At 41.4% G+C, this 144,179-nt stretch overlaps 1 protein-coding gene across 1 annotated transcript; it reads right to left on the bottom strand.

Annotated features, from left to right (window-relative positions):
- Positions 1–128,116: 128,116 nt before the first annotated feature.
- On the bottom strand, positions 128,117–129,318 carry LOC149142104 (phospholipase D zeta 1-like). Its single transcript, XM_089449265.1, has 2 exons — positions 128,658–129,318; positions 128,117–128,183 (listed from the first exon to the last, which is right to left on the bottom strand). Exons 1-2 carry the CDS (start codon positions 129,243–129,245, stop codon positions 128,163–128,165), a joined length of 609 nt encoding a protein of 202 aa, XP_089305391.1. The 5' UTR covers positions 129,246–129,318; the 3' UTR covers positions 128,117–128,162.
- Between the last annotated feature and the right edge of the window lie 14,861 nt (positions 129,319–144,179).

Below are 144,179 nucleotides of genomic sequence, written 5' to 3'. Positions count from 1 at the left end.
AGCCTAGAACATCATATCTTCTCTATGGTTTATTGTAAAAATCCATAGCCCCATCCACCCTTGCAACGAGACAATTATAAAATGTAATTTTTCTGCAATATCTGGTTTATTTCTAAGTCTAACCCTAGAGAAGACATGATGTTCTTGTAGATTAGGAGAATGACTCAAGATATTAACGAATATTCGAAAAAATTGGCTAACATTTTGATTTACTTCCCGACACCAACCAAACCTACCTGTAACAACGTTCTGTAGTTGTCTTAATTCATATGGCCCTCCCCAATGCAACTCTACTTCATTAAAAGTTAACTTCTTCTACTAATTATGTTTTCTTGTAAGGACAGTAAAGCCATTGAAAATACAGTAAAGGGTTTTTCATCATGAGCCTGTGATCAATTTCCTGAAATTTTACAAATTAGCTAATAGAATTGACGAGGGTACCTACATGTACTCTTGCGGTTGACGATGCCTCAAGCTACTCTGCTTCGGTTACCAAAAGATCGAAACCACCCAGCCTCAAGCTACTCTGCTTCGGTTACCAAAAGATCGAAACCACCTAGCCAAACTGAGCAGAACCTCGCTACTCAGTCCAGTAAGCTTCTCAGTTGAAGCAGACTGTTCCCCCGTGCCCAGAAACCTCAGAACAATCCGCGCTCGGTAACTCCAGTTTATGGATTTCCTCCCTTCTTCAGTATCCCCTTCCTTCGTTCTTTCTTCTTCCTCCCGATCCCTTCCAAAATTCTTCTCTGTGGTTTATATCTTGTTTCTTGGCAGTGGCCGCTCTTCCACCAGCAGCCCACCGCTTTGCCTCCTTGTGACACCCTTCCATGTCACGTATCATATATATTTCTTTTATGATTTAATAAAATATATTTCTTTTATGGTTTAATAAAATACTTCTTTTTAATATAAAGATCCTAAGGTTATACTAAGTACCTTACCTTTAATTAATTTATTATATTTTTTAATCATTTTATTAATTTATTAATATAATTTTATTAGTAATCTAAAATATATAATTATATAACCATCTTTTAGGATTTAACTTAATTTTTAACATCTATCCCTTTATAGTTATATTTACATTATACATTTTAAATTTAGTATTTACCCATTAATCATGATACATTAAGCAATATGGGTGTTGATGGGTGAATAGAACTTCTATTTGAAGAAGTGTCATGATATTTAATACTTAAAGTTAATTTAGTATATAAATACTAGTGCGGTGTATGCGACACATGCATATGTAGCTATCATATGCATGCATCGTATGCCTGCTATTATTCTTGTGTTCTCGATATGTATAGATAGGTCGTTACATTTCTTAACTCAAATTGGCCATGAACTGGCAGTCACAACTTCCCCTAAACACCTTGCATGGCATGGCATGTAGTCTTCTTTAAGATATAGTAGAACTTATCTGTTAAGCATCCAACTGGGTGCAAACCTTCGATCTTCCTCCCAACCATAGACCATATTTTTCATTTCCTATCAACAGTGGGTCACCCCCGAGCTAGGGCTTCGACTCCATCGAGTAACAACTCGGCCAAATACGGGTACACATGTGGTACCATCAAACGACCAAAGAACGAAACCCTATCAAGCTCCAACCTATAGGCTCACGCCCCCCATCAAACTGCACCTAGGTAGTGCACACCCTTCTCTACACTTACAGACCCTCAAGCTATGCCACCACCTCTAGGGCGTATTACTCGGCTGAACAAAGACGTTCTCACAGCCTTGTGACTTCAAGACTTATAGCTAATATCTGAGCTCCCAGGTGTTATCTCAAAATCAGGCCCTGGAAGGTTGCAGACCAGGAAGACTTCAAGTAACTCTTTCAAACCAATCTTTTGACTAAGGCTTAGCCTCCTTAGCCTGAGAGGGGCTCTCTCATAGGGTTATTGATTTTGATTAAGAATAAGATGGCTACCTCTTGTGAAATAATAGTGATAAAAATGAATGCTGGAAATACATTAAACTAGTTTCCATTGGGCCTATGGAGTCAATAGCACCTCAGTAAACAATGATACTGCCTTTACATAGAAGTCAGGGCATTTAGCATTTGGATGTTCAGAACACAACTCATATAAAACCACAGTTCATAAATGCATACAGGAAATCAGAGCACAATCAGTGAATTTGAGTGATTACACATCTATGCAGCTGTAAAAGACATTAAGGAAAGAATAAAATCACACATTCTGAACACGAAAATCCTTCATGAATCCTGAGAAGAAAAGCAGCCAAATTATATTACTGAAACTTTGTCTTTACATAAGCCAAAACAGTACTCCGTTATAAAATTTCCAACCCTCATTACATTGTTGTTTCAGCTATATATAGAATCCTTATTCTAACTAATTCGAGCTTCCTCCTCCAGCATGAGGGGAATTCGATAACTACCTCTAATGACACCTATCAGCTATTTAACTAACTAATAAATACAATAAAGTGTTGACTGGAGTTTTTAAAGAGTTCTAAATTAACTATGACTCTAACTCCATTTTCCATGCAAATGGCTTCTCCTTGTTCTTTGACACCTGGTCCTCTTTCAATTTGGATGAGCTGGATGTTTAATACTCCATATTGACCTTGAACGCTAAATCATTTAACTGCTCAGAAGTATTAGGAGATTTCCCTTGATTCTCGGCTCCAGTTTTCCTCAAAATGCTCGAATGTACAGAAGCATGCTTTCCAGCCTTTAATAACCCAAAATATGGAACACTGCCACGTTCTTGATGTGTTGTAAGCTGCATCGATGGACATGTGTGCAGGCAAAAGTTCCTTGTATGCAAATCGTTTGATACCTCTTGAACGGTGATAAAGGGACTTTACAACAAAAATTTAAAATTGGGTCGAAATATTCCACCTTTTTAAAGTATCCACCTGTCTTGATCTGATTGACTATTGTTGTTCCAGCTGATGTCTTGCATACTCTTTTGGCATTTCCCTTTCAAAATTCCCGCTCATAATACAAAACTGCCTGTCTGTGTTAAAATCATCACCTAGCGCTACGAAACTGCTGAATTATTTGAAACAGTTTGTCTTTGACCCGATATTTTTATCACCCAAACCTTTGATTGCCAAAAATTCCCTTCAACTTTTCATATGTATAACAGGGATGTACATTTCTTCAGAACAATAAGCCTAAGCAAATTTGACAAAATTTGGAGCAAAACCTTTCTTGAAAAGAAAATTTATTTAGCAAGTAACTGGCCTAGCTGTGCCTTCAGGTCTTCAATTTTCCTCTTCATAGCTTTATTCCCAGCTCTTAGTTGCATATTTATCCTTCTAATGTACCTGGCCTCTCTGATTGCTGGTACTGTCCATGTGTGAAATTGTGCATGGCCATCAACTACTGAATTCAACTGGTTTTCTAGGGTTTCACTCCCTTTCCACAGAGCTTTACGATAATTTGCATACATGACTGCACGTTTTCTAGCAGCTTTCTTCAATTTGGCAATCTCATATATAGCTACTTCTAATTGGCTCTTTATGGCTGCTATATTATCTCCTTAAGATGTGGTGACTGTTCTACTTGTATCCTTTTTCCTAACTTTCCCGGTTTCCTCTGTTCTTGGCAGCGCTTCTTTTACTTGCTTCCTTGTAATAGGTCTTCTGGGTTTAAAAATAAATTCTTCACCTGGCTCATCGAATTTAAGCCTTTTTGAGGCCTTAGACTTCTTGGTACCTTCTTGTGGTGATTGTGTCAAATCAATATGGACTGGTTCAGACTGCTCGAATTCAATGGCCTGTAATAAATCATTCAAACTTGCCTTAGACACTGGGCTCTCTTCAACTGCTATGGCTTTACCTTTCTCCTTCTTTATCTGGCTTCTTGTCCTTACCCTTGAGACTGCTTCAGATCTGCTTGTTTCAGGTATAGTCTTCTTATCATGAGTTTTTTCCTTTGTTGATTGTTGAGGTTGATCTTGAATGATTAGTGGCTTCACTGGTTTTCTTAGCTGTGACTTGGTTTGCTTTTTAGCTCTTGCCTCTTTTTGGAGCTCAGCTATTGTGAATTCTGTGGCTGGTTGTGGAGTAAGGCCAGTCTTGCTTTGGAATCCGGCCATGAAAATAAACAAATTCCAGTCTCTGCCTATCTTTTGGAGGCCATCTAAAACTAGCAACTTGATCAAACCATGATGAAACAAAGAGGTTTCACAGTCCTCTTTCCTCAGCTGCACCTTATCACACATCTTACTCAAACTGCGAAACAAATAAAAAGGAATGTCTATGGAGACTTTCCCCGTGAAATGCAAAAGCAGTTTGAAATGGTAAGAATAAACCTTATTGTACCTTCCTTCACAGGTCAAGTATTCCTGTATGCAGGTGAGAAGAAGAGCATAATGTTCCTTGACATAATTCCTGGGCACTGCTTTTGTTAAATATTCGTTTACATATGCCTCCTTTAAAAACTCCTTACAAGGATTCATGTCAAACTTAAATTTTTTAAGCCATTCTTCTCGTCCTCTTGGGATCTCTGTCACAGCAGATATTGCTTCTGGAGAAACCTGTACTTCTAACATGGCTACCTTTGAATTTAAACCAGTGAAGTTTAGCGCAAACTCTTTAGTTACCTGCGCATGTCCTCCTTGTATTTTTTTACAAAAGTTCCAGCACCCGGCATCTTTGAACGCTTTCTTCACACCTTCATCCCTCAGTGTTATGTCCAAGCCCTCAGGTTCATTCCTTTGGCATTTACCAGATCTGTGCTCTTTTTTCTCCATTTTTTCTTCGAGATCTTCACACACAAAGTCTAACAGCTCTGGTTGAAATGGTGATTCAACTCCTTTTTAATTCAGCCTCGCTTGAAATCAGCCTCGCTTAAAATTCAAATTCTTTCATTTAAAACTCTTCAATACATAATCAGGCAGATTTGTCACTCATGCAGCACTTACAACTATCATTAAGGTCTATGCACGGTAAAATCCCTTGGGAATGATATTTCTATGCATATCAACAGATCTAGTGGTGGGGTAGTGGCAAATGAGCGTTCAAACATGATATGAGAGGTACATAAACTGACATGAGTGGACACAACTGGTGACTCACCTAACAGACTTGACATTTCGGGAAAGATTCGCTGCGGAATGCACGAATCCATGATTTCGCAGCGCTGTTAGTTTTAAATTCTAATGATGCGCTGCGAAACGGCCTAATCATGACGCGCTGCGAAATTGCTTAACCATAATTGCGCTGCGAAACTGGCAAATGGGATTACGTTGCGAAATCACTAAAAGACACGGTGACTCGGATAAGACAAAATATGACTATGGAACAATGATAGGTGGAGGAGAACCAATGGGAGTCGAGTATGGTTTGAGTTAAAAACTTTTAAAACTCCAAATCCTAAGTGAGGAAAAATAAAATGAAATCAACTTAACACAGACCTTTGTCATCGGACTAGGACAGACAATTATATGCATCAAATTTTTAGTTCTAAGTGATAACAACAGGTATGCTCCAAGCCCTAATATCAAAACCTCGAAGCCTCCAACCTCCAGGACCTTGTAATAGATGACCTCATCCATCACACGGTAACGCTCATTTGCATGTGTGCTCTCCAGCACCTCATAGGCCTTCCTGACCTTGGAGTACTCTACCAACAGCTGAGCCTTCCAATCCTGGCAGATGCTCAGAAGAGATAACCCAACCGGTCTCCTGGATAGAGCATCGACCAACACATTGTGCTTGCCCCGCACATACTCAATATCAAAGTCGTAGGCCTACACCTTGTTGACCCATATTTGTTGCCTATCATTGAGGCCCTGCTGCCCAATGAAATATCGAAGACTGTTGTGATGAGTCTTCACTCGTAATTGGTTGCCCACCAAGTACTGGTGGAACTTGACCAATGCATGCATAATGGCCAGCATCTCCTTGTCATATATGGAATATGCCAGCTCATGTGGTAGGAGCTTCCGACTCTTGAAAGTTATGGGGTGCCCCTCCTGTGACAATATGGCTCCAACTCCTACCCCTGATGCATCACACTTCACCGTGAATGTGAAAATTTTATTACTGCAGCAACTGATTTATTTTACCTACTTATTTTCCAATAAGTTATTTACGAAATCTCTTCAGTAAACACTAAAATAAATTCTACTACAGATATCACACCAAAATACAGAAACAAATACATGCACAAGTATCAAACACATTAACACAGATATTTTTAGACAATCGTCCCCGGAAAAAACCCAATGCGGGAAAACCAGTGCAGCAGAGGAGGATTTTTATTAATCAAATTTTGTTGAGTACAACTAGGGTGCCAAACTACCTCACCTAACAGAGATAAATCCTCTGGCACCTCTCCTAGGCTCAGAGTTTGTCCAACTATCCTCTGCTCAGCTCCTAGACCCTTTGTGTCAGCCTCTGCCTCTCTACATCAACCACGTAGGCCCTCCAGTGACTGCACAGTCCAGCTGCCTCTGCGCAACTCCCTCTGGCTCTGCGTCTGCCTTCTTGAACTCTGCACTGGTGCTCTGGCACTGTCCCTACCTCTCTGTTACGTACCTGCTACCTCTTGCTGCAATCCAGTCTTCTAGTTCGAATTTCTCGGCAAGCCCCGCTCTAGAAATAAAACTGACTGGTCTCCCTCAGTGTGTCTCCAACTAACCGTCAAGCTTTCTCTTATACTTTTCCTGTTGATAAATCAACGGCTAAGATTAAAATAGACGTGATCTTCGTCTCTTAGAAGCTTCTCATCCTTATCTTTATTAATACCCATTAATATCTTTATTTTCCTAAGTTTAGACTTAGGAACTCATTAAAAATATTAATTATTTTAACAACTCTTCATCCAGATGGAATTTTCCAAAATGATTTTTGGGTCTTGGAGATCTCATGTGCTTTAGTCTCTGCACCAATGTTTATGGCTAGAGCACATACGATGCTACCCCAAATCAACAGTGAATGGCTAAGAAAAATCTGGGAGTGCCAAAATAGGGCAACTTCTCATCACCTCCATGAGGCGATCGAAGGTGGCCTATGCTCCCTCAGTCCATGCGAAGGCCCCTTTCTTGGTCAAGTCGATCAAGGGTGTTGCAAGCTATGAGAACCCTTTGACAAACTTCCTATAGTAAATGTAAAAGCCCAAGAAGCCTCTCAGCGTAGTCACGTCTCAGGGTACTAGTCAATCCGAGATGGCCCGATCATCTCCTCATGAACCTTCAACCCATCTGCTCCAATGATATGCCCGAGATAAAGCATCTCTGTCAATCCAAACTCGCACTTGGAGAGCTTGGCATAAAACTGTTGCTCCTCCAGAATGCGCAATACCTCCTCCAAGTGTTGGAGGTGCTCCTCCCATGTTCGGCTATAGATCATGATGTCATCAAAAAATACTAGAACGAACCTCCTCTGCTGCCCCCGAAAGATATGGTTCAGTCACTGGAGGGCCTGCGTGGTTGATGCAGAGAGGAAGGGGCTGACACAAAGGGTCTAAGCGCTACACAGATAATAGTTAGACAAACTCTAAGCCTAAGAGAGGTGCCAGAGGATTTATCTCTGTTAGGTGAGCCAGTTTGGCACCCTAATTGTACTCGACAAAATCTGATTAATAAAAATCCTCCTCTGTTGCACAGGTTTTCCCACATTGGGTTTTTTCCGGGGACAATTGTCTAAAAATATCTATGTTAATGTGTTTGATACTTGTGCATGCATTTGTTTCTGTATTTTGGTGTGATATCTGCAGTAGAATTTATTTTAATGTTTACTGAAGAGATTTCATAAATAGCTTATTGGAAAATAAGTAAGTAAAATAAATCAGTTGCTGCAGTAATAAAATTTTCACATTCACGATGAAGTGTGATGCATCACGGGTAGGAGTTGGAGCCGTATTGTCACAAGAGGGGCACCCCATAACTTTCGAGAGTCGGAAGCTCCTACCGCATGAGCTGTCATATTCCATATATGACAAGGAGATGCTAGTCATTATGCATGCATTGGCCAAGTTCCGCCAGTACTTGGTGGGCAACCAATTACAAGTGAAGACTCATCACAACAGTCTTTGACATTTCATGGGGCAGTAGGGCCTCAATGACAAGCAATAAATATGGGTCAGCAAGGTGTAGGCCTACGACTTTGATATTGAGTATGTGCGGGGCAAGCACAATGTGTTGGTCAATGCAATATGCAGGAGACCGACTAGGTTATCTCTTCTGAGTATCTGCCAGGATTGGAAAGCTCAGTTGTTGGTAGAGTCCTCCAAGGTTAGGAAGGCCTGTGAGGTGTTGGAGGGCACACATGCAGATAAGCGTTACCGTGTGATGGATGAGGTCATCTATTACAAGGGGCACATTTACTTGGTGCTTAACTCGCAGTTGAGGGAGAGGTTACTTCAGGCATCTCACGATTCACCAATCTCCGAAACCAAGGGTTCTGGAAAACTTACATGGTTTTTCGGGAGAGTTTCACGGGGAAAGGCCTTAAGGAGGACGCGCTGCAACGCGTAAGGGAGTGTGGGGCCTGCCATCGAAATAAGGGGAAGCTGACTCACCCTACAGGGCTATTACAGCCACTTCCCATTCCAAACGGGAAATGGGAAAGTATCTCGATGGATTTCATCACTGGGCTCCCCACGGTATAGGGGAAGGCTTGCCTATATGTGGTCGTCGACAGGCTGATCAAATTTTCCCACTTCTTCAACATCTCCACTAGATACACGGCTGCCCAGGTTACCTAGTTGTTTTTCTGGGAGGCTTTCAGACTACATGGACTCTCCAAGAACATTGTGAGCAATAGAAACAATAGATTTATGGGTGGCCTTTGGCAGGAGCTCTTTAGGTTGGTTGGGACAGAGCTCACTCCTAGCACCAGTTATCACCCTAAAACAGAGGGCCAGACGTCCAAACAGAGAGCGTCAACCAGTGGTTGAAGGGGTACCTGAGAAACAATGTGACAAGTCAGCATTGGACGTGGATTTGGTGGTTGCACTTGGGTGAGTTCTGCTACAACACCACACACCACATGTCTATTGGTATGACTCCTTTCCGTGCCCTCTATGGTTATGATGCTTTGACTTTTGTTGATGTTATTTTCGGAGACAGTCAGGCCCCAAAGGCCAAAGACTGGGTCCAAGAGAGCCAAGATATCCTCAAAGCTCTCAAAGATAATCTAGCGACAACCCAGAATCAACAAAAACTGTATGCAAATCGGCACAAGATAGAGAGGCACTTTGAGGAGGGGGACCTAGTGTACCTCCGGTTGCAGCCTTACAGACAGCCTACACTGAAACAGAAGGGGGTCGAGAAGCTACAACCACGCTTCTATGGGCCCTACCAGGTGACTAAGCGGGTTGGAGAGGTGGCTTATGAGATAGATATGCCTCCGAGGAGTAAAATCCATAACGTATTTCATGTCTCATGCCTGAAGGTGTTGGGACAACAGGTGACTGCAGCAGTTGATCTACTCCCATTGGATGATGAGGGCCATTTGGTGTTGGAAACAGAGGCCATTCTAGAGAGCAGGGAGAGGAGACTGAGGAACAGAACCATCAGGGAGTTCTTGGTACGATGGAGGAACCTTTCGATGAGGATGCCACCTGGAAGGGTGAGCACATACTGGAGCACCCAACTTTGAGGTTGCTTGAGGGAAAGCAACATTTGGGAGGGGAGGACTGTCATGTCCCTTCTCAAATGTATTAGTCACGGGGTGCAGCTACATAATTTTGGCATCATTTTTTGCTTAGGAGGAGGATCCCACACGCAGAACTTAGGAACTATAGGCAATTCGACTTTATTTCTGGTAGCTAGTGGAATTTGAAGGCCACGCACATGAATAATTCGAATTTTCCAAGGGATATGTTGGAGGGAAATCAAACTAGTGGAAGGAGGGGCCCACAAGAGGCTGAGGAGGCCCAAAGTGATAAAAGAGGAAGGAGCTCTCATTTTGCAGCATTCTGATCATTTGACAAACAAACTTACCTGTGCACGCTCTATTGCTTAGTGAGTTTATCGGTTGTTTAACCACGAGTCTTCCGCAGGGAAGATTCAACCTCTACATTGGGGGACTATCCGTGTCTACCCTAGGGAAGTTGTTCCACAGAGATTGCAGGAGTTCCAACATGGAAAAACATCCCATCCAACCACACAGAGCAGGAGACTGCGTACTTTCTGGGCAGCTAAAAACACGCAGGGAGGAGTGAGCCAACCGGGAGGTCTCTAGCTTGTTGGGAGTTACAGGAGCAGGAAAGGTTGTGGACTGAGTACATTTTCTCTGATTTTTTCAGCCAGTCAGTTAGTGATTACAACAACACGCATTTCTGGGCAGAGGGGCTGCGCAGTGGCCTCTAGCAGCAAATTCGTGGGGCTTAGGAGAACAGTCATCAGAGCAAAGGTGTTATAGACATTTTTGTGCCTTACAGCATGAAGCATGAAATGTCAATAATCTAAGGGATCCAAAGTCCCTAAACATGTTGATCCTACCCCTAGAGGAACAAGGTCAGCAAACCACAGCACTAAATATCAGTTCTCCACCTGAAAACACTCAAAAACAAGCTAATTCTGGATCATGTCAACTGCTCCACTGAGCATCTGCGCTGAATGTCAACTGCTCCACTGTGTACCTGCGTTGAATGTCAACTGCAAAGAAGGCTACCTGCGCTGGGCGAGTTTGGCCAAGTGGCACAGTCATTCCTCAAGGTGTCAATGCCCAGGAAGCTTCCAAAATGACACTTGGATCAGGGAATTCGACTGGTGATGAGTAAGAGGGTCTAGATCTCCAAGTGGAAGCAAGAACCTCCAAGTGAACTCAAGAACTGAAGAATAACTGAAGTGGGAGAGGATACTAGTCAACTTCATGCCAGCTACAAGCTAACTCATCCTTTCTCCAAAACTCCTATATATAGAGCTCTCTCATGAGGTCTAGGGAGGCTGGAATCTTGTGAATGTAAGGAAGTGCTGTTGGTTTGAGTATAGAACTATTGGGTGATTTTCTTGAAGGAGGTGAAGAGGAGATTTATTTCTGCTGGGAGGTGATGCTGGATTGGGCCTTTTATGGTTGTATTACTTCCTGAACTTTACTTCTTCCATTAATAAAGCATTTGAGGTTCTTCTATATGCATGTGTCTCAATGGTGTATTGCTATACTTGTGTATTTGATTTATTCTAATCCTTGAATCAATCATGAATGTATGCTTCTTGTAGTTTCCCTCTCTTACCATTTTGCAGGATCTTGGTGTAGCTGGGCCAGCGAAAGAGCAAGGAGCTGGGAGCAAGTAGCAAAGAGAGAAGATTGGATCAATCATTAGCGGAAGACAACGGTTAGTAGATCTATTTCTCCCCTCTTTTACATCTCATAAAGAAGTAATCTCGAATAGCTTTGCTTTGATTGTTGCTGAGGTAATATCACCCTTAGAGTGGGATAGGGTCATTCCGTATTGGATACTTTTCCCAACAACAAACTGGCGACTCCGCTGGGGATCGTATCTTGTTGGTTGTTTGTGTTTTTGCTATTCATTTCATAAACACAGGGAGTACCGAATCGAACTGCATTTGGATCTTTCAAATGCAAAGTAGAGGGCAGCTACTCTAGCTCAGTTTCTGGGCAAGTTTATGATTTGAAGAGCTGATCCACAAGGACTCTAAATAGCTCTTAGTGATAGCTTTTCATCCTCCTTTTCATCCCTTAGTGTGTACCTGACTGATAGCTTCTGATTTGGCCAAAAACTGTGAATTTTTTAGCAATCTGTGACCCGGAAACTGAGAAAAACGAAAGTTTATCTCTTCAGTGCAGGCACTGTGAAGGCAGTCTGCATTTCAGCGCAGTTCCCAAAGGGGCTACCTGCGCTGAAGGTCAAACTGCTAGTGTACTACCTGCGCTGAACCAGTTTTGCCTAGTGCTACTGGGGTTCCCTCCTGTTTATTGCCCCGTTTTCATCCTTGTTTTTGCAGCCAGTTACAGTCAATGTACCTATCTGAAACCAACTTTCCTTGCCACTATTCTGCCTCGGTTGTATAAAGAAACTGTGTTTGTTCTTTGTGTATTTCTTATATCATTTACAGTTTCCCATAACGAAAGTGAACTAGTCTTGCTGTGGCCTGTTAGATCTAGACCTATGATAAGTGTCGTTTTGATCTTAAGAGTTAGTTTATTTGCTGTTCATGGTTGATTGAGCTTTTGCTTTCGTCATATGGTTTGAATTTATATATTTCTAGTGTTGAAACAAGTAAATCTTAAGGTGTCTTTTGATTTTGGACAAGCTTGTTTGCTTTCACTTGAAATTGAGTTCAAAGTTATACAACAGCTTTCTTTTTGTATTGCACCAACATTAAGAAAGAGAAAAGAAATACCTGCATTGTGCATGTGCATTTTGACAGTTTGCATGTTGATTTAGGAAAAAGTGCATTAGTGTGTGCTCTATGATCTGTGTGAAAAGATGATGTCTTTCTTTTCCGTTAGTAGTTAAGATTTTCAAAGTTGAAAGATTGAAAAGCTTGCTTATCATCTTAGACTGCATTTAGGAGTGTTACTATACATCTCGTGGTGATCCGTAAAGGCAAACTGCTAAACAAGATCAACCTTAAAATAAATTGAATTTACATAACAACGCATTGAAACATAACGCAAACACATAGAGGTCTAAGCTAGAGACGTGTTCCGGCGTCGTTAAACGTGATATCTTAGCGTTGAGTGGTTGGGTGATTTCTCCACGGTGAAGCGATAAGTATCAATACGGACTTGTGCTCCCACGTACCGTCGCGTATATATTGAGAGACCCCTATAGGAACAAAGCCTTTATCCATAGGAAGCCGTGTCGGCCGCCCTACTGATCGCAATGCAGTGAACACAGCATTCACGAAGATCGACCACCCGTACCGTAAAACGTATTCTGTGGTTTTGCGAAAAGTTTGGCACACCCTTTGCCTAGATCTCCAGAGTAGTTTCTTTTGGCCTTTTTCAAACTCTATAACTGAAAAAGTCCATCCGAGCATTTGTCACTTCGGGCTCATTAAAACATCGAAGGAGACTAGAGTCATCTTTAGCTTTTTCTCGACTCTTAAAAAGTGAAAAAGCAAGTTGTGTCTAAAGCATCGTTATAAAATTTATTTTAAACGGAACATAATCACCTCCTATTCCTGCGTTGATCGGTAGGTTGAGAACATGGAACGCCCCAACCAAGGAATTCCACATGATGGAAATCCTAGTCCTTTCTCCTCTTGGGGAGAAGTTGGTGCGCCCCACATGGCCACATTGTCGCTTCCAGGACTGACAATTGGCTTGCCTATTTGGCTATTCTCAACCAATGTGGTTCAGAACACCATGGTTCCTGAACAGTCGAGTCAACAGTTAGATCAGTCTAGAGCTGCCCACCAGCCTTCAACTTCCTATAACTCTTCCTCCAATCCTTCATCTTCGCAAGGTAGAGCCGGCAAAAGCCAAGCTCCCATGGAGAAGAAGGAGAAGAAGAAGAGAGAGAAGAAGAAGAAGGAGCCTAAGGCGACTGGGGGCAAGCAAAAGACATCTGACAAAAATCCACACACAGCACAGACCGGGCCTAAATCGCCATGTGTCATATGTAGAGGAGACCACTTCCATAGAGATTGTCCCTGTATTCCCTGGATACTAAGGGACTCGTCCCCTCGTTTGCACAGTTCGGGAGCATCAACCTCTGATAGCCATGTTGAATGCTTACCGTCAACCAGCGAAAGTGAAGGTTCAAGACAAAGACGGGGAGCAAGATTCCCCTGCAGACTGTGTGAAGGCGATCACGCCATCCACCGTTGTCCCTTCTTAGACGAAGCCAAGAGAGTTTTGGAAGATCGCCTGGTTTCACCGTTGAGACTTCCTCCTAGATACAAAAAACTCATGCCAAGTCCTTCGTTGGTTGAAAATACAGCTGGCCCGCTCAAGTGGTCAGCTGAAGCGTCAGTCATTGAGAATGAACCTACTGAATCCAGACCGGACGAAAGTCCAAAGGTCGAAACGGCAGTTGACCCGGTTCTTCCTTCATAGGTTTCACCCTCAAATGACACCGTCACTGAAGATTCATCTTCAAATGACACCCTCACTGAAGAGAATAAGGATGACACCATCCAGATTCTTTTCATCAACACCGACTCTGATGAGCATCAGGGCAATGCGCCCATTCCTTTATCGCAGGAAGGAACATCGTCAGGGTCATATCCGGCCATGTATTCGGTCCCACCGCCAAGCAACCTGGTTGTGTCCTTTGATTGGAACCAACTAGGCAGACCCCGGTTGCCAGCCAGTGTACCATTCAGAATCATAGTCCAAATTTATAGAATGGTAATGGCTGGAACTATCATTGATGAAGGGGCATCTGTGAGTATCCTTTCCTCTATTGCTTGGAAAGCACTGGGTTCCCCGGAGCTTTTGCCTGAGATAAGAAATCTCTCGGGTTTTGATAAGGGAACCAGTCGACCATTAGGGATCCTCCCCAATGTGCCTGTTACATTGAAAGGGAAGACCGTTCGAATGAACATGATGGTCGTTCAAGGACCCTTGGATTATAACCTACTCCTTGGACGAGACTATATATATTGCATGGAGGTAATAGTCTCCTCACTCTTTAGAGTAATGTGTTTTCCACACGAAGGAAGAATGGTCAAGCTCGTAGACCAACTTTCATTTCCGGGATCACGCATCGCAAATAGTCACATACCAACCCTCAATGGTCTATTCACTCAAGAAATGTCTCCACCCCCAGTCCTCCTCCCCGATGAGTGCGAGTGATTCGGAAAGATGGGACTAGAACCCAGGGGGCATGCATCCTGGTCTGCTTCGGGCAGAGGAAACCTTGGGTATAAGGCAGAATTTCCGCGAAAGAATATGACTAGTCCGTACCCCGTCCGTGGATGGAAGAGGGGTTGTTCTAGAATAGGATTCTTTTATTAAGGTTACTTGTTTGACAAAGGTCATTCACCATTGTCTACTTCGGTAGACAGTGCTGAGGAGATGTTTTCGTTTGATGGTGTTAACAAAACAATCTTTGGGTAACCAGAAAGAGGCAAGCCTCACCCTTTAAAACAAATGTTTTGACGGATAAGTAGGGGCAGCCTTGAAATTTTACTTTATACCTGGGGGCATGCAAACCTTTTGGAGTGCAAGCAAGGGACGACTATTTATTTTTTAAAATTTTTAGGTCCTCCCTTTAAACCTGTAGGTCTAACCCTTTAAACTCGTAGGATTAGCCGTTTCCGAACTTGCATAAAGAAAGGATGAGAAGGAGCATAGCTTCGTGGGATAAAGCTCCATAAAAAATAGCTATCTCACAGGAGACATTCTTATCTTATGACTGGTATTTCGAGCAGTTTTACCGCGGAATTTATGCTCGTTAAAAAATATAAAAGCGAGATCCGAGCAGTTTTAGCACATAGTTCATGCTCGTTAAAAAATAAACATAAGATTGAGCATTCAAGCTCATTAAAAAATGGACATACTCCGGTAAATAATCTCTGTGATCGTAAATTTATTAGCCATAAAAAGCCTTGGTCGTGTTCGCACCTGCCACCTCCATTCCATTTGGCCAATCGTTCACCTCCATATGATTGTTTACCTATTTTGAGGAACAGCTGCGAAGAGTGATTTCACTTAGCCATCCTTGTGACACTGCCGTGATTGGAAAATTCCAACCTGTACCTGGAATCTGTTGCTATCCTTGTTTATCACTCGTTCCTCAAAAGACGAGTCTTCTTTGAGCTCTTTTCATCTGACTCGTAAAATATGAAAAGTTTGCCGAGTTTTGGCCTTCCAGCTCGTTAAAGTGACCGGAAGAGCTATCCCTCCTCTAGATTTTAATCTTTTTGGACCTGAGGGATTATTACACAAAAAGGTCGAGCGCTTGTTTTATTCGGCTCGTTAAAGTTATCGAAAACTCATCCCTTCTGTATTGTTTTATACTTTTTCGGACTTAAGGGATTAGATGACGAAAAAGGAATTTTGGAGTTAACTTTCTGTACCTTTTCAGACTCTCTAAAAATGAAAAGGACCGAGTTTTCCTTGTCGTTAGACTCGTTAAAATGATTAAATAGCGACAAACTTGTCTTTAGACGAGAACGAGTTTCCCTATCGCTAGGCTCGTTAAAACATAGCGATGGGCTTGCCCGAAGGGCAGGTTATAGAACAAGCATATGTTATCCTACTCAAGCTTGACAAAAATAAAGAGGTACTGGTCAGAAATGACTGGGGAAAAATTGGGAGAACCTCAAAGCTTTAATGGTAGCAAGTCACTCTTGAACATGACACTTTTCCTCCGTATCACATCGGGTTGGGTTGTTTCATTCGCCGGTCTCATCACCATGGTCTTCGCCAAACCATCCACATTTGGGGTAATGCTACCGATCCATCGCATCAGTGTCGTTATATGTTCAAGAGATGTTGTTCAGAAAGAGTCAACCATGTCCCATCCACTGCCATACATTATCCTTCATCCACCCATGATCGCCACCCTGAATCATATTTCACAGATTGTTTTCACCTCCACTAAAATCATTAGCTCCATTCCGTGTCACTGATGTGGGATTCATTAAGGCCCTCCTTTGACGGATCGCTTCTTGTCGACTTCAGCTCATTATCCAAGAAGTAGATCTAGGAACACCCCCCTCAGTACTTTGAAGCTTGCATGCCTCAATGGCAAGTTTCTCACTTCCGGCGATAGGTATACATCAATGACCTTCGACCAGAAGATTTTGTGTGGTGTTCGACGCCAAGTCCTTTATTCACACCACGTGAATTGTACTGCAGTACCTTGAGGGTCATTATTGTTGTGGGGAAAAGTATCTGACTCGGATGACCCTATCCCTACTCTAAGGGTGACAGTCCTTAGCAACAACTGAAGGTAAAGCTTTGATATTTTCCTTTATGAAAGTACAAAGAAGGAAGAAAAGATTGACCAACCGGTGTCTTTCGCTTTTGTCGATCCTGTCCTCTCTCTTTGTTTCTTGTTCCCAGCTCCTTGCTCCCTTTGCCGGCCCAGCTACACACAGATCCTGCACAAACAAGAGAGGGAAACTACAAGAAACATGTACTCATAACTGATGCATGGATTAGAGTGAATTAGATATACAAGTAAATACAATACATCAATGCAATACAAGTATATAGGAGAACATTCAAAGCTTTATTGATAGAAGTAAAAGGGTTCTGAGAAGGTTACAACCATCAATGGCTCCAATCCAGCAGCACCTCCCCAGCAGCAAGAAATCCCCTCTTCACCTCTATAAAAGCAATCACCCAATAGCTCTAACTGTAAACCAACAACACTTCCTTGCTTTGCACAAAATTCCCACCTCCTTAGACCTCATAGAAGAGCTCTATATATAGGAGATTTGGAGAAAGGATGAGTCAGCTTGAGGCTGGCATAAAGCTGACTAGTGTCCTCTCCCACTTTAGTTAATCTTCAGTTCTTGAGTCCACTTGGAGAATCTTGCTTCCACTTGGAGATCAAGACCTTCTTACTCATCATAGGGCAAATCCCTTGAACCAAGTGTCAGTTTGGAAGCTTCCTGGGCAGTTGACACCTTGCAGAATGACTGTGCCACTTGGCCAATCTCGCCCAACGCAGGTAGCCTTCATTAGTTTTGACTTTCAGTGCAGGTACAAGGAGGAGCAGTTGACATTCAGCGCAGATGCTCAGTGGAGCAGCTGACATGATCCAAAAATAGCCTGTTTTGAGTGTTTTCAGGTGGAGAACTGATAGGAAGTGCTGTGGTTTGCTGACCTTGTTCCTCTAGGGGTAAGAACAACATGTTTAGGGACTTTGGATCCCTGTAATTATCGACATTTCATGCTCCATGCTGCGAGGCACAAAAATGTCTATAACAGTTGCCCCCTAAAGTATGAGGCCGTTTATCGGGTGAAATGCTTTATCCAGAGGGTCCGAAGTTCATTCAAGTGCTGAGAGGTGCCCTGTAATACAATACAATACAATACATTATTTTTCATTCTGTTTTCATGATCTAGCTGAGGTGGGCATTCCCATGCTAAGCTTTATAAATACATTTTGGTACATAGAACAGACGATCGTCTGATGGTAGAATGATAATTCTCTGCTGAAATTATCATCCTTTGAGTAGGATGATCATCTGCTGCAATGATGTACATGACAAATGCTTTTATATTTCCTGAATATGTATCGCAGCCCGGATGGATGAAACTAGATCCGGGGTCTTCAAACTCATTCGATCTTCACTCTAAGTACAAGTCGATCCATGTGAGAATTTCGCTGAAGTCGAACATGGAAAGACATCGCTTGATTACCGGTCAATGATGAAAACCGTTAACAAGCGCGAGAGGAATCACCGATAATGATAATGACCCTCAAGGTACTGCAGTACAATTCACGTGGCGTGAATAAAGGACTTGGCGTCGAACGCCACGCAAAATCTTCTGGTCGAAGGTCATTGATGTATACCTGTCGCCGGAAGTGAGAAACTTGCCATTGAGGCATGCAAGCTTCAAAGTACTGATGGGGTTGTTCCTAGATCAACTTCTTGGATAATGAGCTGAAGTCGACAAGAAGCGATCCGTCAAAGGAGGGCCTTAATGAATCCCACATCAATGACACGGAACGGAGCTAATGATTTTAGTGGAGGTGAAAACAAACTGTGACATATGATTCAGGGTGGCGATCATGAATGGATGAAGGATAATGTATGGCAGTGGATGGGACACGGTTGACACTTTCAGAATGACCTCTCTTGAACATATAACGACACTGATGCGATGGATCGGTAGCATTACCCCAAAATGTGGATGGTTTGGCGAAGACCATGGCGATGAGACCGGTGAATGAAACAACCCAACCCGATGTGGTACGGAGGAAAAGTGTCATGTTCAAGAGCGACTTGCTACCATTAAGCTTTGATGATCTCCCAATTTTTCCCCAGTCATTTCTGACCAGTACCTCTTTATTTTTGTCAAGCTTGAGGAGGATAACATATGCTTGTTCTATAACCTGCCCTTCGGGCAAGCCCATCACTATGTTTTAACGAGCCTAGCGATAGGGAAACTCGTTCTCGTCTAAAGACAAGTTTGTCGCTATTTAATCATTTTAACGAGTCTAACGACAAGGAAAACTCGGTCCTTTTCATTTTTAGAGAGTCTGAAAAGGTACAAAAAGTTAACTCCAAAATTCCTTTTTTGTCATCTAATCCCTTAAGTCCGAAAAAGTATAAAACAATACAGAAGGGATGAGTGTTCAGTACTTTTAATGAGCCGAACAAGACAAGCGCTCGATCTTTTTGTGCAATAATCCCTCAGGTCCAAAAAAGATTAAAATCTAGAGGAGGGATAGCTCTTCCGGTCGTTTAACGAGCTGGAAGGCCAAAACTCGGCAAAATTTTCATATTTTACGAGTCAGATGAAAAGAGCTCAAAGAAGACTCGTCTTTTGAGGAACGAGTGATAAACAGGGATAGCAGCAGATTCTAGGTACAGGTTGGAATTCTCCAATCACGGCAGTGTCACAAGGATGGTTAGGTGAAATCACTCTTCGCAGCTGTTTCTCAAAAGAGGTAAACACACAAATGGAGGTGAATGATCGGCCAAATGAAAAGTGGAGGTGACGGTGCACAAACACGACCAAGGCTTTTATGGTTGATCAGGTTACATACTTAATGGTTATTTACCGAGATGGGTTCATTTTTTAAAGAGCTTGAATGCGTCAAAACACTGCTCAATCTTATGTTTATTTTTTAATGAGCATGAACTATGTGCTAAAACTGCTCGGATCTTGCGTTTATTTTTTAACGAGCATGAACTATGTGCCTAAAACTGCTCGATGATAAGTTTGCATGCCCCCAGCATAATAATGCAAATCGAGGTGCATGCCCCCCAAGCTTCATTGCATTCAACTCGGTGGTTGGAATGAAGGTTTACCTGTGAGAAAGGGGATTTGTTTCATTTTTTAATGAGGTTGACACAAGATAAGAACCGTCCTCGGGGCCCACTGTATTTACAGTATTTCCATTAGGGCGACGATCCATGCTGACAAAATATTTAGGAACCTTCTGAATCCGTTGGATATGGAAGATTTCATATTGTAGGTTTCCACTGTGGCTACTTCCGCTAGATTACCTGCCGGCGGTAGGGCAAAAGTACCCATTAAGGCAGGGTCTTTTAGGAGACCTACTCCGATATTTTGGAGTGATTGATTACTTTCATGGATCATTGTGCTGCTTCCCGTAACTTGAGAACTGTTGGGGAGAAATGTTTGTTGGTCGACGATTGTAATTTTTCCTTGAAAAGGAAATACAATCCTCCTGAAGTAGGTCGACACAACTGCGGCCATGGCATATATCCAAGGCCTTCCCAGTAGGATGTTGTAATCGAGGTTTCCATCAATTACTTCAACATCAATTCCTACTGTTTTGCCCCCCAGTTCAACTTGCAAGTTACTTAAAATCCCGTATGGAGTGTATGATCGTCCATCAAATGCTTTTAACGTCGTTGACGATTTCGACAAGGGTGGTGAGCCTAAATTTTCCCAGCAACTCATCGACATAAGACATGTAGATGCCCCCTCATCAATAATTGTTCGATGAACAGTTTTTTTGAGGGCTTTCACTTGAATAAGGAAAGCTAGTTGAGCTGGTAACTTAGGGTCATATCCTTTATGATCAAAGGCCACAAGATTGGAATCCATTGGGCCAATCCCACCTATTGCTGATAATAATGTTTGCTCTTGGGAGGGGCAATTTTGCGGTACCTCAAGTGTCGACATAGCGGACGGCGATTGGGCCAGGTCCTCTATTATATTATAATTCTGTGCTATTTTGGCACGAGGATTAAATGTCGATTTGTGTACTACTCCCTTTGGCAACTTTACCATTGGTTCAGGAATGATGGGTGGCACAACTTTGGTCAAAGCTGTCGTCGAACTACTAGGTTGTTCATTAGCCTTGTTATTTGACAGCCATGGATTCCCGTAATCTTTATTCCTTGTCAAAGCATTATTTTGCTGCTTTGAGGTAGACAACATAAGCACTTGGGATCGGGAAGCATTTTGATTAGCAACCAGATTTGGACCAGGATTAGGAAACGGATCAGTCAACACAGCTGAGGTTTTCGGACTCTTAAAGAATCTTTTAAGCTCAGCTTTGCATGGACAATCTGCTTTCCAATGATCCTCATCGCATATATGACACCCCGAAGGGGGTTTCCCTTTTCTCCCTTTCTTTTTCTTCTTGTCTCCTGGTTGCTTCAGTTGTTTGCCCTTGTCGTCCAACACGGCACTTACTTCCGAGGCAAGAAGTTCTTCATTTGCATTTTGATTCGAAGTCTTACGGGTTTTCTTAGACGAATCCCGTGTTGACTTTGCGTTTGCAGTGCCAATCACACCATCGCCGGCATGAGAGTCACTATTTGATCCAGGAGGGGGAGGAATTGAAAATTCCGGTCTAGGGGCGTCAGGTATCTTGTCATAGAGCGTGCCAGACTGAGTATATACTAAGTCTAAATACTAGGCACGAGCAATAACTTGCTCCTCTGTTACGACGCCTCCCTTGGCCACATCTTCTGTTATAGCAGGAAGAAGCGACTTTATAAACCACTCAGCTAAAAGCTGATCTGGAACATAAGTCTTTACCATTCTGCGACGACGATGCCACTCATGTATATGATCTGATATATGTGTGGCCGTTGTCTGCTTGAAATTGGTTAAGATCTCGGTTCCAGTTTCGTACCTTATAGGTAACTGAAAGTGTGTTAAGAAAGTCGTGGCTAGGGAACTAAAATTGTCGAAAGAGGCTCTAGGTAATTCAATATACCATTTAGCCGCTGGACCAGTCAATGTCCTCTGGAAAAGGCGAAGCCTTATCGAATCATCATTCAAGGTATTCGACGAACACCACAGATGGAAAGTCATCACATGATTCGACGGGTCTTCGCCAGGATTTCCATTGAATTTAGGAATGTCCGAAGGAAGTTTGTGAGGAATCGCTGGCCACCAATGGGCATAGGCGATTGGATCATTCGTCAATCGATGTAAATCTGGTAATTCTAGAGTCGCCACGAATGGCAACTGCTGATTTAGGTTTGGCGAGGCGTACCCAGGATACGATGGAATCGCCTGAGCAGTAGGCCTTTGCATACCAGCATAATGCAACTGATGTTGATAGGACTGATATGGCTGGTGGGCTTGGCCACTGCAAAGTGGTTGATTTAACCCGTTCTGAATATAGGGTTGCCCACTATTTGCAAAGATCTGTCGCTCAGATCCCTGGTACACCTGTTGAAACTGAGGTTGTTGGTATTGCATCATCCATGGCTGCGAAGCCATGTTTTGCTGTGCGATACTAACCGACGGACCAAGATGCGGGGTTATGGTTCCCGTTTGTATCTGTGTCGTCCCGGCAGTTGGCGATTGTGGTTGTGTTGCAGGGTCAAGGGGCTGTTGCATTACAACTTGGGGTTGACATACAACAGGCATCGATTGAACTTGCGACACGGTTACAATTGCTGGCGTCGTCGGGATGCTAGACATAGGTACACATTGTTGCATGGAATATACAACTCTCGGTTGTTGGGGCAACATAGGCACCCAACCACTCGTCGTAACTTCAGTCAAACCTGAACGCGGTTGAAAACTGCCGTATGGGTATCCTCCCGGAGGGGGAAGTGAAAGGGCATATTGCCCCCCATACGGTAACAATCCGGAGCTCAAGGGTATAGATTGCCTTTGAGGACTGGATGGTCCAAACTGATTTCCAAAGGGATCAATTTGTCTAGTTTCAACATAAGAATTACCGGGTATTATACCGGAAGAACAAACTGGAACAGACCAAGTTGTCATAATAGTCCCTGGGTGGACTCCTTCTAGCTGTTGAGAGCTAGTCGGGACAGCTGGTATGCCGGCAAACATCGTCGGAGTGACAGCAGGAGCTTCTGTTGTCGCTGTGTCATTTGGCACAGTCCTAGATGTCGACGGTTGCTCAGACATTTTAAGTCTATCCAATAAACTGCCTAACGATTCTACAGGAACTTCCAGTGGCGATGGACAAACTTCTGATGTAGAAGGAAAAAGAGTGGCGCCTACTCCAAAATGAGTTGGAGTATTTGCTTGCTGGTCCTCTACGATTTCCTCTATTGCAATCAGACCAGGAGGAAGAGGAAGACCGTCAGGTCCGTAAAAGATTTCTGGCGCCGAAGAAGGGGTTGCTTCGACAGCGACAGTTGTTTGAGCAACAAGACTCTGTGGACCGGTTTCAGATGGAACTGGTTCAGTTATGCAAGTACTTGTCCTCAGACTAGGATCAGTACAACTGTCCCTCTGTTGCTGTTGAACTTCTTCAATAGAGGCAGGGATTCCAGAAATATTAGGAGTGACCAAAATCTCAGATGTAGTTGGAACTGTTGTTCTAACTTTAATGGGAGATTTTGACCCGGTCAAGCGAGTTTGCTTCGTCCGTACTACTCTCGATTCCAGAGACAAAGACGGTTGACTCGCGAGTCTCCTCGAATGACGGAGTTCTAATTGACTTTCCTCCACGGTTGCGGATTACTCGATCAACTAAAATACAAAAAGGGGAATTATGTTTCCGTATTGAATGAATTTTATTAGACGCTTTTAGACACAACTTTGCTTTTTCATGTTTTAAGAGTCGAGAAAAAGCTAAAGATGACTCTAGTCACCTTCGATGTATTAACGAGCCCGAAGTGACAAATGCTCGGTTGGACTTTTTCAGTTATAGAGTTTGAAAAAGGCCAAAAGAAACTGCTCTGGAGATCTAGGCAGAGGGTGTGCCAAACCTTTCGCGAAACCACAGAATACGTTTTACGGTACGGGTGGTCGATCTTCGTGAATGCTGTGTTCACTGCATCGCGATCAGTAGGGCGGCCGACACGACTTCCTAAGGATAAAGGATAAATTCCTATAGGGGTCTCCCAATATACGCGACGGTACGCGGGAGCACAAGTCCGTATTAGTGCTATCGTCCCTCAGGAGGAATCACCCACCTTCGTAGAGATCGACAGTCACTACGTTTAACGACGCCGGAACACGTCTCTACCTAGACCTCTATTGTGAGAGTTATGTTACAAAGCGTTTTTAGATTCATTCAATATATTTTAAGTTGATCTTGTTTAGCAGTTTGTCTTTCAGGATCACCACGAGATGTATTGGTACAAATTCCTAAATGCAGCTAAAATGATAAGCAAGCTTTACAATCTTTTTAGCTTTGAAAATCCTAACTACTGAGGGGAGAGAAAAACATAATCTTTCCACACAGAGCACAAAGCACAAACTAATGCACTTTCTCCTAGATCAATCACGCAAACTTATCAAAAAATGCAAATGCAAGATGCATGTATTTCTTTTCTTTTCCCTTAATGTTGATGTAAGACAAAAGGAAACTGTCGTATAATTTTCGAATTCAATTTGAAGCGTAAACAAACAAGTTTTGTCTAAAATCAAAAGACGCCTTACAGGTACTTGTTTCGACACTAAAAATGTATGAATTCAAACCATAAAATGAAAAATAAACAAACTCAAACAGCCATGAACAGTAATAAAACTAGCTCTTAAGATCACGACGACACTTTTACAGTTCAAGATCTAAGAGGCCACAGCTATACTGGTTTGCTTTTCACAATGGGAAACTGTAACTGAAACAAGAAATACTGAAAGAACAATCACAGTTTCATCACACAACTGAGGCGGAATAATGTCAAGGAAAGTTGGTTTACAGCAAGTACAAATGACAAGCAATCAGCAGCAAAACAACAGTGAAAACAGGGCCAAGACTCAGTAGGAAACCTCAGCAAGACACTGGCTAACTGGTCCAGCGCAGGCTCTGGTCTGTCAAACTGACTTTCAGCGCAGTTCCCGAAGGGAGTACCTGCACTGAAATGCAGACTGCCTTTGGACAGCCTGCACTGAGACACGAGAGTTGCGTTTACAAGGGTTTCCGGGTCATAAAAAGCTCAAAAATTCACTGTTTTTGCTGAAATAAAAAGCTATAGGTCAAGTACAAGCTAAGGGATGATCAAGAGGATGAAAATCTATCACAAAGAGTACAAGAGTCCTTGTGGATCAGCTCTTCAAATTATAAACTTGCTCAGAAACTGAGCCAGAGCAGCTGCCCTCTACTTTGCAATTGAAGGACTCAATTGCAGTTCGATTTGGTGCTCTCCTTGTTTATGAGATGAATAGCAAGAAACACAATAAACCAACAAGATACTAGGTCCCCAGTGGAGTCGCCAGTTTGTTGTGGGGAAAAGTATCCGACTCGGATGACCCTATCCCTACTCTAAGGGTGACAGTCCTTAGCAACAACTGAAAGTAAAGCTTTGATATTTTCCTTTATGAAAGTACAGAGAAGGAAGAAAAGATTGACCAACCGGTGTCTTTCGCTTTTGTCGATCCTGTCCTCTCTCTTTGTCTCTTGTTCCCATCTCCTTGCTCCCTTTGCCGGCCCAGCTACACACAGATCCTGCACAAACAAGAGAGGGAAACTACAAGAAACATGTACTCATAACTGATGCATGGATTAGAGTGAATCAGATATACAAGTAAATACAATACATCAATGCAATACAAGTATATAGGAGAACATTCAAAGCTTTATTGATAGAAGTAAAAGGGTTCTGAGAAGGTTACAACCATCAATGGCTCCAATCCAGCAGCACCTCCCCAGCAGCAAGAAATCTCCTCTTCACCTCTATAAAAGCAATCACCCAATAGCTCTAACTGTAAACCAACAACACTTCCTTGCTTTGCACAAAATTCCCGCCTCCTTAGACCTCATAGAAGAACTCTATATATAGGAGATTTGGAGAAAGGATGAGTCAGCTTGAGGCTGGCATAAAGCTGACTAGTGTCCTCTCCCACTTTAGTTAATCTTCAGTTCTTGAGTCCACTTGGAGAATCTTGCTTCCACTTGGAGATCAAGACCTTCTTACTCATCATAGGGCGAATCCCTTGAACCAAGTGTCAGTTTGGAAGCTTCCTGGGTAGTTGACACCTTGCAGAATGACTGTGCCACTTGGCCAATCTCGCCCAGCGCAGGTAGCCTTCATTAGTTTTGACTTTCAACGCAGGTACAAGGAGGAGCAGTTGACATTCAGCGCAGATGCTCAGTGGAGCAGCTGACATGATCCAAAAATAGCCTGTTTTGAGTGTTTTCAGGTGGAGAACTGATAGGAAGTGTTGTGGTTTGCTGACCTTGTTCCTCTAGGGGTAAGAACAACATGTTTAGGGACTTTGGATCCCTGTAATTATCGACATTTCATGCTCCATGCTGCGAGGCACAAAAATGTCTATAACAATTATCATTATCGGTGATTCCTCTTGCACTTGTTAACGGTTTACATTATTGATCGGTAATCAAGCAATGTCTTTCCATGTTCGACTTCAGCGCAATTCTCACATGGATCAACTTGTACTTAGAGTGAAGATCGAACGAGTTTGAAGACCCCAGATCTAGTTTCATCCATCCGGGCTGTGATATATATTCAGGAAATATAAAAACATTTGACATGTACATCATTGCAGCAGATGATCATCCTACTCAAAGGATGATAATTTCAGCAGAGAATTATCAGTCTACCATCAGACGATCGTCTGTTCTATGTACTAAAATGAATTTATAAAGCTGAGCATGGGCATGCCCGCCTCAGCTAGATCATGAAAGTAGAATGAAAAATAATGTATTGTATTGTATTTTATTACAGGTCACCTCTCAGCGATTGAATGAACTTCGGATCCTCCTGATAAAGCATTTCACCCGATAAACGACCTCATACTTTAGGGGGCAACTGTTATAGACATTTTTGTGCCTTACAGCATGAAGCATGAAATGTCAATAATCTAAGGGATCCAAAGTCCCTAAACATGTTGATCCTACCCCTAGAGGAACAAGGTCAGCAAACCACAGCACTAAATATCAGTTCTCCACCTGAAAACACTCAAAAACAAGCTAATTCTGGATCATGTCAACTGCTCCACTGAGCATCTGCGCTAAATGTCAACTGCTCCATTGTGTACCTACACTGAATGTCAACTGCAAGGAAGGCTACCTACGCTGGGCAAGTTTGGCCAAGTGGCACAGTCATTCCTCAAGGTGTCAATGCCCAGGAAGCTTCCAAAATGACACTTGGATCAGGGAATTCGACTGGTGATGAGTAAGAGGGTCTAGATCTCCAAGTGGAAGGAAGAACCTCCAAGTGAACTCAAGAACTAAAGAATAACTGAAGTGGGAGAGGACACTAGTCAGCTTCATGCCAGCTACAAGCTGACTCATCCTTTCTCCAAAACTCCTATATATAGAGCTCTCTCATGAGGTCTAGGGAGGCTGGAATCTTGTGAATGTAAGGAAGTGCTGTTGGTTTGAGTATAGAACTATTGGGTGATTTTCTTGAAGGAGGTGAAGAGGAGATTTCTTTCTGCTGGGAGGTGATGCTGGATTGGGCCTTTTATGGTTGTATTACTTCCTGAACTTTACTTCTTCCATTAATAAAGCATTTGAGGTTCTTCTATATGCATGTGTCTCAATGGTGTATTGCTATACTTCTGTATTTGATTTATTCTAATCCTTGAATCAATTATGAATGTATGCTTCTTGTAGTTTCCCTCTCTTGCCATTTTACAGGATCTTGGTGTAGCTGGGCCAGCGAAAGAGCAAGGAGCTGGGAGCAAGCAGCAAAGAGAGAAGATTGGATCAATCATTAGCGGAAGACAACGGTTAGTATATCTCTTTCTCCCCTCTCTTACATCTCATAAAGAAGTAATCTCGAATAGCTTTGCTTTGATTGTTGCTGAGGTACTATCACCCTTAGAGTGGGATAGGGTCATTCCGTATTGGATACTTTTCCCAACAACAAAAGGGATCATAGGGGAGAAAGGAATCACTTATCACAGGAAAAACTGACATTTGAGGGGAGTTTTCAGGTGGATTTGTAGGCTCTTTCCTGCAAATTGAATTTGGCAACAGTAGCCGGAGAGGGGCTCCAAGGAGGCCGAAAATCCAAAATCAAAATCAACAAAATTTCCGTCTAGGTTTTTCTGGGTTTCATCCAAGCAGTCGAAGGCTGAAAGGATATAATTTTCTGAGCGGTTTTTGGGCACCTTCCAGCAGGTCGATGGTTTCACTAGGACAACGCAATGCAAAGTGGTACAACAACTGAACAACCATCATCTCAGCCATTACATCGCCTGGGTTTGGCCCAGCTTGTCCTTGAGACAAGCCCAGGTGCACCAATTCATTTATATTGTACCTATGCTCTCAGATTTTATAATATATGGCTCAGCAGTTCCAGATTTATAGTGTTTTTATGGGCGTTTGATGCATGTTTTTAATTTTATGTTGTTGCATTGTTTAATTGTTTAGAATATCACTTAAATTCCTACTTGGGAACATTACATATATTTTATTAACATTAAGAGATAACTGAGGTGCCACACTACATTGTCTCATCATGGCTTGTGGGTGTGTATTCTACATTGCAACAAATGTTTGTCAAGTTCAAAAATAAAAGTTAGTTATTATGATTTTTTCCAAGATAACCAAATCAAGGTGTAGATGTGGGATGACTACCCTAACAATTATTTGTATTCTATGCCTAGATACTCCCCTCACATTCCAAGATGAAAGGTTCAATTTCGAGGGTAGCTTTCCTCAAGTGTTTTTTAGAGGGCTCAAAATTTGTATGAAAGGTTGACACCATCTCAGACTATTAAGGATGGGTGTAGATCGGTCAATAACAAGACTATTTTGTTAGGACTTTCACAATGTTGTTTCGTGTATGGATTTGCTAATAGTCGAGAGTTTATCAACTAGTCCAATATGAAATATTCAATTTCAATGGTAGCTTTCCTTAAGTGCTTTTTATAAGGCTCAAAATTTGTATGAAAGGTTGACACCATCTTAGACTATTAAGGATGGGTTTAGATCGGTCAATAACAAGACAATATTCTGTTAGAACTTTCACAATGTTGTTTCATGTATGGATTTGTTAATTGTCGAGAGTTTATCAACTAGGGTGTGAGAGGGTGGGATATTGATTGATTCTCTTTATTGCTCTAACAATGTACTAAACTTTCTCCTCTTAGAGAGCCTATGTTTTTTATTCTCCATCTCTGATCTTGTAGTTTCTTATTTTTATTTTTATTATACTTCACTTTCCACTCATATCAATTCCCTATAGTGGTTTGGTTAACTCTCATCATCTTTTTACATGTTGGAGATACGCCGACTAAGCCTAACTTGCAGCTGCAGTGGGCTTTAAATGCCATTTATTATACACCCTTAGGGGTTGGTAGTGGGCCACACTACTGCTAGTGGGCACCCACTAACAGTAATGTGGTCCACTACCAACCACTAAGGGGGTATAATAAATGGCGTTTAAAGCCCACTGCAGTGACAAGTTAGGCTTAGTCAGCATATCTCCAACAGGTAACAAGGCGATGAGATTTAATAGAAGCACTACATCCCTATGAATCCCCTCCGGTGCTTTTGCTAACCCTCATCACCATATTACATGTCGGTGATATGTTGACTAAGCCTAACTTGTAGCCCCAAAGAACTTTAAATGCCATTCATTATACACCTTTAGTGGTCTATTGTTGACCACACTAGTGTTTGTAGTGGTCTAGTGTTAACCACACTAGTGTTAGTGGGCACCCACTAACACTAGTGTGGTTAACACTAGACCACCACAAACACTAGTGTGGTCAACAATAGACCACTAAAGGTGTATAATGAATGGCATTTAAAGTTCTTTGGGGCTACAAGTTAGGCTTAGTCAACATATCACCGACATGTAATAAGGTGATGAGGGTTAGAAAAAGCACCGGAGGGGATTCATAGGGATGTAGTGCTTCTATTAAATCTCATCGCCTTGTTACATGTTGGATATATGCTGACTAAGCCTAACTTGTCACTGCAGTGGGCTTTAAATGCCATTTATTATACACCCTTAGTGGTTGGTAGTGGACCACACTATTGCTAGCGGGCGCCCACAAGCAGTAGTGTGGTCCACTACCAACCACTAAGGGTGTATAATAAATGGCGTTTAAAGCCCATTGCAGTGACAAGTTAGGCTTAGTCGGCATATCTCCAACATGTAACAAGGCGGTGAGATTTAATAGAAGCACGTCCCTATGAATCCCCTCCTGTGCTTTTGCTAACCCTCGTCACCATATTACATGTCAGTGATATGTTGACTAAGCCTAACTTGTAGCCCCAAAGAACTTTAAATGCCATTCGTTATACACCTTTAGTGGTCTATTGTTGACTACACTAGTGTTAGTGGGCGCCCACTGACACTAGTGTAGTCAACAATAGACCACTAAAGGTGTATAACGAATGGCATTTAAAGTTCTCTGGGGCTACAAGTTAGGCTCAGTCAACATATCACCGACATGTAATATGGTGACGAGGGTTAGCAAAAGCACCGGAGGGGATTCATAGGGACGTGCTTGTATTAAATCTCACCGCCTTGTTACATGTTGGAGATATGCTGACTAAGCCTAACTTGTCACTGCAGTGGGCTTTAAATGTCATTTATTATACAACCTTAGTGGTTGGTAGTGGACCACACTACTGCTAGCAGGCGCCCACTAGCATTAGTGTGGCCCACTACCAACCCCTAAGGGTGTATAATAAATGACATTTAAAGCCCACTAGAGCTACAAGTTAGGCTTAGTCGGCATATCTCCAACATGTAAAAAAATGATGAGAGTTAACCAGACCACTATAGGGAATTGATAAGAGTGGAAAGTGAAGTATAATAAAAATAAAAATAAGAAACTACAAGATCAGAGATGGAAAATAAAAAACATAGGCTCTCTAAGAGGAGAAAGTTTAGTACATTGTTAGAGCAATAAAGAGAATCAATCAATATCCCACCCTCTCACACCCTAGTTGATAAACTCACGACAATTAGCAAATCCATACATGAAACAACATTGTGAAAGTTCTACCAAAATATTGTCTTGTTATTAACCGATCTAAACTCATCCTTAATAGTCTAAGATAGTGTCAACCTTTCATACAAATTTTGAGCCCTATAAAAAGCACTTAAGGAAAGTTACCCTCGAAATTGAATCTTTCATATTGGATTAGTTGATAAACTCTCGACTATTAGCAAATCCATACATGAAACAACATTGTTAAAGTCCTAACAAAATATTGTCTTGTTATTGACCGATCTACACCCATCCTTAATAGTCTGAGATGGTGTCAACCTTTCATACAAATTTTGAGCCCTATAAAAAGCACTTGAGTAAAGCTACCCTCGAAATTGAACATTTCATCTTGGAATGTGAGGGGAGTATCTGGGCATAAAATACAAATAATTGTTAGGGTAGTCAGCCCACATCTACACCTTGATTTGATCTCTTGCAAAAAATTAGAATAACTAACTTTTATTTTTGAACTCGACAAACATTTGTTGCAATGCAGAATACACACCCACAAGCCATGATGAACATAGAAACAATGTAGTGTGGCACCTCAGTTATCTTTTAATATTAATACAATATATGTAATGTTCCCAAGTAGGGATTTAAGTGATATTCTAAACAATTAAACAGTGCAGCAGCAAAAAATTAAAAACATGCATCAAACGACCATAAAAACACTGTCAATCTGGAACTGTTGAGTCATATATTATAAAATATGAGAGCATAGGTACAATATAAATGAATTGGTGCACCTGGGCTTGTCTCAAGAACAAGCTGAGCCAAACCCAAGTGATGTAATGGCTGAGATGATGGTTGTTCAGTTGTTGCACCACTCTGCATTGCATTGTCAAATGGAAACTACTGATCCTCTGACTTCGACCTGCTGGAAGGTGCCCAAAAACCGCCCAGAAAATTATGTCCTTTCAGCCTTAGACTCCTTGGATGAAACCCTAAAAAATCCAGAAGGGAATTTCATTGATTTTGATTTTGGATTTTCGGCCTCCTTGGAGCACCTCTCCGGCCACTGTTGCCAAATTCAATTTGCAGGAAAGAGCCTGCAAATCCACCTAAAAAGTCCCTCAAATGCTGGTTTCTCCTGTGATAAATGATTCATTTCTCCCCATATGATCCCTTTGCTCGGATGGTTGTTCTCCTAAGCCCCACGAATTTGCTGCTAGAGGCCACTACGCAGCCCCTCTGCCCAGAAATGCGTGTTGTTGTAATCACTGACTGGCTGGCTGAAAAAATCAGAGAAAATGTCCTCAGCCCACTACCTTTCCTGCTCCTGTAACTCCCAGCAAGCTAGAGACCTCTCGTTTGGCTCACTCCTCTCTGCGTGTTTCTGGTTGCCCAGAAAGTACGTAGTCTCCTACTCGCATGGTTGGATGGGTTGTTTTTCCATGTTGAAACTCCTGCAATCTCTGTGGAACAGCCTCCCTAGGGCGGGCACGGATAGTCCCCCAACGTAGAGGTTGAATCTTCCCTGCGGAAGACTCGTGGCTAAACAGCGGGTAGACTCGCTAAGAAACAGAGCGTGCAAAGGTAAGTTTGTTTGTCAAATGATCAGAATGTTGCAAAATGAGAGCTCCTTCCTCTTTTATCACTTTGGGCCTCCTCAGCCTCTTGTGAGCCCCTCCTTCCACTAGTTCGATTTCCCTCCAACATATCCCTTGGAAAATTCGAATTATTCATGTGGGTGGCCCCCACATTCCACTAGCTACCAGAAATAAAGTTGAATTGCCTATAGTTCCTAAGTTCTGTGTGTGGGATCCTCCTCCTAAGCCAAAAATGATGCCAAAATTATGTAGTTGCACTCCATGACTAATACATTTGAGAAGGGACATGACAATCCTCCCCTCCCAAATGTTGCTTGCCCTCAAGCAACCTCAAAGTCGGGTGCTCCAGTATGTGCTCACCCTTCCAGGTGGCATCCTCAACGAAAGGTTCTTCCATCGTACCAAGAACTCCCTGATGGTTCTGTTCCTCAGTCTCCTCTCCCTGCTCTCCAGAATGGCCTCTAGTTCCAACACCAAATGGCCCTCATCATCCAATGGGAGTAGATCAACTGCTGCGGTCACCTGTTGTCCCAGCACCTTCAGGCATGAGACATGAAATACGTTATGGATTCTACTCCTCAGAGGCAAATCTAGCTCATAAGCCACCTCTCCAACCCGCCTAGTCACCTGGTAGGGCCCATAGAAGCGTGGTTGTAGCTTCTCGGCCACCTTTTGTTTCAGCGTAGGTTGTCTGTAACGCTGCAACTGGAGGTACACTAGGTCCCCCTCCTCAAAGTGCCTCTCTATCATGTGTCGATCTGCATACATTTTTTGTTGATTCTGGGTTGTCGCTAGATTACCCTTGAGAGCTTTGAGGATATCTTGGCTCCCTTGGACCCAGTCTTTGGCCTTTGGGGCCTGGTTGTCTCTGAAAATAACATTAGCAAAAGTCAAAGCGTCATAACCATAGAGGGCATGAAAATGAGTCATACCGATAGACATGTGGTGTGTGGTGTTGTAGCAGAACTCGCCCAAGTGCAACCACTGAATCCACATCCTCTGCTGACCTGTCACATTGTTTCTCAGGTACCCCTCCAACCACGAGTTGACACTCTCCGTCTGGTCGTCTGGTCATCCGTCTTAGGGTGATAACTGGTGCTAGGAGTGAGCTCTGTCCCAACCAACCTGAAGAGCTCCTGCCAAAGGCCACCCATAAATCTATTGTTTCTGTCGCTCACAATGTTCTTGGAAAGTCCATGTAGTCTGAAAGCCTCCCGGAAGAACAAATAGGTAACCTGGGCAGCCGTGTATCTAGTGGGGATGGCGATGAAGTGGGCAAATTTGATCAACCTTTCGACCACCACATATATGCAAGCCTTCCCCTATACCGTGGGGAGCCCAGTGATGAAATCCATCGAGATACTTTCCCATTTCCCCTCTGGAATGGGAAGTGGTTGTAATAGCCCTGTAGGGTGAGTCAGCTCCCCCTTATTTCGCTGGCAGACCTCACACTCCCTTACGTGCTGCAGCACGTCCTCCTTGAGGCCTTTCCACGTGAAACTCTCCCGAACAACCATGTAAGTCTTTTGGAACCCTTGGTTTCTGGACAGTGGTGAATCGTGAGATGCCTGAAGTACCCTCTCCCTCAACTGCGAGTTAAGCACCAAGTAAATGTGCCCCTTGTAATAGATGACCTCATCCATCACACGGTAACGCTCATCTACATGTGTGCCCTCCAGCACCTCGCAGGCCTTCCTGACCTTGGAGTACTCTACCAACAGCTGAGCCTTCCAATCCTGGTAGATGCTCAGAAGAGATAACCCAGCCGGTCTCCTAGATAGATCATCGACCAACACATTGTGCTTGCCCCGCACATACACAATATCAAAGTCGTAGGACTGCACCTTGCTGACCCATATTTGCTGCCTGTCATTGAGGCCCTGCTGCCCCATGAAATGTCGAAGACTGTTGTGATGAGTCTTCACTCGTAATTGGTTGCCCACTAAGTACTGGCGGAACTTGGCCAATGCATGCATAATGGCCAACATCTCCTTGTCATATATGGAATATGACAGCTCATGCGGTAGGAGCTTCCGACTCTCGAAAGTTATGGGGTGCCCCTCCTGTGACAATACGGCTCCAACTCCTACCCTTGATGCATCACACTTCACTGTGAATGTGAAAATTTTATTACTGCAATAGCTGATTTATTTTACCTACTTATTTTCCAATAAGCTATTTACGAAATCTTTTCAGTAAACATTAAAATAAATTCTACCGCAGATATCACACCAAAATAGAGAAACACATACATGCACAAATAACAAACACATTAACACAAATATTTTTAGACAACTGTCCCCGGAAAAAACCCAATGCGGGAAAACCAGTGCAGCAGAGGAGGATTTTTATTAATCAGATTTTGTCGAGTACAACTAGGGTGCCAAACTGGCTCACCCAACAGAGATAAATCCTCTGGCACCTCTCCTAGGCTAAGAGTTTGTCCAACTATCCTCTGTGCAGCTCCTAGACCCTTTGTGTCAGCCTTTGCCTCTCTGCATCAACCACGCAGGCCCTCCAGTTCCTGCGCAGTCTAGCTACCTCTGCGTCTACCTCTTGAACTCTACACTGGTGCTCCAGCACTTTCCCTGCCTCTCTGTTACGTACCCGCTACCACTTGCTGCAATCCAGTCTTCTAGTTCGAATTTCTCAGCAAGCCCCGCTCTAGAAATCAAACTGACTAGTCTCCCTCAGTGTGTCTCCAACTAACCCTCAAGCCTTCTCTTATACTTTTCCTGTTGATGAATCAACGACCGAGATTAAGTCCCTAATCAACGGCTAAGATTAAAATAGACTTGATCTTCGTCTCTTAGAAGCTTCTCATCCTTATCTTTATTAATACCCATTAATAATTTTATTTCCCTATGTTTAGACTTAGGAACTCATTAAAAATATTAATTATTTTAACAACTCTTCATTCAGATGGAATTTTCCAAAACGATTTCTGGGTCTTGGAGATCTCATGTGCTTTAGTCTCTCCACCAATGTTTATGGCTAGAGCACATCCGATGCTACCCCAAATCAACAGGGAATGGCTAAGAAAAATTCGGGAGTGCCAAAATAGGGCAACTTCTCATCACCTCCATGAGGCGATCGAAGGTGGCCTGTGCTCCCTCAGTCCATGCGAAGGCTCAGTCCATGCAAAGGCCCCTTTCTTGGTCAAGTCGGTCAAGGGTGTTGCAAGCTGTGAGAACCCTTTGACAAACTTCCTGTAGTAAGTGTATATTCCAAAGAAGCCTCTCAGCGTAGTCACGTCCCAGGGTACTAGCCAATCCGGGATGGCCCGATCTTCTCCTCATGAACCTTCAACCCATCTGCTCCAATGATATGCCCGAGATAAAGCATCTCTGTCAATCCAAACTCGCACTTGGAGAGCTTGGAATAAAACTGCTGCTCCTCCAAAATGCGCAGTACCTCCTCCAAGCGTTGGAGGTGCTCCTCCCATGTTCTGCTATAGATCAGGATGTCATCAAAAAATACTAGAACGAACCTCCTCTGCTGCCCCCGAAAGATATGGTTCATGCAAGACTTAAATGTGGCGGGAGCATTGGTAAGCCCAAATGGCATGACCAGAAACTCAAAGTACCCATAGTGGCACCGGAATGCTGTCTTTGGGATGTCTTGATCCCGAACTCTGATCTGGTGGTACCACGAACACAGAACAATCTTAGAGAAGTACTTGGCTCCTCTAAGCTCATCGATCAGCTCATCAATGCGGGGAATGGGGTACCGGTTCTTGAGGGTCTTCCTGTTAAGGGCTTTCTAGTCGATACACATCCTGAGGGTCCCATCCTTCTTCTTCACCAACACTACGATAGAAGCGAAAGGACTGGAACTAGGCCTGATGTGACCCAAAGCAAGCAGCTCCTCAATAGCTTTCTCTATCTCGTCCTTATAGGCTTTGGGGTGCCTGTAAGGAGTAGTGATGACTGCCTGTATACCCAACTCCAACTCAATGGTGTGCCCAAACCCTCTATCTGGTGGCTGCCCTGGTGGAATGTCCCCAAACATTACTGCGTACCTATCCAGTAGAGCCTGTATGTCTATTGGTGGTGACTGTGCCTGTCCCCCAACCTCTGAGATCCTCAACTCGATTGCCCATGCAATGTCCCCATGTCGAAGATCCACCTCCATCCTGTGGGCCGAAACTGTCTAAGGCGGATAAGATTGCATGCCTCTCAAGACCACCAGTTTTCCATCTGGCCCCATGAACTCCATCTCAGGTTTCCTCCAATCTGTCGTGACTCACCCAAAGGAATACAACAACTGGACACCCATCACCACGTTGGTGTTTAGCACATCGACCAGAAAGAAGTGGCTTGTCATCGAGTAGTTTCCCATAACTATTGTCAAGGAGGGCATGTATCTGGTACGGTCCCCTGGCACTAGGATGGAGAACCGCTCAAACTCTGTTGTGGTGAGGCCCCTCCTCTGGACCAGCTGTGCATCTATGAAGTTGTGGGTATCCCCACTGTCCACAAGTACCGACACCCTCTGTCCATGTACTGTACCTCTGATCCTGAGTGTCAAAAACTTAGGAATCCCGCATAGAGAAGCAAGGACTCCCCCTGATGAGGCAATAGATGCCCCTCCCTATGGAGGTGGTGGTGGTGGTGGCCCTCTGTCCCCCGAACTCTCTCCATCTGTCCCACCACAATCCTGCTCCACCTCGTCCTCTCGGTCACTATCAGAAAAGACCTCAATGTAATGTGCTCTACCCGCTGTGCACCTATGGCCTGGTGCCCATGGCTCTCTGCATGTGAAGCATAGCTTCCTCCTCTGGAGGTCCTTCCATGTCTCCTCATCTAGTTGCCCCCTCCCCTGTGTGGTCCTCGGTGGTGGGGGTCTAGTCTCATGCCCCTTCTGTGGGAAAGGGGTCCGTGCAGGAAATGGCGCTCTGGTCTTGGGGATGGCCCCCTGCAAGTTTCTGGCGCACACCACCACTTCCTGCAGCGTAGAGGGTCTGCGTGACTTTACCAGTCCACACAGAGGCTCAAGCAAGTGCTCAATGCAGGTGTATACCCTCTTGGCCTCAGGCAGATCCGGGACCATCACTGACACACGCAGAAAATCGGAAAAGTACTGCTCTGGGTTGCCTGTCTGGCGCAGTTGGGTCAACTCCCTGAAAGATGCCTCCGGATCCCTCTGATCAAATCACTCCACCACCCTCCTGGTGAAGTCCTCATAAGAAACTATCTGGGCATGCTCCAAAGTGGTTAGGCCACAAAACCACCAGACATGGGCTTCCCCCTCCAAGTGCAGCGCTGCCATCTTAATGGCTTCCTACTCTGTCATCTGGTTGAGTTGAAATTATGTGCCCATCTTTTCAACCCAAGCCCTGGCTATGCACTTGGCAGTGCCATCAAATGTATTGAAGTACATCCTCCCTATAGTTCTCCGCAGCTCATAGTTTTGGGTCCCCTGTCCTTCATACCCCTTGTTCCTCTCACTTTGCTTGAGCTTGCAGTAATCTCTGAAGGAGAGGGCTTCTTTGAAATCTTTGTCCATCGCCTGCCACTCTATGAAGTAATCCCCCATATGGGAAGTGTCTTCCTCCCTTGCTAGTTCAATTTGTGCTATTGGCACAAAAGAGGGTAGTGTAGCCCAGTGGGCACACTCACTGAAGGGTGATGCACTGCTGGTGAGGGATGATAGAAAGGCTGAGAAGCCCTGAAAGTTTCTCCACACAAAAACCCTCTAGGTGTGGCTCTGTCTCGGCTCTGTGATTTGATCTCCTCCAGCATGTCTTTCTGCCCCTTGGCCAATTCACTCAAAGCCCTCAAGAGGCTATTGAAAGCCATCTCCTCCCTACCCTTGGGCTCTGTCATTTCCTCCTCTCCGGCCACTATTTTCCCTTTTTCCTCCATGTCTGGTGTAATTTCCAGCTCCCTTTCTCTGCTCCTGTACCTCTGCCTCCGGTAAGTGATGTTCTCCCGACCTTCTCCTCTCATAGGAGAGGCTGAGAGAATTGAGATGGAAGGTTGACCTGGAATTCTACATTTCTGAATCCACTATTCCAAACTTGAAGTAGACTTTTCGTGGAGTTGGCAAGAGTGCAGAAATCAATCTAATGGTGGAAAGGAAGGACCAACTGTAGTTTCCGCACATACTCCAGGAAAAATCGAAGACCAAGCTTACAATGGGTTAGTATTCCGAGGTGGCTAAACTGGAGAGACGAAATTCTGAGCCGCCAGTAGAAAATATATGGGAGCAAGAGGCCGAGATATGTTCGTAGATCCATTTCCCTGAAGGCAAGATCGCAGAAACCAAATCGTTGATACATTGGGCTGGAAATCCAATTGAATTGTGGAATTTGTGTATTTGAAACTAAAAGTTGTCACACGAAAGATGCAAACCGCTAATTGGGAGTTCCATAGCAGAGAATTCAACTGGTGACAAGATGCTGAGATCTCTATGGGAAGTAGCATAAATCAATAGTGAGGTCAAGGAGTTGCTAGTGACCATCAAGGTCAGATTGGGCAACCTGTGTTGAGATCGTTGAGCTTACAAGAAGCGAGAGCCATTACCAAAGGGATTGATTGTAGGGAGAATAGGGTTGATTATTGCAGAAAGTTGAATTCTTGGTAATGGCATCGGTTACTCACTTGTAGAGGCCCAACACCCTCAAATTATTAAAAGGGGGTCAAGATAATTAGAAGGCAGCTGAATCAGTTGGAGCACCAAGGTCGAGTCCTTATAATTTATTACCAGAATCAAGTCTACCTAAGTCAGTGTCTTGTGTCTAGCAGAATTGTCATTCCACTCACATTCCAAGTTGTGGCAGGTTGTTTATCTCTGGAACAATGCAAAAGTTGGTTCCTTGGAACACCATGCACCCAAACAGAACAACAAACCCTTCTCTAGGAAAGTGCATAACATGCTCCAACAAAATCATCTAAAGGATTTAGAAAGGGAGAAAGAAGTGTGGAATTAGCTTTTTGTACTTGGGTCAAATTAAAAGCCTGGAAGATCAGGAGATGACCTCGCATTGGAAGAGTTGGAATCATATCTTTCCAAGTTGGGTCAATCTGATTGGAGTTTAAATTGGGCTCTAAAACCAACTATGCTTGCATTGGTACAAGCCAGATTGTTGGCGCATCCAGGAGAAAAAGCCAAGCTTATCATCACATCCTATTTCAACAATATTTTGAGGATAGTAACACCCTTTCCTCCTATAATGATGACATCATGAAGAGGGTCTTTCAATTGATTGTAGAATGCTATTCAAGACTGCATGACACCTAGAGCTCAAACATTGATAGAAGGCTTGTAATCCTAGACACCATGGCCAAAATCAGATCCTACGTAGTCATGCTTTATCTAGAACAAGATGATTTGATCCTTCGGATGTGCCAATTCTTCTTCACCAACATTAGAGAGCATCACCCAGAGAGGTAAAAGCCAACATGTGAGATATCTTATCTTCATTGCTAGTTGAACGTGATGTCATTCACAAACAATGGCAGACAAAATTGTTAGCCATTTGAAGGAAGACACAGGTTGCCTCACTAGCTGCCTATGAGCTAGCCAAAGGGGTGGTTGAGAAAAACATGAGATTCTTCAGAAGGCAACTAACCCAGGAGGAGTTGATGACGATGCAAGATACAAAGATCCAAACATGTAGCATGAATGAGCTGAGAAGGAAGGATCTTTGCTTCATCTGCAAGGAACCTTAGGGACTTGACCACTCGTGCATGAGTGACATCGAGAAGATGATAGGGGTAGATCAAGAGAAGACTCTTGACTTTCAAGATGAGGATTCTTCTTTTATAATTGAGTTCATGTGTTCTTATGAGGACACCTTTGAGGAGCATGAGTAATCATGGGGAGTTGTCAACGGAAACTCAAAGATGCAGCCATGTTTGGTAAGGAGATTGATGAGCAACAGTTTATAGTGGAGCATAGTGCGCATGATGGGCCATCTTTGCAGAGTCAGCTAGTTGCTCATGTTGAGCCCATGATGGAGGAGGATGAGCAAACATCCTTGGGGCAAACCATTGATGAGGAGCGGGCAGATGCACAGACAACCACAAGGGAGGTAATATTTGCAGACATTGGTCATCAGGAGGCGTTGGGACCTGACAGGACAATTTTGCAGGTGACGAGTGGACCGGTGGAGCATGGAGTTTCCAGTCTGATGAAGGAGGCTTTTTTGGAGATTGTGGTGCATCCATCATCTTTGAGTCTACCCATTGACGAGGTGCAGGTAGATGCAGCGGCAACTAGCAAAGTTGCAGTATTTCCAGGCAGCAGCCCTCTCCAGGAGTACATAGACAGGGCATGCAGCACAGGTTGCCCACTTATAGGGAGAGAGACAGGGATTCCTAGACATATCTAGTTGATTGGATGGGCAGAGTTGTATGAGTTGAGCATGGTGCAACACAATGGACTCATACCATATACAGGTGCACAAGCACCCGATCCTTCCCACGAGATGGATTGGTGGGAGATCATGAGTTCGTATCTTGTTGATGGCACGATATTCTCAGTCGAGAGCATAGTGTAGCAGGGACCCTTAGACATGAGGAGTTCTACATGCTCTAGCGACCCTTAGGCCATCTGTTACGCTCTGTTGCTTAGCGAGTCTACCGACTGTTTAGCCACGAGTCTTCCGCAGGGAAGATTCAACCTCTACGTTGGGGGACTATCTATGCCCGCCCTAGGGAGGTTGTTCCACAGAGATTGCAGGAGTTCCAGCATGGAAAAACAACCCATCCAACCATGCAGAGCAGGAGACTGCGTACTTTCTGGGCAACCAGAAACACGCAGAGAGGAGTGAGCCAACTGGCAGGTCTCTAGCTTGCTGGGAGTTACAGGAGCAGGAAAGGTTGTGGGATGAGGACATTTTCTCTGATTTTTTTAGCCAGCTAGTCAGTGATTACAACAACGCATTTCTGGGCAGAGGGGCCGCGGAGTCGCCTCTAGCAGCAAATTCATGGGGCTTAGGAGAATAGCCATTGGAGCAAAGGGATCATATGGGAGAAAGGAATCACTTATCACAGGAGAAACCAACATTTGAGGGGAGTTTTCAGGTGGATTTGCAGGCTCTTTCCTGCAAATCGAATTTGGCAACAGTAGCCGGAGAGGGGCTCCAAGGAGACCGAAAATCCAAAATCAAAATCAACGAAATTCCCTTCTAGGTTTTTCTGGGTGCAGGTTGATTGGGGGCATGAGCCTATAGGTTGGAGGTTCCTACGATTTGGCACCTTAGTATGTTAATGGTACCAGATGTGTACGTGGATTTGGCTAAGCTATTACCCAATGGTGTCGAAGCCCCAACTCGAAGATGACAAATTGTTGAAAGAATAAGAACAATGTGGACACTTGGAATGCTTCCAAACCCTAGCTAGGATATCCACCATCAACAACAAACCATAACTAGAAAATTTGGTCTAGCGAGGCATCACACTAAGCCACTTGTAGCCACTTCAAAGGGTGCACACCAAACTAGCATGAATACCAGCAAGTCCACCATTAATTTCTCACTTATATCATCCAGGTCCTCTAGGAGATTTTCTAAGTTTACATTATAAAAGCTCTTCGAGCATAGTGATCCAAGGACCCACGTGAATAATCCAGGGCCTAATTGGGGACTAACATGCATTCTAGGTGTTTCGGGGAAGTCATGCAAGCTAGTTTGTGTCCAAGGAGAAATGTTGGCTAAACTTGATGTAGGGATGCAATGACCCTTGGATGTCATTCATTAGACACCGTTAGTTTAAGGCTATGGACCACATTATTGTTAGTGGGTACCCTCTAACACTAATGTGGCACATAGCCTTAAACTAAGGGTGTCTAATGAATGACATCTAGGTTGATTTGGGGTAGCATCGGATGTGCTCTAGCCACAAAATTTGGTGGAGAGGTTGGGGCACATGAGATCTCCAATACCAAGAAAGGGTTTGGACAAATTCTAAACAGATCAGGAGATATTAAAATAATTAATATTTTTAATGGAGTCCCTAAGTCTAAACTTAGGGAAAATAAAATATTAATGTGTATTAATATGAATCTGTGTTAGAGTGGTCCAAAAGACATGGATCAAGCCAGATCTAATCTTAGCCATTAATTAAGGACTTAATCTCGGCCGTTGAATCGTCAACAGGAAAGGTATAAGAGGAGTCCTGAGGGTCACTTGGAGGGGTACGCCAAATGATCAATCATTCTATTCCTTAGAGCAGGGTTTGCTAAGAGAGATAGAATCAGTGATCAGGAAAGCAACTGAGGGGCAATGAGTACAGAGAGACAGAGAAGCAGAGATAGTGCTGGGATAGCAGCAGAGCAGCCAGAGAGAGAGACGCAGGAGCAGCCAGGGCTCACGCAGGGCGACATAGAGGCAGCTAAGTGCTGCGCAGAACACCAGAGGGGTCAGCGTAGCTGATGCAGAGGCTCAAAGAGTTGACGCAGGGACTCCTGGGACTGACGCAGGGCCGACGCTGGGCTAGGAGAGGCTGACGCAGTCCAGATTGGGCAAATGTTGGGGTTTTAGGGGCAAATTGGTGCTGAGTAGCTGCCAGAAGGATTATCCGGGGTTTCAGCCAGTAGATTTGTCTGAAACAGAGAGGTATTACTGCTACGGAAATTCTTTGTTGGGTAGGCCAATTTCGGCTCCCAGATTGTACTCTGATATTGCTTAATAAGAAAACTCTCAGATAGCTGCACTGGTTTTCCCGCATTGGGTTTTTCCGGGGACATTGGTCCAAAAATAATGGTGTCATATGGTGTATTTGTTTTTGTTCCTTTTAATTGCTGATCTGTAATATGTTGAGCATGCACTAGTGTTTATTTTTACTATTTACATTGCAAATCACTTGTTAAGTAAAATAACAAGTAGGTAGGAATAAATTAGATAAAGTGCATGGAGGGTTTCTAACTTGAGTAAAGTTAGAAACTTCAACATGGTATCAAAGTGTGATTGCAAATCATAGCAGAACTAAGAGACATCAGCCGAGCGGAGCAATAGCAGCAGAAAACAGCTGTCTCAAGGTGACAAAAGTTGTTTCTAGCAGCGCAGAAGCCAGAAAGTGTGACGCAGAGCCAGCCAGAACCACGAAGAAGAAGCCAGGAACTGCGCAGAGCCTCAGAAAGGCAAGAGTTGTTGATGCAGAGGGCCAAAGGGCTTACGCAGGGCATCCCAGGGTTGACGCAGACCCATCCCGGGTGACGCAGAGCCAGCGTGGGGCAGAGAAGGGCTGACGCAGTTCACAGAGAGGCAGTTACTAGGGTCTAGAAGGTTGCAGGAACATTGCAGAGTGGAGCTGGTGAGGTACTATAGTCAGAAAAATACTTGACAGAGCAAGGCTAGAGGAGTTGTTACTGAGGGTTTCTAGCCGAGGAACCTGGATCAGCAGTGCAGTTGCACAAGACGATCAGAGTAGCGGGTATCTCGACAAGCGACAGGAGAATTTCCAGGAGGGAAATCATGACTCAGAGGGAGTCCAGAAGAGAACTTCTAGACGGGAAGTAGAGACTCAGAGGAGTTGAACAGAGAACTTCCAAGAAGGAAGTAGAGAAGCGTCATGGCACTACACGGGGTAAGAGACCAGGATAGACTGAACGAAGCATCGAACTTCACAATCTGAAAGGCCAGAATCTTATCAGTGCTTGACAAGAATCATGTCAAGAACTCCACCTTGAATATTATAGCTATCCTAGCCTGCCCAAATGAGAACGACAAGTACAAGGAGGCAATGGCGAGGGCCAAGTGCATTATCCTTGATGGGGTCAAGGATCATGTGGTACCATATATAGCCGAGAAGGAAACGACAGTTGAGATGTGGGAGGCTCTAAAGAACCTGTACCAACATACTTCTGTACAGAGAAGAATGTTGCTCAAGAACCAGAGGAGGTCGTATCAAACGAAGAAGGGTCAATCGATTGACACCTTCCTCGGAGGACTTAATGAGATCCGAGACCAGTTGACTGCTATAGGAGCGACTCCAGATCAGGAGCTTGTTGTGAGGATAGCCCTGAATGCTGTCTCAAAAGAGTGGGAAGTGTTTGTCCAGAGCATCTTTGGCAGAGGGACTCTCCTACCTTGGGACGAGATGTGGGCAACTCTTCGCCAGGAAGAGATCAGACGGCAGTCGAAGACAGGTAGCAGCAGCAAAGGGATCAAGGTCATGGAGGAGGAGAAGGATGTGGCCCTAGCATTTGAGCGAAAGCAGGAGAAGTGGAAGAAGAAAGATCTCTCCAAGATCAAGTGCTTCCACTATGGGGAGATGGGTCATTATGCAACCCAGTGCCTAATGAAGAAGAGTAAGGGAAAGTCTTCTGAGACTAAGGCAGTGCTAGCACGGGCAGAGAAGGAAGTTTTGAGACACGATGACTGTGCCATGAGTCCACACGCACTACTTGAGAAGAAGTGGGGAGACATCGAGCTGTAGTCAAGCGGACTACAGGCGATGAGGGGCAGAATCCTCGAGGTACCCAGCCTCTTGGATTAGACCTTGCTACGGGAGCCCCGACGAGGAGTAGCAGGACTGGCTGAGTGGGTAGATACGGATGCGGATGGAGCGACAGAGAGAGCTACAGTGCAGGAGTCCTGAGACAGCACAGAGCTAGCAGGCTGCAGTAGTGTGAGAGGCACAAGAGTGTTGCACCAGTGCAGGAAGGCACAACGAGGTGTGCAACGGTGCGAGATGCAGGGAGTTGTTGCAACAGCGCAGAAGTCAGAGAGAGGGAGCACTTGTCAACGACAGAGGGAGCTTCAACATTAGTGGGTGTTTCTAGCCCAACAGGGAGGTCAGTTGGAGGATCAGTTACTTACTTCTCAGTAATTGAGTTGCAGTGCAACAATGGGTAACACGATGCAACATTATGAGAGGAGGTGCAGCGCATATGCAGTGCTGGGAGGAAGGACCAGCAGCAGCACGAATGCAGAGGGAGTTGTCATACAGATGCAGCAGTGGCAGTGGCAGAACCCTGGGCAGCAGTACAGGAGGTAGCAATGCAGAGGATGTTGGACAGGAAGGCCCAGCATCAGCACAGGTACCGATGCCAGATGATCAGAGTAATACTCAGTGAGGAGTGTTGCTAGAGCACAGTCCTCGCTAAGAGGGAGTTTTGATTTGGGGTAGCATCGGATGTGCTCTAGCCAAAAAATTTGGTGGAGAGGTTGTTGCACATGAGATCTCCAATACCCTGAAAGGGTTTGGATAGATTCTAAATAGATCATGAGATATTAGAATAATTAATATTTTTAATGGAGTCCCTAAGTCTAAACTTAGGGAAAATAAAATATTAATGTGTATTAATATGAATTTGTGTTAGAGCGGTCCAAAATACATGGATCAAGCCAGAGCTAATTTTAGCCGTTGATTAGGGACTTAATCTCGGCCGTTGAATCATCAACAAGAAAGGTATAAGAGGAGGCTTGAGGGTCACTTGGAGGGGTACACCAGATGATCAGTCATTCTATTCTCTAAAGCGAGGTTTGCTAAGAGAGATAGAATCAGTGATCGGGAGAGCAACTGAGGGGCAGTGAGTACAGAGAGACAGAGAAGCAGAGATAGTGCCAGGACAACAGCAGAGAAGCCAGAGAGAGACGCGGGAGCAACCAGTGCTCACGTAGGGCCACGCAGAGGCAGCTAAGTGCTGCGCAGAGCACCAGAAGGGCCAGCGTAGCTGACGCAGAGGCTCAGAGAGCTGACGCAGGGCCTCCTGGGCCTGGCGCAGGCCAAGATAGGCTGATGCAGGGCCAACGCTGGGCTAGGAGAGGCTGACATAGTCCAGATTGGGCAGATGCTGGGGTTTCAGGGGTAGATTGGTGCTGAGTAGCTGCCGGAAGGATTATCCAGGGTTTCAGCCAGTAGATTTGTCTGAAACAGAGAGGTATTACTGCTAAGGAAATTCTCTATTGGGTAGGCCAGTTTCGGCACCCAAATGCACGCTGATATTGCTTAATAAGAAAACCCTTAGATAGCTACACCGGTTTTCCCGCACTGGGTCTTTCCAGAGACATTGGTCCAAAAATAATGGCGTCATATGGTGTATTTGTTTATGTTTCTTTTAGTTGCTAATCTATAATATGTTAAGGATGCACTAGTGTTTATTTTTAGTGTTTACATTGTAAATAACTTGTTAAGTAAAATAACAAGTAGGTAGGAATAAATCAGATAAAGTGCATGGAGTGTTTCTAACTTAAGTAAAGTTAGAAACTTCAACAATCCAAGGGCCATTGCAATATAAAAGATAAAGAGTCAGGCGCTCACTCTGCAAAGTGTACACATGCCAAGAGATCAATCCTCAAGTGTTGCACTCTCCAGGCATGGGTTCGAAATGTCAAGCACTTCTCATAGCAAGGATCCTTGTTGTCTAATTCAAGCATCCTTATTACCTTTTGGAGAAATGTTGGCAAAGTTTGACGTAGGGATGCAATGACCCTTGGATTTTATTCATTAGACAACCTTAGTTTAAGGCTATGGGCCACATTAGTGTTAGTGGGCGCCCACTAACACTAATGTGGCCCATAGCCTTAAAATAAGGGTGTCTAATTATTGACATCCAAGGGCGATTGCAATATACAAGATAGAGAGTCAGGCGCTCACTCTCCAAGGTGTACACATGTCAAGAGATCAATCCTCAAGTGTTGCACTCTCCAAGCATGGGTTCCAAATGTCAAGCACTTCTCATAGCAAGGATCCTTGTTTGTCTAATTCAAGCATCCAATCGTCCAATCATCTTACTCAACAAATTCTACTCACTATTATGTTAAATTAGCATTCATACGCAACATTAGAAACTACTTAATTTCCATGGGAATATACTCTAAAAGTCAGATCTACAAGTATAAAATGTGTGTACATAAGGGTACAATTATTTGATGACTGCTCTATTCAATTTACAATGATGGGCACAAGATGCTAAATTAGCATATATGAGCAACACCATAGTTGTAACCTGCTAGTGCTACTGGCCTCATCTATGCATGTCTGAGTAGGGGTGCCCCATCGCTCCAACGTGCACTCCAACTGAATAATTAGGGAACCCCGTTGTTCCCCAACGCAAGTCTGTTTGGCCGCTGACTTAGCACAAACCGCTCTCATGCCCTCCAACTCCTCGTTCTGCTGAAGAATGGCCTCTCGCCCTGTCGTGGCCTTCTTTCTCAACGTTAGAAGGCTAGCTCGGAACTGATGAAACTGTGGAGGGTAGCTAACCTCTATAAACTTGGTCACCGCTCTGGACCCCTCCGTCTCTTCTGGTACCTCCTCAACGACAAGTATGCCTCCAGGCACCCCATCAACCTGCTGTTGTGGGTGACCATCGCCTAGAAACTGGGTCATAACACTGGGTACCTGATCAACTGTTGGCATCTCATTAATAAATGGCCCTTCGAGTGTATGCTCACTCCCTCAACTAAGGTGTCTGCTAGAGCTATCAAAGAGGCCTCCAACAATGGTGACTCTTGCGCCACACTGGGTATATCGATGTGCCCCTCACCATCCTGCATGTCCTCCTGATCAACCTCCTCCTCAAGCTCTTGACATCTAAATCTCGGTCTCCACCAACAGAAACGCCCCCTGCTCTCACCCTCTAACTGTCCTCATCCTACCCACTCCCTTTGAGGGGGTCTAGCGTCCTTTCGGTCAAATCTCTCCACGAGCCTCTATGTGAACTTTGTGTAGGATGTGATACGTGCATGACCCAAAGGGATCAACCCTCGATACCACCACTCCATAGCATCTCCATCCAAGTGCAAAGTGGCATGTCTAATAGTGTCTGCCTCCCTCATGGGGTTTACCTGGAAATATGTGTCCAGTTATTGTACCCGTTTTCTGACATAACTCCTAGCTGAGCCATCAAAGTGGGTGAGGGTCATTTTTCCCTCAATGTTATTCACTCTCCCTTCGGCCATGGGTTTGTTTATGGTTCACCCATCACAATGCATACACACCCAAGTCTTCCATAATCTTGTTGGAAACCCCACAACTGGCCAAGATCATGCTCTGATACCACTGTAATATTCCTAATGGAAAATTTTACAATGATAACAAAGACATGCAAGATAGCAACACAAAAATTTTCAGGAATGCATACACATAAACCAGAAATTCCTGCAAATCCCAAACTGGCCAAGATTTGATTAATAATATTAGCTTGTGGTACAAAGAGTTGGAGTAAGTGCACCTGGGCTTGCATAAGGCAAGCTACAAGCACCAGGTGATGAGTACAAGTAAGCCCAACAACTGCAATATCCAGTTCCTCCAGAAAACTGCGTTGCTGCTGGACTTTGACCCTGATTTGCCCACTCTAGAGTGCCCATAAAATTCTAGGAATTTGGGATTGTGATCATTGCCCGAAACCTAGAAAACCCAAAAAGGGTTTCCCTTGGTTCCAACCTTCAAAATTTGACCCTTCACAGCTTGGCCCTCCTCCAAATACGAATTCTGTTGCTGTGACTGATCCTGTCAATCTATGCACTCCCAACTCCAACAATCCTCCTCAAATGGCCCTCCAAATGATCTCCCAGCTCCCCAACTCAATCCCCAAGATAATGTTGCCCCAACAAATCTCACTCCAATGACTGCGCAGTCCCTGCGCTGCTGTTACTCTCCCTGCTATGCGTTGTTGTTACTCTCCCTGCTTTGTGCTGCTGCTACTCTCCCTGCTGTTGGAACTCAACCTCCTTGCTGCTATTTTCCTGCTGTTGTAACTTGGCCCTCCTACTACTTTCCTGTTGCTTTAACTCGGCCCTCCTGTTGCTCCTTTCCCTGTGGCTGTAAGTCGGCCCCCTTGTTGTTACTTCTCCTGTTGTTGTAACTCGACTTACTGTTGTTTCAACTTGATTCACTGTTGCTGGTACGATGTGGAACGAAGTAAAACTCCCTCCTAGGGCTGGCACTCGAAGTCCACTGAAGCAAGGGTTGAGATTTCAGCTCGAAGACACTCGTGTGCTAAACAACATGATATTGGCTCAGCTAAAGAACTAAGGCAAATTCGATTTTCAAATAGACAAAAGACCCCTATTGCTCCCTCATTCCCTTCCTTTTATAATTGTTGGCCATGCATTCCTTGTGGGTCCCTCCACCAATTCGATTTGCCTGAAGGAATTCGAATTCCTTGTTCCCCAAGTGCGTACTTTATGTGGGCCCCTTATTCCACTATCAATTTAATCTTCCATTTTCTCTAATTTTGGTGGCCTCCATCTCTCCAAAAATTAAGTGGGGACTTCCTCCACCCACTTTTCCTAAGTTTACATGCCAAAATATTTTCCAACACCCAATTGCAAAAATAGAAATTCATCGAATTCCTTGTTCCCCAAGTGCGTACTTTATGTGGACCCCTTATTCCACTATCAATTTAATCTTTCGTTTTCTCTAATTTTGGTGGCCTCCATCTCTCCAAAAATTAAGTGGGGACTCCCTCCACCCACTTTTCCTAAGTTTACATGCCAAAATATTTTCCAACACCCAATTGCAAAAATAGAAATTCATCTTAGCAAAATTAATTCAACTGGGAACATTACAAAACAAAATGTTTTTTCATCCGCATACTAAAGCAACGTGGAGATGTGGAGTGGAGAGCAAATGGCTTAATACCCATAGGCATTTCACTCTACACTGATAGGCATTTCCTTTCCATGCTAAAGCAACATGGAGATGTGGAGTGGAGAGAAAATGGCTTGATACTCATAGGCATTTCAATCTACACCAATTACTTTTTCACTTAAGCACATTTTCATAGAATTAAAGAATCTCTTCAAAACACTTATGGAGTTCATCGGTGAAGCACATTTTCATAGAAGTAAATAATCTCTTCAAAACACTTATGGAATTCATTGTTGAAATACATTTTCATAGAATTAAAGAATCTCTTCAAAACACTTATGGAGTTCATCGATCATCTTGATGCTCAAGGAAACTTCAAGGAAACAAAGGATACTTGGAAATCTCGAAATCTCCCAAAAACGATTAGGGTTTATATTGATGGGTAGACATGGGAACCTGAATAAAATATCCACTTATGTGATGTCCATCCTTCGTTTTCACTATGACTTTTTCCTAGTCTCCTATGTCTCCTCATTTGTTATACGTTGAAAAAAGTGGTCAATTAGACCAATTAGGTGTAATTTAAAAAAGGAAATAAAAACAATCTAATTTATAAAAACAAGGTTTGAACACATACATTCAAATTTAAGAAACATCGACTTAGATCACTTTGTTAAATGATACACTAGTTTATAATGTCAAATTGCTTCCAAAATGAAGCGGATTGTGCAATTATTAAACTATTAGTGTGGTCTTAGGGCCAAAATAACTATTGAAAGGTAGTAAGAATACCCCGTTTGACAATGATAACTTGTACTAGTCATTGTTTATGTTCTTATATAATTGTCTTCTAAAAACTATGATTACCTTTGGAGCTGATCTATTGTAGTAGGTTATTCACATGTAATAGCTTATTCACACATTAGAAATGATTTTTTGGTTTCTTTTCCAACCAAAGGTTCTTGAAGATTCACAATCTTACTAGAACTTAATTCCACTCTAGAAGTTGTATGAACATGAACATGTTATATAGCATTTAATAATGATTCTATTGGGTGGAGATCTTTTGACTTGCTATTTTAGTTGCAAGATTTTAGCCAAATTTTTTATCATGATGTTATTTCTTATCTTATATAGGAATTTAATGTGTCTTGTTTTGTGCTAAATTGCCTTCTTGGCACAGTAATTAGAATTTAAGTACATACATTCAGTTAGCCACTGGTTTTATTGTAGGCTTGTTAAACCCCATATTTGCTTGTGCATTTGGAGGTGATCTAGGGTCTGCCTATCAAAAAATTTTATAGACTCTTGATCCATGCAAGCTCACAATGTTGATGAGCTTGCTTCTAATGATATGAAAAACAATTTCATGACTGCTATTTTTAGCAACGTTCTTTTTAGGGTTTGCATGTCCTTTTTGAGCACGTAGTTGGAATCCTTGTAGAAAACAAAAATCAAATTACTTTTGTCCACATGTGAGATGTGTCACATGTTCCTATTTGGTAAGTGTCTAATTTAAGACTATATTTGGCAACAGTGTCACATAAAAATCAATGAAATTACTTCTGTCCACATGTGATATGTTCCTATTTGGCAAGTGTCTAATTTTAGACTATATTTGGCAACAATGTCACATAAGCTACCCTTCATTTTCAATCTTTCTTGCTTTTTTGCTTTTTTTGGAGTTAGACTGCTTTTCCAGGCATACTTATATTTAGTAGTACCTGCATTTTCTGTCTTGCTTGTTTTTTTTATTTTTTGGAGTTAGATTGCTTTTCCAGGCATGCTTATATTTAGTAGTTCCTTCATTTTCGGTCTTTCTTGTTTTTTGGAGTTAGATTGTTTTTCCCGGTATGTTTATATTTAATATTTCCTATTTGTGGAAGGTATAGATTGTGATATCATGGGCAAAGACAAACAATGGTGGAGTGGTTTCAGAGTTGTGGTGGGTGGCAGATGATTGCTCAAGAACAATCTTAAGTGGCAATTAGTTGGAGGTTTCCATTGATATGAGGTTCTAGAATTTTCTCTTGCCAAAAACCTAAGAAGGTATAGATTGTGATATCATGGGCAAAGACAAACAATGGTGGAGTTGTTTCAGAGTTGTGGTGGGTGGCAGATGATTGTTTAAGAACAATCTTAAGTGGCAATTAGTTGGAGGTTTCCATTGATATGAGGTTCTAGAATTTTCTCTTGCCAAAAACCTAAATCACTTTACTATGATGACTTGTTTTCCTTGATGGTTTGACTTTTGAAAGTCACGATTCATCCTTCTTTTATGTGGTTGGTAGATTCCAAATTTTATCATCCCCAATGATTTGTTGTCCATTTCAAGCCTACTTTTGATCTTGTCTTGTCTAATATTGACATGAGAATTAAGTGCAAAAGCTTGATATGACTTTTGGTTCTACATGCAAAGTAAAGCATTGGCCAAATTTTTTTGTTTTTGTTTTCCTAACTTGCCTTGTCATCTCCAACGATAAGCATGCTACTCTTACCAAAGCTCAAAGTCTTTAATATTCTCAAAGGAAAAGACTTACCATTATGAAAGGTATATTTCAACCTCTTTGTTGATTTGGTATTTTTGGCAATAGTACCAAGCATTAACTTTCTGATTGCTAATTTACAAGCCATCCCAAACCATGATTTTTTGTTTTTGTTTTGCACATTGTTGATATTCCAGAAAGTTCTAGTTGGTAAGCTTGTTGGTTTGAACAGGGGCTACAAAAAAAATTGCTTTTGATAGTTCTGTTTAATGAAAAAGCTAGGTAAACCTCCTATCATGATGGTTGTAACTCCTAGCCAAGGTCTGATTTGCTATGCTGTAATAATTCGAAAATTCAATTCAAACTTACAGCGTCATTCCTGAAGCTAAAATTGTTGTCTTATCTCAAAACCTAGGCATATTTGAAACTTTGTAAATAGTGAAGGCCTAACATTATTGCTGAAGGAATGATCATATGGTTAAGGATCTATAGGCTAGTGTCATTTGTTCCCTCGAGTATAAATTCTGTTTCTATTAAAGTGGAGATACTTCATAAGACCTGATACAAATAGGTTCTCAATCAGAAATTTACCTTAAAGATTAATGTGGTTCTCAATCAAAAATTTACCTTAAAGATTAATGTTTATTTGGAGCGAGGTTGTATTATTACAAATTCAATGATGTACTATGGGCTGCCTGCATATTGGCAATGATTTTCTGGCAGAACAATGCTCAGATTTCCTTTCACAATTGATGTGTCATATGCTATTATTTAATGAGCAATAAAATTATGGATGAAGAGATTGTTGTGTAGGACAGTTTCAGCGAGCCTTCTCCCAGACAGAATTGATGATGATAGCCTTCGAAAATGATCATATGGTTAAGGATCTATAGGCTAGTGTAATTTGTTCCCTCAAGTATAAATTCAACCTCTATTCAAGTGGAGATACTTCGTAAGACCCGATACAAATAGGTTCTCAATCAGAAATTTACCTTAAAGATTAATGTGGTCCTCAATCAGAAATTTACCTTAAAGATTAATGTTTAGTTGGAGTGAGGTCATATTATTAGAAATTCAGTGATGTACTATGGGCTGCCTGCATATTGGCAATGATTTTCTCGTAGAACAGTCCTCAGATTGCCTTTCACAATTGATGTGTCATATGCTATTATTTAAGGAGCAATAAAATTATGGATGAAGAGAATGTTGTGTAGGACAGTTTCAGCGAGCCTTCTCCAAGACATAATTGATGATGATAGCCTTCGAAAATTTCACTGGTTTGTCTCGGCATGATAGGAGGAACAATCAAGGAGTCTCATGTCAATACCAGATAAAGCTAATAGAAAGATTTAAAATCAAATATTACTTTGGATATTCTGTAAATGATAAGATAAGATCAAATGGTGAAGGGTCTAAAGAACTATTGTGTTGACAGGTTTTCTTACAAGATCTAGGAACTCTTACCATTCTTCTATAAAATAATCAGATTGATTGCCTAAAACAAAGAATAGTTCCTTTAAGGCAAAGAAAAGTTTGAGTAGGTGTCCAAACACAAAGCATTAAATACAGTGTAATATCCCTAATGGAAAAAAATTAAAAGTAGATATCAAAAATGAACTTGAACAGCAAAATAATCGCAAATAGACACACAACTAGCATTTTGATACACAAATAGATGTCAATAAAATCACTAAGCCATTTTATTAATCCACTAGAAAGAGTACATCAACATGAAGGAATAGTGGAACCCGTGCTTGAAAAGCAAGTGGAGCAAAAACTAGAAAAAGATCTTTGACCAAAATGATGTAGACAACCCAGTGAGAAGACTACTGCAAACCTGCTCTCTCCAAAAACTCTGCTGAAGCACCGTGAGATTTCTGAGTGAAATTTCCTCAAGAGAGTAGGGTTTTCGTCCAACACCCACTAGCAAACCCGAGGGTTTCTGTCTTGGGGCTATAGTAGCTGGGAACTAGGTTCTCCAATTCTCATCAAGACGTGAAATTTCCTAAAGAGAGTAGGGTTTTCGTCCAACACCCAATAGCAAACCTGAGGGTTTCTGTCCTAGGGCTATAGTAGCTGGGAACTAGGATGTCCAATTCTCATCAAGAATACATGCACCAACCCAAGATGTCTGGTAATGGCCTTCTCCCCCTCTATTTATAGATCTAATGGACCCCCCTCTAGAAGCTCCTATTTTATTATTATTTTAATCATTGAGCACATTTCCCTCTTTTTATTTCAATTAAAATATCTTTTTAATGTGAGAAAATGGTAAATTGGCCACCATGCCTCTTCAGGCCACTGAAAATAACTTTTAACCATCCCATCCAATAGATCTTCTCGTTCCTGTTCTAATGAGTTATTACACTAAGATGTTCCATCAAGTATTCCTCTTGGGATGTTAACTTAAGCCTAATTAATTGAGTTAGGCACAATAATAACTCCGTTTTACGGGATTTACCATAATGCAATGGAACAAAAAACAAGCTATGCAGAATCAATATTGATGATGGAATATAGCAATTGAACTCCTCCAAACCCCATAAAACATCTCCAAAATTCCTTTGGCCTGCTGATGAAGTAAACGTGCCCCTGTGAATTGTCTACCTCCAATCTTGAAATTCCATCCTAACCATTCCATAAGGGACACCAGAAAAAGGAACATAACAAATTGTCCTGCCCCAAGATTACTTGCCCTCATGCAATCCAAACTTGTGGACCAATCTGGTGGGAGCAATCCAAACTTGTGGACCAGTCTGGTGGCCCAATGCAACTTAGACCCAATTCCCAAATCCCATACAAACCACTGGGCGATGTTCTGCCTCTGTGTCAACCCACCATGAACGGACCCCTTAATGCTCGAGTCCCAGACCAATCTCTGACTGAACCTATCATCAACAAATCCTCCTGGATCCCAATGCCACCAAGAACAAGCATCAATGCTCCGTTGCTCCTGCTGTGTTATAGCTCCGACTATGAATGTTGCTCCATTAACCGCATACCAACTCATCACCTCTCTCCATTCCAACCCTTGGCATAAGCCAAGGTCAGTCTCACTAAGGATTTGATAATTGTCAAGAGTTTATCAACTAGGGTGTGAGAGGGTGGGATATTGATTGATTCTCTTTATTGCTCTAACAATGTACTAAATTTTCTCCTCTTAAAGAGCATATGTTTTTTATTCTCCATCTCTGATCTTATAGTTTCTTATTTTTATTTTTATTATACTTCACTTTTCACTCATATCAATTCCCTATAGTGGTTTGGTTAACTCTCATCATCTTCTTACATGTTAGGGATACGCTGACTAAGCCTAACTTGTAGTTGCAGAGGGCTTTAAATTCCATTTATTGTACACCCTTAGGGGTTGGTAGTGGGCCACACTACTGCTAGTGGGCACAACTTGTAGTTGCAAAGGGCTTTAAATGCCATTTAATGTACACCCTTAGGGGTTGGTAACACTACTGCTAGTGGTGCCCACTAGCAGTAGTGTTACCAATCCCTAAGGGTGTACAATAAATGGCATTTAAAGCCCTCTGCAACTATACCAACCCCTAAGGGTGTACAATAAATGGCATTTAAAGCCCTCTGCAACTACAAGTTAGGCTTAGTTAGCGTATCTCCAACAGATAACAAAGTGATGAGATTTAATAGAAGCACTACATCCCTATGAATCCCCTCCGGTGCTTTTGCTAACCATCATCACCATATTACATGTCAGTGATATGTTGACTAAGCCTAACTTGTAGCCCCAAAGAACTTTAAATGCCATTCATTATACACCTTTAGTGGTCTATTCTTAACCACACTAGTGTTAGTGGGCGCCCACTAACACTAGTGTGGTCAATAATAGACCACTAAAGGTGTATAATGAATGGCATTTAAAGTTCTTTGGGGCTACAAGTTAGGCTTAGTCAACAGATCACCGACATGTAATATGGTGATGAGGGTTAGCAAAAGCACCGGAGGGGATTCATAGGGATGTGCTTCTATTAAATCTCATCGCCTTGTTACATGTTGGAGATATGCTGACTAAGCCTAACTTGTCACTGCAGTGGGCTTTAAATGCCATTTATTATACACCCTAAGTGGTTGGTAATGGACTACACTACTGCTAGTGGGTGCCCACTAGCAGTAGTGTAGTCCATTACCAACCACTTAGGGTGTATAATAAATGGCACTTAAAGCCCACTGCAGTGACAAGTTAGGCTGAGTCAGCATATCTCCAACATGTAACAAGGCGATGAGATTTAATAGAAGCACTACATTCCTATGAATCCCCTCCGGTGCTTTTGTCAACCCTCATCACCATATTAGATGTCGGTGATATGTTGACTAAACCTAACTTGTAAGCCCAAAGAACTTTAAATTCCATTAATTATACATCTTTAGTGGTCTATTCTTGACCACACTAGTGTTAGTGGATGCCCATTAACACTAGTGTGGTCAACAATAGACCACTAAAGGTGTATAAGGAATGGCATTTAAAGTTCTTTGGGACTACAAGCTAGAATTAGTCAACATATCACCTACATGTAATAAGGTGACGAGGGTTAGGAAAAGCACTGGAGGGGATTCATAGATATGTAGTGCTTCTATTAAATCTCATCGCTTTGTTACATGTTGGAGATATCCTGACTAAGCCTAACTTGTCACTGCAGTGGGCTTTAAATGCCATTTATTATACACCCTAAGTGGTTGGTAATGGACTACACTACTGCTAGTGGGCACCCACTAGCAGTAGTGTAGTCCATTACCAACCACTTAGGATGTATAATAAATGGCATTTAAAGCCCACTGCAGTGACAAGTTAGGCTTAGTCAGCGTATCTCCAACATGTAACAAGGCGATGAAATTTAATAGAAGTACATCTCTATGAATCCCCTCCGGTGCTTTTGCTAACCCTCATCACCATATTACATGTCGGTGATCTGTTGACTAAGCCTAACTTGTAGCCCCAAAGAACTTTAAATGCCATTAACTATACACCTTTAGTGGTCTATTGTTGACCACACTAGTGTTAGTGGGCGCCCACTAACACTAGTGTGGTCAAGAATAGACCACTAAAGGTGTATAATTAATGGCATTTAAAGTTCTTTGGGGCTACAAGTTAGGCTTAGTCAACATATCACCGACATGTAATATGGTGATGAGGGTTAGCAAAAGCACCGGAGGGGATTCATAGGGATGTAGTGCTTCTATTAAATCTCATCGCCTTGTTATCTGTTGGAGATATGCTGACTAAGCCTAACTTGTAACTGCAGTGGGCTTTAAATTCCATTTATTGTACACCCTTAGTGGTTGGTAGTGGACCACACTACTGTTAGTGGGTGCCCACTAGCAGTAGTGTGGTCTACTACCAACCACTAAGGGTGTACAATAAATGGAATTTAAAGCCCACTGCAGCTACAAGTTAGGCTCAGTCGGCGTATCTCCAACATGTAAAAAGATGATGAGAGTTAACCAAACCATTATAGGGAATTGATATGAGTGGAAAGTGAAGTATAATAAAAATACAAATAAGAAACTACAAGGTCAGAGATGGAGAATGAAAAACATAGGCTCTTTAAGAGGAGAAAGTTTAGTACATTGTTAAAGCAATAAAGAGAATCAATCAATATCCCACCCTCTCACACCCTAGTTGATAAACTCTCGACAATTATCAAATCCATAGTGGGACTGACCTTGGCCTATGCCAAGGGTTGGACTGGAGAGAGGTGATGAGTTGGTACGCGGTTAATGGAGCAACATTCATAGTCAGAGCTATAACACAGCAAGAGCAACGAAGCATTGATTCTTGTTCTTGGTGGCATTAGAATCCAGGAGGATTTGTTGATGATAGGTTCAGTCAGAGATTGGTCTGGGACTCAAGCATTAAGGGGTCCGTTCATGGTGGATTGACACAGAGGCAGAGCATCGCCGAGTGGTTTGTATGGGATTCGGGAATTGGGTCTGAGTTGCATTGGGCCACCAGACTGGTCCACAAGTTTGGATTGCTCCCACCAGATTGGTCCACAAGTTTGGATTGCATGAGGGCAAGTAATCTTGGGGCGGGACAATTTGTTATGTTCCTTTTTCTGGTGTCCCTTATGGAATGGTTAGGATGGAATTTCAAGATTGGAGGCAGACAGGTCACAAGTGCACGTTTACTTCATCAGCGGGCCAAAGGACTTTTGGAGATGTTTTATGGGGTTTGGAGGAGTTCACTTGCCATATTCCATCATCAAGATTGATTCTGCATAGCTTGTTTTTCGTTCCATTGCATTCTGATAATTCCCGTAAAACGGAGTTATTATTGTGCCTAACTCAATTAATTAGGCTTAAGTTAACATCCCAAGAGGAATACTTGATGGAACATCTTAGTGTAATAGCTCATTAGAACAGGAACGAGAAGATCTATAGGATGGGATGGTTAAAAGTGATTTTCAGTGGCTTGAAGAGGCATGGTGGCCAATTTACCATTTTCCCACATTAAAAAGATATTTTAATTGAAATAAAAAGAGGGAAATGTGCTCAATGATTAAAATAATAATAAAATAGGAGCTTCTAGAGGGGGGTCCATCAGATCTATAAATAGAGGAGGAGAAGGCCATTACGAGACATCTTGGATTGGTGCATGTAGTCTTGATGAGAATTGGAGAACCTAGTTCCCAGCTACTATAGCCCCAGGACGGAAACCCTCGGGTTTGCTATTGGGTGTTGGACGAAAACCCTGCTCTCTTTAGGAAATTTCACGTCTTGATGAGAATTGGAGAACCTAGTTCCCAGCTACTATAGCCCCAAGACAGAAACCCTCGGGTTTGCTAGTGGGTGTTGGACGAAAACCCTACTCTCTTGAGGAAATTTCACTCAGAAATCTCACGGTGCTTCAGCAGAGTTTTTGGAGAGAGCAAGTTTGCAGTAGTCTTCTCACTGGGTTGTCTACATCATTTTGGTCAAAGATCTTTTTCTAGTTTTTGCTCCACTTGCTTTTCAAGCACGGGTTCCACTATTCCTTCATGTTGATGTACTCTTTCTAGTGGATTAATAAAATGGCTTAGTGATTTTATTGACATCTATTTGTGTATCAAAATGCTAGTTGTGTGTCTATTTGCGATTATTTTGCTGTTCAAGTTCATTTTTGATATCTGCTTTTAAATTTTTTCCATTAGGGATATTACACTGTATTTAATGATTTGTGTTTGGACACCTACTCAAACTTTTCTTTGCCTTAAAAGTACTATTCTTTGTTTTAGACAGTCAATCGGATTATTTTATAGAAGAATGGTAAGAGTTCCTAGATCTTGTAAGAAAACCTGTCAATACAATAGTTCTTTAGACCCTTCACCATTTGATCTTATCTTATCATTTACAGAATATCTAAAGTAATATTTGATTTTAAATATTTCTATTAGCTTTATCTGGTATTGACATGAGACTCCTTGATTGTTCTTCCTATCATGCCGAGACAAACCAGTAAAATTTTCGAAGGTTATCATCATTAATTATGTCTTGGAGAAGGCTCACTGAAACTGTCCTACACAACATTCTCTTCATCCATAATTTTATTGCTCCTTAAATAATAGCATATGACACATCAATTGTAAAAGGCAATCTGAGGACTGTTTTGCGATAAAATCATTGCCAATATGCAGGCAGCCCATAGTACATCACTGAATTTCTAATAATATGACCTCGCTCCAACTAAACATTAATCTTTAAGGTAAATTTCTGATTGAGGACCACATTAATCTTTAAGATAAATTTCTGATTGAGAACCTATTTGTATCGGGTCTTACGAAGTATCTCCACTTGAATAGAGGCTGAATTTATACTTGAGGGAACAAATTACACTAGCCTATAGATCCTTAACCATATGATCATTTTCGAAGGCTATCATCATCAATTCTGTCTGGGAGAAGGCTCGCTGAAACTGTCCTACACAACAGTCTCTTCATCCATAATTTTATTGCTCATTAAATAATAGCATATGACACATCAATTGTGAAAGGCAATCTGAGCATTGTTCTGCCAGAAAATCATTGCCAATATGCAGGCAACCCACAGTACATCACTGAATTTCTAATAATACGACCTCGCTCCAACTAAACATTAATCTTTAAGGTAAATTTCTGATTGAGAACCACATTAATCTTTAAGGTAAATTTCTGATTGAGAACCTATTTGTATCGGGTCTTACGAAGTATCTCCACTTGAATAGAGGCTGAATTTATACTTGAGGGAACAAATTACACTAGCCTATAGATCCTTAACCATATGATCATTCCTTCAGCAATAATGTTAGGCCTTCACTATTTACAAAGTTTCAAATATGCCTAGGTTTTGAGATAAGACAACGATTTTAGCTTCAGGAATGACGCTGTAAGTTTGAATTGAATTTTCCAATTATTACAGCATAGCAAATCAGACCTTGGCTAGGAGTTACAACCATCATGATAGGAGGTTTACCTAGCTTTTTCATTAAACAGAACTATCAAAGGCAATTTGTTTTGTAACCCCTGTTCAAATCAGCAAGCTTACCAACTAGAACTTTCTAGAATATCAACAATGTGCAAAACAAAAACAACAAATCATGGTTTGGGATGGCTTGTAAATTAGCAATCAGAAAGTTAGTATCATGTAAAAGGGGTTGAAGTAGCTTAATGCTTGGTACTATTGCCAAAAATACCAAATCAGCAAAGAGGTTGAAATATACCTTTCATAATGGTAAGTCTTTTCCTTTGAGAATGTTAAGGACTTTGAGCTTTGGTAAGAGTAGCATGCTTATCTTTGGGGATGACAAGGCAAGTTAGGAAAACAAAAACAAAAAAATTTGGCCAATGCTTTACTTTGCATGTAGAACCAAAAGTCATATCAAGCTTTTGCACTTAATTCTCATGTCAATATTAGACAAGACAAGATCAAAATTAGGCTTGAAATGGACAACAAAGCATTGGGGATGATAAAATTTGGAATCTACCAACCACATAAAAGAAGGATGAATCGTGACTTTCAAAAGTCAAACCATCAAGGAAAACAAGTCATCATAGTAAAGTGATTTAGGTTTTTGGCAAGAGAAAATTCTAGAACCTCATATCAATGAAAACCTCCAACTAATTGCCACTTAAGATTGTTCTTAAACAATCATCTGCCACCCACCACAACTCTGAAACAACTCCACCATTGTTTGTCTTTGCCCATGATATCACAATCTATACCTTCTTAGGTTTTTGGCAAGAGAAAATTCTAGAACCTCATATCAATGGAAACCTCCAACTAATTGCCACTTAAGATTGTTCTTGAGCAATCATCTGCCACCCACCACAACTCTGAAACCACTCCACCATTGTTTGTCTTTGCCCATGATATCACAATCTATACCTTTCACAAATAGGAAATATTAAATATAAACATATCGGGTAAAGTAATCTAACTCCAAAAAACAAGAAAGACCAAAAATGAAGGAACTACTAAATATAATTATGCTTGGAAAAGCAATATAACTCCAGAAAATAAAATAAAAAATAAGCAAGACAGAAAATGCAGGTACTACTAAATATAAGTATGCCTGGAAAAGCAGTCTAACTCCAAAAAAAGCAAAAAAGTAAGAAAGACTGAAAATGAAGGGTAGCTTATGTAACATTGTTGTCAAATATAGTCTAAAATTACACACTTGCCAAATAGGAACATATCACATGTGGACAGAAGTAATTTCATTGATTTTTATGTGACACTGTTGCCAAATATAATCTTAAATTAGACACGTGCCAAATAGGAACATGTGACACATCTCACATGTGGACAAAAGTAATTTGATTTTTGTTTTCTACAAGGATTCCAACTACGTGCTCAAAAAGGACATGCAAACCCTAAAAAGAACGTTGCTAAAAATAGCAGTGTCATGAAATTGTTTTTCATATCACCAGAAGCAAGCTCATCAACATTGTGAGCTTGCATGGATCAAGAGTCTGTAAAATTTTTTGACAGGCAGACCCTAGATCACCTCCAGATGCACAAGCAAATCTGGGGTTTAACAAGCCTACAATAAAACCAGTGGCTAACTGAATGTATGTACTTAAATTCTAATTACTGTGCCAAGAAGGCAATTTAGCACAAAATAAAACACATTAAATTCCTATATAAGATAAGAAATAACATCATGATAAAAAATTTGGCTAAAACCTTGCAACTAAAATAGCAATTCAAAAGATTTTCACCCAATAGAATCATTATTAAATGTTATATAACGTGTTCATGTTCATACAACTTCTATAGTGGAATTAAGTTCTAGTAAGATTGTGAATCTTCAAGAACCGTTGGTTGGAAAAGAAACCAAAAAATCTTTTCTAATGTGTGAATAACCTATTACATGTGAATAATCTACTACAATAGATCAGCTCCAAAGGTAATCATAGTATTTAGAAGACAATTATATAAGAACATAAACAATGACTAGTACAAGTTATCATTGCCAAACGAGATATTCTTACTACTTTTCTATAGGTATTTTGGTCCTAAGACCACACTAATAGTTTAATAATTGCACAATCCGCTTCATTTTGGAAGCAATTTGACATTATAAAATATTGTATCATTTAACAAAGTGATTTAAGTCGATGTTTCTTAAATTTGAATGTATGTGTTCAAACCTTGTTTTTATAAATTAGATCGTTTTTATTTCCTTTTTTAAATTACACCTAATTGGTCTAATTGACCACTTTTTCCAACGTATAACAAATGAGGAGACATAGGAGACTAGGAAAAAGTCATAGTGAAAACGAAGGATGGACATCACATAAGTGGATATTTTATTCATGTTCCCATGTCTACCCATCAATATAAACCCTAATCGTTTTTGGGAGATTTCGAGATTTCCAAGTATCCTTTGTTTCCTTGAAGTTTCCTTGAGCATCAAGATCATCGATGAACTCCATAAGTGTTTTGAAGAGATTCTTTAATTCTATGAAAATGTGCTTCAACAATGAATTCCATAAGTGTTTTGAAGAGATTCTTTACTTCTATGAAAATGTGCTTCACCGATGAACTCCATAAGTGTTTTGAAGAGATTCTTTAATTCTATGAAAATGTGCTTAAGTGAAAAAGTAATTGGTGTAGATTGAAATGCCTATGAGTATCAAGCCATTTGCTCTCCACTCCACATCTCCATGTTGCTTTAGCATGGAAAGAAAATGCCTATCGGTGTAGAGTGAAATGCCTATGGGTATTAAGCCATTTGCTCTCCACTCCACATCTCCACGTTGCTTTAGTATGCGGATGAAAAAACATTTTGTTTTGTAATGTTCCCAGTTGAATTAATTTTGCTAAGATGAATTTCTATTTTTGCAATTGGGTGTTGGAAAATATTTTGGCATATAAACTTAGGAAAAGTGGGTGAAGGGAGTCCCCACTTAATTTTTGGAGAGATGGATGGAGGCCACCAAAATTATAGAAAACGAAAGATTAAATTGATAGTGGAATAAGGGGTCCACATAAAGTACGCACTTGGGGAACAAGGAATTCGATGAATTTCTATTTTTGCAATTGGGTGTTAAAAAATATTTTGGCATGTAAACTTAGGAAAAGTGGGTGGAGGAAGTCCCCACTTAGGTTTTGGAGAGATAGAGGCCACCAAAATTAGAGAAAATGGAAAATTAAATTGATAGTGGAATAAGGGGCCCACATAAAGTACGCACTTTGGGAACAAGGAATTCGAATTCCTTCAGGCAAATCGAATTGGTGGAGGGACCCACAAGGAATGCATGGCCAACAATTATAAAAGGGAATGAGGGAGCAATAGGGGTCTTTTGTCTATTTGAAAATCGAATTTGCCTTAGTTGTTCAGCTGAGCCAATATTGTGTTGTTTAGCACACGAGTGTCTCCGAGCCGAAATCTCAACCCTTGCTTCAGTGGACTTCGAGTGCCAGCCCTAGGAGGGAGTTTTACTTCGTTCCACGTCGTACCAGCAGCAGTGAGTCGAGTTGAAACAACAGTAAGTCGAGTTACAACAACAGGAGAAGTAACAGCAAGGGGGCCGAGTTACAGCCACAGGGAAAGGAGCAGCAGGAGGGCCGAGTTAAAGCAACAGGAAAGTAGTAGGAGGGTCGAGTTACAACAGCAGGAAAATAGCAGCAAGGAGGTTGAGTTCCAACAGTAGGGAGAGTAGCAGCAACACAGAGCAGGGAGAGTAACAACAATGCATAGCAGGGAGAGTAACAGCAGCGCAAGGACTGCGCAGTCATTGGAGTGAGATTTGTTGGGGCAACATTATCCCGGGGATTGAGTTGGGGAGCTGGGAGATCATTTGGAGGGCCATTTGAGGAGGATTGTTGGAGTTGGGAGTGCATAGATTGACAGGATCAGTCACAGCAACAAAATTCGTATTTGGAGGAGGGCCAAGCTGTGAAGGGTCAAATTTTGAAGGTTGGAACCAAGGGAAACCCTTTTTGGGTTTTCTAGGTTTCGGGCAATGATCACAATCCCAAATTCCTAGAATTTTATGGGCACTCTAGAGTGGGCAAATCAAGGTCAAAGTCCAGCAGCAATGCAGTTTTCTGGAGGAACTGGATATTGCAGTTGTTGGGCTTACTTGTACTCATCACCTGGTGCTTGTAGCTTGCCTTATGCAAGCCCAGGTGCACTTACTCCAACTCTTTGTACCACAAGCTAATATTATTAATCAAATCTTGGTCAGTTCAGGATTTGCAAGAATTTCTAGAATATGTGTATGCATTCCTAAAAAATTTTGTGTTGCTATCTTGCATGTCTTTGTTATCATTGTAAAATTTTCCATTAGGAATATTACAGTGGCATCAGAGCATGATCTTGGCCAATTGTGGGGTTTCCAACAAGATTATGGAAGACTTGGGTGTGTATGCATTGTGATGGGTGAACCATAAACAAACCCATGGCCAAAAGGGAGAGTGAATAATATTGAGGGAAAAATGACCCTCACCCACTTTGATGGCTCAACTAGGAGTTATGTCAGAAAATGGGTACAATAACTGAACACATATTTCCAAGTAAACCCCATGAGGGAGGCAGACACTATTAGACATGCCACTTTGCACTTGGATGGAGATGCTATGGAGTGGTGGTACCGAGGGTTGATCCCTTTGGGTCATGCACGTATCACATCCTACACAAAGTTCACACAGAGGCTCGTGGAGAGATTTGACCGAAAGGACGCTAGACCCCCTCAAAGGGAGTGGGCAGGACGAGGACAATTAGAGGGTGAGAGCAGGGGGCGTTTCTGTTGGTGGAGACCGAGATTTAGATGTCAGGAGCTTGAGGAGGAGGTTGATCAGGAGGACATGCAGGATGGTGAGGGGCACATCGATATACCCGGTGTGGCGCAAGAGTCACCATTGTTGGAGGCCTCTTTGATAGCTCTAGCAGACACCTTAGTTGAGGGAGTGAGCATACACTCGAAGGGCCATCTATTGATGAGATGCCAACAGTTGATCAGGTACCCAGTGCTATGACCCAGTTTCTAGGCGATGGTCGCCCACAGCAGCAGGTTGATGAGGTGCCTGGAGGCATACTTGTCGTTGAGGAGGTACCAGAAGAGACGGAGGGGTCCAGAGCGGTGACCAAGTTTATAGAGGTTAGTTGCCCTCCATAGTTTCATCAGTTTCGAGCTGGCCTTCTAACGTTGAGAAAGAAGGCCACGACAGGGCGAGAGGCCATTCTTCAGCAGAACGAGGAGTTGGACGGCATGAGAGTGGTTTGTGCTAAGTCAGCGGCCAAACAGAATTGCGTTAGGGAACAGCGGGGTTCCCTAATCGTTCGGTTGGAGTGCACGTTGGAGCGATGGGGCACCCCTACTCAGACATGCATAGATGAGGCCAGTAGCACTAGCAGGTTACAACTATGGTGTTGCTCATATATGCAAATTTAGCATCTTGTGCCCATCATTGTAAATTGAATAGAGCAGTCATCAAATAATTGTACCCTTATGTACACACATTTTATACTTGCAGATCTGACTTTTAGAGTATATTCCCATGGAAATTAAGTAGTTTATAATGTTGCGTATGAATGCTAATTTAACATAATAGTGAGTAGAATTTGTTGAGTAAGATGATTAGACGATTGGATGCTTGAATTAGACAAACAAGGATCCTTGCTATGAGAAGTGCTTGACATTTGGAACCCATGCTTGGAGAGTGCAACACTTGAGGGTTGATCTTTTGACATGTGTACACCTTGGAGAGTGAGCGCCTGACTCTCTATCTTGTATATTGCAATCACCCTTGGATGTTAATAATTAGATACCCTTATTTTAAGGCTATGGGCCACATTAGTGTTAGTGGGCGCCCACTAACACTAATGTGGCCCATAGCCTTAAACTAAGGGTGTCTAATGAATGACATCCAAGGGTCATTGCATCCCTACGTCAAGCTTTGCCAACATTTCTCCAAAAGGTAATAAGGATGCTTGAATTAGACAACAAGGATCCTTGCTATGAGAAGCGCTTGACATTTCGAACCCATGCTTGGAGAGTGCAACACTTGAGGATTGATCTCTTGACATGTGTACACCTTGGAGAGTGAGCGCCTAACTCTTTATCTTGTATATTGCAATGGCCCTTGGATTGTTGAAGTTTCTAACTTTACTTAAGTTAGAAACCCTCCATGCACTTTATCTGATTTATTCCTACCTACTTGTTATTTTACTTAACAAGTTATTTACAATGTAAATACTGAAAATAAACACTAGTGCATCCTCAACATATTATAGATCAACAACTAAAAGAAACAGAAACAAATACACCATATGACACCATTATTTTTGGACCAATGTCCCTGGAAAAACCCAATGCGGGAAAACCAGTGCAGCTATCTAAGGGTTTTCTTATTAAGCAATATCAGAGTACAATCTGGGTGCCGAAACTGGCCTACCCAACAGAGAATTTCCTTAGCAGTAATACCTCTCTGTTTCAGACAAATCTACTAGCTGAAACCCCAAATAATCCTTCCGACAGCTACTCAGCACCAATCTACCCTTGAAATCCCAGTATCTGCCCAATTTGGACTGTGTCAGCCTCTCCTAGCCCAGTGTTGGCCCTGCATCAGCCTATCTTGGCCTGCGCCAGGCCCAGGAGGCCCTGCGTCAGCTCTCTGAGCCTCTGCATCAGCTACGCTGGCCCTTCTGGTGCTTTGCGTAGCACTTAGCTGCCTCTGCCTGGCCCTACGTGAGCACTGGTTGCTCCCACGTCTCTCTCTGGCTTCTCTGTTATTGTCTTGGCACTATCTCTGCTTCTTTGTCTCTCTGTACTCACTGCCCCTCAGTTGCTCTCCCGATCACTGATTCTATCTCTCTTAGCAAACCCCGCTCTAGAGAATAGAATGACTGATCATCTGGTGTACCCCTCCAAGTGACCCTCAAGCCTCCTCTTATACCTTTCTTGTTGACGATTCAACGGCCGAGATTAAGTCCCTAATCAACGGCTAAGATTAGATCTGGCTTGATCCATGTATTTTGGACCACTCTAACACAGATTCATATTAATACACATTAATATTTTATTTTCCCTAAGTTTAGACTCAGGGACTCCATTAAATATATTAATTATTCTAATATCTCCTGATCTATTTAGAATCTATCCAAACCCTTTCTGGGTATTAGAGATCTCATGTGCCCCAAACTCTCCACCAAATTTTGTGGCTAGAGCACATCCGATGCTACCCCAAATCAACACTCCCTCTTAGCAAGGACTGTGCTCTAGCAACACTCCTCACTGAGTATTACTCTGATCATCTGGCATTGGTACCTTTGCTGATGCTGGGCCTTCCTGCCCAACATCCTCTGCACTACTGCCTCTTGTACTGCTGCCCATGGTTCTGCCACTGCCACTGTTGCATCTATACGACAACTCCCTCTGCATTCGTGTTGCTGCTGGTCCTTCCTCCCAGCACTGCATATGCGTTGCACCTCCTCTCATAATTTTGCATCGTGTTGCCCATTGTTGCACTGCAACTCAATTACTGAGAAGTAAGTAACTGATCCTCCAACTGACCTCCCTATTGGGCTAGAAACACCCACTAATGTTGAAGCTCCCTCTGTCACTGACAAGTGCTCCCTCTCTCTGACTTCTGCGCTATTGCAACAACTCCCTCCATCTCGCACCGTTGCACACCTCGTTGTGCCTTCCTGCACTGGTGCAACACTCATGTGCCTCTCACACTACTGCAGCCTACTAGCTCTGCGCTGTCTCGAGACTCCTACACTGTAGCTCTCTCTGTCACTCCATCCGCATTCGTATCTACCCACTCAGCCAGTCCTGCTACTCCTCATCGGGGCTCCCGTAGCAAGGTCTAATCCAAGAGCCTGGGTACCTCGAGGATTCTGCCCCTCATCGCCTGTAGTCCACCTGACTACAGCTCGATGTCTCCCCACTTCTTCTCAAGTAGTGCGTGTGCACTCATGGCACAGTCATCGTCTATCAAAACTTCCTTCTCTGCCCGTGCTGGCACTGCCTTAGTCTCGGAAGACTCTCCCTTACTCTTCTTCATTGGGCACTGGGTCGCATAATGACCCATCTCCCCATAGTGGAAGCACTTGATCTTGGAGAGATCTTTCTTCTTCTGCTTCTCCTGCTTTACCTCAAATGCTAGGGCCACATCCTCCCCTCCTCCTTGACCTTGATCCCTTTGCTGCTGCTACCTATCTTCGACTGCCATCTGATCTCTTCCTGGTGAAGAGTTGCCCACATCTCGTCCCGAGGTAGGAGAGTCCCTCTTCCCAAGATGCTCTGGACAAACAATTCCCACTCTTCTGAGACAGCATTCAGGGCTATACTCACCACAAGCTCTTGATCTGGAGTCACTCCTGTAGCAGTCAACTGGTCTCGGATCTCATTCAGTCCTCCAAGGAAGGTGTCAATCGATTGACCCTTCCTCATTTGATACGACCCCGTCTGGTTCTTGAGCAGCATTCTTCTCTATACAGAAGTATGCTGGTAGCCTCCCACATCTCAACTGTCGTTTCCTTCTCGGCTATATGTGGTACCACATGATCCTTGACCCCGTCAAGGATAATGCACTTGGCCCTCGCCATTGCCTCCTCATACTTATCGTTCTCATTTGGGTAGGCTAGGATAGCTATAATCTTCAAGGCGGAGTTCTTGACACGATTCAAGTCAAGCAGTGATAAGATTCTGGCCTTCCAAACTGCGAAGTTCGATGCTCCGTCCAGTCTATCCTGGTCTATTACCCCGTGTAGTGCCATGACGCTCCTCTACTTCCTTCCTCGAAGTTCTCTATTCGACTCCTCTAAGTCTCTACTTCCCATCTGGAAGTTCTCTTCTGGACTCCCTCTGAGTCATTATTTCCCTCCTGGAAATTCTCCTATCGCTTGTCGAGATACCCCCTACTCTGATCGTCTTGTGTAACTACACTGCTGATCCAGGTGTCACACAGAATTGGTCAAGGGTGCGGACACAGCTGACCTTCCTAGAAGTCTAAGACATTCTAATGACAAACAAGACAAAATGGAGTGATCTTTCTCTAAATACACCTTTTACAACATGAAAACTACAAGTGTTTAGGCTTACCTTATTCCAAAACGCTGTTGTTGAAGTCCGTTCTTGACGATCCGGATGAGCTCCTCCTTCAAGTCAATTCCTGCAACCACAAACAATCAAACAATTACCAAGCACTTGCATTTCATATAATAAAACATATATTCAACATGCAGACCAAGGAACACATGAAATAACTCATTAACACAAGCTATTGAGAAAAATAAACCAGTTTGTATTAATAACGAAACAAAGAAACTCTTACAACCTGGCCTTGGTGTTGTGCAAGTTCCTCCCAGGGTCCATCAAGGGTTTTCCTCTACTTTGACAAAGCTCACCCACTTCCAAGTAGAATCAAGCAAAGACAATCTCTCCTCACAAAGGTTCTAAATGGAAGACCTAAATCCTGCAGCATTTACCCAAAGAAAATGTATAGCTCCAACCTCCTCTCCCTCTGGCTCAATGTCTTTATTTATAGTGTTGTAAAGAGGTTATTCAGGTCCACTATCAATGGGATCATCCCCCTCTTTGGGTGGGATAGCTCCCTTATTGATGGGATAAGTTCCCCCTTAATAGAGATACATGAACCAACTGGAGGCGCATCCATTTCATCAAACCGACCTCTAGAATGTTCTAGAAGTAACCACAAGTAACTTTTTCAAGATAAAACTCGCGCATTTTGCCTTTTACAGAGGGACGCACCTGTCCCTTAACATACAGAGCGTCCATGGACGCAGATTTTGTGAACATGGTCAGCGTCCCCGCAGGTAAGGCTAGAGAGAACCTGCGACCCCAGAGATAAACATAGTTTTTACAAGACTTTCTCTCTTCTTTGAGTTTGAGATGGATAACAGAGGCATGAGACTTGCCTAAGAGGGTAGCATGACTGTTGATTTGAGCCATACTAACTGTAAGTAGTCAAGGTGACATTTTTTAGTGTAACAGATTTCCCCCTAAAGTGCGAAGCCTAGAATAGAGTAGGGTTTTGTAATTCTAGGAAGGGTGAAGCGCTTTATCATTTCAAGGATTGTCTTGTGGATGGCCTGGTTGGAACCTGCAATTTTCAACACAAAATACATGGATAAGATTATATCATCACTGAGGTAGGCATTCCCATACTCAGATTCAAAACTTTAACTAATGGACTAACTATTCTGATACAGGAATGATCTTGCAGTACATCATTTTTATAGACTTTTGTAGACACAGTATGGACGCAGCCATCTGTTTATGATTAGTATACATAGATAATGAATACAAAACTCCTCGCAGCCTGGATGGTAGAAACTAGATCCAGGGTCTTCACTTCTACTTCCCGAATTGGTACGATTCTAGCCATGTGATTAAATGATTCGATGTCGAACATGTTAGAAACCACTTGATTACCAGTCGATGATGCAAACTGTTAACAAGCGTGAGAGAAACCACCAGTAATGTCAATGGTTCTCAAAGTACCAAGCACAACCCGTGAAATGTGAATAGATGTTTTGATGTCGAACACTTCACGGAATCCTTTGATCGAAAGTCAATGATGTAAACTGACGTCAAAGGCGAGAAACCTGCCATTGATGCATGCAGACTTCAAGGTACTGTCGATTCCTAAGTCATCTTTCTAGATAATGTGTCGATGTCGATAGAAAGTGACCCGTTGCAGGCAAGCCCGCAACACGAAATCATTGTTCAAGTTGAAGAAATGTTGCTGTAAGGACTGACTCAGGGATGGTCAAATGGATGACAAGTATTTTGCAGATGAAAGTTTTTGCTTGCAGACCTCTTGAACACATAACGACACAACAGATGGCTTGGTGACGAATAACTCAAAGTTAATCCCCGGAACCCGGTCAAAGACTTTCAAAGTGGTTTGGTCAACTGTGAGGTAAAATATTTCCCAACCCAGGTGAACGAAAAGTGTCGTGTTCAAGAGCGGTAATAAAGTTTCTTCTGAGACAAAAGGTGACAAACAGGTTCATTCTTCTCTCTTTTCCCCCACCATTTCTGGCAAGTACCTCTTTATTTTTAACAAGCTTGAGGAGGATAACATATGCTTGATTATAAGCTCATCCTTCGGACGAGTCCAACCTAGTTTAAATTCGAACCCTAGGAAGGAGTGGTTCGTTCCTGTTTGTAATTGAACAGGTCCTTTACTGTAAAAATTTAACGAGCCCAGTATAGGAGAAACTCGGCGTTTTTCAATTTTAGAGAGTCTGAAAAAACTAAAGGAGACTCCAGGTTGAACTTTTTCGTATATTTGTGTCCCTCAAGCCCGAAAAAGTATAAAATAATACCTGGGGGAACCGCTTGATCTTGCGACCAAGGAGTACTTTCATAATAGTGTCATTGACCTGAAAAGTAAAAAGCGATCAAGGACACGTCGTTTTATTTCCTTATCGAGTTTGAAACGACAAAAACCCGGCAATCTTTTCCTGATTTTGCGGTCAGAAAAGAGCTAAAAGGGGACCGTCTTTTAATTCCGTTTTAACGAGTGAAAAAGAAACACTCGGCGATCTTTTCATGTTTTAGGAGTCAGAAAAGGGCTTAAAAGATGACTCTGATATTTTTGTTTGTGAAAAAATTACAATTTCCCTCGAAATCCCTTTGTCCTGCACAAAAGCAACACATTACTCATACCTGTTTAAAATAGGCAAAAATACATTCAAAAACATCTTTTCATGGTAAAAAATGAACTAATTCATCCAAAAAACCTATAAAAAGACCTTTTACCATGTCATTTTTACCGTTTGACTTTGGAGGTTGAAAAAGGAGCTTTTGACAAGAAACTTCCCGTGGTTGCTGCGGAAAATCTGACCGTCGGAATCGAACGCCGTCTTATCCAGGTATTTTACACATCCTACTCTGCATTTATATCCGTTTAGAATCAATTTTTAGGTCTTAGTTTCATTTTTTGGGGGGGTTTTGGTTTTGGAATGCGCCTCTCGGCGGACGCAGGTGCCCTTCGGGTGACCTGCGTCCCCCGACTTTTTCTCATACGGGAAAACGGTCGGAAGACGCAGCCCGCCTTCAGGCCAGCTGCGTCCGGGTGCCCTGTGCTACAAAGCCGGGGTGCGTCTTCCGAGAAACGCGCATTTCAAAACCCCAACTCTCTCAAAAAACCACCAAAAATTCCCAAATCAATTTCTAATTGCTATTTTTGATATGCAGGGCATTAATCATGTTAGACTGGAGAGAAAGAGAGCATGTAGAGGAAGATGAAGCTGCAATAAATCATCAACCTTCCCTGGATGCCCTAAGAGCATGCGGATTATACAAATATTGGACCATACCGGGCATGAGGGGCCAGGTAAGATTCTTGGAATGGCTGGTTGAGCGATGGAACGTGCAAGAACAATGCTTTTACATAGGAGGGCACCAGCTCAAGATAGAGCCCTCGGATGTATACTTTCTCACTGGCTTGCCAAACAGAGGTGAGCAACTCAGTCTTGCGGGGACTAGGCCGGGTGGCCAATCCCTTGATAGTCTCCGCGAGGATTGGTGCACACGTGGGGCTCACCATTCAAAAGGCATAGAGATAAAACACATCACTCTACCGGAACTCAAAGTCATAGCGTTCACGGTTACCAGAATTTGCGGCGCGGCCGCTTTACACATTGCTTCCGGATCCCAAATGCGGATGGCAATTGACTGTTACCAAGGCACCATTTTCAACTGGTGTGAAGCTGTGTCGGCTCATATGAAGAGCCAACTGACCAAGGCAAAGAACGAACGACTAAAGACTTTTGGATATGGGCCTATAGTCGTGAGCTTTGCCTTGGAGAGAGTTCCAATGTTGATCCCTCAGCAACTCACTGTTGATATCTTGGGTCCTCGGGAGCCAAAGCTGATACGATGGGTTGCGGTGATGGCCCGGCATCCTGACGAGGGCGTGGCAGTGGTTCGATTCTCAGATAGTTATTTTGACTGGTTAGAGGGCCAGCTTTTTGTGATACAGGACTTTCCGTATGCCGGAATGGATTTCAGAGGTGATCCGGACATGGTTCTTCCACAGGGAGAACAATGGGACGACAGAGGTACTTTTATTTTCACAAGTTTTCTAGTTATGTATTTTTTTGTATATATATCGTCTCAAAACTAATAGTAAAACTTTTTCAAAATGCAGATGTTGGTCCACAGCGTCCAGCCAACCTCCGGCCTTATGATAGACTACATCCAGCTGCACCGGTACCGGCCCCACAGGACGCGGCTGCAGACGTACTAGCTGAGTTGGAGCATGATCTAGAGCGTCTCACGGCAGACATACCTGAGACTACTATGGACGACATTCCTATCAGGCTTCAGCGTTTCGTAGTCGCGGTCCCTGGACCGTTTAGGAGATTTTTGCGTAAGGTAGCCCGCGCAGTGGTGTCATACAGAGAGCACCACCAGTGATTGACTAGTCACTTTTGTAGTCACATGTGACATTTTGACTTTTTGTACTATCATTTTGCCGATCATAAGGTGTTTTAAACCTATGATCGAAGACGATGTATATATTTTTTGACACACTTCTATCTATATATATCACTATTACCGGCTTATCTTGTTTAACATATGTGATGAAATGTTTTTAAATTTACTTGCATGATTATCGTAAATGTCTGTCCAACATTCGAGAAGCAATTGCATCTGCTAATGTATTCAAAGACCTTGGAATATGTTGATATTCAATGTAATCAAATTCACGTTCCAAGAGACGCACTCTCAAAAACAACCTTAATAACACAGGATTTCTAATGGCATAAACTCTATTAAGCTGTAATACAACAAGTTCAGAATCTAACCTCACTATCAAACGTCGAATTCCAAATGAAATAGATTCGGATAATAATTCAACCACTGCACTGTATTCTGCAATGTTATTCGTTGTTTGACCGAGGCTTACCCCATGCATAGAAACTAACTCGTCAGAGGGCGAATAGATAACCCAAGCTGCGGAAGAGATATTCCGTGTATTACGACAAGCACCATCAGCAAATCCAATGTATGTTTGGAGAGGCGTCGACATCTACAATATCAAGAGTAAAACCAAGATAAGCCAGAATAATGACGAAAAACCACACTCGCTAAGCTAAGCACACTGACTAAACTAACACACTTGCTAGCTAGAAAGGAAATCTAACCTATCTAAAAATTTCTCCATACCCATCATTTTAAGCATAATACCTCTTTAGGTAAAGTCCATTTCTGGGTTTACCCAAAGAGTCCCCATCAAAATCAACTAACTCATAAGCCCCTTTTGCTAGCTTTCGCTTTACAATGTAGGGCCCATGCCACATGGGAACGAATTTTCCGGCACCTAGCTTATCGTTAGCTTGATCATATAATAGTACTAGGTCTCCTTCCGAAAAACTTCGAGGGGTTACATTTTTATCGTACTGAGCTTTCATTCGTTTCGCGTGAGTCTCGATAGCTAAAGTAGCGTCACGTCGAGTCTCATCTAATTTAGCCAAGTATAATAACCGTTTCTCCTCTTCGGAAGTAGCTGGAAGTAATTCGACAGCCATTTGAAGTGATGGGATTTCGCATTCAATAGGTAACACAGCTTCTAAGCCATAAACTAGCTGGAAAGGGGTGAAACCTGTTGAATTTTTCACTGAAGTTCGATATGCCCATAGCGCCGAAAATAACATGTTATGCCAATTCGTTCGATGGATACCAATGATCCGTCGAATCATGATGACTAGAACTTTGTTGATTGACTCAACCAAACCGTTGGCTTGCGGATAATAAGGAGTAGAGCTATCGTGGCGCAAACCAAGCTGGCTTGTAAGCTCAGTCATCATGACGTTTCGAAAATGGCTCCCATGGTCAGTAATGATTGCTTGTGGGACACCAAACCTAGTTATGATATGATTGAATACGAAAACTGCAGCTGTCTTGCCGCTTGCGTCGAATGTAGGCATCGCCTCGGCCCACTTAGTAAAATAATCAACCGCGAGGATGATATACGCATGCCCCCCGGCCGAGTGAGGGTTACAAGTAATAAAGTCAATGCCCCATTTGGCGAATGGACCAGCGGCAATTATAGGGTGGAGAGGAGCAGGTGGAGCGCGCATCTTTCGATCAAACACTTGACAGTTGTGGCATTTTCTGACGGCAAGGATACAATCTTTAAACATAGACGGCCAGAAATAGCCAGCGCGCAACACCTTCTGAGCTGTGGCATACCCAGACATATGACCGCCACATGCTCCAGAGTGACAATCATTCAAAACTCTCTCAGCCTCGTCGTGAGTTAAACAACGTCGAAAAACTAAGTCTGCCCCCCGGCGATAAAGTGTATCTCCAATAATTCTGTATTGCTGGGATCGAAACCGAATTTTTCGACGGTCTTCCTTGGAAGCTTCAGGCCGAAAGGTTTGGGTTTGGAGATAGATGATTATATCCCCATACCACGAATCTAAAGTGCTAATAAGAAACAAAGATTCGTCCGCAATGGACTCCTCTGCCACAGTCTCTGTGTCAGCACTCGGGAAATCACACATCAATTCCGCAAAAACTAAAGATTTCTTAGACTTGGACTTCTCGAACTCCAAGTCGAACTCTTGCAGGATAACAATCCATTTAGAGTACTTGCCCCCTAGCAGTTGTTTTGTCAAAATATAAATCATAGGGTTGCAATCCGAAATAACCGTAGTTTTGCGAAGAAGAATGTAGTGACGAAAACGCTGGACAGCTTGAACGGCTGCCAGGGCCAATTTCTCCACATGCGAATATTTTAACTCAGTGGGATTTAAGGTTCTACTAAGATAATATATCACATGCTCTGCTTTGAATTCATCTTCTTGAACTAACACCATTCCAATGGTGGAATGCGAAGCTGCGAGGTATAAGAAGTAGTCCTGGTTGTAGTTGGGAGGATGCAATAACGGTGCATGGGTCAACGCGTGTTTAAGTGCATCAAAAGATTGTTGGGCAATCTCGTCCCAAAAGAATTGTGCGTTCTGTTTCAACAACCGTGTAAAACCTTTAGTGACCTCGGCGTAGTTTGGGATGAATCGGCGTAAAAAGTTCGCTTTCCCTTGCAAACTTTGGAGTTGGCGCAAACTCGAAGGAGGAGGCAATTTGATGATAGCCTCGACTTTCGAGGGATCGACGCGAATGCCGGCTTTTGAAACAACAAATCCCAGCAATCGACCTGTTTCTATACAGAAAACACACTTGTGGGGATTCAACCGAATTCGATAATGCCTACACCTCATAAAGATTGCTCGTAGGTGGACAAGGTGATCAGCTCGATGTAAAGAATGAGCAGGCAAATCATCGAGATAGGGTTGCACAATGTGCTTGATGTCATGAAATGCATAAGACATCGCCCGTTGAAAAGTAGCGCCGGCATTCTTAAGCCCAAAAGGTAATTTGCAATAAGCAAATGTCCCCCATGGACAAATGAATGCCGTTTTTGGTTGGTCGGCAGGTAGAATATTGATTTGATTATAGCCTGAGAAACCATCCATGAAGGAAAACATCTCACTTCCGGCACAATCATCAATTATTTGATCGATATAAGGCGTAGGATAGTTGTCTTTTGGACAAGCTCGATTGATATCCCTATAGTCGATACAGATTCTTATTGTTCCTTGTTTTTTATTGACGGGAACAATATTCGATACCCAATCCGTTAACGGGATCGGATAAATGAAACCTGCTTTCAACAGCTTTTCGACTTCTGCTTTAATCGCAGCCGCTTTTCGAGGGTGAATCTGACGCAACCGTTGCCGAATGGGTTTAGCATCCGGGTAGGTTTTGATTTCATGAACAACAATGGCAGGATCGATTCCTGGCATTTCCTCGTAAGACCAGGCAAACACGTCGCGGAATTCTTGGAATAGGGCCTTGTAAGTTTGGATTTCTTCTTCAGTACATGCGGCACCTATATGAATGTTCTCCTCGATTCCGGACTTCACTGAAATATCAATGGGAATAGTACGAGAAATATTCCCTAAATTCAGCTCTGAATCAGAATGTTTCGTTGGATCCTGAGCGTCTTTGACATATTCAGCGGTAAAGATAGATGAAAAATCATTTTCAAATGCATCATCCTTAGGTAAAAACGAAGATCTGTGATGGAGATCTTCCCATGGTAGATCGTCTACACTTAGGATTTCGCGAAGTTGTTCGTCAGATGACACGACTTCGGGAAACGTTATCCGTTCTAAGGGTGAGGTGAAAAGTGACTCTTCACTGACCACATTCATTTGGTCGACTTCGGTTGAATGAAAATCAGTAAAAGACATGAGAGCTTCATAAGCAATTTCATATGGACTCAAAGGCATAACATCACCGAGTGAGTCTATCTCAGAGTCAGATGGGACGAACCAAGGATCGTCATAAATAATGTTTTCTGATGTAATCATATGAATGGTTGCAAATGAAGGATCTGCATTGAGTGGAGGGAGAGGAAAAGTTCCCAGTAAACCGGAATCCTTAACTAAACCTACACCAATGTCCCTATAAGGGATTGTCGTTTTACCAACATGCTGGATAGTTTCTGAAGAGGTTGGGTCGGATGAAAAGTATGTCAGCTGATCAATAGTCACGATCTTACCGTTATGTGGAAATTTAATGACTCTGAAGACCGATGAAACGACCGCTGTCATAGCATATGACCAACTTCGACCCAAAAGAAGGTTGTAGTCTAGAGGGGCATCAACCACTTCCACATCCAGACTAACGGTTTTACCTTCGACCCCTATAGGCAATTCTTGTAGAATACCAAACGGACGGAACCCACGGCCATCAAAGGCCTTAAGGATGGTGGGGGATTGGTTCAATGAAGGAGAACCAAGCGATCTCCAACATTGAATCGACATAATACACGTAGAAGCTCCCTCATCAATCACAGTCCGATGAATAGGCCTGTTTTTGACTATCACTGGGATTTGGAAAGCCATTTGATGGGGGAGACGCGGTGTACTATTTTCTAGATCAAAGATCATTAGGTTCGGGTCCTGAACATCGACAGCTCCGATAGCCGACAAAAGCAATTTTCGTTGCGCTGGACATGATTGCAGCACTTCGAGTGCCGACATTGCTGAAGGTGAAACAGCTAAGTCCTCAACAATGTTGTAATTCTGGGCTGCTCTCGCATGTGGATTGAAAGCAGACCTTCGAAGTACACCCTTGGCGGGCGGCTTAATCACTAAGTCTGGGTTAGGTTTTTCGATCTGTAGTGGATCGGAACCAGGAGCTGAGGTTGATGGGTTAGAGTGAGAAGATTCTGCTTCCTTACCATCAACAGGAGCCTTACTACCATAATCTTGCGATCGAGTCGCAATCCTGACATGAGACATCATCAAAATGGGTTCTTCACTGGCATTCGAAGAAGAACCTATCATCTTATTCTCCTGCTCTGGAAATGGATTTTTTAACACAGCAGGAGTGGGAGAACCTTTGACTATTTTCACTACCTCGGCCCGATGAGGGCAGTCTCTCGTAAAATGATCTTCTTCACAAATGAGACAAGGATATCGAGGTTTGCGCTTTTCGTCATTGGTTTCCGACTTTTCCGTTTTCTCCTTTGGAGCCTTGTCTGCTTTGGCCTTCTTCTTTCCTTTCTTCTTTCCACCGTTTTTTGATTTGGCCGTAGATGACTCTACAGCATGAATGTCGGCGGTAAGTTCGGGAGGAGAAGACTCTCCTGTCGGAGAATCAGGCAAAGTGATAATTGGAGTATTGGAGGCCTTGGAAGACTTCTTCTTACTCTTCGTAGTCACGATACCAATCATACCATCAGCGGCATGAGATCCCGAAGGAGCAGCAGCGATTTGGTTTGACTTTGGAAGATTCGGAATTTTCTCGTGTAACGTACCCGACTGAGTGTAAACTAAGTCAAGGTATTGTGCCTGAGCAATGACTTGCTCCTCAGTAACTACTCCGGCCTTAGCTACATCTTCAGTAATTCTTGGTAATAATGATTTGACAAACCATTCAGCTAAGATTTGGTCCGGGATAAAAACTTTCACTAATCTCCTTCGACGTCTCCACTCATGAATGTGATCAGAAATGTACGTGGATGTCGATTGTTTTAGCGAAGTTAATAATTCTGTACCATTATCGTATCTGACTGGTAACTGAAAATGAGTTAAGAACGAGGTAGCTAACTGGCTAAAGTTGTAAAAAGAGGCCCGTGGTAACTCAATGTACCACTTGGCTGCGAGACCAATGAGTGTACGCTGGAAAAGACGTAAGCGGATGGAATCATCTGAGATGGAATTTGAGGCACACCAGAGGTGGTAAGTCATCACGTGATTAGACGGATCCTCTCCAGACTTACCTTCGAACTTGGGTATATCGCTGGGCAACTTATTTGGCATTGGCGGCCAGAACTGAAGATATTGAATTGGATCGTTCGTTAGGCGCGTCAAGTCGGGTAAATCTAAAGTCACAATAAACGGTAACTGCCGGTTAGGATCTCTAAAACTCTGAGTCACAATACCAGCCCCAGGAGGAGGATATCCAGGATAACTAGGAACAGGAGTCGCATTTGGGATATTATATCCTCCTGGAAAACCAGGATTAACCGGACCGTACTGGGGTTGCTGAGGTTGTTGATAAGTGTACCCAGGATACGGTTGATACTGGTAAACCGGTTGTTGGGCAGCTTGCCCAGGTTGATACTGTCCCTGGTACGGAGGTTGAACAAATTGAGGTTGAGTAGTAACAACCGTACTTGTACCAGGTTGGCCTGCAGGCATCTGGACTGTGGTTTGAACCGTAGGTCCAGACAACGGTACAGATGTCTGAGGAGTGGTTACAGGGACAGTAGAAACCGGAGCTGCCGATACTCCAGAAGTAAGCATGGTAGATGAAGCGGTAGTTGCTGCAGCCGTGTGAGGTGGAGTACCAGGTGCAATTGGCGGCTGAGTAACTACGGAAGTTACAGGGGTCTGAACACTTGACTGGACAGGTTGCGGTTGCTGGGGTGGACCAGGAACTGCAGGTTGTCCTGCTTGAGGTACCGACTGTATACTTGGTTGCGACATCTGTTGACCCTGTGACGGATCCCATGTTAACATTCCAGGGTATTGACTCGTAACAGGTTGAGGATACTGAGATCCATAGCCGTATTGAGGATAGGGTTGATAACTGTAAGGTGTAGTCCCATATGATTGCCCTTGAGGTGGTTGATAACTTTGACCAGTGTATTGACCCGTAGGTTGATAACCTTGAGGTAAATACGAGTACTGGGGTTGACCTTGACCTTGGGGTTGGTATCCTTGAGGTTGATACCCTTGGGGTTGATACCCTTGAGGTTGCCATCCTTGAGGTTGCCATCCTTGAGGTTGATATTGATACTGAGGTTGACTTTGGGGTACATATTGAGGCTGGGGTTGATACCCTTGGGGTTGATACCCTTGAGGTTGCCCCCCAGTCACGAATGAAGTACCTTGAGGTTGCCCCCCAGGCATTAACGAAGGTTGCCCCCCAGGCGGTAATTGGCCACCTTGAGGTTGGTTAATGGGAGTTGAACCTGACATCATATAAACATCACCTATACTCAATGGTACATTACCACTGTTTCCAACTAATAACCCATGATCAATGGGTTGAGGAGATGCTCCCGCAAAGGTACCAGAAAGTGATTGATACCCAGTAGGAACAGAAGGACCGCCATGTAAAAATGATTCGGGACTTTGCGAAAACACAGATGACTGACCAGACATATTTACAGGAGAATGAATTCCTCTAGGTGGAAAAGGAGTACGAGGTGTAGAAAAACCTACTGAGTTGTCTAAAAAATTGGTTAATGCAAGGTACCAAGATTCACTTCTAGGAGGACTGTAAAAGATGGATTCACGCTCCCTTAGATCAAGGGTAATTAGATCTTCAGAATCAGAAACGCCTGTTTCTTCCTCTGGAACAAGTTCTTCTATAGAAATTAATCCAACAGGAAGATTTTCGGTGATAATTCTTTCTATTCTTGGTGAATCAGGAACACTAGGAGTTGGAGTAACAGGTTCAGAAATTTCAGGTTCTTCGCCTGTTTCACTGGCAGATGAAAAACTACCAGCAAGCTCGGAAACTGTAACAGCTTCGGGATTGTAACCTGTTTCTAAACTTTGGTAATCTGGATGGACTACCAAGGAAGATTCTCCTTCTTCAGGTGAACCTACTCTACTGTCACTAGGAGGAGTTACAAGGACCTTTAACCCTTCTAAATTACCTGGGTCGTCTCGAGGAGGGGATCCCCTAAGTCTACGGGATCTTCTCAACAATTCGGCCACAGAAACAACTTCAGGAGACTAGCCCGCAATTCGACGGGACCGTCTCGGTAATTCCGCCACAATTAAAGATTTTTAACTACAACACACGAAAACAAAGTAAAAATTTCAAATCAAACCACCTAAAGTCTTCTAAAGAACCAAACAAATTTGAAACACACACCTAAAGAATCTAGAGCGTCAAAGCACACACAAACAGTATCTTCCGGACCAAAAGCGCTAGTTGGTGATTAGGCCCAACCTCGCAGGATTCAGTACAGAAATGGCGGGTGGAACAGTTACGCCGACAACCTGCTTAATGAATAGACTGGACCAAGTTCCTCCACTTTAACCGTCTCGAAGTGAAGTGAACCCCCCAGAAAATCCAAGTGAGTATAGCCGACGTCTGCTCCAGGTACAGTGGGACCTTCCCTCCACCGTCACCTTGGGTAGAATCCTAGATATTATGGCCACTAAGGTTACCAATCACAACAATTACACCTGGGGGAACAGTCTAAACTCCGACAGCACGCAAGGGCAGAGTAACAAGCTCAATCCCCTTACCGGCTCCTTGACAACAATCCAAGGTTTACCGATAAGTGACCCCTGGCTCCTCGACAATGGTTAATCTGAGGTTTACCGTTTGTAATACGTACTGTCTGGCGTCGTTCCCAACGAGGGAGGAATGATCCCCTCACTGGTTCGGACACGAGCTCGTGCTTCTCCTTTAAGAGGAGCTTTCCCAGAATGTAACTGAAACAATTGGATTTGTTCTACTCAAGATAGACTATCTGTTTGGTTTTGTAGTCTTGGAGAGTTAAGTATTCACCTACTCCAAGACCCTAGCCTAAGCTATGTTGGTGTTTCAGAGCCCTAGAAAAATAAAGATTACTAGATTGATTTTAATTTAAGCGTTACTTTTAAGGTTGTTTCTTAAGTCAAAAGGTGATGGAAGTGAAACCAGTGGTGTGTTGACTCGACTCGAAACCACTACAAAATGCACCTAGAATGATTTACCCACTACTTTACTTTTTCGATGAATTGCTTAACTAAAAAGTTGAGAGAATGCAATCTTTATAAAAGCAACTTCTTAATTGAAGACAATCAAAGAAACAATTCGTTTTTCTTTTCCAAGCATAAAAACATAACCTCTCTTTACATGCACGAAAAAACTCTTTTCTTCTTTCAAAAACAAAAAGCTACTTGAAACAAGACTTTTTAAAGAAGATGTTTTTGTATTTTTCTTTTAATAAAGCAAATAAATCTAATATAACCAAAAATCAATCTTAACGACTATTAAAATCTAAGAAAATCCACTCATAAGCAAACTAAAGGCAAATTTATTCTAAGCAAGTTTAACGAGGCCAAAACTAACAATGATTATTCTAAGGTGTTTTACTTGATCACAATCAAATCAAGGACTAGCTTATTGCAGAACCAAAAACTAGCCAAAACAAAACTCTAATCTTTTTGTTCTTTTTGTAAAATGGAAATCAATACTTTATAAACAAGCAAATCGAAATTTGACCCAAAACAACTCAAATGGCAAGTTGCTCACACAAGGAGACTTTACGACAGGCCCGACTTCTAAGAAGGTTGACTAACCAGAGAGATCTAAGGCTGGACAACTTTCTACTATCAAAGTCACTACAAAACCTATCCAAAAATCAAACCCTAGGTCTAAACTTCGTTGAAAACCACTAAAACACTCAAAGCTCACAAAACAAGTTCAGGTGAAAATTCTTGACAGGGTACTAAAGGATCTGGGCAGAAAACACTAAGGAAAAACAAAATCTAAAAGCAATTTAAAGCAAAAATGGAATTTTCTTAAATTTTACAGGAAGACGCAGGCCACCCGTTATCACAGGTGCGGGCCCGCTCTGTGCAAACGGCAACAGCGCGTCCAAAGACGCACTGTGCAGTACTCAGAGGGTGCGTCCTTCTGGAAAAATGAAGAAAAACCAAATCTAACTAAATCTAAAGCTAAGCCACCCAAATACTAATTCTCACAGTCAAAAACCAGAAAATAAAAATGATTTTCTCAAGGCAAAGTTCACATAAAGGAAAAGACTCTCTCATTAATGGATTCCCCAGTGGAGTCGCCAATTTGTCACACGGAATTGGTCAAGGGTGCGGACACAGCTGACCTTCCTAGAAGTCTAAGACATTCTAATGACAAACAAGACAAAATGGAGTGATCTTTCTCTAAATACACCTTTTACAACATGAAAACTACAAGTGTTTAGGCTTACCTTATTCCAAAACGCTGTTGTTGAAGTCCGTTCTTGACGATCCGGATGAGCTCCTCCTTCAAGTCAATTCCTGCAACCACAAACAATCAAACAATTACCAAGCACTTGCATTTCATATAATAAAACATATATTCAACATGCAGACCAAGGAACACATGAAATAACTCATTAACACAAGCTATTGAGAAAAATAAACCAGTTTGTATTAATAACGAAACAAAGAAACTCTTACAACCTGGCCTTGGTGTTGTGCAAGTTCCTCCCAGGGTCCATCAAGGGTTTTCCTCTACTTTGACAAAGCTCACCCACTTCCAAGTAGAATCAAGCAAAGACAATCTCTCCTCACAAAGGTTCTAAATGGAAGACCTAAATCCTGCAGCATTTACCCAAAGAAAATGTATAGCTCCAACCTCCTCTCCCTCTGGCTCAATGTCTTTATTTATAGTGCTGTAAAGAGGTTATTCAGGTCCACTATCAATGGGATCATCCCCCTCTTTGGGTGGGATAGCTCCCTTATTGATGGGATAAGTTCCCCCTTAATAGAGATACATGAACCAACTGGAGGCGCATCCATTTCATCAAACCAACCTCTAGAATGTTCTAGAAGTAACCACAAGTAACTTTTTCAAGATAAAACTCGCGCATTTTGCCTTTTACAGAGGGACGCACCTGTCCCTTAACATACAGAGCGTCCATGGACGCAGATTTTGTGAACATGGTCAGCGTCCCCGCAGGTAAGGCTAGAGAGAACCTGCGACCCCAGAGATAAACATAGTTTTTACAAGACTTTCTCTCTTCTTTGAGTTTGAGATGGATAACAGAGGCATGAGACTTGCCTAAGAGGGTAGCATGACTGTTGATTTGAGCCATACTAACTGTAAGTAGTCAAGGTGACATTTTTTAGTGTAACACCAGGTTCCTCGGCTAGAAACCCTCGGTAACAACTCCTCTAGCCTTGCTCTGTCAAGTATTGTTCTGACTACAGTACCTCACCAGCTCCACTCTGCAATGTTCCTGCAGCATTCTAGACCCCAGCAACTGCCTCTATGTGAACTGCGTCAGCCCTTCTTTGCTCCACGATGGCTCTGCGTCACCGTGGATGGGTCTGCGTCAGCCCTCTGGTCCTCTGCGTCAACAACGCTTGCCTTTCTGAGGCTCTGCGCAGTTCCTGACTTCTTCTGCATGGCTCTGGCTGGCTCTGCGTCACACTTTCTTGCTTCTGCGCTGCTAGAAACAACTTCTATCACCTCGGGACAGTTGTTTTCTGCTGCTATTGCTCCGCTCAGCTGATGTCTCTTAGTTCTCCTATGATTTGCAATCACACTCTGATACCATGTTGAAGTTTCTAACTTTACTTAAGTTAGAAACCCTCCATGCACTTTATCTGATTTATTCCTACCTACTTGTTATTTTACTTAACAAGTGATTTACAATGTAAATACTAAAAATAAACACTAGTGCATGCTCAACATATTACATATTAGCAACTAAAAGAAACAGAAACAAATACACCATATGACACCATTATTTTTGGACCAATGTCCCCAGAAAAACCCAATGCGGGAAAACCAGTGCAGCTATCTGAGGGTTTTCTTATTAAGCAATATCAGAGTACAATCTGGGAGCCGAAATTGGCCTACCCAACAGAGAATTTACTTAGCAGTAATACCTCTCTGTTTCAGACAAATCTACTCGCTGAAACCCCGGATAATCCTTCTGGTAGCTACTCAGCACCAATTTGCCACTAAAACCCCAACATTTGCCCAATCTAGACTGCGTCAGCCTCTCCTACCACAGCTTCGGCCCTGCGTTGGTCCCAGGAGTCCCTGCGTCAACTCTCTGAGCCTCTGCATCAACTTCGCTGGCCCCTCTGGTACTCTGCGCAGCACTTAGCTGCCTCTACGTCGCCCTGCGTGAGCACTGGCTGCTCTTGTGTCTCTCTCTCTAGCTGCTCTGCTACTATCCCGACATTATCTCTGCTTCTCTGTCTCTTTGTACTCAATGCCCCTCAGCTGCTCTCCCGATCAATGATTCTATCTCTCTTAGCAAAACCCGCTCTAAGGAATATAACGACTGATCATCTGGCGTACCCCTCCAAGTGACCCTCAGGACTCCTCTTATACGTTTCCTGTTGACGATTCAACGGCCGAGATTAAGTCCTTAATTAATGGCTAATATTAGATCTAACTTGATCCATGTCTTTTGGACCACTCTAACATAGATTCATATTAATACACATTAATATTTTATTTTCCCTAAGTTTAGACTTAGGGACTCCATTAAAAATATTAATTATTTTAATATCTCCTTATCTGTTTCGAATTTGTCCAAACCCTTTCTGGGTATTGGAGATCTCATGTGCCCCAACCTCTCTACCAAATTTTGTGGCTAGAGCACACTCGATGCTACCCCAAATCAACCTGGATGTCATTCATTAGACACCCCTAGTTTAAGGTTACGTGCCACGTTAGTGTTAGAGGGTACCCATTAACAATAATGTCATCCATAGCCTTAAACTAACAGTGTCTAATGAATGACATCCAAGGGTCATGTGATCCCTACATCAAGTTTAGCCAACATTTCTCTTTGGACACAAACTAGTTTGCATGACTTCCCCGAAACACCTAGAATGCATGTTAGTCCCCAATTAGGCCCTGGATTATTCACGTGGGTCCTTGGATCACTATGCTGGAAGAGCTTTTATAATGTAAACTTAGAAAATCTCCGAGAGGACCTGGATGATATAAGTGAAAAATTAATGGTGGACTTGCTCGTATTCATGCTAGTTTGGTGTGCACCCTTTGAAGTGGCTACAAGTGGCTTACTGTGATGCCTCGCTAGACCAAATTTTCTAGTTATGGTTTGTTGTTGATGGTGGATATCCTAGCTAGGGTTTGGAAGCATTCCAGGTGTCCACATTGTTCTTTTTCTTTCAACAATGGGTCATCCCCGAGTTGGGGATTCGACACCATTGGGTAATAACTCAGCCAAATCTACATACACATCTGGTACCTTTAACATACTAAGGTGCCAAACCATAGGAACCTCCAACCTATAGGCTCACACCCCCAATCAACCTGCACCCAAGAATGCACACCCTTCTTTGCACTTGTGATCCCTCAACCTATGCCACTACCTCCAGGGCATCTTACTCAATTCGAAAGAGACGTTCTCAGAATCTTGCGGCTCGAAGAGTTATTGCTTCTCTTTGACCTTGCCAAGTATGCTCCAAGTCCTTATATCAAACCCTTGAATCCTCCAACCTCCTTGTTTACATCCCCCATCAACCTGCACATAGGAATATACACCCTTTTCTGCACCTAGGGTTCGTCGAGCTATGCATGTGGGGAATCATGGGTGGACTTGTAGGTATTCATGCGAGTTTGTTGTTCACACTTTGAAGTGGCTACAAGTATCTTAGTGTGATGCCTTGCTAGGCCATCTTCACTAGTAATGGTTTCTTGTTGATGGTGGATGCCCTAGCTAGTGTTTGAAAACATTTGAAGTGCCCTATCCTATGACAAGCATGAATGACATGTACCAACTTTTCATAGGCTAATTGGCCTGTACTTCTAACTTTATTGTTTGTAGAAATGAAGTACATTGCTATACACAATTTCTGTAGTTGAGGATCTAATTTTTACCATATATTCACATAGAGATTAGAGTACTTTATGGTGTTGCTCATATATGCTAATTTAGCATCTTGTGCCCATCATTGTAAATTGAATATAAGAGTCAACAAATAATTGTGTTTCGTTAATGAGACTATATTAGAGTCATTATAATTGTATTGATATGAGGGTTGAAGGAGCTAGGGTTTGTGACAACCAAAATCTAGAGAAGACGTGATATACTAGGGTTTGATATATTTGGGTGACAAGGAACTAGGATATGTGGCGAAGAGATAAGTGAGAAATTAATGGTCGGCTTGGTGGTATTCATGCTAGTTTGTTGGGCACCCTTTGAAGTGGCTACAAGTGGCTTAGTGAGATGCCTTCCTATACCATGTTTGCTAGTTATTGTTTGTTGTTGATGGTGGATACCCTATCTAGGATTTAGATGAATTCCAAGTGTCCTAGTATTTTTCAAGCTTAATGGACATGTTGCTAGTTGGTATGTACATGTAACTTCATTTGTTGTATAACGAAAGTACCTTGATGCCCACACATTTTATACATGTAGATCTAACATTTAGTGTATATTCCCATGGAAATTAAGAAGTTTCTAATGTTGAGTACAAATGCTAATTTAATATAATAGTGAGTAGAAGTTGTTGAGTAAGATGATTGGACGATTGGATGCTTGAATCAGACAAGAAGGATCCTTTCTATGAGAAGTGCTTGACATTTGGTACCTATGCTTGGAGAGTCCAACACTTGAGGATTGATCTCTTGACATGTGTACACCTTGGAGAGTAAGAGCCTGACTCTTTCTCTTGTATATTGCAATGGCCCTTGGATGTCATTCATTAGACACCCTTAGTTTAAGGCTATGGGCCACATTAGTGTTAGTGGGCGCCCACTAACAACAATGTGACCCATAGCCTTAAACTAAGGGTGTCTAATGAATGACATCCAAGGGTCGTTGCATCCCTACGTCAAGCTTTGCCAATATTTCTCCAAAAGGTAATAAGGTGGCAACAATTAGCATATCTCCATTAGGATCATATGTTAGGCAGAGCAGCCAACTCAACAACATCCACCTTAAGAATTCCTTGGCAACAAAAATAAGAAATCGCCAACACATCCACAACATTCCCCTTTAACATTCTCGTGGGGAATCAAATATGGAATTTTGGCCTAAAGGATATTTGACAAAGTAAATATTATATCGCATTGGAGCATATGTGTTGAGTAAGAGCATCTGTGCACTATATGTTCAGCTTGGACAACAAGAATCCTCATCATGTGAATTGTCTAACACTTCAAGCCCATTAATGTAGAGAGCATCACTGGAGGATTTATCTCTTTACATGTGTACAAGATGGAAAGTGAATGCTTGAATTCGATACCTTATCTTGTAAATTAGGCACATGACTCAAGAAATTAATCAAATCAAATCTACTTGTAACGAATATTTGTAACTGTATTTAGACATACGAGCCTCCCCTTTGTAGCTCTGCTTCACTAAAAGATAACTTCTTGAACTAATTGAGGTTCCTTATTTCACATTGGACACAAACTAGCTTGCATGACTTGCGCTAAACACCTAGAATGCATCTTAGCCCCCAATTAGGCCCTGTATTATTCACGTGGATCCTTGGATCACTCTGCTGGAAGAGATTTTATAATGTAAACTTAGAAAATCTCCTAGCGGACTTGGATGATATAAGTGAGAAATTAATGATGGACTTGGTGGTATTCATGTTAGTTCGGTGTGCACCCTTTGACGTGCCTACAAGTGGCTTACTGTGATGCCTCGCTAGACCACGTTTTCTAGTTAGGGTTTTTTGTTGATGGTGGATACCCTAGATAGGGTTTCGAAGTATTCCAGGTGTCCACATTGTTCTTTTTCTTTCAACAATGGGTCATCCCCGCGTTGGGGATTCGACACCATTGAGTAATACCTCAGCCAAATCTGCGTACACATCTAGTACCATTAACATACTAAGGTGCCAAACCGTAGGAACCTCCAACCTATAGGCTCTCACCCCCAATCAACCTACACCCAAGAATGCACACCCTTCTCTGCACTTGCTATCCCTCAACCTATGCCACTACCTCCAGGGCATCTTACTCAACCGGAAAGTGACATTCTCATAATCCTACGGCTCGAAGAGTTGTTGCTGCTCTTTGACCTTGCCAAGTATGCTCCAAGTCCTTATATCAAACCCTTGAATCCTCCAACCTCCTGGTTCACATCACCCATCAACCTACACATAGGCAATGTACACCCTTTTCTGCACCTAAGGTTTGTCGGGCTATTCATGTTGGGAATAAAGAGTGGACTTGTAGGTATTCATGCGAATTTGTTGCTCACTCTTTGAAGTGGCTAAAAGTATCTTAGTGTGATGCCTTGCTAGGCCATCTTCATTAGTTATGGTTTCTTGTTGATGATGGATGCCCTAGCTAGTGTTTGGAAACATTTGAAGTGTCCTATCCTATGACAAGCATGAACAACATGTACCAACTTGTCATATGCTAATTGGCTTGTTCCTCTAACTTTATTGTTTGTAGAAATGAAGTACATTGCTATCCACAATTTCTGTACTTGAGGATCTAATTTTTACCATATATTCACATAGAGACTAGAGCAATTTATGGGCGTTGCTCATATATTCTAATTTAGCATCTTGTGCCCATCATTGTAAATTGAATATAGGAGTCGACACATAATTGTGTTTCGTTAATGAGACTGTATTAGAGTCATTACAATTGTATTGATGTGAGGGTTGAAGGAGCTAGGGTTTGTGACAATCAAAATCTAGAGAAGACATGATCTACTAGGGTTCGATATATCTGGGTGACAAGGAACTAGGATATGTGGTGAAGAGATAAGTGAGAAATTAATGGTCGGCTTCGTGGTATTCATGCTAGTTTGTTGGGCACCCTTTGAAGTGGCTACAAGTGGCTTAGTGAGATGCCTTCCTATACCATGTTTGCTAGTTATTGTTTGTTGTTGGTGGTGGATACCCTATCTAGGATTTAGAAGCATTCCAAGTGTCCTAGTATTTTTCAAGCTTAATAGACACGTTGTGCCAACTTTTGATAAGCTAGTTGGTATGTACTTGTAACTTAATTTGTTGTATAACAAAAGTATCCTGATGTCCACACATTTTATACATGTAGATCAGACTTTTAGAGTATATTCCCATGGAAATTAAGAAGTTTCTAATGTTGGGTACAAATGCTAGTTTAATATAATAGTGAGTAGAATTTGTTGAGTCAGATGATTGGACGATTGGATGCTTGAATCAGACAAGAAGGATCCTTTCTATGAGAAGTGCTTGACATTTGGAACCCATGCTTGGAGAGTCCAACACTTGAGGATTGATCTCTTGACATGTGTACACCTTGGAGAGTGAGAGGCTAACTCTTTCTCTTCTATATTGCAATGGCCCTTGGATGTCATTCATTAAACACCCCTAGTTTAAGGCTATGGGCCACATTAGTGTTAGTGGGCGCCCACTAACAACAATGTGGTCCATAGCCTTAAACTAAGGGTGTCTAATGAATGACATCCAAGGGTCATTGCATCCCTACGTCAAGCTTTGCCAATATTTTTCCAAAAGGTAATAAGGTGGCAACAATTAGCATATCTCCATTAGGATCATATGTTAGGTAGAGCAGGCAACTCAACAACATCCACCTTAAGAATTCCTTGGCAACAAAAATAAGAAATCGCCAACACATCCACAACATTCCCCTTTAACATTCTCGTGGGGAATCAAATATGGAATTTTGGCCTAAAGGATATTTGACCAAGTAAATATTATATCGCATTGGAGCATATGTGTTGAGTAAAAGCATCCGTGCACTATATGTTCAGCTTGGACAACAAGAATCCTCATCATGTGAATTGTCTAACACTTCAAGCCCATTAATGTAGAGAGCATCACTGGAGGATTTATCTCTTTACATGTGTACAAGTTGGTAAGTGAATCCTTGAATTCGATACCTTATCTTGTAGATTAGGCAGATGATTCAAGAAATTAAAGAAAATTTGGCAAACATTTCGATTGTTTTACTCCTCTAACCAAATCTACTTGTAACGAAGTTCTGTAACTGTATTTAGACATACGAGCCTCCCCTTTGTAGCTTTGCTTCACTAAAAGATAACTTCTTGTACTAATTGAGGTTCCTTATTTCACATTGGACACAAACTAGCTTGCATGACTTGCCCTAAACACCTAGAATGCATCTTAGTCCCCAATTAGGCCCTGGATTATTCACGTGGATCCTTGGATCACTATGCTAGAAGAGCTTTTATAATGTAAACTTAGAAAATCTCCTAGAGAACTTGGATGATATCAGTGAGAAATTAATGATTGATTTGGTGGTATTCATGCTAGTTTGGTGTGCACCCTTTGACGTGGCTACAAGTGGCTTAGTGTGATGCCTCGCTAGACCACGTTTTCTAGTTATGGTTTGTTGTTGATGGTGGATACCCTAGCTAGGGTTTGGAAGCATTCCAGGTGTCCACATTGTTCTTTTTCTTTCAACAATGGGTCATCCCCGAGTTGGGGATTCGACACCATTGGGTAATAACTCAGCCAAATCCGCGTACACATCTGGTACCATTAACATACTAAGGTGCCAAACCGTAGGAACCTCCAACCTATAGGCTCACACCCCCAATCAACCTGCACCCAAGAATGCACACCCTTCTCTGCACTTGCGATCCCTCAACCTATGCCACTACCTCCAGGGCATCTTACTCAACCGGAAAGAGACGTTCTCAGAATCCTGCGGCTCGAAGAGTTGTCGCTGCTCTGTGAGCTTGAAAATTATGCTCCAAGTCGTTATATCAAACCCTTGAATCCTCCAACCTCCTGGTTCACATCCCCCATCAACCTGCACATAGGCAATGTACACCCTTTTCTGCACCTAAGGTTCGTCGGGCTATGCATGTGGGGAATCAAGGGTGGACTTGTAGGTATTCATGCGAGTTTGTTGTTCACTCTTTGAAGTGGCTACAAGTATCTTAGTGTGATGCCTTGCTAGGCCATCTTCACTAGTTATGGTTTCTTGTTGATGGTGGATGCCCTAGCTAGTGTTTGGAAACATTTGAAGTGTCCTATCCTATGACAAGCATGAACGACATGTACCAACTTGTCATAGGCTAATTGGCCTGTACTTCTAACTTTATTGTTTGTAGAAATGAAGTACATTGCTATCCACAATTTCTGTAGTTGAGGATCTAATTTTTACCATATATTCACATAGAGATTAGAGTACTTTATGGTGTTTATCATATATGCTAATATAGCATCTTGTGCCCATCATTGTAAATTGAATATAGGAGTCAACAAATAATTATGTTTCGTTAATGAGACTATATTAGAGTCATTATAATTGTATTGATGTGAGGGTTGAAGGAGCTAGGGTTTGTGAAAACCAAAACCTAGAGAAGACATGATCTACTAGGGTTTGATATATTTGGGTGACAAGGAACTAGGATATGTGGCGAAGAGATAAGTGAGAAATTAATGGTCGGCTTGGTGCCATTCATGCTAGTTTGTTGGGCACCTTTTGAAGTGGCTACAAGTGGCTTAGTGAGATTCCTTCCTATACCATGTTTGTTAGTTATTGTTTGTTGTTCACGATGGATACCCTATCTAGGATTTAGAAGCATTCCAAGTGTCCTAGTATTTTTCAAGCTTAGTCGACATGTTGTGCCAACTTTTGATAAGCTAGTTGGTATGTACTTGTAACTTCATTTGTTGTATAACGAAAGTACCCTGATGTCCACACATTTTATACATGTAGATCTGACTTTTAGAGTATATTCCCATGGAAATTAAGAAGTTTCTAATGTTGGGTACAAATGCTAATTTAATATAATAGTGAGTAGAGTTTGTTGTGTAAGATGATTGGACAATTGGATGCTTGAATCAGACAACAAGGATCCTTTCTATGAGAAGTGCTTGACATTTGGAACCCATGCTTGGAGAGTCCAACACTTGAGGATTGATCTCTTGACATGTGTACACCTTGGAGAGTGAGAGCCTGACTCTTTCTCTTGTATATTGCAATGGCCCTTGGATGTCATTCATTAGACACCCTTAGTTTAAGGCTATGGGCCACATTAGTGTTAGTGGGCACCCACTAACACTAATGTGGCCCATAGCCTTAAACTAAGGGTGTCTAATGAATGACATCCAAGGGTCATTGCATCCCTACGTCAAGCTTTGCCAATATTTCTCCAAAAGGTAATAAGGTGGCAACAATTAGCATATCTCCATTAGGATCATATGTTAGGCAGAGCAACCAACTCAACAACATCCACCTTAAGAATTCCTTGGCAACAAAAATAAGAAATCGCCAACACATCCACAACATTCCCTTTTAACATTCTCGTGGGGAATCAAATATGGAATTTTTGCCTAAAGGATATTTGACCAAGTAAATATTATATCGCATTGGAGCATATGCGTTGAGTAAGAGCATCCGTGCACTATATGTTCAGCTTGGACAATAAGAATCCTCATCATGTGAATTGTCCAACACTTCAAGCCCATTAATGTAGAGAGCATCATTGGAGGATTTATCTCTTTACATGTGTACAAGTTGGAAAGTGAACGCTTGAATTAGATACCTTATCTTGTAGATTAGGCAAATGATTCAAGAAATTAAAGAAAATTCAGAAAATTTGGCAAACATTTCAATTGTTTTACTCGTCTAATCAAATCTACCTGTAACGAAGTTTTGTAACTGTATTTAGACATACGGGCCTCCCCTTTGTAGCTCTGCTTCACCCAAAGATAACTTCTTGTACTAATTGAGGTTCCTTATTTCACATTGGACACAAACTAGCTTGCACGACTTGCCTTAAACACCTAGAATGCATCTTAGCCCCCAATTAGGCCCTGGATTATTCACGTGGATCCTTGGATCACTATGCTCGAAGAGCTTTTATAATGTAAACTTAGAAATCTCCTAGAGTACTTGGATGATATAAGTGAGAAATTAATGATGGACTTGGTGGTATTCATGCTAGTTTGATGTGCACACTTTGACGTGGCTACATGTGCCTTCGTGTGATGCCTCGCTAGACCACGTTTTCTAGTTATGGTTTGTTGTTGACGGTGGATACCCTAGCTAGGGTTTGCAAGCATTCCAGGTGTCCACATTGTTCTTTTTCTTTCAACAATGGGTCATCCCCAAGTTGGGGCTTCGACACCATTGGGTAATAACTCAGCCAAATTCGTGTACACATCTGGTACCATTAATATACTAAGGTGCCAAACCGTAGGAACCTCCAACCTATAGGCTCACACCCCCAATCAACCTGCACCCAAGAATGCACACCCTTCTCTGCACTTGCAATCCCTCAACCTATGCCACTACCTCCAGGGCATCTTACTCAACCGTAAAGAGACGTTCTCAGACTCCTGCGGCTCGAAGAGTTCTTGCTGCTCTTTGACCTTGCCAAGTATGCTCCAAGTCCTTATATCAAACCCTTGAATCCTCCAACCTTGTTAGGTCCCTATAATACTAGTGATGCCCCCATTAATATTGTAGTTGTATCCCTTATTAATATTGTTTTGCCCCTATTGTCCCCATATTGTTATTATTGTGCCCCATAGAATCCCTCTATTGTTATTTTTGTGCCTTTATATTATTATTGTTAGGTCGGCTTGGTTATATTGTGACCCCTTAGACTCCTATATATAGAAATGAGGTTTTGTCATTTGAATCATCCAAGAATTGTTCATTTGTGTAATGTAAAAGAGGTTGCCCCCTCGAAGAGGCTGAATTCTAAGGCGTTGATCTATCTTTTCTATGGAGGTTGCCAAAGTTCTTTCTCTGCTCTAATAGTATTGGTGCACAAGAAGGATGGATCATGGCGCATGTGTCCAAATTATAGGGAGCTCAACAAGCTCACTATTAAAGATAAGTTTCCCATTCCTGTCATTGATGAATTATTGGATGAATTGCATGGATCAATTTACCTCACCAAGTTAGATCTTTATTTAGGATATCATCAAATGATAATGAAGACTCAAGACATTCCGAAAACAGTGTTTAGAACTCATGAGGGTCACTATGATTTGGTCATGCCTTTTGGCCTTACCAATGCACCTTCTACATTTCAATGTTTGATGAATTCCATTTTAAAACCATTCCTTAGAAAATTTTTGTTAATATTTTTTGATGATATACTAATCTACAGCAAGTCTTGGAAGGATCATGTTGAACACGTTGATAGGGTGCTACAACTATTGGAGGAGAAACAATTATATGCAAAAAGATCCAAATGTTTCTTTGGAGTACAAGAGGTGGAATATCTGGGTCATATTGTATCTCATGAAGGAGTTAAGGTAGACCCTAGCAAATTTAAAGCCATTAAGGAATGGGAAACCCCCACATCCATAAAGCATTTGCAAGGATTTCTCGGGTTGACAGGGTATTATCACAAGTTTGTTAAGAATTATGGGAAAATAGCAGCACCTCTAACAACATTGTTGAAGAAAGATGCATTTTCATGGACTCCAGAAGCAACAAAGGCCTTCGAATATCTTAAAGAGGCAATGTGCCAAGCACCGGTCTTAGCTACACTAGACTTCACAAAAACCTTTATTGTGGAATGTGATGCTTCCGGAAATGGAATTGGTGTTGTTTTAATGCAAGATGAAGACCCATTGCTTTCGAAAGTCGTCCAATCAAGGGAAAGTATACACAAAGCTATTTATGAGAAGGAAATGTTGGCAATACTACATGCACTTAAGAAATGGCGACCCTACCTAATGGGAAGACACTTCAAGGTAAAAACGGATCATGATAGTCTTAAATACTTTTTAGAACAAATATTATCCTCTGAAGAACAACAAAAATGGGTTACAAAGATGTTGGGTTATGAATTTGAAATCATATACAAAAAAGGGAAGCAGAATGTTGTGGCAGATGCACTCTCAAGAAAGGATGAGGATGTGGAATCATTGTTGTGCGCCATTTCTATTATCCAACCAGATTAGATAAATGAAGCAAGGGAGGAATGGAAGAATGGCGAAGAAGTGTGGGAACTTATTCGAAAGTTACAACAAGATTCCAGTACATCTGATACATTTAGCTGGAAAAATGATTCGTTATGGTACAAAGATCGCTTATACCTCTGTAAGAATTCCCAACTCAAACAAAAGATTCTTCTGGAATTTCACGCTTCTCCCTTAGGAGGGCACTCAGGATTTTTAAAAACTTTCCACAGGGTTAAGAAAGAATTTTTTTGGGATGGCCTTAAATTGGATATTCAAAATTTTGTGGCGGAATGTTTGGTATGCCAACAAAATAAAGCTGAAACAATTAAGACACCAGGTCTACTACAACCTTTATCCATTCCAAGCCAACGTTAGGAGGAGTTTTCAATGGATTTTATCACAGGTTTACCCAAGTCCGAGGGAAAGAGTGTCATCATGGTGGTAGTTGACAGACTTACCAAGTATGCACACTTTTGTGCATTATCACATCCATTTTAATCCAGTATAGTTTCTACGACATTTATGGAAACAATTCAAAAGCTACATGGAAACTCAAAAATTATTGTAAGTGGCAGAGATCCCATTTTTACAGGAAATTTTTGGACAGAATTATTTTCTTGTCTTGGTACTCAGTTAGCTCATAGCTCATCTTATCATCCTCAATCTGATGGGCAAGCGAAGATAGTAAACAAATGTTTGGAAGGATATCTTCGTTGCTTTGTATCTGATAAATAGACACAATGGCTCAAATGGTTGCCTCTAGCTGAATGGTGGTATAACACTTCCTTCCATACTGCAACAAAAATGACCCCATTTGTGGCACTTTATGGATATCAGCCACCATCCATCACATCATATTTAAGAGAACATTCTAAGGTTCAAGCAGCGGAACATCACATCGAGCATCAACAACAAGTTCTCCAACTCTTAAAGGATAACCTCGTGTTGCCGCAGAATAGAATGAAACAACAGGCAGATCAACATCGCAGTGAAAAAAGTTTTGATGTAGGTGATTGGGTATTCCTACGGCTACAACCATATAAACAAATGTCCCTCAAGCAAGCTAAGAAGGATAACAAATTGTCACCAAAGTATTATGGTTCGTACAAGGTGTTGCAAAAGATTGGTACTATGGCATACACATTGGAGCTTCCTGCAACTTCTCGACTGCACCCAGTTTTCCATGTTTCATGTTTAAAGAAGGTTATAGGCCACAAGCTCCCAGTTCAAACAATATTGCCAGAAATTGACGAAGAAGGAAAAATTATATTGGAACTGGAAGCAGTCATAGAAACAAAAACTCGACAACTACGAAATCGATCCATTTCAGAGTATCTCATCAAGTAGAAGAACTTATCCGCTAAAGATTCCACATGGGAGGAAGAGAATTTTATACAGAAGCATCCAGAACTACTCAAGCGTTGAGGACACCACTTTTTTTAAGGAGAGGGGCATGTTAGGTCCCTATAATACTAGTGATGCCCCCATTAATATTGTAGTCGTATACCTTATTAATATTGTTGTGCCCCTATTGTTCCCATATTGTTATTATTGTGCCCCATAGAATCCCTCTACTGGTATTTTTGCAACTTTATATTATTATTGTTAGGTCGGCTTGGTTATATTATGACCCCTTCGACTCTTATATATAGAAAGAAGGTTTTGTCATTTGAATCATCCAAGAATTGTTCATTTATGTAATGTAAAGGAGGTTGCTCCCTCGAAGAGGCTGAATTCTAAGGCGTTGATCTATCTTTTCTATCTTTTTGTGTGTTGGTTTCATAACAAAGCTCTGGGTTCACATCCCCCATCAACCTGCACATAGGAAATGTACACCCTTTTCTGCACCTAAGGTTCGTCGGGCTATGCATGTGGGGAATCAAGGGTGGACTTGTAGGTATTCATGCGAGTTTGTTGTTCACTCTTTGAAGTGGCTACAAGTATCTTAGTGTTATGCCTTTCTAGGCCATCTTCACTAGTTATGGTTTCTCGTTGATGGTGGATGCCCTAGCTAGTGTTTGGAAACGTTTGAAGTGTCCTATCCTATGACAAGCATGAACGACATGTACCAACTTGTCATAGGCTAATTGGCCTGTACTTCTAACTTTATTGTTTGTAGAAATGAAGTACATTGCTATCCACAATTTCTGTAGTTGAGGATCTAATTTTTACCATATATTCACATAGAGATTAGAGTAGTTTATGGTGTTGCTCATATATTCTAATTTAGCATCTTGTACCCATCATTGTAAATTGAATATAGGAGTCAACAAATAATTGTGTTTCGTTAATGAGACTATATTAGATTCGTTATAATTATATTGATGTGAGGGTTGAAGGAGCTAGGGTTTGTGACAACCAAAATCTAGAGAAGACATGATCTACTAGGGTTTGATATATTTGGGTGACAAGGAACTAGGATATGTGGCAAACAAATATGTGAGAAATTAATGGTCAGCTTGGTGGTATTCATGCTAGTTTGTTGGCCACCCTTTGAAGTGGTTACAAGTGGCTTAGTGAGATGCCTTCCTATACCATGTTTGCTAGTTATTGTTTGTTGTTGATGGTGGATACCCTATCTAGGATTTAGAAGCATTCCAAGTGTCCTAGTATTTTTCAAGCTTAATGGACATGTTGTGCCAACTTTTGATAAGCTAGTTGGTATGTACTTGTAACTTCATTTGTTGTATAATGAAAGTACCCTGATGTCCACACATTTTATACATGTAGATCTCACTTTTAGAGTATATTCCCATGGAAATTAAGAAGTTTCTAATGTTGGGTACAAATGCTAATTTAATATAATAGTGAGTAGAATTTGTTGAGTAAGATGATTGGATGATTGGATGCTTGAATTAGACAACAAGGATCCTTTCTATGAGAAGTGCTTGACATTTGGAACCCATGCTTGGAGAGTCCAACACTTGAGGATTGATCTCTTGACATGTGTACACCTTGGAGAGTGAGAGCCTGACTCTTTCTCTTGTATATTGCAATGGCCCTTGGATGTCATTCATTAGACACCCTTAGTTTAAGGCTATGGACCACATTATTGTTAGTGGGCGCCCACTAACAATAATGTGGTCCATAGCCTTAAACTAAGGGTGTCTAATGAATGACATCCAAGGGTCGTTGCATCCCTACGTCAAGCTTTGCCAATATTTCTCCAAAAGGTAATAAGGTGGCAACAATTAGCATATCTCCATTAGGATCATATGTTAGGCAGAGCAGCCAACTCAACAACATCCACCTTAAGAATTCCTTGGCAACAAAAATAACAAATCGCCAACACAACCACAACATTCCCCTTTAACATTCTCGTGGGTAATCAAATATGGAATATTGGCCTAAAGGATATTTGACGAAGTAAATATTATATTGCATTGGAGCATATGCGTTGAGTAAGAGCATCCGTGCACTATATGTTCAGCTTGGACAACAAGAATCCTCATCATGTGAATTGTCTAACACTTCAAGCCCATTAATGTAGAGAGAATCACTGGAGGATTTATCTCTTTGTCTACAAGTTGGAAAGTGAACGCTTGAATTCGATACCTTATCTTGTAGATTAGGCACATGATTCAAGAAATTAAAGAAAATTCAAAAAATTTGGCAAACATTTCAATTGTTTTACTCCTCTAATCAAATCTACTTGTAACGAAGTTTTGTAACTGTATTTAGACATACGGGCCTCCCCTTTGTAGCTCTGCTTCACTAAAAGATAACTTCTTGTACTAATTGAGGTTCCTTATTTCACACAAACTAGCTTGCATAACTTGCCTTAAACACATAGAATGCATCTTAGCCCCCAATTAGGCCCTGGATTATTCACGTGCATCCTTGGATCACTATGCTGGAAGAGATTTTATAATGTAAACTTAGAAAATCTCCTAGAGGACTTGGATGCTATAAGTGAGAAATTAATGATGGACTTGGTGGTATTCATGCTAGTCTGGCGTGCACCCTTTGACATGGATACAAGTGCATTAGTGTGATGCCTCGCTAGACCACGTTTTGTAGTTATGGTTTGTTGTTGATGGTGGATACCCTAGCTATGGTTTGGAAGCATTCCATGGGTCCACATTGTTCTTTTTATTTCAACAATGGGTCATCCCCGAGTTGGGGCTTCGACACCATTGGGTAATAACTCAGCCAAATCCGCGTACACATCTGGTACCATTAACATACTAAGGTGCCAAATTGTAGGAACCTCCAACCTATAGGCTCACACCCCCAATCAACCTACACCTAAGAATGCACACCCTTCTCTGCACTTCCAATCCCTCAACCTATGCCACTACCTCCAAGGCATCTTAGTCAACAGGAAAGAAACGTTCTCAGAATCCTGCAGCTCGAAGAGTTGTTGCTGCTCTTTGACCTTGCCAAGTATCCTCCAAGTCCTTATATCAAACCCTTGAATCCTCCAACCTCCTGGTTCACATCCCCCATCAACCTGCACATAGGCAATGTACACCCTTTTCTGCACCTAAGGTTCATCGGGCTATGCATGTGGGGAATCAAGGGTCCACTTGTAGGTATTGATGCGAATTTGTTGTTCACTCTTTTAAGTGGCTACAAGTATCTTAGTTTCATGACATGCTAGGCCATCTTCACTAGTTATGGTTTCTTGTTGATGGTGGATGCCCTAGCTAGTGTTTGGAAACATTTGAAGTGTCCTATCCTATGACAAGCATGAATGACATGTACCAACTTGTCATAGGCTAATTCGCCTGTACTTCTAACTTTATTGTTTGTAGAAATGAAGTATATTTCTATCCACAATTTTTGTACTTGAGGATCTAATTTTTACCATATATTCACATAGAAATTAGAGTAGTTTATGGTGTTGCTCATATATGCTAATTTAGCATCTTGTACCCATCATTGTAAATTGAATATAGGAGTCAACAAATAATTGTGTTTCGTTAATGACACTATATTAGAGTCGTTATAATTGTATTGATGTGAGGGTTGAAGGAGCTAGGGTTTGTAACAATCAAAATCTAGAGAAGACATGATCTACTAGGGTTTGATGTATTTGGGTGACAAGGAACTAGGATATGTGGCAAACAGATATGTGAGAAATTAATGGTCGGCTTGGTGGTATTCATGCTAGTTTGTTGGGCACCCTTTGAAGTGGCTACAAGTGGCTTAGTGAGATGCCTTCCTATACCATGTTTGCTAATTATTGTTTGTTGTTGATGGTGGATACCCTATCCAGGATTTAGAAACATTCCAAGTGTCCTCGTATTTTTCAAGCTTAATGGACACGTTGTGCCAACTTTTGATAAGCTAGTTGGTATGTACTTGTAACTTCATTTGTTGTAAAATGAAAGTACCTTGATGCCCACACATTTTATACATGTAGATCTGACTTTTAGAGTATATTCCCATGGAAATTAAGAAGTTTCTAATGTTGGGAACAAATGCTAATTTAATATAATAGTGAGTAGAATTTGTTGAGTAAGATGATTGGACGATTGGATGCTTGAATCAGACAACAAGGAACCTTTCTATGAGAAGTGCTTGACATTTGGAACCCATGCTTGGAGAGTCCAACACTTGAGGATTGATCTCTTGACATGTGTACACCTTGGAGAGTGAGAGCCTGACTCTTTCTCTTGTATTTTGCAATGGGCCTTGGATGTCATTCATTAGACACCCTTAGTTTAACGCTATGGGCCAGTTTAGTGTTAGTGGGCGCTTGGATGTCATTCATTAGACACCCTTAGTTTAAGGCTATGGACCACATTATTGTTAGTGGGCGCCCACTAACAATAATGTGGTCCATAGCCTTAAACTAAGGGTGTCTAATGAATGACATCCAAGGGTCGTTGCATCCCTACGTCAAGCTTTGCCAATATTTCTCCAAAAGGTAATAAGTTGGCAACAATTAGCATATCTCCATTAGGATCATATGTTAGGCAGAGCAGCCAACTCAACAACATCCACCTTAAGAATTCCTTGGCAACAAAAATAAGAAATCGCCAACACATCCACAACATTCCCCTTTAACATTCTCGTGGGTAATCAAATATGGAATATTGGCCTAAAGGATATTTGACGAAGTAAATATTATATCGCATTGGAGCATATGCGTTGAGTAAGAGCATCCGTGCACTATATGTTCAGCTTGGACAACAAGAATCCTCATCATGTGAATTTTCTAACACTTCAAGCCCATTAATGTAGAGAGCATCACTGGAGGATTTATCTCTTTACATGTGTACAAGTTGGAAAGTGAACACTTGAATTCGATACCTTATCTTGTAGATTAGGCACATGATTCAAGAAATTAAAGAAAATTCAGAAAATTTGGCAAACATTTCGATTGTTTTACTCCTCTAATCAAATCTACTTGTAATGAAGTTTTGTAACTATATTTAGACATACGGGCCTCCCCTTTGTAGCTCTGCTTCACTAAAAGATAACTTCTTCTACTAATTGCGGTTCCTTATTTCACATTGGACACAAACTAGCTTGCATGACTTTCCCTAAACACCTAGAACACATGTTAGTCCCCAATTAGGCCCTAGATTATTCATGTGGATCTCTGGATCACTCTGCCGGAAGAGCTTTTATAATGTAAACTTAGAAAATCCCTTAGAGGACTTGGATGATACAAGTGACAAATTAATGATGGACTTGGTGGTATTCATGCTAGTTTAGTGTGCACCCTTTGACGCAGCTACAAGTGGCTTAGTGTGATGCCTCGCTAGACCACGTTTTCTAGTTATGGTTTGTTGTTGATGGTGGATATCCCAGCTAGGGTTTGGAAGCATTCCAGGTGTCCACATTGTTCTTTTTCTTTCAACAATGGGGCATCCCCGAGTTGGGGCTTCGACACCATTGGGTAATAACTCAGCCAAATCCGTGTACACATCTGTTACCATTAACATACTAAGCTTCCAAACCGTAGGAACCTCCAACCTATAGGCTCTCACCCCCAATCAACCTGCACCCAAGAATGCACACCCTTCCCTGCACTTGAGATCCCTCAATGTATGCCACTACCTCCAAGGCATCTTACTCAACCAAAAAGAGACGTTCTCAGACTCCTTCGGCTCGAAGAGTTGTTGCTGCTCTTTGAGCTTGCCAAGTATGCTCCAAGTCCTTATATCAAACCCTTGAATCCTCCAACCTCCTGGTTCACATCCCCCATCAACCTGCACATAGGCAATGTACACCCTTTTCTACACCTAAGGTTCGTCGGGCTATGCATGTGGGGAATCAAGGGTCCACTTGTAGGTATTCATGCGAGTTTGTTGTTCACTCTTTGAAGTGGCTACAAGTATCTTAGTGTGATGCCTTGCTAGGCCATCTTCACTAGTTATGGTTTCTTGTTGATGGTGGATGCCCTAGCTAGTGTTTGGAAACATTTGAAGTGTCCTATCCTATGACAAGCATGAACGACATGTACCAACTTGTCATAGGCTAATTGAACTGTACTTCTAACTTTATTGTTTGTAGAAAAGAAGTACATTGCTATCCACACTTTCTGTAGTTGAGGATCTAATTTTTACCATATATTCACATAGAGACTAGAGCAGTTTATGGGTGTTGCTCATATATGCTAATTTAGCATCTTGTGCCCATCATTGTAAATTGAATATAGGATTCAACAAATAATTGTGTTTCGTTAATGAGACTATATTAGAGTCGTTACAATTGTATTGATGTGAGGGTTGAAGGAGCTAGGGTTTGTGACAATCAAAATCTAGAGAAGACATGATCTACTAGGGTTTGATATATTTGGGTGACAACGAACTAGGATATGTGGCGAAGAGATAAGTGAGAACTTAATGGTCGGCTTGGTGGTATTCATGCTAGTTTGTTGGGCACCCTTTGAAGTGGCTACAAGTGGCTTAATGAGATGCCTTCCTATACCATGTTTGCTAGTTATTGTTTGTTGTTCATGGTGGATACCATATCTAGGATTTAGAAGCATTCCAAGTGTCCTAGTACTTTTCAAGCTTAATGGACATGTTGTGCCAACTTTTGATAAGATAGTTGGTATGTACTTGTAACTTTATTTGTTGTATAACGAAAGTACCCTGATGTCCACACATTTTATACATATAGATTTGACTTTTAGAGTATATTCCCATGGAAGTTATGAAGTTTCTAATGTTGGGTACAAATGTTAATTTAATATAATAGTGACTAGAATTTGTTGAGTAAGATGATTATACGATTGGATGCTTGAATCAGACGACAAGGATCCTTTCTATGAGAAGTGCTTGATATTTGGAACCCATGCTTGGAGAGTCCAACACTTGAGGATTGATCTCTTGACATGTGTACACCTTGGAGAGTGAGAGCCTGACACCTTCTCTGGTATATTGCAATGGCCCTTGGATGTCATTCATTAGACACCCTTAGTTTAAGGCTATGGGCCATATTAGTGTTAGTGGGCGCCCACTAACAATAATGTGATCCATAGCCTTAAACTAAGGGTGTCTAATGAATGACATCCAAGGGTCATTGCATCCCTACATCAAGCTTTGCCAATATTTCTCCAAAAGATAATAAGGTGGCAACAATTAGCATATCTCTATTAGGATCATATGTTAGGCAGAGCAGCCAACTCAACAACATCAACCTTAAGAATTCCTTGGCAACAAAAATAAGAAATCACCAACACATCCACAACATTCCCCTCTAACATTCTCTTGGGGAATCAAATATGGAATTTTGGCCTAAAGGATATTTGACCAAGTAAATATTATATCGCATTGGAGCATATGCGTTGATTAAGAGCATCCGTGCACTATATGTTCAGCTTGGACAACAAGAATCCTCATCATGTGAATTGTCTAACACTTCAAGCCCATTAATGTAAAGAGCATCACTGGAGGATTTATCTCTTTACATGGGTGCAAGTTGGAAAGTGAACGCTTGAATTTGATACCTTATCTTGTAGATTAGGCACATGATTCAAGAAATTAAAGAAAATTCAGAAAATTTGGCAAACATTTCTATTATTTTACTCCTTTAATCAAATCTACTTGTAACGAAGTTTTGTAATTGTGTTTAGACATATGGGCCTCCCCTTTGTAGCTCTGCTTGACTAAAAGATAACTTCTTGTACTAATTGAGGTTCCTTATTTCACATTGGACACAAACTAGCATGCATGACTTGCCCTAAACACCTAGAATGCATCTTAGCCCCCAATTAGGCCCTGGATTATTCATGTGGATCCTTGGATCACTCTGCTGGAAGAGATTTTATAATGTAAACTTAGAAAATATCCTAGAGGACTTGGATGATATAAGTGAGAAATTAATGATGGACTTGGTGGTGTTCATGCTAGTTTGGTGTGCACCCTTTGACATGGCTACAAGTGGCTTAGTGTGATGCCTCGCTAGACCACGTTTTCTAGTTATGGTTTGTTGTTGGTGGTGGATACCCTAGCTAGGGTTTGGAAGCATTCCAGGTGTCCACATTGTTCTTTTTATTTCAACAATGGGTCATCCCTGAGTTGGGGCTTTGACACCATTGGGTAATAACTCAGCCAAATCCGCATACACATCTGGTACCATTAACATACTAAGCTTCCAAACCATAGGAACCTCCAACCTATAGGCTCTCACCCCCAATCAACCTACACCGAAGAATGCACACCCTTCCCTGCACTTGAGATCCCTCAACCTATGCCACTACCTCTAGGGCATCTTACTCAACCGTAAAGAGACGTTCTCAGACTCTTGCGGCTTGAAGAGTTCTTACTGCTCTTTGACCTTGCCAAGTATGCTCCAAGTCCTTATATCAAAACCTTGAATCCTCCAACCTCTTGGTTCACATCCCCCATCAACCTGCACATAGGCAATGTACAACCTCTTCTGCACCTAAGGTTCGTCGGGCTATGCATGTGGGGAATCAAGGGTCCACTTGTAGGTATTCATGTGAGTTTGTTGTTCACTCTTTGAAGTGGCTAGAAGTATCTTAGTGTTATGCCTTTCTAGGCCATCTTCACTAGTTATGGTTTCTTGTTGATGGTGGATGCCCTAGCTAGTGTTTGGAGACATTTGAAGTGTCCTATCCTATGACAAGCATGAACGACATGTACCAACTTGTCATAGGCTAATTGGTCTGTACTTCTAACTTTATTGTTTGTAGAAATGAAGTACATTGCTATCCACAATTTCTGTAGTTGAGGATCTAATTTTTACCATATATTCACATAGAGACTAGAGGAGTTTATGGGTGTTGTTCATGTATGCTAATATAGCATCTTGTGCCCATCATTGTAAATTGAATATAGGAGTCAACAAATAATTGTGTTTCATTAATGAGACTATATTAGAGTCGTTACAATTGTATTGATGTGAGGGTTGAAGGAGCTAGGGTTTGTGACAATCAAAATCTAGAGAAGACATGATCTACTAGGGTTTGATATATTTGGGTGACAAGGAACTAGGATATGTGGCAAACAAATATGTGAGAAATTAATGGTCGGCTTGGTGGTATTCATGCTAGTTTGTTGGGCACTCTTTGAAGTGGCTACAAGTGGCTTAGTGAGATGCCTTCGTATACCATGTTTGCTAGTTATTGTTTGTTGTTCATGGTGGATACTCTATCTAGCATTTAGAAGCATTCCAAGAGTCCTAGTATTTTTCAAGCTTAATGGACATGTTGTGCCAACTTTTGATAAGCTAGTTGGTATGTACTTGTAACTTCATTTGTTGTATAACGAAAGTACCCTGATGTCCACACATTTTATACATGTAGATCTGACTTTTAGAGTATATTCCCATGGAAATTAAAAAGTTTGTAATGTTGGGTACAAATGCTAATTTAATATAATAGTGACTAGAATTTGTTGAGTAAGATGATTGGACAATTGGATGCTTGAATCAGACAACAAGGATGCTTTCTATGAGAAGTGCTTGACATTTGGAACCCACGCTTGGAGAGTCCAACACTGGAAGATTGATCTCTTGACATGTGTACACCTTGGAGACAGAGAGCCTGACACTTTCTCTTGTATATTGCAATGGCCCTTGGATGTCATTCATTAGACACCCTTCGTTTAAGGCTATGGGCCACATTAGTGTTAGTGGGCACCCACTAACACTAATGTGGCCCATAGCCTTAAACTAAGGGTGTCTAATGAAGGACATCCAAGGGTCGTTGCATCCCTACATCAAGCTTTGCCAATTAGCATATCTCCATTAGGATCATATGTTAGGCAGAGCAGCCAACTCAACAACATCCACCTTAAGAATTCCTTGGAAACAAAAATAAGATATCACCAACAAATCCACAACATTCCCCTTTAACCTTCTCATGGGGAATCAAATATGGAATTTTGGCCTAAAGGATATTTGACCTAGTAAATATTATATCGCATTAGAGCATATGCGTTGAGTAAGAGCATCCGTGCACTATATGTTCATCTTGGACAACAAGAATCCTCATCATGTGAATTGTCTAACACTTCAAGCCCATTAATGTAGAGAGCATCACTAGAGGATTTATCTCTTTACATGGGTATAAGTTGGAAAGTGAACGCTTGAATTTGATACCTTATCTTGTAGATTAGGCACATGATTCAAGAAATTAAAGAAAATTCAGAAAATTTGGCAAACATTTCGATTGTTTTACTCCTTTAATCAAATCTACTTGTAACGAAGTTTTGTAACTGTATTTAGACATACGAGCCTCCCCTTTGTAGCTCTGCTTCACTAAAAGATAACTTCTTGTACTAATAGAGGTTCCTTATTTCACTTTGGACACAAACTAGCTTGCATGACTTGCCCTAAACACCTAGAATGCATCTTAGCCCCCAATTAGGCCCTGGATTATTCATGTGGATCCTTGGATCACTCTGCTGGAAGAGATTTTATAATGTAAACTTAGAAAATCTCCTAGAGGACTTGGATGATATAAGTGAGAAATTAATGATGGACTTGGTGGTGTTCATGCTAGTTTGGTGTGCACCCTTTGACGTGGCTACAACTGGCTTAGTGTGATGCCTCGCTAGACCACGTTTTCTAGTTATGGTTTTTTGTTGATGGTCGATACCCTAGCTAGGGTTTGGAAGCATTCCAGGTGTCCACATTGTTCTTTTTCTTTCAACAATGGGTCATCCTTGAGTTGGGGCTTCGACACCACTGGGTAATAACTCAACCAAATCCGCGTACACATCTGGTACCATTAACATACTAAGCTTCCAAACCATAGGAACCTCCAACCTATAAGCTCTCACCCCCAATAAACCTGCACCCAACAATGCACACCCTTCCCTGCACTTGAGATCCCTCAACCTATGCGACTACCTCGAGGGCATCTTACTCAACCGTAAAGTGACGTTCTCAGACTCCTGCGGATCGAAGAGTTCTTACTGCTCTTTGACCTTGCCAAGTATGCTCCAAGTCCTTATATCAAACCCTTGAATCCTCCAACCTCCTCGTTCACATCCCCCATCAACCTGCACATAGGCAATGTACACCCTTTTCTGCACCTAAGGTTCTTCGGGCTATGCATGTGGGGAATCAAGGGTCCACTTGTAGGTATTCATGCGAGTTTGTTGTTCACTCTTTGAAGTGGCTACAAGTATCTTAGTGTGATGCCTTACTAGGCCATCTTCACTAGTTATGGTTTCTTGTTGATGGTGGATGCCCTAGCTAGTGTTTGGAAACATTTGAAGTGTCCTATCCTATGACAAGCATGAACGACATGTACCAACTTGTCATAGGCTAATTGGTCTGTACTCCTAACTTTACTCTTTGTAGAAATGAAGTACATTGCTATCGACAATTTCTGTAGTTGAGGATCTAATTTTTACCATATATTCACATAGAGACTAGAGCAGTATATGGGTGTTGCTCATATATGTTAATTTAGCATCTTGTTCCCATCATTGTAATTGAATATAGGAGTGAACAAATAATTGTGTTTCGTTAATGAGACTATATTAGAGTCGTTACAATTGTATTGATGTGAGGGTTGAAGCAGCTAGGGTTTGTGACAATCAAAATCTAGAGAAGACATGATCTACTAGGGTTGGATATATTTAGGTGACAAGGAACTAGGATATGTGGCGAAGAGATAAGTGAGAAATTAATGGTCGGCTTGGTGGTATTCATGCTAGTTTGTTGGGCACCCTTTGAAGTGGCTACAAGTGGCTTAGTGAGATGCCTTCCTATACCATGTTTGCTAGTTATTGTTTGTTGTTCATGGTGGATACCATATCTAGGATTTAGAAGCATTCCAAATGTCCTAGTATTTTTCAAGCTTAATGGACATGTTGTGCCAACTTTTGATAAGCTAGTTGGTATGTACTTGTAACTTCATTTGTTGTATAACGAAAGTACCCTAATGTCCACACATTTTATACATGTAGATCTGACTTTTAAAGTATATTCCCATGGAAATTAAGAAGTTTCTAATGTTGGGTACAAATGCTAATTTAATATAATAGTGACTAGAACTTGTTGAGTAAGATGATTGGACGATTGGATGCTTGAATCAGTCAACAAGGATCCTTTCTATGGGAAGTGCTTGACATTTGGTACCCATGCTTGGAGAGTCAAACACTTAAGGATTGATCTCTTGACATGTGTACACCTTGGAGAGTCCAACACTTAAGGATTGATCTCTTGACATGTGTACACCTTGGAGAGTGAGAGACTGACTCTTTCTCTTGTATATTGCAATGGACCTTGGATGTCATTCATTAGACACCCTTAGTTTAAGGATATGGGCCACATTAGTGTTAGTGGGCGCCCACTAACAATAATGTGATCCATAGCCTTAAACTAAGGGTGTCTAACGAATGACATCGAAGGGTTGTTGCATCCCTACGTCAAGCTTTGCCAATATTTCTCCAAAAGCTAATAAGGTGGCAACAATTAGCATATTTCGATTAGGATCATATGTTAGGCAGAGCAGCCAACTCAACAACATCCACCTTAAGAATTCCTTGGCAACAAAAATAAGAAATCACCAACACATCCACAACATTTCCCTTTAACATTCTCATGGGGAATCAAATATGGAATTTTGGCCTAAAGGATATTTGACCAAGTAAATATTATATAAGAGCATCCTTGCACTATATGTTCAGCTTGGACAACAAGAATCCTCATCATGTAAATTGTCTAACACTTCAAGCCCATTAATGTAGAGAGCATCACTGGAGGATTTATCTCTTTACATGGGTACAAGTTGGAAAGTGAACGCTTGAATTAGATACCTTATCTTGTAGATTAGGCACATGATTCAAGAAATTAAAGAAAATTCAGAAAATTTGGGAAACATTTCGATTGTTTTACTCTTTTAATCAAATCTACTTGTAACGAAGTTTTGTAACTGTATTTAGACATACGGGCCTCCCCTTTGTAGCTCTGCTTCACTAAAAGATAATTTCTTGTACTAATTGCGGTTCCTTATTTCACATTGGACACAAACTTGCTTGCATGACTTGCCCTAAACACTTAGAATGCATCTTAGCCCCAATTAGGCCCTGGATTATTTATGTGGATCCTTAGATCACTCTGCTGGAAGAGCTTTTATAATGTAAACTTACAAAATCTCCTAGAGGACTTGCATGATATAAGTGAGAAATTAATGATGGACTTGGCGGTTTTCATGCTAGTTTGGTGTGCACCCTTTGACGTGGCTACAAGTGGCTTAGTGTGATGCCTCGCTAGACCATGTTTTCTAGTTATGGTTTGTTGTTGATGGTGGATACCCTAGTTAGGGTTTGGAAGCATTCCAGGTGTCCACATTGTTCTTTTTCTTTCAACAATGGGTCATCCCCGAGTTGGGTCTTCGACACCGTTGGGTAATAACTCAACCAAATCCGCGTACAAATCTAGTACCATTAACATACTAAGCTTCCAAAACGTAGGAGCCTCCAACCTATAGGCTCTCACCCCCAATCAACCTGCGCCCAAGAATGCACACCCTTCCCTGCACTTGAGATCCCTCAACATATGCCACTACCTCCAGGGCATCATACTCAACCGTAAAGAGACGTTCTCAGACTCCTGCGGATCGAAGAGTTCTTACTACTCTTTGACCTTGCCAAGTATGTTCCAAGTCCTTATATCAAACCCTTGAATCCTCCAACCTCCTGGTTCACATCCCCCATCAACGTGCACATAGGCAATGTACACCCTTTTCTGCACCTAAGGTTCGTCGGGTTATGCATGTGGGGAATCAAGGGTCCACTTGTAGGTATTCATGCGAGTTTGTTGTTCACCCTATGAAGTGGCTACAAGTATCTTAGTGTGATGCCTTGCTAGGCTATCTTCACTAGTAATGGTTTCTTGTTGATGGTGGACGCCCTAGCTAGTGTTTGGAAACATTTGAAGTGTCCTATTCTATGACAAGCATGAACGACATGTACCAACTTGTCATAGGCTAATTGGTCTGTACTTCTAACTTTATCGTTTGTAGAAATGAAGTACATTGCTATCCACAATTTCTGTAGTTGAGGATCTAATTTTTACCATATATTCACATAGAGACTAGCGCAGTTTATGGGTGTTGCTCATATATGCTAATTTAGCATCTTGTGCCCATCATTGTAAATTGAATATAGGAGTCAACAAATAATTGTGTTTCGTTAATGAGACTATATTAGAGTCTTTACAATTGTATTGATGTGAGGGTTGAAGGAGCTAGGGTTTGTGACAATCAAAATCTAGAGAAGGCATGATCTACTACGGTTTGATATATTTGGGTGACATGGAACTAGGATATGTGGTGAAGAGATAAGTGAGAAATTAATGGTCGGCTTGGTGGTATTCATGCTAGTTTGTTGGGCACCCTTTGAAGTGGCTACAAGTGGCTTAGTGAGATGCCTTCCTATACCATGTTTGCTAGTTATTGTTTGTTGTTCATGGTGGATACCCTATCTAGGATTTAGAACCATTCCAATTGTCCTAGTATTTTTCAAGCTTAATGGACGTGTTGTGCCAACTTTTGATAAGCTAGTTGGTATGTACTTGTAACTTCATTTGTTGTATAACGAAAGTACCCTGATGTCCACACATTTTATACATGTAGATCTGACTTTAAGAATTCCTTGGCAACAAAAATAAGAAATCGCCAACACATCCACAAAATTCCCCTTTAACATTCTCGTGGGGAATCAAATATGGAATTTTGGCCTAAAGGATATTTGACCAAGTAAATATTATATCGCATTGGAGCATATGCATTGAGTAAGAGCATCCGTGCACTATATGTTCAGCTTGGACAACAAGAATCCTCATCATGTGAATTGTCTAACACTTCAAGCCCATTAATGTAGAGAGCATCACTGGAGGATTTATCTCTTTACATGTGTACAAGTTGGAAAGTGAACACTTGAATTTGATACCTTATCTTGTAGATTAGGCACATGATTCAAGAAATTAAAGAAAATTCAGAAAATTTGGCAAACATTTCGATTGTTTTACTCCTTTAATCAAATCTACTTGTAACGAAGTTTTGTAACTGTATTTAGACATACGGGCCTCCCCTTTGTAGCTCTGCTTCACTAAAAGATAACTTCTTGTACTAATTGAGGTTCCTTATTTCACATTGGACACAAACTAGCTTGCATGACTTGCCCTAAACACCTAGAATGCATCTTAGCCCCCAATTAGTCCCTGGATTATTCATGTGGATCCTTGGATCACTCTGCTAGAAGAGCTTTTATAATATAAACTTAGAAAATCTCCTAGAGGACTTGGATGATATAAGTGAGAAATTAATGATGGACTTGGTGGTGTTCATGCTAGTTTGGTGTGCACCCTTTGACGTGGCTACAAGTGGCTTAGTGTGATGCCTCGCTAGTCCATGTTTTCTAGTTATGGTTTGTTGTTGATGGTGGATACCCTAGTTAGGGTTTGGAAGCATTCAAGGTGTCCACATTGTTCTTTTTCTTTCAAAAATTGGTCATCCCCGAGTTGGGGCTTCGACACCATTGGGTAATAACTCAGCCAAATCCACGTACACATCTAGTACCATTAACATACTAAGCTTCCAAACCGTTGGAATCTCCAACCTATAGGCTCTCACCCCAATCAACCTACACCCAAGAATGCACACCCTTCCCTACACTTGAGATCCCTCAACCTATGCCACTACCTCCAGGGCATCTTACTCAACCGTAAAGAGACGTTCTCAAACTCCTGCGGCTCGAAGAGTTCTTGCTACTCTTTGACCTTGCCAAGTATGCTCCAAGTCCTTATATCAAACCCTTGAATCCTCCAACCTCCTGGTTCACATCCCCCATCAACCTGCACATAGGCAATGTACACCCTTTTTTGCACCTAAGGTTCGTCGGGCTATGCATGTGGGGAATCAAGGGTCCACTTGTAGGTATTCATGTGAGTTTGTTGTTCACTATTTGAAGTGGCTACAAGTATCTTAGTATGATGCCTTGCTAGGCCATCTTCACTAGTTATGGTTTCTTGTTGATGGTGGATGCCCTAGCTAGTGTTTGGAAACATTTGAAGTGTCCTATCCTATGACAAGCATGAACGACATGTACCAACTTGTCATGGGCTAATTGGTCTGTACTTCCAACTTTATTGTTTGTAGAAATGAAGTACATTGCTATCCACAATTTCTGTAGTTGAGGATCTAATTTTTACCATATATTCACATAGAGACTAGAGCAGTTTATGGGTGTTGCTCATATATGCTAATTTAGCATCTTGTGCCCATCATTGTAATTGAATATAGGAGTCAACAAATAATTGTGTTTCGTTAATGAGACTATATTAGAGTCGTTATAATTGTATTGATGTGAGGGTTGAAGGAGCTAGGGTTTGTGACAATCAAAATATAGAGAAGACATGATCTACTAGGGTTTGATATATTTGGGTGACAAGGAACTAGGATATGTGGCAAAGAGATAAGTGAGAAATTAATGTTCGGCTTGGTGGTATTCATGCTAGTTTGTTGGGCACCCTTTGAAGTGGCTACAACTGGCTTAGTGAGATGCCTTCCTATACCATGTTTGCTAGTTATTGTTTTTTGTTCATGGTGGATACCCTATCTAGCATTTAGAAGCATTCCAAGTGTCCTAGTATTTTTCAAGCTTAACGGACATGTTGTGCCAACTTTTGATAAGCTAGTTGGTATGTTCTTGTAACTTCATTTGTTGTATAACGAAAGTACCCTGATGTCCACACATTTTATACATGTAGATCTGACTTTTAGAGTATATTCCCATGGAAATTAAGAAGTTTCTAATGTTGGGTACAAATGCTAATTTAATATAATAGTGACTAGAATTTGTTGAGTAAGATGATTGGACGATTGGATGCTTGAATCAGACAACAAGGATCCTTTCTATGAGAAGTGCTTGACATTTGGAACCCATGCTTGGAGAGTCTAACACTTGAGGATTGATCTCTTGACATGTGTACACCTTGGAGAGTGAGAGCCTGACTCTTTCTCTTGTATATTGCAATGGCCCTTGGATGTCATTCATTAGACACCCTTAGTTTAAGGCTATGGGCCACATTAGTGTTAATGGGTGCCCACTAACAATAATGTGATCCATAGTGAAGTACTAGCTGACATTGTAGATCCACACAATTCATCCATTTTAGAACAGCGCTGGAAATCCACACTACAGATCAATCTTCCACCCCACTGGCACCAGGAATGGACCGACTATATTAATGCTTTGACAGAATCACACATCAGGATTAAACAGGGGCCAGATGAACTTATTTGGCATCAATCCGAGAATGGAATGTATACACCAAAGATGGGCTATGTAATGCTGATATCGCACAAGGTACCGAATCTGATCTCATTTTGGTGGAAGGCATTATGGAAGCTCACTGCGCCCACCGAACAAAACTCTTTTTTTCGTGTACGAGCCTACCTGGTGTACTCTATGCAAATGCACATCTGAAACGAGTCTCCACCTGTTCCTGAATTGCACAGCGTTGATGAACTTGTGGCAATCCGTTTCCACAACTATACACTTCACAGGCAAATGGGAAGGCGATGATATTACCAGAGCCTGGGAATAATGGTATAATCGACACAGTGAATCCAAATTACAGAGCCTTCCCATTATTATCAGCTGGTACCTCTAGCTGGCTCGGAACCGGGCTATTTTTGATGATAAACCTGTGAGCTGGCCACATCTATCTGCTCTTATTATATCGGCCTATAATGATATGCCTGAGCCTCCGCAACCTCGTACTCGAAGACCACGCGACCCTCCGCATATTGATAAACGTTCTCCATGGGCCTTTTTTGATGGTGTTGCCCAGCAGCAGGGGTGCGGGGGTGGTTTTATTTTATACATCAACGAACATCACTTCTATAAAGTCTGGATGGGTTTGGGGATGGGCTCAAACAATTTCGTTGAACTCATCACTCTTCGTCATCTCATGCATTTCTCATTGGGGCATAATTGCATGCACATTCATATATTTGGAGACTCGAAGATCATCATAGATTGGTTCAACAATATTATTGTTTGTCACACACATACACTCAGTAACATATTGGTTGAAATAAATATATTGAAGGGATAGTTTATTGGCATTACTTGCAACCATATCTACAGGGAACATAACAACAGTGCCGACCAACTTTCCAAGGATGCCACGACACTACCCCGAGGAGAGTGGATGATACAGGAGCAGCACGGATCAAATGCATATCAATACTATCATTGACCTTATATAGATCCACATTACCATAGGGCGGCTAGCCCATGAGATGCAATAACAGGAAAAATTTTGTTATCATTTTGAACAGCTTATTTTTGTATATAGTGGACAGAATCTTTTTTACAGAGCCCTGCGTGGCAAATATGTACATATAAATAGAACAACTAAACGAACATCCTGCGCGATGATTTTGGTTATATATCTGATATTATAGACCATATACTAAGCCCACAGAAGGCTGACAGACTCTATAGCATATGCATAGTGCATCTACAATATGTAATTTTTCAAGTTAATGAAAGATTACGATTTTTCCAGTGGAAAAAAATGTGATCCATAGCCTTAAACTAAGGATGTCTAATGAATGACATCCAAGGGTCGTTGCATCCCTACGTCAAGCTTTGCCAATATTTCTCCAAAAGGTAATAAGGTGGCAACAATTAGCATATCTCCATTAGGATCATATGTTAAGCAGAGCAGCCAACTCAACAACATCCACCTTTAGAATTCCTTGGCAACAAAAATAAGAAATCGCCAACACATCCACAACATTCCCCTTTAACATTCTCGTGGGGAATCAAATATGGAATTTTGGCCTAAAGGATATTTGACCAAGTAAATATTATATCCCATTGGAGCATATGCGTTGAGTAAGAGCATTCGTGCACTATATGTTCAGCTTGGACAACAAGAATCCTCATCATGTAAATTGTCTAACACTTCAAGCACATTAATGTAGAGAGCATCACTGGAGGATTTATCTCTTTACATGGGTACAAGTTGGAAAGTGAACACTTGAATTTGATACCTTATCTTGTAGATTAGGCACATGATTGAAGAAATTAAAGAAAATTCAGAAAATTTGGCAAACATTTAGATTGTTTTACTCCTTTAATCAAATCTACTTGTAACGAAGTTTTGTAACTGTATTTAGACATACAGGCCTCCCCTTTGTAGCTCTGCTTCACTAAAAGATAACTTCTTGTACTAATTGAGGTTCCTTATTTCACATTGGACACAAACTAGCTTGCATGACTTGCCCTAAACACCTAGAATGCATCTTAGCCCCCAATTAGGCCCTGGATTATTCACGTGGATCCTTGGATCACTCTGCTGGAAGAGCTTTTATAATGTAAACTTAGAAAATCTCCTAGAGGACTTGGATGATATAAGTGAGAAATTAATGATGGACTTGGTGGTGTTCATGCTAGTTTGGTGTGCACCCTTTGACGTGGCTACAAGTGGCTTAGTGTGATGCCTCGCTAGACCACGTTTTCTAGTTATGGTTTGTTGTTGATGGTGGATACCCTAGCTAGGGTTTGGAAGCATTCCAGGTGTCCACATTGTTCTTTTTCTTTCAACAATGGGTCATCCCCGAGTTGGGGCTTCGACACCATTGGGTAATAACTCAGCCAAATCCGCGTACACATCTGGTACCATTAACATACTAAGCTTCCAAACCGTAGGAACCTCCAACCTATAGGCTCTCACCCCCAATCAACTTGCACCCAAGAATGCACACCCTTCCCTACACTTGAGATCCCTCAACCTATGCCACTACCTCCAAGGCATCTTACTCAACCGTAAAGAGATGTTCTCAGACTCCTGCGGCTCGAAGAGTTCTTACTACTCTTTGACCTTACCAAGTATGCTCCAAGTCCTTATATCAAACCCTTGAATCCTCCAACCTCCTGGTTCACATCCCCCATCAACCTGCACATAGGCAATGTACACCCTTTTCTGCACCTAAGGTTCGTCGGGCTATGCATGTGGGGAATCAAGGGTCCACTTGTAGGTATTCATGCAAGCTTGTTGTTCACTCTTTGAAGTGGCTACAAGTATCTTAGTGTGATGCCTTGATGCCTTGCTAGGCCATCTTCACTAGTTATGGTTTCTTGTTGATGGTGGATGCCCTAGCTAGTGTTTGGAAACATTTGAAGTGTCCTATCCTATGACAAGCATGAACGACATGTACCAACTTGTCATAGGCTAATTGGCCTGTACTTCTAACTTTATTGTTTGTAGAAATGAAGTACATTGCTATCCACAATTTCTGTAGTTGAGGATCTAATTTTTACCATATATTCACATAGAGACTAGAGTAGTTTATGGGTGTTGCTCATATATGCTAATTTAGCATCTTGTGCCCATCATTGTAAATTGAATATAGGAGTCAACAAATAATTGTGTTTCGTTAATGAGACTATATTAGAGTCGTTACAATTGTATTGATGTGAGGGTTGAAGGAGCTAGGGTTTGTGACAACCAAAATCTAGAGAAGACATGATCTACTAGGGTTTGATATATTTGGGTGACAAGGAACTAGGATATGTGGCGAAGAGATAAGTGAGAAATTAATGGTCGGCTTGGTGGTATTCATGCTAGTTTGTTGGGCACCCTTTGAAGTGGCTACAAGTGGCTTAGTGAGATGCCTTCCTATACCATGTTTGCTAGTTATTGTTTGTTGTTCATGGTGGATACCCTATCTAGGATTTAGAAGCATTCCAAGTGTCCTAGTATTTTTCAAGCTTAATGGACATGTTGTGCCAACTTTTGATAAGCTAGTTGGTATGTACTTGTAACTTCATTTGTTGTATAACGAAAGTACCCTGATGTCCACACATTTTATACATGTAGATCTGACTTTTAGAGTATATTCTGTTGGAAATTAAGAAGTTTCTAATGTTGGGTACAAATGTTAATTTAATATAATAGTGACTAGAATTTGTTGAGTAAGATGATTGGACAATTGGATGCTTGAATCAAACAACAAGGATCCTTTCTATGAGAAGTGCTTGACATTTGGAACCCATGCTTGAAGAGTCCAATGCTTGAGGATTGATCTCTTGACATGTGTACACCTTGGAGAGTGAGAGCCTAACTCTTTCTCTTGTATATTGCAAAGCTTGACGTAGGGATGCAACGACCCTTGGATGTCATTCATTAGACACCCTTAGTTTAAGGCTATGGGCCACATTAGTGTTAGTGGGCGCCCACTAACAATAATGTGGTCCATAGCCTTAAACTAAGGGTGTCTAATGAATGACATCCAAGGGTCGTTGCATCCCTACGTCAAGCTTTGCCAATATTTCTCCAAAAGGTAATAAGGTGGCAACAATTAGCATATCTCCATTAGGATCATATGTTAGGCAGAGCAGCCAACTCAACAACATCCACCTTAAGAATTCCTTGGCAACAAAAATAAGAAATCGCCAACACATCCACAACATTCCCCTTTAACATTCTCGTGGGGAATCAAATATGGAATTTTGGCCTAAAGGATATTTGACCAAGTAAATATTATATCGCATTGGAGCATATGCGTTGAGTAAGAGCATCCATGCACTATATGTTCAACTTTGACAACAAGAGTCCTGATCATGTGAATTGTCTAACAATTCAAGCCCATTAATGTAGAAAGAAGCACTAGAGGATTTATCTCTTTGTCTACAAGTTGGAAAGTGAATGCTTGAATTCGATACCTTATCTTGTAGATTAGGCACATGATTCAAGAAATTAAAGAAAATTCAGAAAATTTGGCAAACATTTCCACTGTTTTACTCCTCGAATCAAATCTACTTGTAACGAATTTTTGTAACTGTATTTAGACATACGGGCCTCCCCTTTGTAGCTCTGCTTCACTAAAAGATAACTTCTTGTACTAATTGAGGTTCCTTATTTCACATTGGACACAAACTAGCTTGCATGACTTGCCCTAAACACTTAGAATGCATCTTAGCCCCCAATTAGGCCCTAGATTATTCACGTGGATCCTTGGATCACTATGCTGGAAGAGATTTTATAATGTCAACTTAGAAAATCTCCTAGAGGACTTGGATGATATAAGTGAGAAATTAATGATGGACTTGGTGGTATTCATGCTAGTTTGGTGTGCACCCTTTGACATGGCTACAAGTGGCTTATTGTGATGCCTCGCTAGACCACGTCTTCTAGTTATGGTTTGGTGTTGATGGTGGATACCCTAGCTAGGGTTTGGAAGCATTCCAAGTGTCCACATTGTTCTTTTTCTTTCAACAATGGGTCATCCCCGAGTTGGGGCTTCGACACCATTGGGTAATAACTCAGCCAAATCCGCGTACACATCTGGTACCATTAACATACTAAGGTGCCAAACCGTAGGAAACTCCAACCTATAGGCTCACATCCCCAATCAACCTGCACCCAAGAATGCACACCCTTCTCTACACTTGTGATCCCTCAACCTATGCCACTACCTCCAGGGCATCTTACTCAACTGTAAAGAGATGTTCTCAGACTCCTGCGGCTCGAAGAGTTCTTGCTGCTCTTTGACCTTGCCAAGTATGCTCCAAGTCCTTATATCAAACCCTTGAATCCTCCAACCTCCTGGTTCACATCCCCCATCAACCTGCACATAGGCAATGTACACCCTTTTCTGCACCTAAGGTTCGTCGAGCTATGCATGTGGGGAATCAAGGGTGGACTTGTAGGTATTCATGCGAGTTTGTTGTTCACTTTTTGAAGTGGCTACAAGTATCTTAGTGTGATGCCTTGCTAGGCCATCTTCACTAGTTATGGTTTCTTGTTGATGGTGGATGCCCTAGCTAGTGTTTGGAAACATTTGAAGTGTCCTATCCTATGACAACCATGAATGACATGTACCAACTTTTCATAGGCTAATTGGCCTGTACTTCTAACTTTATTGTTTGTAGAAATGAAGTACATTGCTATCCACAATTTCTGTAGTTGAGGATCTAACTTTTACCATATATTCACATAGAGATTAGAGTAGTTTATGGTGTTGCTCATATATGCTAATTTAGCATCTTGTGCCCATCATTGTAAATTGAATATAGGAGTCAACAAATAATTGTGTTTCGTTAATGAGACTATATTAGAGTCGTTATAATTGTATTGATGTGAGGGTTGAAGGAGCTAGGGTTTGTGACAACCAAAATCTAGAGAAGACATGATCTACTAGGGTTTGATATATTTGGGTGACAAGGAACTAGGATATGTGGTGAAGAGATAAGTGAGAAATTAATGTTCGTCTTAGTGGTATTCATGCTAGTTTGTTGGGCACCCTTTGAAGTGGCTACAAGTGGCTTAGTGAGATGCCTTCCTATACCATGTTTGCTAGTTATTGTTTGTTGTTGATGGTGGATACCCTATCTAGGATTTAGAAGCATTCCAAGTGTCCTAGTATTTTTCAAGCATAATGGACATGGTGTGCCAACTTTTGATAAGCTAGTTGGTATGTACTTGTAACTTCATTTGTTGTGTAACGAAAGTACCCTAATGTCCACACATTTTATACAAGTAGATCGGACTTTTAGAGTATATTCCCATAGAAATTAAGAAGTTTCTAATGTTGGGTACAGATGCTAAATTAATATAATAGTGAGTAGAATTTGTTGAATAAGATGATTAGACGATTGGATGCTTGAATCAAACAACAAGGATCCTTTCTATGAGAAGTGCTTGACATTTGGAACCCATGCTTGGAGAGTCCAATACGTGAGGATTTATCTCTTGACATGTGTACACCTTGGAGAGTGAGAGCGTGACTCTCTCTTGTATATTGCAATGGCCCTTGGATGTCATTCATTAGACACCCTTAGTTTAAGGCTATGGGCCACATTAGTGTTAGTGGGCACCCACTAACAATAATGTGGTTCATAGCCTTAAACTAAGGTTGTCTAATGAATGAAATCGAAGGGTCATTGCATCCCTACGTCAAGCTTTGCCAATATTTGTCCAAAAGGTAATAAGGTGGCAACAATTAGCATATCTCCATTAGGATCATATGTTAGGCAGAGCAGCCAACTCAATAACATCCACCTTAAGAATTCCTTGGCAACAAAAATAAGAAATCGCCAACACATCCACAACATTCCCCTTTAACATTCTCGTGGGGAATCAAATATGGAATTTTGGCATAAAGGATATTTGACCAAGTAAATATTATATCGCATTGGAGCATATGCGTTGAGTAAGAGCATCCATGCACTATATGTTCAACTTGGACTACAAGAATCCTCATCATGTGAATTGTCTAACACTCCAAGCCCATTAATGTAGAGAGCATCACAGGAGGATTTATCTCTTTACATGTGTACAAGTTGGAAAGTGAACGCTTGAATTCGATACCTTATCTTGTAGATTAGGCACATGATTCAAGAAATTAAAGAAATTTCAGAAAATTTGGCAAACATTTCGATTGTTTTACTCCTCTAATCAAATCTACATGTAACGAAGTTTTGTAACTGTATTTAGACATACGAGCCTACCCTTTGTAGCTCTGCTTCACTAAAAGATAACTTCTTGTACTAATTGCGGTTCCTTATTTCACATTGGACACAAACTAGCTTGCATGACTTGCCCTCAACACCTAGAATGCATCTTAGCCCCCAATTAGGCCCTGGATTATTCACGTGGATCCTTGGATCACTATGCTGGAAGAGCTTTTATAATGTCAACTTAGAAAATCTCCTAGAAGACTTGGATGATATAAGTGAGAAATTAATGATGGACTTGGTGGTATTCATGCTAGTTTGGTGTGCACTCTTTGACGTGGCTACAAGTGGCTTAGTGTGATGCCTCGCTAGACCATGTTTTCTAGTTATGGTTTGTTGTTGATGGTGGATACCCTAGCTAGGGTTTGGAAGCATTCCAGGTGTCCACATTGTTCTTTTTCCTTCAACAATGGGTCATCCCCGAGTTGGGGCTTCAACACCATTGGGTAATAACTGAACAAATCCGCATACACATCTGGTACCATTAACATACTAAGGTGCCAAACTGTAGGAACCTCCAACCTATAGGCTCACACCCCTAATCAACCTACACCCAAGAATTCACACCCTTCTCTACACTTGTGATCCCTCAACCTATGCCACTACCTCCAGCGCATGTTACTCAACCGTAAAGAGACATTCTCAGACTCCTGCGGCTTGAAGAGTTCTTGCTGCTCTTTGACCTTTCCAAGTATGCTCCAAATCCTTATATCAAACCCTTGAATCCTCCAACCTCCTGGTTCACATCCCCCATCAACCTACACATAGGCAATGTACACCCTTTTTTGCACCTAAGGTTCATAGGGCTATGCATGTGGGGAATCAAGGGTGGACTTGTAGGTATTCATGCGAGTTTGTTGTTCACTCTTTGAAGTGGCTACAAGTATCTTAGTGTGATGCCTTGCTAGGCCATCTTCACTAGTTATGGTTTCTTGTTGATGGTGGATGCCCTAGCTAGTGTTTGGAAACATTTGAAGTGTCCTATCCTATGACAAGCATGAACGACATGTACCAACTTGTCATAGGCTAATTGGCCTGTACTTCTAACTTTATTGTTTGTAGAAATGAAGTATATTTCTATCCACAATTTCTGTAGTTGAGGATCTAATTTTTACCATATATTCACATAGAGATTAGAGTATTTTATGGTGTTGCTCATATATGCTAATTTAGCATCTTGTGCCCATCATTGTAAATTGAATATAGGAGTCAAAAAATAATTGTGTTTCGTTAATGAGACTATATTAGAGTCGTTATAATTGTATTGATGTGAGGGTTGAAGGAGCTAGGGTTTGTGACAACCAAAATCTAGAGAAGACATGATCTACTAGGGTTTGATATCTTTGGGTGACAAGGAACCAGGATATGTGGCGAAGAGACCCCATCGAAGACTTGGATCAGTATGCTTGGAGAGATTGTATCATGTAAGCTTAGATCCAACAACTATAATCAAGCGAGATCAATGACACACGTTGGGCTTCAACTTACTAGTTGTTTATCGACGCAAAGGGCATCTGGTGGATCTAACGGATCGCATTATCTATGCCATGCTTGCTAGTTATGGTTTTTTTGTTGATGGTGGAATGCCTAGCTAGGGTTTGGAGACAAATTGGAGTGTCCTAGCCTTTGACAGGATTATGATTGGTATGTACTTGTAACTTCATTTGTTCTATAAATGAAGTACATTGCTATCCGCAATTTGTGTACTTGTAAATCTGATTTTAGTGTATCTTTCCCATTGAAATTGAGTAGTTTCTAGTGATGATTATATATGTTAATTTAACAACTTTTGTGCATCATCATAAATTGAGGAGTAGTATTCTAATCAATACGTTTTGTCAATGATCTTATATTAAAGTATTTATAATTTTGTCAATGCAAGGGTTGAAGGTGCTAGGGTTTGTGACAGGGAAAAACTAGAGAAGACATGATGTGCTAGGGTTTGATGTCCTTGGGTGAGAAGGATCTAGGATTTGTCGCAAAGAATCCCTATCAAATATTTGTAGCACTATGCTTGGAGGCCTTGTTTAATGTAAACTTAGAGAATCTCCTAGACGACTTGTATGATGTATGTGGGAAATTAACGGTGGACTTGTAGTCATTCATGCTAGTTTGTTGTTCATCCTTTGAAGTGGCTACAAGTAGCTTGGTGTGATGCCTTGCTAGGCCATCTTTGATAGTTGTGGTTTGTTGTTCATGGTGGATGCCATAGCTAGTGTTTGGAAACATTTGAAGTGTCCTACCCTATTTTAAGTTTTTGGAACATAACTCTCAATAACTATATACATAACATTTTACAACCATATAAATGGATTTTTTTAAATGTATGTCATATTATTATCATATATAATGTAGTGCTCGTAACCCAAGATTTAGAAATTTTTTTAATTTAAAATTTGCATTAAAAAGAGGAAGAAATGTAAAGGTCAAGTTGTCATTGGTATCCTTAGATTGCTAGTAGAGAAGCCAAACTAATGGATCATACTTTGAACACTAATTTGTCATAGCTTCCTATAAATGAGTTTCCTTTGCTTCAAAAGTCTAGTGCCAAGGAATAGGCATGGAACCATATGTGCTCCAGAACTGAGGTTATCAGAAGTAAAGAAGATCTCAAGTTGATCATGCCACACTTATCTAGAGGATAAAATGGAAAAGGAAAGAGCAATAGAAGACCCCACTAGTCTTGGACATGTCTATTCATACTTAGGACATGGTTTGCAACCCTCTTGGAGATGATTACAAATGCTTTGATGAGTCTCCTAGGATAACCAAGCTAGAGAAGTTTCCCACTTTAGACCTTATGTGCGATGAACAATATGATGACGCCAAACCATCCCTATAGTGTATCTCATCCTCATGATCATTTTCAAGGCATGGAAATGTTAATAATCATCACAAATTCTTGCCAAAAAAGTTAATTTCATCCATGCCATGAAACTGTTGAGAGACAATGAAAACATGCATCCATCCCTCATTAATTTAATTATAGAAATTGATATGTCCCAAAAAAAGTTTCACTCAAAAGAAACCCCACTATGTTCTAAATACAATCTATGTTTACCTAAATGTGATTAAGTTCATTAGGGTTTAATGTTAGATAGTTCTCCTCATACAAATGAATCATGCTTATCAGTATTGTCTATACTTAAATAACTTCTTATTTAAGTTTAATATAAAATGGTTCTACTTATATAAATAAATTATATATTTATTTTATAAATATAAATACTTGGTAATTGATACATGACACATTTATTTAACATATTTTAGACCAAAGAAAGTCACTCATTTCCTTTGCTAAAAAAAAAAATCCTCGGAAAATGTGACTAAATGGATAAGCTCAGGCGTTTATATCTATCTTAGCTGGAATCATGAAACCTAAACCTTATATATAGATGGAAGCCTACACCTTCCAACTCTATTATATATACACTAAAAGGGGGTTGGACGAATCAAAGCGTAACGTAAATATATGGATCAAATCTTCGCTCCACCTCACCGACTGTGATGGTTCCTCTCATTAAATGAATTACAGATTAATTTATTCTATTGGTATAAACACAAGATACTTTTTATTTAACAGATGTGCAAGTCAAGGAACATCATGCATTGGGACCTCCATAATATAGAAACCTCCCACGGTTCATCCATTCCAAGGATTGTATAGTTGGTAACCTTTTCTTTATGGGAGGAGCTTCTCCATGATTCCAGCCACGCTGTCAGAGCCGACCTCTGCAACGCACATACGAATTCATTAAGGCTATCGATTAGGCACTTGAATCTCCACATGCTTCCTATTGGTGGTTCCCCATGTGGGCGTAGGTAGCCGAGGCTACCAAAAAAATAAAACCCATCACTCTGGCCACCCCTTCGCTATGACTAGCTCGCTCAGTGCTTCATCCCTCGCTATGCATCCCGCCCCTATGTCACGAAGGCAGGCAGATATTGCCCGCCAAGTCTCATGCATATAGGAGAACTACCATGAAATAGGCAGGGAAAATTGCTAGCATGCCACTGATAGCCCCACTTCTTTCTTAGGTTCTGCTTGGGCCTTCTTTGTTTTAAAACCATGCAGGGCAGATTCCTAGCGTGCCACTTATAGCCCCACTTTTTTCCTTGGCTCTGCTTGAGCCTTCTTTCGTTTAGAACCAGGCATGGCAGATTGCTAGCCTACCACGGATAGTTCCGCTTTTTCCTTGGTTCTGCCTTCTTTCCTTTAGAACCAAGCCAAGCTAGGCTCACTTGGCCTGCCACTGATAGTCCCACTTTTAGAACCAACTATACTAGGATATCTAAACCAGGAGCAAAGTTTGGGAACAGGAGACCGATAAAGACACTAGGATAAGGCTATCGTAATCGACAGACTCGACTAAAACAGCAGAGGTATTGCCTCATTATAGCAGGGAAAAAGTTGGCCTCAGAGTTTTCCCGAGGACCATTTTCCTTAATGATAGACTGTAGATTTTGGGGCTCGTAGACATATGATAAAGCACCCACTGACCTCCTACTCCTAGTACCTAGGCAGAGTGAAGGAGATTTTCTATTGGGATTAAGAATCTCCTCAATAGGATCTTAACCGCCCACCCCTTCTAAGGCCAAGACCAGTAAGGACGAACACGACCTTTTGGGTAACCCTTTTTCTTTGACGTCCCGTGCCTCGTTCTCTCGAATGCCTCGGCCCGTCAAATATTTCTCGAACGACAACCATCATTTAATGCTTCTGAGCATACATTATGTTTCAATTTAACATATATAATAAAACTGATTCATCAACTTAGTAAACCGATTGTAATTATAGCGAATTTTGTAAATAGACTTCTAATTTTAAATACAGAAGTTAAATTGTAACAATTTTTTTCTTTAAATTTTTCAAATGAAGAGGAAGAAATGTAACTTTCCATAAATAACTATGATTTGTCCATTCATAAAATCAGTTGCATGAAGAACAAATTTCAATCAATTTCATGAAGAATAAATTTCAATTTCTTCATTGAAAATTTTGTGGTTCTTTTTGTTAAAATAGAAATGAGAATTTCGTACCTGTGATACCTTGAGGTGAGAAAGATTTTGGAATTCCTCTTATCTCTGTCCTATTTCGATCCAGATTTTCATGACCTGGAAATCATGAACCCTTAACATTTAGAATTAAGTAAAAATTTCTTTGAGACACTATCAATAAGCGCTGCATGATTTCTATTACCTTGACACGACATCGATCTAGTGCGCATTTCCAGCCGTAATGATCATCATGGAAAAAATACAGTACACTGCCAAAACACAAAACCTATAGTTCAACAAGCAAAACTAAGAGCCAGACGTTACAAATCAATTCCAAAAAAAAAAAAAATACATGGCATACATGCAGGCGCGTGAAACAGAAACATCTCATACAGGCACGTATTTGAAATATAAAGAAATTCCAAGTAGAGGAGAAAGATCAATCCAATACCGACAATTGAAATATAAAGAAATTCCAATGACAGTAGAATGATCAATCCAATAGCAGTCTGAATATTATGAGAAGAGGAACATACAGATTTTAAATCAACGGAGCTATGAGTTGGCCTGGCTGAATGAAGGACAGTTGGAGGAAGCGGGGCTGGGTGTTTTTCCAGAGAAATTTAAATGAAATGTAGCCACAGCCTTCTAGAATAGGTGTTTTTTTAAAGAATTTTAAATCAACCGAGCTGTGAGTAGGCTTGGCTGAACATCATTAACATCATAGGGCGACGCAGATATACCTCTGGACATATCCACCAACTTGCTATGAATATCTCAGATTTAGCTTCTTCAATTGCCGAAGCAATAGCTTCAAATGCAGTTTTGCCATCAATAAACCACTGAACTTCACTGCCATCAGCAGTCAAACCTCTTGGTGGGGCAAAGGATCCAAAACGATGAGGATGACACCATCCTTCAGGAGGCCGTAGCCCTGCATCATTAATTGCTGCCACCCAATCACGAGCTTTACCAGATCCCTTTGTCCTTATCTTCACAGTCCTGTTACCACACGTTACTGTATATCCAAAACGCAAAGGATTGCGTTCCTTGGTCAGCTTTGCTAGAAGTATCTGGCCATCTCCGTTTCCATCCGAAGGAGAAAGAACGTCAAAGATAATAATATCCAAAAGAGTGGCATCAAAGGGATCTGCCAAAAATGCCAGGAACCCAGGTTTCAGCACAGCCCATACCTTCTGCCAGTTTTCATTGCAACAACAGCAGAGCCACCAGCAATTGTTACATTTTGTTGACTCCTCTTCCGTGTGGATCTTTGGAAGATGCCTAACCATGACAAACTCCTCTTTAAACTTAGGCCCATACTCCGGCATAAAAGAAAGTTTGGAAACCTCTAAGAACTTGCAAACCTGCTTTTACTTGGATGGGTTTCCTCTTGGTATGAGGATACCAGTTCTTCATCATGTTCATCTTCTTGGTATGAGGATACCAGTTCTTCATCATGTTCATCTTCATCGTGCCCTTCCTCTACTCCAGCTGTGTGCTCTCCAATACCGATACTCTGGAGCCACTCTTTAAATTTTAAGTATGAACATTCTGCAGGTGGGCTGTAGGATACTTCAACAGGAGGTTTGCCATAAGTGTTGCCGAAATCATGTTTCAGGACAAGAATAGAGAAAGAATTGTTGGCAGGATAGTTTATAGGCCTGCTGACTTCAATGTATTCTTCTGGAGAATCATTGAATTTGTGGTTCAGGAGATGTAGATCAACGCTATCTTTTCCATCGTTGAATGGAGATTGAAACAGCAGAAGAAGTATCAGACTAAAGCTGATGCCATTCTTTAACCACTCTGGAGCCACTCTTTAACCTGCTCCTGCTTCTCATGCAGCTCCTCAATACTGCCAATTTAGTCGATTCCAGTTTGATTTGCCACAAGAAATTGTCCAGCAGATGAAAATGCCCACAAAACATCTGCACTTCAGCATTTGAAAAATACCAGCGGCGCTTCTCTTCAGAGACGGTTGCCCGGGGCAATTCCTCCTCAATATCAGAGACTACTCGATCTGGTCCTTCTCCCCAGCTGCTCTAGAGTTGTTATCTCCTCATAGCAGGAATAAGGGTGATCCTTCCAGTCCAGTGGATAGGCGGAAATGAGAGGCGTATAATTGGATAACCGGATAGATTTCTTTTTTGTACTGGTAGATATAGGCGATGAGGTACTATCAATATGCATAAGTATTAGACCCAGCAAATTCTGTCTATAACCGAGTGGGTCAAAATGATTCTTCAAAGCCTAGAAGAGTCCATCCTAGGTCTGGATATGATGTGCTATTGAAATAGCAGATGAAGAGGACTGTAGATCCACCACAAGCGTGAATGGTTCCAACTGAGATTCCCACCAATGTTGAGCCACACCTTCCATCTGGAAACTCACAATTTCAATTTCTTGCTATCAGGAAGTTGGGGCGTTGGAGCATTGCTCACCGAAGTTGGTGTTGCTCCACCTTGCTCGATTTCCCACTTGTTCCCAAAAATCCGCACAATTTCAATTGCTTGCTATCAGGAAGTTGGGGCATTGCTCACTGGGGCGTTGGAGCATTGCTCACCGAAGTTGGTGTTGCTCCACCTTGCTCGATTTCCCACTCGTTCCCAAAAATCCGCTCGCCTTAGTGACGGTTGGAGGAAGCGGGGTTGGAGGACGCGGTGCTGGGTGCTTTGTTTTCAAAGAAATAAATTTAAATTTAAATGTAGCCACAACCTTTTAGAATAAGAAATTTAAATTTAAATGTAGCCACAACTTTCTAGGGTGTTTTGTTAAAGAAATTTAAATGTAGCCACGGTATTCTAGAAAGTGAATTCTATCGGGCCTTCATCCATAGAATTGATCGTTCTTAGTGTTATTTGCATTCCATAGCATCCCATTATATCTCATCCGTAAATTCAACCTAAATAATATAAATATTTGATGAGCCATGTTTCAGGTTAGATTAAAAAAAACATAATTTATACAAATATCACATTTTATTTTTTGAATTTAATGTTTATTTCAAAATTGTTATATAAATTATTTCATTTAATTTAATATGGTTTTAATAATATTTTAAAACATTAGGATTTTATTATTTGGACTTTGATTTTAAATATTTTCGCATATAAAAATTAAAATTATGTGCTTTTATAGGAGGAGAACGGAGAGGCGACCATGGACGACTAGGGTTTGGGACAGACCTGCACAGACCACGGCAATCTGTCATCGCTCATCAGTAATAAGACAAACACTATACGACAAAGGAATAGTAAGCAAGCAATGGAAACCCCCCAGGGGGAGGATATGGCGCCTCCCACCAATGACGCTGAAAACATTCCAATGCATACAGAAGCTGTCAGGAAGGAACACCAGGAAGATGCCGGAACAGAGCCCGAAACTTTGCCTGACAATACGAACAGGAATGAAGCCCCAAGGTGACGTCGGCAACTTGTAAGCCTGTAGCTGCCGAAAGACCTAAGATTGAACTCCCAAGTCACCGGATCAACACTCAAATCCAGTACATGAGGGATCATGCGTTGATTGGAAAGTTTATAGGCTTTTGGCCCACAGAGAAAGCTTTGCATGGCTGGATAACAGCCAAGTGGAAACCGAAAGGGCACATTACCTTGCAGTTGGGGCCTAAAGGCTTCTTTACGGTGATTTTCAATTTTATAGAAGACCGAAACAGAGTCCTTGATGGAGGACCTTACTTTTTCAACGCAGCAGGCTTATATCTGAGAGACTAGATTCAAAGATTCAATCCGGACAAAGAAGATTTAAGCTGGGCACCAGTTTGGATCCGCCTTTATTCCCTCCCTTTGGAGTACTGGGATGAAGACTCACCGCAAGATATCGGGAATGGTTTAGGGGAATTCATTAAAATCACGGAGGAGACAAAACTCAGGCATTATACCTCCTATGCCCAAATATGTGTCTATATGTGTAAGGACCTGCAGTCCTTATGCGCGCGCTCCGGCTTGAAGTGCGACCGCGACCGAACGGAGGGCACGCGGTTGGAGGTTGAACGAACAGTGCGAAACAATGAAGGAGCGAGCTCAGACTTACGACACGATGGTGTTATAATGCGAGTGCATGGAGAGGAGGGCGAGTTGGATTTATATGCGTGGAGGCATGGGTTAAAACTTATGGAGGCCGACCTATGACTTGAAGCAAGCCAACGGGGTATTGCAATGGAGTGTGGGTGCGTTAAGGCGTGGAGGACGAGTCGGCCGGGTAGGCTAACTCGCCCTGCCACCCATATAAACAAGACATGCGATGAGCTCTTTTGGCCATCGCTCAACCATCGCTCATCACTCAACACATAAAAACTTCGCTCATGAAGAAGAGGAAGGCGCAGAACTAGGGGTGGACGCAGCAAGAGGTAAAGGCGCAGTTTGGTGATGCGCCCGTTCTTGGGCAAGGCCGCACGAAGTTAAGTGTCGTTTCTTAGATTTGGGTGAAGGGCGCGGGTAGAGGTCGCCCGCCGGTTGAGAAAGGCGTGCACATGTGTGGCGCCCGGTTTGTGCGACGACTTGGCATGGGTTCTTGGGTGACTCGGGTGAGCGCCCGCCCGTCGTGCAAGTGTGCACGATGTGAATTTTGGTGAAGTGTTGAGATTGTGAACGAAAGTGCGACTCGTGCAGAGGCGCCCATGTGCGGCGACTTGGAGGCGCGCCTAAGTTGGGCAAACAACATGATCGTGCGACGAGGTGAACGAAGGGTTGGTGAGTCGTGTGGCGATCGTGCAGAGGTGCCGACGAGCTGGGCAACCGAGTTTGCCGAAGATTATAAATTTGGCTAAGTATGAAACTTGGTGTTTCCAAGTATACTTGTAAAGCTTTATAATATTGAAAGACTATATAATATATTATCGGGCAGACTCATTGTTCAGGGAGTTGCCCCTCCCTTTATACTGCGCAATTGTGTTCTCGTTTATAATTGCTGATGTTAATGAATGTGTATGGGTGTTCATTGGTATAAAGGAAACATTAATAATACTTGGTTGTGAAACACAAACTAAGTAGGATAAGTGGTTAGGCGTAGTCCACGAACATAAGTATTGGTGAAAAGAAAGTGTTCGGTGGTGCCGCACCTCACCTAGAGTGGTTGAAAAACTACCGCAGGTGTAGGGGCGTGACAGGTGGTATCAGAGCTAGTCTGAAGACTTGGAGGAGTCTTGCAGGAAGCTGGGTGAAGCAGGTGTACATACACTTGATAGTTGGTGACAGTGAAGCAAGTACTTGCAGGTGAAGGAAGCTATTTCACATACAAGTGGAACAAGAGCTGGTTCAGGTTGCAGGCATCTTGGTGAAGCTGTTGGATGGTCGAAACTAGATCGCAAAGAAGAAGGAAGCTATTAGCAACGGCATCTGAATCTCACGCTGTGTCTAGTCACGGTGCGAAGGATGCTACTATGGCATTCATTGAAAAGGTGTTGGAGAAGATGGAGGACTTAGAAACTTTCTAGACTAAGAAGATGGACTTGATCGAGAGAGATCAAGAGGCCAATTCGAAGATGAAGGAAGAGCTCAATGAACTCCGAACTCAACACGAGTACACTGATCTTATGTGTACACAACTTGAAGTAAGAGTCAAGGAGGTTGAAGAGGCAAGAGATCAGGGTCTTGCTGAGATTGTGAACTTGCGAAAATCTCTTGATGAAACCAGAGATGAGATCGCGGTGTTGAAGAAGGTCGTGAGGCATAACTCAGGTGGAGGAGTGCCTCATGTGAAAGTCAAGGAACCAAAATCTTACGATGGTACAAGAAGTGCAAAGACTCTTGGCAACTTTCTATGGGACATGGGGCAATACTTGGAACGATTGCGTCTATCCGATGATGAGACAAAGGTCAAGGTAGCTGCTCAGTTCTTGACAAAGGATGCTAAGATGTGGTGGCGAAGACAAATGGATCAAATTGCTAATGGTAGTGCTGGTGACATTACTTCGTGGGACGAGATGAAGAAAGCTTTGCAGACCCATTTCAATCCTCAGGATGAAACGTGGGAAGCAAGGATGAAAATTAAGTTCATAAAGCAGACAGGGAACCTTCAGACATATCAGCGGGAGTTTGCAAGTGCGGTTCTGGAACTTCCTGACATGGTGGAGAGAGACAAGGTGTTCAACTTCATTATTGGATTGAAGCCTTTGGCACGCAATGAAGTGAAGAGGCAGAATATCAAAACACTTGAGGAAGCTTTTGCTGCTGTGGACAGGTTGGTGGAGCATTATGATGAGACTTCTGATGATAGAAAGAAGAAGTCTGATAAGCCAAAAGAGAAGAAGAAGGATGATGCTTCGAAATCAGATGATAATTTGAAGATGAAGAACTCAATTCTAAATTTGTATCGTCTATATTTGACAAGAGACACACACACCAATTGGACTGACCACAGAAGAAGAACCAACAAAATAAATCATTGGAATTAGAGATAGGATGGTCATTCCAGTTTCCATCAAGATACCAGGATACAAAAACCATCAGTTGGATGCCCAAATTGACACAGGAGCCATGAGTAGTTGCTGAAAATACAAAGCTATCCCAGCTTATTATTGGCAACCAACAAAAGTACATTTCAAAGTTGTTAACAAACAACTCATGAAGATTTCTTATGTAGCTCCTGATTTTCCTATATATATTTCTTCAACAATTGTATATGTTACTTTGTATAATTATGATACTCGATCTGATATTCTTCTTGGCCAAGATTTTGTAAAAAGACACATGCCTATGATTGGTTATAAGGACTAGATCACATTCAGTGTCCAAAATGAGAAAGTATTTGTCCCTGCGACAAATACATACTCTATCAGGATTCCTCCTGATAATGTGGATACAGTCACTGAAGCTATTGAATACTTGTCAAAAATTAAAAAGATTATCAAACATGCTGACCTTCATGGGCAAGAAGTTCTCAAAGGTATTGCACATAAGCTTAGAACAGAATGGACAGAAGAGCATCCTGATGCATTTTGGTTCCGGGAAAAGTTTTTTTTTTTTCACTTCCTTTCAGAAAAGGGTTTGATCACAAACCAAAAAAAGCATATGCCAACCACATGAGCCCTACAAAGCAAAATTTGTTCCAGCAAGAAATCTAACAACTCTTGGATAGAAGATTAATTGAACCCTGCAAAAGTTCATGGGTGTGCCCAACCTTCTATGTCAACAAACACTCAGAACAGAAAAGAGGAAAAAAGAGGTTGGTGATCAATTACAAGGAATTAAATGAAGCATTAGAACCCATCAGGTATCCTCTACCCAGCAAAGATATTCTTCTTGAAAAAATCTTAGGTGCTAATGTATTTAGAAAGTTTGATTTGAAAAGTGATTTCTGGTAGATAGGCATAAATCCTGAGGATAGATATAAGACCGCCTTTGTTGTTCCAGGAGGGAAATACCAATGGACAGTTATGACATTTGGCCTGAAGAACGCGCCTTCTAAATTTCAGAAACGAGTGGAAGATATTTTCCATAATTTTTATTTTATTATTGTTATATTGATGATTTTTTAGTTTTCAGCAGAGACATACAACATCACAAGAAGCATTTGGAATTGTTTTAGCAGGTTGTTTTTAAGCACAACTTAGTTCTATCTCCCACTCAGGATAAGTTCATCATTTCTCAAACCAATATCGAATATCTTGGACTATATATTTCCCAAGGGAAGATTCAACTGCAACCTCATGTTCTGCAATCCCTATTGAGATTTCCAGACCAACTTCCTGATATCAAATCTGTCCAAAGATTCTTGGGATGTTTGAACTATATTCGGAAATTCTACCCATAACAAGCTAAGAATACCAGAATTCTTCAACGGAGATTAAAAAATGATTCAGTATGGCTACGACAGATGACTGTAGCAGTTCAGTGCATCAAAGATAAAATTAAGGATTTACCATCTTTGTCCCTTCCTGAACAAGATTTGCCTTTCATTTTAGAAATTGATCTTCTGAATCTTGTTGGGTTGCTATTATTCTACAAAAGCATCATAAGAGAGATGAGATTTGTGCTTATGCTTCAAGAACATTTTCTCCAACTAAATTGAAATATCCATCCTCCCATAAGAAATACTAGATGTTAAGAATGGGATTAAAATATTTCAGCTTTTCCTACAAAGTGTGCATTTTACTGTCAAAATAGATCTCAAACATATGAAAGGTGTGCTACAAAATAAAAAATTGTTGGAACAAGGGTATTCTCGCATCCTAAGATGGGCACTCTGGCTCGAAGGATTTGATTTTGATATTATCTACAAAGCAGGGAAAGAAAACTATCTCGCTGATATGATGACCAGAGAAGGAACATGAGATCTAAAGGTTATATCCATAAAAAAAATCGAGATAGGAGAAAGTTCTTCAAAACCCCAATCCCAAATCAATTTATGCCCGTCATGTCATTATCAGTTCTACTGGGATTGTTTTTCTCAAAAAAAATTGTCATTACCATTAGAGATCCAGAAAATGATTTTAGAAAAATGGTTCAATTCCGAGGATGGGAGACATAATTATAACATCAAATGGAGCCTCATTAATAATAATCATATCTATTTCGGTCAAGCCAGGGAAACCACCCAAAAATTGTTTATATCTTTGATCCAAGTATAACTTGGATGGATTATTATGGAATTATGCAATATGCTAGAGCTTGGGGAAGAATTTTTATTGTAATGTATTATGAAGATGTTGTTTCCCTTTTCAGACATTGGAGCCAATGGATGTATCTGTTGATGTATTCATTTGTTCCAAGGAAATATGATCTTGGTAAAGTAAGCCCACATTGGACTTTACCTTTTCTTCATAAAGATATGGAAGAAGGAATTCTGACATATGATATCTTTGGATATGATCTTATTATCAAGTTACCACAGTATTGATCACCCCTAAAAGCTCTTCAACAGGCCATAACTTCAACATCAAAATCGATTATTTTGGAGAAATTGGTATTCTACCAGCCAATTGTGATCCTTTTATGGCATCTTCATCTTTTTCAGCTTGCTTTGGACATGAGCCACCTTGGCTCACTCAAATCATACGTGGAATAAATCTTGATCCTAATCATGAAGTACCCAATGATTCTGATTATGATATGACTCTGACAGAAGTCCGAAAGGACAGGATTGGTAGACTCTCATTTCATCTTTCTCGGCTTTCGAGGGGTTTGCCCATGAAGAATCTCCTCTATGTAGTATGGTGCATGGTTTTCTTTCTTTTGTGAGTGGTGCATAGTTTACTTTCATTCGTGGGTTCCTCCTCAGGAATCTCCATTGTGTTTACTTTTCTGTAATCTGCTTTACTTGATTTTGTGGGTTCCTCCTTAGGAATCTCCACTGTGTTTACTTTTCTGTAATATTCTTTACTTGCTTTCGTGGGTTCCTCCTCAGGAATCCCCACTGTGTTCAATTTTCTTTAATCTTCTTTACTTGCTTTCGTGGGTTCCTCCTCAGGAATCTCCACTGTGTAAAAATTTGCGTAGTCCGCTTTAAGTCTTATCTATAGAAGGACCTTGTGAAAGTCATATCTTTAAGGAAAGTCCTGGTTGATTTGTTTTAGATATGAAAATGATCATGTCTTTAAGGCTAGTCCTGGATTATTTCTTTTGGGGTTGATTTGAAATGAAGAATCTAGAGAAACAAGACTTCCCTCAAAATTCCTATATAAAGGAAGGAAGGGCTCAATTTACTTACTTCTAAATGATCATAATATTTCTATAATAGAAAAGAAGCATTTCGATGTGAATCACAATTGAGTTTCTGTGAATTTCTTTGTGAGGTTCTATCAGTCTGAATCACAATTGATTTTTTGTGATTGTTTCTTTGTGAGGTTCTACGGTGTGAATCAATGCCTCTACTTTATCAGATTCATGATGAATTTAAATGTATTAGCCCAACCACAAAAATTTTTGGTGCCTTTACCAATGCTTACCCGCACTAGCTACATATCTATATATTCTCGGTGCCTGCAGAACTAAAATAAAAGTAAGTCTTTATGCATACACGCTTTAGGGAAAATCCCAGTCTTCAGAATTATTTAACAAAGTCTTTCTTTTTAATTTAGCCCCGTATACGAGACATAGTTCAATTAATTCAGTGCAATACTTAATTTCAACAACCAACATATACTAATGTCTTTAACCAGGGACAGTTCGTCACAAGAGATTTAGCAATATTATATTAAAACTTTGAAAATTCTACACTATTACAGTTTATTAAACTTTAAGATATGTGGATTTAATTGTAATTAGTGCATGCATGTGAATGGAAATTATGCAGAAAGTAGAGAAGGACAAAATAAGCACACACACACACACAAGATATGCTCTCTCAGAAACCCTTTCAGGAGAAAACCCAACTGGAAGGTGAGGCTGCTTCGCTCTCTTTCTTTGTCTGGAAATATGGATGCAGGTACAAAGAAGTAATATATGTGGCCTGTGGGCTGCCACATTGCACAGATCCTCTCTGTGTGCTCTACCTCCTATCTCTCTTGGTTATCTTTGCTCATCTATGGAACAAAATTCCCTCGAAAGAATGGAATTCCTCTTCCTCCTAGTGACTGGTTATAACACAACCTGGTAGCCTACTAGTGGTTAATTTTGACTGAATCAACTCTTAACTAGAGTTACAATATAGACTCTTCTAGAGTCTTTTACATCACAAACACGTGGCTAGACCACTTTTCCATAAATAATGGGTTTGACCGTCATCATCCCGAACTATAGGTGTGAAAACAAGAAGGCCAACGTCTCAGTGGCACAACTTTTGCATACAGACTCTGATTGACGCACTTCTTGCGTCGTTGGAAAGATATTTGTGTCTAGAATAGCATTAAAAGGTGTTGCATTCATGCAACAAACTTTTACCCCCAAAAAAGCATCATCTGATGCCTCAAAATGCTCCCAGAAGGTTTGAGACCTCGTTTCGCCAAACTGGGTCCCACTAGTAAAAATGGTGTCGTGAGCTGATTCCTCCTCTTTTTCCACTCCAAATGGATGGATATGGATGAAAAACAATAGAATGATCCAATTAAGATTAGACCTCCCCATTTTGGGAGAATTTTGGTCCTCAAAAGCTTTTACTAAATGAGGTGAGGAAATTTTTCCTCCACCTTCTCTCTAGTGTACCATTAGCTTTGCCTGGAAGTTGTCCCTTCAACCCAATCTGCCAAAGGTCATGTTGCCCCCTATCTTTTAGTTCTTTACCTCTTTTGCAAAACTGTATCTTCTGTTAACTCTACCTGAGCGTCTGGTGCCAAATCCTCCACAGAAGGGAGGACCTATTCCTCTTCTTGATCTAGCATGGAAGGCTCATAGAGTTTCAAATTCTCTACATTCACAACTGAGTAAATGCGCATATGTGGTGGTAAAGTGAGTCGATAGGCATTATAACCCACCTTTTTCAAGTATCTCAAAGGGAACATACCTTAGAGCCTTGATTTTTTTACCAAGCCCCTGCAACCTCTCCTTGTTCAACTGTAGCCATACTCTGTCTCCCACCTTGAATGATTTCTCTGTTCTATGTTGATCATGCCTAGCCTTATACTTCTCCTACGACTTCTGCAGTGTTTTTTGTATCTGTAGATGGACTTGCCTGATCTTCTCTATAATTTTTTTAGCCCTAAAATCATCTCCTGTAAGATCTTCCCTCACTCCTCCTTGCTGCCCATATGCAATATCCAAAGGGGAAGGTGGAAAATATCAAAAACAAGTCTCAAATGGGGACTTTCATGTAGAAATGTGGACTGCTCTATTATAAAAATGTTGTATATATACCAGATTTTCATCCCAGGTCTTCAGATACTTTGGTTATATCCCCTCAAAAGTTGCACCAAATTCCTGTTGACTACTTTTGTTTTCCCATCTATCTATGGATGGAATGTTGTAGATCTCTTTAACTTTGTGTCCATATTCTCCCGCAATGTAGTCCAGAAAGCACTGAGAAATATTGTGTCCCTATCTAAAATGATGCTCCTTGGTATCCCAAAGTGCACCCAGACCTGTCCAAAGAACAAGTTTGATGCTTCTTTTCTGTTGATGGTCTTTTTATAGGGCATCAGAACACACATCTTGCTGACCCTGTCAACTACCACGAACAGGTAGTCATGTCCCTTCCCGGTTGTCTGTAAACCTCCCACAAAGTCCATGGAAATGCTTTCCGAAGTACGAGTAGGTACAGGTAAGGGATGATATAGACCTTGTTTCCTATTGTTAGGCTTGTTGGTACAACAAAGCATGCATCCTCTTATGAACCTAGCCACCTTCTCTTGCATCTTGGGCCAATACACATACCTATGCAAGTTAGCCATGGTCTTCTGTTGGGTGCTATAAGGTGTCTTTTAAAACTCCTAATTGCCTCACATTAATTATCAACCTGGGTACGTCTTTTTGTTTCAAGAGTGTACACAATATGTGCACATGATATATCTACGGAGAGTAATGATTTAAGATAATTTATGAAATTCAATACAAGAGTAAATGGATCAAATCATAAATCTCAAGCTTGTAACTTCAAGGAGAGTAATCTATCTAAGCATCAAAACTCAATCTTAGTGAATCTATCAATCATCAAAAATCAATCTTAAATAAAACCAAGACTCAATCTTAATCAAGAGATTCTAATTGCAATTACGTCAACCGAGTGCACCGTAGCAATAACAGAGCTCTTTCAGTTGAATCTAAACTACTGTATAGAAATAAAGCATCTGATCTAATCAATAACACTCTGTCTTTTAATTAACGAGAGATGATTCTTATTTAATAACTAATTCAATCCACAACATAAATAAATGAAATCAATTGACAAAATTAAGAAGTAATGAAATAAATACATGAAATCCACACCAATGAAAGTAAATCAACTGTAAAATTGTAAATTAGAATAATTAAACTTGCAGTAACGGAAAAGTAAAAGTACAAAACAGGGAACAACAGTGAAATCCACCAGTGACCAGGCCCAAGCCGCCAGCGAATACTGCTTAACTACTTCAGAATATCGCGAGTGAACAACAACTCAAATTATGTATTAATCATCAAGTTCAAATGTCATTACAACGCGATGTGTTCTTCAAAATCATGCTCCGTATATTAAAATTACAATTGAAGTAAAAAGGCGAGAAGTTCCATCCTTTCTTCATTCATTTCTCCCTTCTTTATAATAAAAGAGAAAAAGAGATAAAAGTGATTCCTCAGGATCAGGAGATCCTGAGGAATTCGCAACTAAATGCTATTATCAAACAATCTTCCAACTTGCGCTGATCCTCTTGATTCATTCCTTGATTTGTCCGCACAAGACGCGCTCTTTTCCCCTGTTTAGCCTTTGTTGTTCAGTCTTTTGAACAACAACTGTTCCCTTTGCCAATTTCTGCATAAAAAGCAATGAAAGTTAGTTTTGATAGTCAAATCATATCAAAAGCAATTTCATTCATTTCTTATCGAAATTCTATCAACATCTTACTACATCAGGGCACAAATGCATAAAAAGGAGGAAAAAGATAGTGTAATCAAGAGTAAACTTATACCTATTGCACGACCCAACATCTTCCATACACCAAAGTTTCCTGCAACCTTGGAGGTGTGAGCCTCTTTAATCAGCTACAATTTCTCACCTTTAGGAACACATAGCTTATCTAGCCTGTAGAGTAACCCATCTTGGAGATGGTAGTCAACAGTGTTGTCGCCATCGTGCACGTGACTCTAACTCTGCAACTGCTGATACACCTCCTTGAAGTCCTCATTTTTGGAATATGCCTCTCTGTATGCATCATGAGTGAATGGATCTGTGTGCATAATAGTCTCCAAAGCTATAATATTTGATGTGGGCGGCCTTGAAAGCATATCAACCAACTTTTTTGTGTTGCCCTTCTTATACTTGATCACCAAATGAAACTGTTGTTATCACCAAAAAATGATCACGTGGCCATTTCTAACTAGGCGGATTGAAATACACCATGTATGATTAATTTTACCATAGTAAAATCACTTTCACCATGAGAATAATTTAGTAAACCAATTTTATTAAATTATTTTCTAATTAAAATTTAAAAAAAAAAAACCCATGAGAATAATTGAATAAATCATTATTTATTTAATTTTCTCTAGGAATAATTATTAAATCATTGTTTGATAATTATTCTTTGTCACATATGACTAAATCACCTAAGAATAATTAAATAAATCACTATTTATTTATTATTCCTTAATTTTGGAATAATTGTTAAATCACTATTTAATAAGTATTTCAATTTGACACTTTCCAGTAGACCTGTGCCAACATCCCCGAGATTTGAGCCACTTTTCTAGCCCAGAATACTAACCTTTGCCCAGAACTTGTTATAACCTTCAGAATCCATCAAAGACATGATGAAAATGTAAACAAATAAAAAATCAACCTCAGGAATAGGCCTGAGCATGCCTAACCGGGACTGACATTCTGTCAAACACTTGGCATTAATGCAACCTACAGGTCTAGGATACAAGACATAGCATAAATGATTGAAAGAACTTATGAAACATAACTAAAAGGATCACCTCCTTCTCCATTGAACTATTATATCATCAATTATGTTTTGCATCCATCCATTTAACAATTATAAGTAAATACATGAAATAACCATGACATGAACCAGTCATTTAACCATGCTTATAACCAACATAAAACCATATAAATACGAGAGATATGATAGCCATTAAATCCGCATATAAACCAATGAAAAAATAAGATAAATTAGCTTTTATTAATCATAGGCAACTCCAACCAGGTTCGGGACTTCCACGTAGCACCTGACCGTACACATGGTTGAACCAAATATCTCTTTCACCAGTCACCCCCATGCCATATTCCAAACATGAATGTGGGATATCATAGAAAAAACAAGCGAATCCAGAGGTTAACCGCCTCCACCCTCACCAAACCGTGATCGCACCAAAACCGGTGCTCTGATCACAAGTGAATTGAACTTGGAATTCCATCAGGAATCCATCACCATCCTTGATGAATTTTTCGTCTCCTTGTCTCTTAGACTTTACTGCAATCCAATCCTAGATCACTAGGCCCTAAACTGAGACCAGTCTCTCGGGATTTACCACAATCCAAGCTCGGATCACTAGGCCCTAAATTGAGACTTCTCCCTCAGGCTTTACCGTGTATTCCGCCAAAAAGGGTCAAGGGACTCCTAGGCCTTTAGGAATGAAACTTGAGACCACCTTTGCCCCGGATTCTGAAATCCATCCGGCAAACTAAATCTCAAAATCGAGATAAACATCCCAACATACCATGGCATCCAGAAAAACGCAAGGCTAGGATGAAAACCACTGTCATAACCTGGCAAAACCATGCCTCTGATAGCAATAGAACCATACACCAACATGAAATTTAAGCCATGCATGTCCAAACCAGCTAGGAAATCACACTTGCAAAAGGTTACCTGCAAGTATTCCTATTGAAGCTGCCTGCTCCTGCTTTCCTTCCTTGATCCTTTCTTTCCTTCCTTTCCCTTTGCTTGCTTTTCCTTCCTTGATCCAAAGATAGAGTGCTCCAAGAAATCTCTAAGTAACCAAGAGAGAGACAGAGAGAGACAGAGAGAGAGAGAGAGAGAGAGAATAATGAGAGAGCTCCAAACTTGAACTAGCCAAGAGCTTACACTGACTAAGTTTGAGCCATGAACCTGCCAACTGATCCTCAAAATCCTTTTTAAAAATGAGGCCTCTAATTTTTTCATTTCCCATTATTTTGTTGTGACCTTTCACCTTAATTTTCTCCTAATTTCAATTATTTTCATAAATAAATGTGCCAAAAATGTCTTTTTACCTTTTAATGCCTTTGTCTTAGCCTTTTCCAATTTCCTTAGCCAAAAACACACATCCAGTGATTCCCACTAGGATATCTTTGCCCAACATTCATCTTGGAATAAGTGTCCCTTAGTTGTGGTCTTATTTTGCCTTTGTTAACTTTTATTACATGAAATTTTCACGAGGGCTATTACAGAACCCTCCCCCTTGGGGAAAATCAACCCCAGTTTTAAACCACACCACGACCTCAACAAAACTGCTAAAAAAAATATACTGCCCATGGAGCTTTATAACTTAGCTCGTTGCAATATTTACAATGAAAGACCTGCTCAAAAGAAAAACATCATGATAACATGACAATATAACAACCATAATAACATGACACCCATACCTCTATTGGAGCTTTATAACTTAGCTCATGGCGGCATTTACATCTGTATACATATACATACATATACCAAAACATCAACAAAACATATGCCAAACATATACCAACATCAA

This window comes from Pinus tabuliformis, chromosome X, assembly GCF_031772625.1.
Source record: "Pinus tabuliformis cultivar Carrire ecotype Pingquan chromosome X, CPIR1, whole genome shotgun sequence".
Classification (NCBI taxonomy): Eukaryota; Viridiplantae; Streptophyta; class Pinopsida; order Pinales; family Pinaceae; genus Pinus; species Pinus tabuliformis.
Note: the sequence above shows the minus strand (reverse complement) of the source record. Positions and strands in the feature narration are given on the sequence as shown.

Excerpts from the sequence above, each read along its gene's own strand:
- LOC149142104 (XM_089449265.1), bottom strand. The coding sequence starts at position 129,245 with ATGCCGGAGTATGGGCCTAAGTTTAAAGAGGAGTTTGTCATGGTTAGG. Across the intron at positions 128,184-128,657 it reads GTTGGTGGATATGTCCAGAG|TGTACTGTATTTTTTCCATG; the intron begins GTATATCTGCGT and ends GTGTTTTGGCAG.